The sequence below is a fragment of the Natator depressus genome, chromosome 1 (genome assembly GCF_965152275.1).
Source record: "Natator depressus isolate rNatDep1 chromosome 1, rNatDep2.hap1, whole genome shotgun sequence".
Lineage (NCBI taxonomy): Eukaryota > Metazoa > Chordata > Testudines > Cheloniidae > Natator > Natator depressus.
In genome coordinates this window covers 61967358-62111536 of record NC_134234.1, presented here as the reverse complement: position 1 = coordinate 62111536, position 144179 = coordinate 61967358, and the positions used below count along the sequence as shown (strand labels likewise).

At 40.1% G+C, this 144179-nt stretch overlaps 2 protein-coding genes across 5 annotated transcripts in view; both read left to right on the top strand.

Annotated features, from left to right (window-relative positions):
* DGKH (diacylglycerol kinase eta) overlaps nt 1-57562 on the top strand; it is a 264840-nt gene extending 207278 nt beyond the window's left edge. The window contains exons 19-32 of the mRNA XM_074961404.1: nt 10800-10934; nt 12562-12679; nt 13676-13786; nt 13948-14044; nt 17037-17144; nt 21348-21461; nt 21782-21916; nt 23593-23759; nt 32430-32535; nt 34157-34249; nt 38477-38596; nt 38724-38832; nt 40302-40432; nt 50055-57562. Coding sequence (XP_074817505.1) covers nt 10800-10934; nt 12562-12679; nt 13676-13786; nt 13948-14044; nt 17037-17144; nt 21348-21461; nt 21782-21916; nt 23593-23759; nt 32430-32535; nt 34157-34249; nt 38477-38596; nt 38724-38832; nt 40302-40432; nt 50055-50144 — 1634 coding nt within the window. The 3' untranslated portion in view covers nt 50145-57562. The remainder of the gene's footprint in view (nt 1-10799; nt 10935-12561; nt 12680-13675; nt 13787-13947; nt 14045-17036; nt 17145-21347; nt 21462-21781; nt 21917-23592; nt 23760-32429; nt 32536-34156; nt 34250-38476; nt 38597-38723; nt 38833-40301; nt 40433-50054) is intronic.
* A 15921-nt stretch (nt 57563-73483) lies between these two features.
* Nucleotides 73484-137457, top strand: AKAP11 (A-kinase anchoring protein 11). 4 transcript variants are annotated; one of them, XM_074961384.1, is made up of 12 exons: nt 73484-73628; nt 78895-79002; nt 90139-90255; nt 97843-97890; nt 99942-100076; nt 101850-102114; nt 102736-107422; nt 110220-110375; nt 121707-121790; nt 122507-122553; nt 129980-130140; nt 136044-137457. In XM_074961384.1, exons 2-12 carry the CDS (start codon nt 78943-78945, stop codon nt 136188-136190), a joined length of 5907 nt encoding a protein of 1968 aa, XP_074817485.1. In that variant the 5' UTR covers nt 73484-73628; nt 78895-78942; the 3' UTR covers nt 136191-137457. The 4 variants fall into 4 exon arrangements, with proteins under 4 accessions (XP_074817485.1, XP_074817466.1, XP_074817475.1 ...); XM_074961365.1 differs by having other exon boundaries at nt 121677-121790; XM_074961374.1 differs by lacking the exon at nt 73484-73628 and adding an exon at nt 76243-76323 and having other exon boundaries at nt 121677-121790.
* Nucleotides 137458-144179: the final 6722 nt, after the last annotated feature.

The following is a 144179-nucleotide window of genomic DNA, read 5'->3' as shown; positions in this document are numbered from 1 at the left end:
ACTGTTAAAAAATTGTGCTTTATTTCTAATCTGAATTTGTCTGGCTTTAACCTCCAGCAGTTGGTTCTTGTTATAACTTTCTCTACTAGATTTGATACCCTTTACATTCTCCATGTGAAGGTACTTACACTCCATAATAAAGTTACTACTCAGTCTTTGTTTGATGAGCTAAATAGATTGAGTTCTTTGCATCTCTCACAGTAAGGCATTTTCTCCAGCCCTCAAATAATTTTTGTGACTCTTTTCTGCACTCTCTTCAGTTTGTCAGCATAATAATTCACCCATATGAAATGCAGGACATTTTCACATTGTTCTGTTTGTAATGTGCAAGATTATATTAACTGTTGACTTTTTATAGTATATTTTCTGTGAACTTTTTGAAACCATGATAGTGCAAATGGTGAAAGAAAATGTTCAGGTCAGCTGATTTCCATGGGTTTTTTTCTTTTCTGTGTACGTGGAGGTCAGCATGGTTCAGGCCATCAGAAGTTGAAGTAGTTTGGACACGTACAGTAAACTGCGGAGGAGATGACCAAGAGCTATCAGGAGTGTGATCATCTTCTGTCTATGCAGGCACACAGAAGTGCTATGCCAAATGCCAATAGGTGTTACAAAATAGCTCTTACCAAGATCACTAGTGACCTATTCTTGGCCATGGCTAAGCGCCTCTTTTCCATCCTTTCATCTTTGATCTATCCACTGTCTTTAACACTGATAGTTTGATGGACTACTCAGCTCCTCTACATAGTGTGATGTCTTATTGATCCATTCTCCTCCATTCTATTAGCAGTTACTTCTGCTGATCACTTCTATGAGTTTGTGGTCTTTGTGAAGGGTCAGCTCTGGACTGGTTTCCCTTACCAAGCCTTTTGACATCAAGAGACAGGGAACCTCAAAAGGCTTTCTCTCCCCTGTTGAGTTCAGTTTGGTGTTGGACGAGGAAGGTCAGTACTTCTCTGATTTCCCAGAAACTCAATACCTGGAAGCTCTCTTGCCCCCACATCCTAGTTACTTGATGCCACTGTTGGCAGCCACTATCAATGGCTAACTTAGGGATTTTAATACAATAATTTTAATCACTGTCAATGATTAACTTAGGGATTTTCTACACAGGAAGTTGTACCAGTATACAGTAAGTACTGTATGAATTTAAACTGCTACAGTTATACTGGTATAACTCTCCAAGAGGAAACTTTTATTCTGTAAAACTGTGCCTTTTTTCTCGTTTATCTTTATGTTGTTTTAGAAGCAGTTTAAGCTAAAATGGGAAGAGCCACTCTTATTTTGGAATAAGAGTGTCTTCGTGGGGAGTTGCAGTGGTTTAACTGTATCTGTACAATTATACCAGTATAACTTCATGTGCTGAGAGGCCTTTAGAGAGAAGGATGCTGACCATCCTCAGTTATGCAGAGGTTTTCCCTGTCCTCAAGAAATGGAGTGAGATTCCATGCTGCACATCTAAGGAGCCTAGCGGGATGTGGGAGGCTAAGGTGTCTTTAAGCCTTCTTTGCGCTTTTCCAAATCTTGGCTGCTCCTGGGGTCAGAGCAGCCATGAGGACCATTTACAGCCCTGGGAGTTATTTCTAAACACGGGATAGAACATCACCAGTGTATTGATGATACGCAGCTGAATATCATCTATTGCACATAGACCTACCAGATCTGTCTTGGCTTGGCGAACTACTTGACAATAGTCAGTTCCAGCTGGATGCACTGGAATTATAGTAGTTTTCTGTCCTCAACCCTGGGAAGATTGAAATCTTGCTGGGGTGGAGGGTCATCAGTATGTGACACCTTCCTCTTCTCTACTATTCCCATTTAGCGGGGTCTTGTTTGGAGGTTTTAAAACAGGTAGTCTTTTTTGATCATGCCCTAAGAGATTGTATGTAGTAGAAAGCCAAGCAGGAGGGAACTGAGGAAGGTTCTAGCTGAAATTCTACAGTCACGTAATGAGTAGCTTCAGAAATAATAGTATTTTTGTTAAACTAAAAAAGTTTCTTATCGTGTAAGTCTTTCTGGATACTTCACTACTGCTACATAGCAGCTTTACTCTGGCAAACCATGTTTTGGGCCTGGGTAGGAGACATTTATTTACTTTCCCAGTTTCTTGTGCTATACCCCAATTTATCCCATTCTTCACTGAATGCTTGTTCACGTCCATTCCACATTATGTGTGCGTGTGTTGCGTGCATGAGCGTCGGAAACTTTTCCCCTTAGCGGCGGCTGGTGGGGCCCCCGAGTGGCGCCACTGTGCCATTCATATATACCCCTACTGCCCGACCCCCTCCAGTTCCTTCTTACCGTCCGTGACGGCATTGGAACAACCTCTCTCTCTTGTATGAGAGCAGTCCTTTAGCCTTTCTCTTATAGATAGCTGTTATCAGTTAGTTAGCAGACCTTTGTTGTGCACACTTAAGTGATTAGGTGCTTGGAGGCTTCCAGCACCCGCTCCGGGCCATGGGGCATGCTGCAAGTCCACGGGTTTAAGGCTTGTGCCACATGCCGCAAGCCTATGCCAGTTAGTGACCCCCATGGCTCGTGTCTATGTTGCCTGGGGGAAGAACATCAAACTGAGCGGTGTAAGATTTGCAAGGCGTTCAAGCCAAGAACAAAGAAAGAAAGAGACTTTCGTTTAAAGCAGTTGTTGATGGAAGCCTCATTACAGCCACCAGACCCAGAGCGCCCGGCGTCGGCTCCAGCTTCCTCAGTGTGTAGTGCCCTGGAGCTGTCCGGAGACCTAGCACCGGCTAAACACCGAAAGCTGTCGGCCCCACAGCACCAGACTAGGACCCGGCACCGATCGTCCTCCCCAGTGCGGCCCACGGCGCAGCCAAAAGGAAGGTGTGGACATTCCCCGCATAGGAGGCCGGCACCTTCCAAGGCCCCGAGCGCCGATAAGAGTGGGAAGGCCGCTGTACCGGCCCTGGCACCGGCGGCTCCAACACCACAAGTCCCACCGAGCCCAGTCCTAAGTGAGCTCAGTGCGGATGATTGGCTCGAGGACTTAATGGATGCCCTCCACACCTGACACCTTTGAGGTGGCAAAGGACCTCATTGAGCTGTTGGTGACGAGCCCCCTCCTGTACAGGGAGAATCCTCTGGCACCCATGCCACGGGTGCTGTCGAGGGGTAAGCCGGAAATGGTGTGCCGTTTGAGGACGCCATCCCGGCACCGCTCCCGGAGTTGGTCCTGGTCGAGCTCCTTGTCTGCGGACTCCCAGTTACCCTCAGAAGGAAGTCGCGGTATTGGGAGTGGATCGGCGCAAGGAAGTAACGGATGAGGCATGACACTCCCCAGCACCAGTTGGAGACTGGCACCAGGAAGAGTCGAGACGGCCCTCACGCTGATCCCGGTCCCAAGAACGCCGATCCTGGTCCGGATCCCGGTCCTGGGGATATTGGTACCGGTCTCGCTCCCGTTCTGTTAGGAGCCGCTCGTCGATCTCTCGCTGGCACAGATCATCGGCACTGCCATGGCCTTTGTAGTTGGCGTTGCCGCAGTCCGGCGCCGACTCCAGCCTTTGCAGTTAATTGCACTGTGCTCCAGACAGCAAGGACCCTCAGACGGGGTGGCACCCCCAATGGGGGCCAGCAGGTCACTGGCCCTTCTGGACTCCTTGGGCCTATCAACAGCGCCAAGAGGCCCCATCCAGGGCGAGCTACTTGGTGCAGTGCTCCTGGTCCCTGCAACCACGCCCGACGGCGCTGGAAGCTACAGTATCCAGGCCTCCAGCATCCCTCCAGGGTAAACTGGAGATACCAGCACTGAATCTGGTGCAGCCCTGAGGTCTCCCGAGCCGGAGGCCCCTCCCGCAGGAGAAGGGGAGCAGGAGGACCAGCCAGAGGGGGTTGAGCAGCTGCTAACCTCCTCGTCATCCCCGGATGAGGCAGTGGCAGGAACAGTGGTGTCTGGCCCTCCACCCATAGACCACAGAGCCCACCAGGAGCTACTGCGTAGGGTCACCCAGAACTTGGGGCTGCAGGCCGAGGAGATGGTTGAGCAGGAGGACCCCATGGTGGACATTTTGAGCCCCGAAGGTCCATCTAGAATAGTGCTCCTGCTCATTAAGACCATCCAATCGAATTATAAGACTATATGGCAGACCCTGGCCTCCAGCACTCCAATGGCCAAAGGTGTGGAGCACAAGCCCCGTCAAAGGGCTACGAATTCTTATTTTGCCACCCAAGTCCGTGCTCACTGGTGGTCTTGGCGGTGAACGAAAGGGAGCGCCATGGTCAACAGGCCCCGGCACCTAAGGCCAAGGAGGCAAAACGCCCGGACCTTTTTGGCAGAAAGGTGTACTCGTCGGGGGGCCTTCAGTTGAGGATTGCTAACCAGCAGGCCATTCTCAACAGGCATAATTTTAACTCCTGGGCAGCGGTGGGGAAGTTTAAGGACAACCTCCCACAAGGCTCCCAACAGGAGTTTACGGCACTGGTGGATGAGGGCAAGGCAGTGGCTAAGACCTCTCTCCAGGCCTCTCTGGATTCAGCAGACGCGGTGGCCAGAACAATCTTGTCCGGGGTGGTCATGAGGTGCTTGGCGTGGCTGCAGGAGTCACGCCTGCCACCTGAGGTCCAGAGTACACTTCAGAACCTCCCCTTTGAAGGGTCCAGGCTCTTTTTGGACCAGACAGACGCAAGGATGCATAGCCTCAAGGACTACACTTGAGTCGTTGGGTATGCACACCCCAGTGATGCAGAGGAAGCCCTTTAAGCTGCAGCCTTCCCAGCTGGACACTAAGCCAGGCTTTTGAAGGTGCGCTCGAGGACAGCATACCAGACCAGTCACCAGATCCGTCCCCTTGTTTCCTGAACCGCGTGTCCCATTTCTCCCGTGCGTGGTCCAGCATTATGTCGGACCGTTGGGTCTTACGCATGGTGCGGAATGGGTACTCGCTGCAGTTCTCTTCCCTCCCTCCCACCCCCCTGCCCTGTCCCTCTTCAGGGACCCCTCTCACGAGCATCTCCTAGAGAAGGAGATTCGCTCGCTGCTACAGGCGGGAGCGGTAGAGGCAGTGCCGCATGGCCTAAGGGGGAAAGGTTTCTACTCCAGGTACTTCCTCATCCCCAAGGCCAAAGGGGGCCTTCATCCCATTTTAGACCTACGAAAGCTCAACAAGTTCCTGGTCAAGGCCCGGTTCCGCATGGTGTCTCTGGGCCCCGTCATCCCTTCCCAGGATCCGGGAGGCTGGTATACTGCCCTTGATGTGAAGGACGCGGACTTTCATGTCGCCATCCATCCAGCTCATCGGCGGTTCCTGCGCTTCACCATGGGCCAACATCATTACCAGTTTGCGGTTCTCCCATTCGGTGTAGCTGTGGCCCCACGGGTGTTCACGAAGTGCATGGCGGTGGTGGCAGCCTTCTTACGGAGGCAGAGAATCCGGGTGTACCTGTACCTCGACGATTGGCTCCTGGAGGGTTGATCCGAAGCGGAAGTGCGGGGCCACATGGAGGTGGCCCTGAGATTGTTCCATGAGCTGGGGCTCCTGATCAACGTCCCCAAGTCCACTGTCGTGCACACGCAGAGAGTGGAATTCACAGGGGCGGTCCTGGACGCGGTGCAGGCCAGGGCAAGCCTTTCCAGTATCCCGCTTCCGAGCTATCCAGCAAGCGGTGGCCTTCCTGCGCCAGTTTCCAACGACAACGGCCAGGTGCTGCCTGCGGCTGCTGGGCCACATGGCAGCATGCACACATGTGGTCAGGCATGCCAGACTGAGACTCAGGACTCTGCAGGCATGGCTCGCTCGGGTGTACCGCCCAGGCAGGGACTCCCTGGACTTGATAGTGACAGCCCCAGGGGACTTGCTGGGCTCCCTGCTGTGGTGGCAGTCCCATCCTGTGGCTTGCGAAGGCATCCCCTTTGCCGCCCCACAGCTGGACCTGATGCTGGTGACGGACACATCAGACCATGGATCGGGGGCTCATCTGAGGGACCTCAGGACTCAGGGCTTGTGGAACGGGGCAGAGCGGTCGCTCCATATCAATGTGAAGGAGCTCAGGGCAGTTCGTCTCGACTGCCAGACCTTTCACGCCACTCTGAATGGTCACAGCGGGACAGTTCTGACAGACAACACTACTGCCATATTTTATATAAACAAGCAGGGCGGGGCCCATTCCTCGCCGCTCTGTCGTGAGGCTCTCCTCCTCTGGGACTTTTGTATAGCGCACGCCATTCTCCTTGAGGCGTCCTATCTCCCGGGGGTGCGAAACGAACTGGCGGACTACTTCAGCAGGTTGTATCACATGCACAAGTGGACGTTCAGAGCGGACGTCTTGCTTTCGCTCTTCTGCAGGTGGGGGTTTCCCCGAGTAGACCTGTTTGCCACCAGGGCCAATGCCCAGTGCCCACGGTTCTGCTCATTCCAGGGCCACAGCCCGGGCTCAGATGCAGATGCATTTACGATCCTGTGGGGAAGGGGCTTGATGTATGCGTTTCCCCGGCTCTCCTTGGTACACGAGGTCCTGCTCAAGGTACGCAGGGACAGGGCGGCAGTGGTCCTCATCGCCCCGGCGTGGCCCCGCCAGCACTGGTAACACAACGCTCCTAGAGCTGTCGGTGGAGGCCCCTGTAGTCCTGCCTCTACACCGGGACCTCATCACGCAGGACCGTGGGCGGCTTCTCCACCCTGACCTGCAATCACTACACCTGATGGCGTGGAAGCTCTGTGGCTAAATGCCTTGGAGAGCCAGTGCTCCCTTCCTGTGCAGCAGATTCTGCTTGGCAGTAGGGAACCCTCTACCAGGGTTACCTATATGGCCAATTGGAAAAGGTTATCCTGTTGGTGTGAGCCCCAACAGGTGCAGCCGTGCCAGGCCCCGGTGCAAGCCATTCTCAAGTACCTCCTGCACCTCAAGCAGCAGGGGCTGGCCCCGTCCTCACTTAGAGTGCACCTGGCGGCTATCTCCGCCTTCCATCCGGGGTTTTCAGGGGCTCGGTGTTTTCCCACCCAATGGTGGGACCGTTCCTTAAAGGATTGGAGAGGATGTTTCCATACTCACGCCCCCCAATCCCTCCTTGGAACCTTAACTTGGTCCTCTCTAAACTCATGGGACCCCCGTTCGAGCCCCTCGCTACCTGCTCCCTCCTCCACCTTTCCTGGAAGATGGCATTTCTGGTTGCCATTACCTCAGCCAGAAGGGTGTCCGAGCTGAGGGCTTTCATCTCTGAGCCACCACATACAGTGTTTCACAAGGATAAGGTGCAGCTCTGACCGCACCCCAAGTTCCTCCCTAAGGTGGTCTCGCAATTCCATTTGGGCCAGGACATTTGTCTGCAGGTGTTTTTTCCAAAACCCCATACGGACCTGAGTCACCGCAGCTTACACACCCTGGATGTCCGTTGAGTGCTAGCGTTCTATTTGGAGCGCACCAAACCCTTTCGTAAATCTGCGCAGCTGTTTGTGGCCGTAGCTGAGAGAATGAAAGGCCTCTCAGTGTCGGCGCAGCAGATCTTGTCTTGGATAACAAGCTGCATCTGGGCATGCTATGAGCTCGCAGGTGTTCCGGCTCCGATGGTCACAGCCCACTCGAGCAGGGCGCAAGCGACTTCCACGGCTTTCCTGGCTCAGATCCCAATCCAGGAGATCTGCAGAGCAGCCAACTGGTCCTCGGTGCACACCTTCACGACCCACTACTCGGTCAACCAGCAGGCTAGAGAGGATGCGGCGGCTGGCAGAGCGGTCCTCCGAGCAGTTGTTCCGTGACTCCTACCCTCCTCCAGAGGTAAGCTTGTGATTCACCTAATGTGGCATGGACATGAAGAAGCACTCGAAGAAGAAAAAACGGTTACTTACCTTCTCGTAACTGTTGTTCTTCGAGATGTGTTGTCCATTCCACCACCCACCCTCCTACCCCTCTGTCAGAGTCACCGGCAAGAAGGAACTGGAGGGGGTCGGGCTGGCAGGGGTATATATGAACGGCACAGTGGCACCACTCGGGGAGCCCTGCCAGCCCGACGGGAGCCGCTAAGGGAAAAAGTTTCCGACGCTTGTGCACGTGGCGCACGCGCTCCTATTGTGGAATGGGCGTGAACAACACATCTCGAAGAACAACAGTTACGAGAAGGTAAGTAACCGTTTTTTATGACGTTACAACAGCAACATGCCCTGGCGGCTGTTGGGCTCCATTATTATAATTCCCTCCTGGTATGATTTCCAGCAGTGGGCTTTTGTCACAGCTTACTAGTACAGAATGCTGCAGCGTGTTTCCTTAGTGATTTAAGAAGCCGTCACTCTAATACTCCCACCCTGCGTTCTTTATTTATACACTGACTGCCTGTAACGTTGTGGATGAATTTTAAACTGTCACTGTTAGAGCCTTTAATGTGAATTTCTACTCTGAAAATGACTATCTAAAATGGTATCTCTTTACTTATCTTTATCCCTTCTCTGTGGCATAGTGAGTATATCTGCTCACTTTAGTGACAATAATACATTTTTACTGCTGTTGCTCCTGCAGACACAACACAGCTGAGAGAGTCTGAGCTGGATTCTGTTTCCAGTTTGTGCATCATTAACAAAATTGTTTACTAAAGTCCAACTACCTGGCTAATCAGTCAGACCTATGTAATTCCATTGACATTAGGAGGTTGCACAAGCGTCACTGAAAGTATAGTCTGAAGACAGTGTGGTTACACTGCTGATGAGCTTAGCTTTCAGATCCCATGCTGACTTTGCAAAGCTAGTAATTAGAAAACACCTTCCCCCATCTCTTTTACTTGTAAGTGGATCATGTTTGACCTAGATGTCATGTAGAGACAATAAACATAGACCCCCTACAAAGCCATTTTATTGAGTTGCTTGTCAGAGCAGGACCATATTTTTGACTGTAGGCCCAGCTAAGTTTGATCTCCCCTTTGAGCCTGCACCTAGAGCTGATGTCACGATCATGTGTTAGGTCCCAGTTCAGGAAAACACTTTAACTTTTAAGCACACGCTTCCGTCCCATTGAAGTTAATGGACATAAACACATACTTAAGTATTTTTGCTTAAATTCTTTCCTGAACCAGGGCCTCATGTTGACCTATAATCTGTCCTGAACTGTAGTCAGTTCTATGGTGTTTCCCCTTTCCATTTGCCACAGCTCCTCCACTCCCTTCCTTTAAACACCAAGTAAAGACTTGCATTTATTCCCAGTTTTTAAAAAATGGGAAGTACTCTTACCCCTAATTATAGATTACTTGTTACCCCAACTATTAGAATGTTTTCCTTTCGCCTCCATTTTTCTTTAGTTTTATTAGGGCAGTTTTTATTAGATTTGTTTATAATTTATTATGAAATTATTATATAGCACTCCAAGAACTTTGGATGTGGGTTAGTGGCCTTATACATAATTCATATTACAGCAAATCTTTTAAACTTAGAATTAATTTTGCCTTTTTTTCCTTCTTAATTCTGCATTTTTTTTCAATGGGACATCCTATTACATTGATCAGAAATGAAGTGCAGTATTTAAGGTAATATTAAATTAGTGTTTTCCCTAATGAATTGAAGTGGAAGTTGAGAACTCCAGAGGTCGTCTTCTATGTATCTTTGAGGATTTTCATTTGGGCTAATCACTTGAACTTCCTGCATCTGAGTTTCTCCATGAGTAAAATAAATGAAATAAATAAACAAATAAATGGGGATATTTCTGGTTACAGTCCGTGCTTAGGCTGACCCTTTTGAGATCCTTTTCCAGTTCCATGCACCCTTGCAAGGCATGATTGTGCCTTCGCTTCTCTTTGGGGTGGATATCCATGATCCAATCACTCCCTGACTGGGTGTCTGGGTTACACCCCCCTGATTGCCAGTTTGGATATCTAGCAGGCTCCATCGGCATGGCACCTATCAGAGTTTCCCTTCGGCAGCCTGTGGACAGTAATAATATGCAGTGACACAGAGGCAGTTTCTTTAAAACAAATTGTGATTTATTTTCAAAGGTGCACAGCACAAGAAGTGGATTTAAAATAACACATCTATGTGCTGACTGTCTTAACTACGCTTGGCATTCCTTCTCAGCCCCTCAGTAGACATGACTTAGCTGTGGTGTCCTGCATTCTCTTGGGAACCAAGTTACATTGTGCTTTCAGCAGACCCAGACTCTGTCAGTCTGTAGCAGCTGACAACCTTTTCTCCCCACTCCCTTTCTGCAGGGCAGATCTTTTAACAGATGTGTGTCTTTTGATCTCTAGATTCTCCGCCTTGGCAAAACAGCTACATCTTCACAGCTATATTCTTGGTTATTGTGTTTGAACATTTCCTGGGGTACTTCTTATATAGGGCATTATTTCATCTTTCCTGCTTGGTTTCTTTAACAACTCCTTTTGATCTAACTCCATAGCAAGTAACCCATCACAAGCAAACACACAGAGGGACACACAATATTCATACAAAACAATACAGATATTTGCCGGTTCTCCAGAGATCTCAAAGAGAGTTAATAGGTTAGATCAGGGGTTCTCAAACTGGGGGTCGGGATCCCTCAGGGGGGTCATGAGGTTATTACATGCGGGGGGTCGCGAGCTGTCAGCCTCCACCCCAAACCCCGCTTTGCCTTCAGCATTTATAATGGTGTTAAATATATAAAAAATTGTTTTTAATGTATAAAGGGGGTCGCGCACAGAGGCTTGCAATGTGAAAAGGGTTACCAGTGCAAAAGTCTGAGAACCCTTGGGTTAGATTAATAATTCATGCTTGTACAATATGTTGAGGCTCTGAACCTTAGATAAGCACATATGCAATTGTATCTACAATTCGTGTGTGGGTGTATATTTTGTTCTAACTTTGTTATTTCTTCTTCTTTTTTTGACATAGTTAAAACTGCACCAAAATCTCCAGATCGACATACGAGTCGGGGCATCCCCTCTCATACTGGCTCTTTCTCTGCCCCAGCTGTGGCAGCCGGCAAAGAAAACCTCCCTGTACTTAACACCAGGATAATCTGCCCAGGTAATGATGATTCTGAACTCTATTAATCCTTTTAGTATCGTGCTATATGCCACAATTAGTTGTTAAATAATAATATATTGCACTTACATAGTGTCTTCCACCCAGAGATGTCAAAGACTTTACAAAAATGAGTGAATTTATACGCATAACCTCTTTGTGTGGTACAATTGAGAAAGTATGTTAATTGAAAATGCTTCTGGTCACTGTCCTGAGCACCAGATATATTGCAAAAGCATTGCACTTGGTTTGGGAATGAGGAGCAGAAATGGGAGGGCTGTGTTCATCGTCCATTACTGACTGATTAGTGGAGTCAAAGGAACCTTGATCCCCTAGTGGATGAACGCTATGCTGGCCTAGTAAGAGACTAAGGGCCAGAGTTCGGTAAGAAATGATCTTTTGACTGAATTAAATGCAAGGGGATGTACCTGTCAGTAAAAATATCATAAATTAAACTGTAAAAAGGTACTTTGCAACAATAGCAGTTAGGAAATCTGTACGCATCCCAAATTAAAAATGTATACCAGAAAGCATTGCTAAAACACTGGCTTAATGAACTTTCATTATCAATATTAACAACATAGGTTGAAACTAAGCATGTATTGTTTGTAGATCACTTGAACTAAAAGCTTTTGAAAGCAAATTTCTATCTGCATTAATTAAACACAGCTGTGCATGTTACTTTGATATTAGCCAAAATGGGCATGGCAGGGTTGCCAACTTTCCAGTAGGCAAAACTAATCAGGCTCTGACCCTTCCCATGGTAGAAACAAAAATTGTTTCTTAGCTCATTAGTCAAGTTCTCCCTGCCAGCCTCTCCTCTTCTGTCTTCCTTATTTATTTTCATTTAACTTGTATTTCTGTGTTTTTACACCTGTCTGTCTCTCTCTCTCTTTCCTCCCCATCCCTCTTCTTTCCAGCACTGTCTTTCTGTTCTCTATTCCCCTTGCCCTCATTTTCCACCCATACTTGTTTGTTCTGTCTCTTTGTCCTTCTCTCACTTGTCTTCAACCCCCTCAAAGTGCTGGCTTTACACATTTTGCAGGGAAGTTCTCTTGTGTAAAAGGGTGGCAAGGGAAGAACTCCCTGTTGAACATACATTTATCAAGCCGAATTAAGGAGTTAAGCATTTCTCAAAGATTCTAAATGTGATGACAGGCTGCATGAACAATGATCCTGCTTTGGAAGCCTGCGCGCCTCCCCACCCCCAACTCCTCCCAAAACCTACCCAAAGTAATGAAATAGTTTGGAGACTGGGTGACTGGACTAAGAGATGAAAAATATGGTAACCTTCAGTGGCATTAGGTGAGCCAGTTAATTACTGTGCAACCTGTCACCTCCGGAGTCTTGGATTGAAATTGTGACATTTTTCTCCAGTGGTGGACAGTGAACCACCACAGAATTCAACTCAGTTGGCTTTCTGCTCAAGAGAGGCCAAGACTGGAAGAAAGAGGTAATGTAGGTAGAACTGAGGTGCAGTAGCAGAGCTGTCTGAGAAAGCGCACTTCCTGTCCATCCTGTGCTTGGCTATAGACAATACTATCTCTCAGGATTACATGCGTTACATTAAAAAAATATTGCTGTGACTCTGTTTTTTAATATTGTTTTGTTTCTGTGTTTTCTGCTTCAGGTTTAAGAGCTGGTTTAGCTGCCTCAATTGCAGGGAGTTCTATTATCAGCAAAATGTTACTTGCAAACATTGATCCATTTGGTGCTACCCCATTTATTGACCCTGATCCAGATTCACTGTAAGAAAATCTCCTTGTTTTCTCAAATTGACTGTGTTGAGGTTCAGTCTTTTTTCCTTAATCATTTCTTTAGGAAATTGTACTTTGTAATTACTAGAATGAATGATGCAAGCTTTAAAGCACAATTTTTATAGATAATAATGCTCAATAAATTCAAAGAGCCAGATGGTGTCTTTTAGGCAGAGGCCCTGAGTTAAAGGCAATGCAGAGTCGCATTGCTACAGCAGGATCACTGGAAGGCATTGTGGACAATGACAGGTTTCAGAGTAACAGCCGTGTTAGTCTGTATTCGTAAAAAGAAAAAAGAAAAGGAGTACTTGTGGCACCTTAGAGACTAACCAGTTTATTTGAGCATGAGCTTTCGTGAGCTACAGCTCTCACGAAAGCTCATGCTCAAATAAACTGGTTAGTCTCTAAGGTGCCACAAGTACTCCTTTTCTTTTTTCTTTTTTCTTTTTATTGTGGACAATGGAGCTCCTTGATACACACATGAAGCATGTTCTCTGTTCACCTTAGGAGCATGCAACTTCCTCCACCATGGGCAAGCTCCTCTAGGTAGGGTTGGGGAGGTAAAGCCCTGTCTCTTCTCTGTCCCTTTTGAGGTGACTTACACTCCATGGTCCCTGTGACTGATATAGAGCAGAAGGATGGTCCAGTGGTTATGGCACCAACCTAGGACTTGGGAGATCTGGGCTCAATTTCCTGCTCCATCACAGACTTCCTGTGTGCCTCAGTTTCCCATCTGTAAAATAGGGATAATAGCACTTCCCTGTCTTCCAGGGGTGTTGAGAGTTTAAATACATTAAAGTTTGTGAGGTGTTCAGATACTGAATGATGGGGCCATATCAGTATCTAAGATCAATCAATCAAATGCTTTGCACCCTGCCTCGGTCATGTGCCTGTGCTAGGGCCAGCCACAATCTAGCTCAAAGCTCTAAAGTAATTGTTCAGATAACTTCATAACTGGATACTTACATATATGTATTCTTTTCACAGGGAAGGATATTCAGAAAAATGTGTCATGAACAACTACTTTGGAATTGGATTAGATGCAAAAATTTCATTAGAATTTAATAATAAGCGAGAGGAACACCCTGAAAAGTGCCGGTAATGGACTTCTTAGTGATAAAGCAGAGGAATTTAATTTTTCTTAATGTTGTTATTCTGTTTGCTTTATTTTATATCCTTAACTTTTGACTCTTTCCACAGCTTTGATACATAACAAATTGCATGCTTCAGTATATGAATTTTTATTTACTTATTTCCAGAAGCCGGACAAAGAACATGATGTGGTATGGGGTGCTTGGTACCAAAGAATTACTGCAAAGGACCTATAAGAACTTAGAACAAAAAGTTCAGCTTGAGGTAATATTTATTTTATTTACAGATTCAATGAGTTTTTGCCATTAAAATTTACAGTGCAGAACATGGGGATCATCTTGAAAATATCTCACTTGTTTTTTACCTAAGTTAGGTGAAACTATGAAAAATCTGTCCCTCATAAATGTAATCTGTGAAATGCCGTGGATGAGAAGTTCATCACAATGTGACTCCTTGGACACACAATAAGTATTCTGAAATCTGCAAAAGTATGGCGTCCAATGTTTCTGAATAACTTTTATCATTGTCACTCCTATTATTTTTTTGTATAATTAAAGAGACAATAGACTCTAAGTGATCTGTTTTCTCAACATGCAACTCCCACTGACACCAATAAGAGGTTTTGGGGGCACATTGAATGGAGAATAGATCTCAAGAACAACAATAAAAACATATATACGTTGATGGAAAAAAAAAGATCATTAATGCTATCAGGTTGGCTTAACCTGTATGGAAACTGACTAAATGTCTATACAAAGTACATTATAAACATCTTGGAAAAGAAGGCTTAAGAATCATTAAAAATGGCTTCATGATAAATGACAGATGAATGTAGTACATAAAGAATTTAGTACATAAAGAACTAGGGCATTTAGAGAGACTTTCCTAATTCCAGTATTGAGGGAGCTGTGTAGAGGTAGCAAGATATTGTGTCTTGCCACAACACAGATACATGTATAAATCAATTCAATCTGGCTAGTTCCTACTCTAGTTCTAAAACCCAATTTAAGCCTTTTTCAAAATACTGGGAACTTGAAAACATTAATGCTTAACAAGTTCAGATATGTAGCAAGAGATTAGCCGTGATATAAGTCTGGGAAATTGTTACGTAAGTTTTCTTCCAAAGTGTGATGGGGAAGGAAAGAACATGCATTGTCTTTTTCTTTGTGTTAAATATTTTATCTGGAAGTTCATTTTATTTATATGAAGATACCTGTTAACCTGAGGGCGTAATTTTAATTTATTATAACTCTTTCTCTTGAGTGCACTTTAGAAGGTTTAGTCTTTTATAGAAGAAAATTTCCATTACCAAAGGATTTAACAATTATCTAGAAATAGTGTTGTAGTTAGTGAGATGATGATAGGAAAGAACATTATGTATGCTCCTGGTGGATTTCTAATTTAAGAACCTGCAAATGTAACATTTCTTTTGAACAAGATATATTTTAGCATTCAAATCTGACCTTTTCATAATTATTTCTTAATATTTTTGGAAGTAAAAAAGTCAGTGGAAGCTTCATATTTAGTATTGTCTTACAAAATGATCTGTGTTATGTGCGGTAATAAAATACACAGCATTGAAGAGTGAAATAAAATTAGTCATTTTCAAAAGTTAGAACTAATCGTATACTATAACTCACAAGTGGCAGTCACATCTATTAATTTCATGCCATACTTTGGATACTGTCATATTTTAAGTTTTTATATTTTGAATTGCTGCTAAGGTGGAACAATATGAAAGCAGAGATCACAGGTGCTACTAAGCATATTTCTAATACATTTTGAGCCACTTTTTCAGAAGTGGGTTCAATATGTTGTACTTCCAGAACTGTGTTCTCAGTGACTCCAGGGTTACTTTTTAGCAGCAGCCAGAGTTGTTTAAGTATTTTAGGTGATAGGGGATGTAGAAAGAGGGACTACTCCAGAGACTCTGTCCACGTTTGGAATTTCATGAGTATCTTCTGACTGGCTGTTTTTCTGTAAATTGTCAGAAGTGGACAATGCAGAGTACAAGGGAAATGGTGAAAGAAGTCTTTTCATCTTGGGATAGCAAATGGGCATGAACAGTTCAGGGCACTGAGGCAAATACAGAAGTGAAGCCAAGCATATAAGCACTAATTGGACTTTTGGTTAACTCCACCTTTCTCATTGTGCTTGTTTGTTAAATCCTTTCCCTCCATCTTTCATTGTTTGTCTGATTATATCCTAAGTATTTCAGAGTAGGAAACAGTCTTCTTGCATATTTAGCAAAGGATCTAGCATGCTTTGGATGCTAGATCCTAATAATAATAGTTTAGCAATACTATGAATACCTCTGAAGGGTGAGATTCTAATTATCCAGTGGGTGAATTATGTCTTTTTTGAAATAATGAGAGATGAAGGTGTCAGCATCCAATGAAATCTCACGTTTAAAGTGAAATCTCACAATAAGTACTTTTTCTCATTTTTCATAGCAATTTTTTTCTAGATTTTATCCCAGAGTTAACAAGTAGATATGCTGCAATGGCTTCTGTCATTATGTGGTTGACAAATGGAATGCTACAGTGTATTAGTTTATTTAAGAAAGTAGTATTCCTCTTTTTATATATTCTTACATAGCTTTTTACATTTTATTAACATTTTATTCATTGTTTAAACATTAATTCAATAATTTTTCATTTTATATTTATGCTTATAATATTTTGTATGCTCATTTGACCTCTTTGCGCTGCAATAGTATAGTTATTTTTCCAGTGATGAGACCTAAATTGCAACTAAAAGATGCTATCTGCTGTTGGTAGTATTTCTGGTTAGAAGAGAGTAGACATGCTGGACCATATGCACCAAGATCAGTCCTGCTAGCCCAGTATCCTGTCATTGGCAGCAGCCAGCCCCATATGCTTCAGGAGAAGATGCAAAAAACCTCCAAATTCCTAGTAGTTAGAGATTGACATATAAATGCAGGAAGTTACTGCTGGGAACTTGAGCAAATTTCTATGAAGGGACAGAGAGAGTTACCTTTTGACGCTGTTGCAGATATTTGTAGCTCAAATATTTTGTAGTGTAAGAAAAAAATCTTGATTTAGTGTGTGAAGAATAGATTCATGTAGAGCTACTTCCCAGCCTAGGGAAAATAGACTCATATAGAGCTACTAATGCAATATTGACTTTAGCTTCCATTGCTGGCTCTGTTGAAATGCTTTGTGAATTAGAAATGGATGATTACTTTATCAGGTCATTTGTTTTACATTCTCACATAGGTTTTTATGCATTACAGTGTGATGGACAATACATCCCCCTCCCCAGTCTTCAAGGCATAGCTGTGCTAAACATTCCAAGCTATGCTGGTGGGACTAATTTCTGGGGTGGAACCAAAGAGGATGATGTAAGTAACATTAAAGAAAAGTAACCCTTTGAAGCAAAATTTACAAAAAGCACTTTGTACTATTGTTGTTCTCATTTAATTGTAATAGTACTGGTATATAGTTTGGATAACTAACAGGAAGCTATTGTTCTGTAAGGTGGTTTCAGTTTAGAAATGTGTGTGCTCTTGCATTAAGTTTTTCCATTTTTACTGAAAATACGTCACTTTGATTTTCATTTATTTTTTCTTTTCTTTCCTTTCCCCTTAAAGTCAACAAAATTTCCAAACAGGGCTCAATACTCAAAGAATATATGGCTATAAAGATGGAATTTTTAGCCATGACTCGTTTTCAAACAATGATGAATTATAGCAATTCCTCTCCTCTTTTATGTACTAGTTTATGATCTGCTATAATCAAGGTTTCCCAGTGCACGCACTTTGTGTGCTATATCCAACAGAAAAGGAAGCTGGCCAGCTGCATCATTCCCACAGCTTATATCTTCATTTTGCTCCTATTCTTTAAAAAGCTGTAGGTGGATTGGTGAATCTTAAAACGGGGACTGAGAATAAATTAACTAAAGAGAGGATTAAAAATTGTAGAATCCTTTAATTACCTTTTTCTGTGTCTATATCTTGTATATATTGTTGCCAGTAAGCTTATGGACTGATCCAAAATGGTCCTTTTTTTTTCTTGACAGACCTTATACTGCACAGACACTTCACTACATACGCTACTGTTTCACTGCTTTGAGGGTATGCCAGATGGGATTCTTACTGTTGAAGTGTACTTTATGCACAAAAGATCTAGTATGATTGCTGTGGGATTACCATAATTTTTAATTTCCTGATTTAGTGTGTGTGAAGTCTGAATCACAGCATTGCTTTGACCTGGTTTTGTACATTTAATTATCATGTAAAATTAGATTTATTAGTAAGATTGTGTTTTAACATAGACTATCCCTTACGTTTTCCCCGAAGTGCTTAACTTTCTTACTGTTCACAATCCCACACCCTTTTCCCCCGCCCTTCTTCATCAAAAACATTATTTCATATTCTTTGGAGTCTTTTTCCTATTCATACTACATGTCTTTTGAGCATGGCAGTCAGCTCAAGCTGCATTTGAGTGAAGATATCAAGCATTTTGGTGGCCTCCATATTCACATTTGCAGCATGGAAGTTTCCCTAACATCCATCTAGGTTACGTTCAGGAATTTCTGCTTTTATCCCCAGAGGGTCAAGAAAGAGAGGAAACTGTTCTAGCAATCATATTTGTATGCAACACACATGTATGTTTGGGAGCAATATTTTTGCTACTCATAATCAAACGTCAAAAAGGTGACACATTTATTCTGTGGGAGGTTAGGTGCACAACTCACTGCTCTTCGTGCTGTCTCAGGTGACTGATCAACAGAGCAATACTAATTGTAGTCTTTGAGAGGTTGCTGGTTCTGCTTATCTGGACAGAAGAAAGTCATCATCCTGACAGCAATGTCTATTCCTAAAATATTGCTCAGTGAGCCTGGCGGGGTTTGCCACAACACCCTTACTGAATTTTGTATATGCGGAGTTATCCCAGGGAGCTTGTTAGTTTGGAAAGAACAGGGAGATTAGAAATAGAACCCAGGGGGAAAAAGGGGATATCCTAATCTTTGAATTTGATTTCTTAGAAGACTGTTATTTCTTTTTTGGGAAAAAAGCATGCTACAGAAATTCTATGCAAGTAAATTATACATGCAGAGAAACCAGAATATAACAACACCCATCCCTGCACTAAAGATAAAACACAAGCTAAATGGGCTTTTGTAAGCAAGCAAGGGGAATGGAATTCATCCCAACTTGTGAGTAGGCTGTAATCCAGTTCCTGGGAGAATGGAAAAGTGGTATCCTGGAGTAATTTCAGATCCACTGGTTACAAGCAAAGTGCCTTCCAAATGCAGGGGCATGCCATCTGTGTTACACTATGCAGGCATTGAATGCCTCAGAATTCAAATGTGGTCCAAAAAGTCAGGTCACACTGCATGGAGGATGCCATTTTGTGGAATGTCACTAAGAAGGCCTGGGGCATAGATCAGTGTTCATGTCACACTCCCCTTCAGTACCAGTACCAGGCCCAAGCGTGGGAACCTAATGATCCAACCAGCAGACCACATTCAGTGATGAGTCCTGGTCATGTGCCACCTGAGGCATGTTGTGCTTATGCTAAGAAGGAGACTAAAAAGGCATGCAAGCACAGAATTGAATACCCAAGGTTTTAATGGGTATTTGCCATTATGTAAGTAAAGAAGGGAACATCTCTCTTTGCATGACTCAGTGAGTCAGTAATTATTAATGAGACATCATGCCTTGGTACATTTCTGGCAGATCATTAGATTAACTGCGCTGTAGAGGTTTAACAAACTGTACTTCTGGCCCTATCAGCTTTTCATCAACAAAAAGAACGTGTGAAGTAAAGCAACATAAACAACCAATACAATGCCTACAAATGTCACAAGACGAGCCGGAAACACCTAGCAGCCTGTATCCTGGATTTGATAGCTGCTTTCAATTACCTGAAAGGGGGTTCCAAAGAGGATGGATCTAGACTGTTGTCAGTAGTAGCAGATGATAGAACGAGAAGTAGTGGTCTCAAGTTGCAGTGGGGGAGGTTTAGGTTGGATATTAGGAAAAACTTTTTCATTAGGAGGGTGGTGAAACACTGGAATGGGTTACCTAGGGAGGTGATGGAATCTCCTTCCTTAGAGGTTTTTAAGGTGAGGCTTGACAAAGCCCTGGCTGAGATGATTTAGTTGAGGATTGGTCCTGCTTTGAGCAGGGGGTTGGTCTAGATGACCTCCTGAGGTCCCTTCCAACAGTGATATTCTATGGTTCTATGATCCAATTTGGAACTTTTGGACAAGTTCGCACTGATCTTCAGTTGGATAAGCAACGGACAATTTATCTAGTCACCACCTATCAATTTAAATTTAAAAGAGAAAAAACAGAAACAAGACAGACTCATCCAGTTAAAGAGGAATCCAAAAAATTCACCAAATTAATAAGTGTTAAAAAACATAAACAAAGTCTCACATTAAATTACTCAGTATCTCTAAAGGATGTTTCGTCAGTTAATTCATCATATTTAGTATCTTAATTTTTCTTTTAAAAAGTGGTAGGCTGGTCTGAATCATAGAGCAGAAAAGTTAAACCATCATAGATAATTGTTCCATGCTTTGAAACAGCATAATCATTTCATCTCTGCTTTTTAAAGAATAATTTCAGGGATGAAAGAAATGCTTTCATTTTTTTCTTAAAGGCAAATAAGCTGAAGCTGGATATATCAAAAGTTACTTGAAATAGAAAAGGCAGGAGAAGCACCTGGCAAAGAATAATCTTTTTGTTCTATATTCGTGTACGACATTTGCATGCTCTTGATGATGAGGGTCATATAATATCCTAGAGAGAGAGAGAGACTTTATTTTAGGGAACTGCCAAGCTAATTTACAAAATCTGCTTTCAATGTTAGGTCCTGGTCCTGCAAACGCTAACTCATGTGCTTAACTTTTATGCTCTGTGATTAGTCCAATTGAAGTCAATGGACACGTACTTAAGTACATGCTGGATTGGGGCATTATTTTGATACAAAAACAGAATATTCAAGTAAAGTTTTCATTATTAAAACAGGTAAATTTTATGCTATAAAATGAGATTCTTCTTCAGCATTAAATGAAGTGGCATTGACACTTCATTTACTCGTATAGATTTTGAAGATGGTCTAAAGAGAATTCTGGACAAAGAAAGATAAACACTTTTGAGCTCTGTTAAAATAAATAAATGTCCTTCTTAATTATTCTTGGACTTCAGAAATATTGACCAGGTGAAGATTAGCATAGTAATGTTTGCCACATTAATCTTGAGTTGACTAACACTTCTCAGTATGTGCATTTAAACCTGCCACCAACCCTATATATGGATAATATACTGTGGCTTTCAACCCTATATATGGATAATATACTGTGGCCATTATTATCACCCTTGTTATGACAGTCCTTTGCTGTGTTCAAGTGACGGTATAATTTATATATACTTGAATCTAGAATTTTATTTTTCAAATACATCAGTTCTACTATTTAAATACCTAATGTGTGTTTGGAATTGCATCAGACACAAAAGGAGACAGAATCCCTGCACTGTGTAGATTGCAATAAGAGTTTAGAGTCTAATATTGATATTTTCTTTTCCTCTCAGATATTTGGAGCACCATCATTTGATGACAAAATCTTAGAAGTTGTTGCGGTATTTGGCAGCATGCAGATGGCAGTTTCAAGAGTCATCAAATTGCAGCACCACAGAATAGCTCAGGTATGTGTCTTGTTGGAAAACAACCAAGATAGCTGGCATGCTGGGAGGCTGCAGAGAAAAGAGGTAGTCTAGACAACTACTGCATTATACATTAATAAAATGTTGACTTTGTTTTAATTGTAACGGGTAACAAGTCATCATAAATGATTAATGAAATACAACAGTGTTTTACCCTCAAGACAAACCTGGATAGAAGCCACAGCTCCTAACAACCAGTCTAATGCAGGTGGACTGTCAATTTCATTATTACTGTCAAATTCACAATTACATTATTACATCATTATATTACTCTGTGAAATAACATGTTTACTCTCTTTCAGTGTCGGTCAGTAAAGATCACCATACTTGGAGATGAAGGGGTTCCAGTGCAAGTAGACGGAGAGGCATGGATCCAGCCTCCAGGAGTTATTAAAATTGTGCATAAAAACAGAGCTCAGATGCTAACACGAGACAGAGTAAGTTACAGAAAGCATTTTATCTTTTGTATGGGATGCTTCATTAGTGCCATTATTATAACAACTTGGTTCAGTTATAAGAAAAGAAAATAGCTTATGAAATAATAAATAAAAGGTTGGTACAGATATGTTCTTGTACACAAATAGCTTAACTCTCATCTTTTTTTGATAAGATGAAATCCTCAAACTTCCAGGAGGAAACGTTCTGATTATCTGTCTTTGCCTGTAGTACTATGTATACTTTTGTATAAACATAAAAGAGAATTAGTGACTATAATGTATACTTTCTCTTTCAGACACTAGCTTTGTACTTTATCATAAATTGGAAGTTTTAGTTGCAATTACATAGGTAATAAGGTATACAACGTGCCTCCTTCATGACTGCCACAGCAAGATTGCATGCCCTGCCAAATAGTAACAGAACCTATTTCAAACCAGTTCGCCTCTTGGGGGCATGTGCGCTATTCTAGCACTCCAGAATCAAGGGTGTAAACCAGAGGTGGGCAAACTTTCTGGCCCAAGGGCCACATCTGCGTGGGGAAATTGTATGTAGGGCCCTGAATGTAGGACTGGGGAAGGGGTTTGAGGTGTAGGAGGCGGTGCGGGGTGCGGCAGGGGTCTCAGGCAGGGGTTGGGTGCAGGAGGGGGTGCGGAATGCGGGAGGGGTCTCAGGCAGGGGGTTGGGGTGCAGGAAGGGTTCAGGGTGCAGGCTCTGGCCCAGCACCGCTTACCTTGAGCAGCTCCGGGGTGGCAGAAGCGCGCAGCGGGGCTAAGGCAAGCTCCCTGCCTGCCCTGGCCCCACTCCACTCCCGGAAGTGGCCAGCATGTCCGGCAGTGGCTCCTGGGGGTGGGGTGGGGCAGGCGGCTCTGCTGTGTGCTGCCCTTGCCTGTAGGTACCAACCCCGATGCTCCCATTGGCCACGGTTCCCCATTCCTGGCCAATGGGAGCTGCAGGGGGCGGTGCCTGCAGGCAAGGGCAGCACACGGAGACCTCCCGCCCTCCTCCCCACCCCCCCCACCCCCCAGGGGCCTCAGGGACGTGGTGTGGCCACTTCCGGGAGCCACGCAGGGCTAGGGCAGGCAGGGAGCCTGCCTTAGCCCCGCTGCGCCACTGGGCTAGCAATCCTGCGGGACGGATTGAAAGCCCTGACGGGCTGAATCCAGCCCGTGGGATGTAGTTTGCCCTCCCCTGGTGTAAACGCTCTCAACTTCCCCATAATTCCTCAGTCCATTGGCCTGAGTGGATGCTAAATTCAGTCCTCTCCCTGCATCATGGCTTGTGTTATGATAGCTATTTTGTTGTTTAAAGAAAGTTTGTTAGGGCATTTTTTTTTCCTTGTTTTCATGTTTGGACTCTGCATGACTGTTAGAGTCCCACTGTGCTCAGCAGAAGGTTCAGAACATCTTGTCCTGACAAAGTATGCCTACAGTAATGTGTTCATGTAAATGTATCTCTAACTAACAGCATATTTTACAGAGGACAGGGGAGAGAGAGGTTACTCACAGAAGTAACTGTTGTTCTTTGAATTTAGTTTTAAAGACTAATTTTAAACACCATTTATAATATGGAGTATTTGTAATATTTATGTAAAATGATGTACCAATCTGTATGCCTAATAAGCTTAATTAAAAAACTGCAAGTACTGTCAGCTAATGTAGCATACCATTTTCATCAGGCTTTTGAAAATACCTTAAAGTCTTGGGAAGACAAACAGAAGTATGATTCCTGCAAACCTGTCCTCCGATCTCACTTGTATCCTCAACAGGCTGTTGAGTTGGCTACGGAAGAAGAAGTTGCACAGATCCAGCTGTGTTCACAAGCCGCAGAAGAACTTATTACCAGGTACAGTAGAACAAATGGGTTTAATGGAATAGTAGCATACTCCCCACGGTAAAATTATTTATAAAACTGAGGGTATTTCTATATTCTGACTGAAGATTTATTATCACAGTATCAGTATTTTTAAAAGTCTATTTTATATACTATAGCACAGTGGTTCTCAAAGCCGGTCTGCTGCTTGTTCAGGGAAAGCCTCTGGTGGGCCAGGCCGCTTTGTTTACCTGCTGCGTCCGCAGGTTCGGCCTATTGCGCCTCCCACTAGTCGCAGTTCGCCGCTTCAGGCCAGTGGGGCCTGTGGGAAGTGGTGCGGGCCAAAGGATGTGCTGGCCGTCCTTCCCGCAGCCCCCATTGGCCTGGAGCGGCAAACCGCAGCCAGTGGGAGCCGTGATCGGCTGAACCTGTGAACGCGGCCGGTAAACAAACCGGCCCGGCCCGCCAGGGGCTTTCCCTGAACAAGCGGTGGACCAGCTTTGAGAACCACTGCTATAGCAGATCAGCAAATATTATTTTTTCCCATGAAAATTTTTGACTTTGTGTTGATAAATCAAACATTTTCTGCCAAAAACTGAATGTTTTCAGTGTTTCTCCAGAGTTTTTTTGATGAAAACTCAGCAGTTTTGCAGAAAGCAGACACGTTTCACAAAAATACTAGTTTAGTCAAAAATATAATTTTATGTCAAAAAACAATTTTGACCAAAAATTGTTAATTTGGGCCTGTTGCATACATAAAATAATACACACTTCGGTATTTTATTTTCTGATGATCAAAGTAGGTTTAGCCATATAACTACTTCTTCAAATATCACTGTTTTAATATAAATAAAATAAAATATCATTGTACCATTTCTCAGAGATAGAAAGTACAATAAAATAGTGGTACTCATCTCTTTTCTTTATCTGGACATAGCTTTAATATACAAACCCAATAGTTATCTAGTGGGTAACTGTGTTAAAATTAATGAGAGAGAGGTAACAAGTGATGGAAAAATTATAAATGCACAGAATCTATTCATGTTATATTTGGCTGCATATTTATGATCAGCAAATGAAAATGATTATCTTTCTTATGCCTAACTATTAATAATAAATAGGGCTGTCAAGCGATTAAAAAAATTAATCGTGATTAATCGCGTGATAAAAAAAAATTCATCGTGATTAATCGTGCTGTTAACAATAGAATACCATTTATTTTAAATATTTTTGGATGTTTACTACATTTTCAAATATAATAATTTCAATTACAACACAGAATACAAAGTGTACAGTGCTCATTTTATATATTTTTTATTACAAATATTTGCACTGTAAAAAACAAAAGAAATAGTATTTTTCAATTCACCTCATACAAGTGCTGTAGTGCAATCTCTTCATCATGAAAGTTGAACTTACAAATGTAGAATTATGTAAAAAAAACTGCATTCAAAAATAAAACAATGTAGAACTTTAGAGCCTACAAGTCCACTCAGTCCTTCTTCTTGGTCAGCCAATCACTCAGACAAACAAGGTTGGTTAAAATTTGCAGGAGATAATGCTGCCTGCTTCTTGTTTACAATGTCACCTGAAAATGAGAACAGGCATTCACATGGCACTGTTGTAGCTGGCGTTGCAAGATATTTACGTACCAGATGTGCTAAAGATTCATATGTCCCTTCATGCTTCAATCACCATTCCAGAGGATATGCTTCCATGCTGATGACTAGTTCTGCTTGATAACGATCCAAAGCAGTATGGATTGATGCATGTTCATTTTCATCATCTGAGTCAGATTCCACCAGCCAGAAGGTTGATTTTCTTTTTTGGTGGTTTGAGTTCTGTAGTTTCCACATCATAGTGTTGCTCTTTTAAGACTTCTAAAAGCATGCACCTTGTCCCTCTCAGATTTTAGATGCACTTCAGATTCTTAAACCTTGGGTCGAGTGCTGTAGCTATTTTTAGAAATCTTACATCGGTACCTTTTTTGCGTTTTGTCAAATCTGCTGTGAAAGTGTTCTTAAAACTAACATGTGCTGGGTCATCATCCGAGATTGCTATAACATGAAATATATGCAGAATGCAGGTAAAACCGAGCAGGAGACATACAGTTCTCCCCTCAAGGAGTACAGTCACACATTTCATTGTTATTTTTTAACAAGCATCATCACATGGAAGCATGTCCTCTGGAATGGTGGCCGAAGCATGGAAGGGGCAAACAACATATCTGGCATGTAAATACCTTGCAACACCGGCTACAAAAGTGCCATGCAAATGCCTGTTCTCACTTTCAGGTGACATTGTAAATAAGAAGCAGGCAGCAGTATCTCCCGTCAATGTAAACAAACTTGTTTGTCTTAGAGATTGGCAGAATAAGAAGTAGGACTGACAGGTTTCAGAGTAACAGCCGTGTTAGTCTGTATTCGCAAAAAGAAAAGGAATGCTTGTGGCACCTTAGAGACTAACCAATTTATTTGAGCATAAGCTTTCGTGAGCTACAGCGTATTTTCCACAGTATGCATCCGATGAAGTGAGCTGTAGCTCACGAAAGCTTATGCTCAAATAAATTGGTTAGTCTCTAAGGTGCCACAAGTACTCCTTTTCTTTTTAAGTAGGATTGAGTGGACTTGTAGGCTCTAAAGTTTTACACTGTTTTGTTTTTGAGTGCAGTTATGTAACCAAAAAAAAAAATCTGCAATTGTAAGTTACACTTTCACGATAAAGAGACTGCACTTCCGCACTTGTATGAAGTGAATTGAAAATTACTATTTCTTTTGTTTATCCTTTTTTCAGTGCATATATTTGTAATAAAAAATATTAATATAAAGTGAGAACTGTGCACTTTGTATTCTGTGTTATAATTGAAATCAATATTGAAAATGTGAAAAACATCCAAAAATATTTAATAAATTTCAATTATTTAAAAATATTTAATAAATTTCAAAATTTCAATTGGTATTCTATTGTTATAAGTGCCATTAATCGCAATTAATTTTTTTAACCGTGATTACTTTTTTTAGTTAATCGCATGAGTTAACTGCGATTAATTGACAGCCCTAATAATAAGTGATACATTAAAGTTAAAAAATACTGTTGTTACTGGATTGAATTGGAGGTCACCAAAATGTTACATTTAAACCCAAAACACATCCTAACTGTGCATGTGAGAAATGTATAAAAATACACACATACAATGCATACATGGAGGTGACATCCATGTGATAAACAGAACAATACATTAAACACATGCCAATAACCACCTCGTCTTAAAAAATCCTCGATTTAAAAGAAAATCCACAAGCCGCAGAAAAGTTTCTTCCTTCTCCCCTCAGATGTGGAATTTCCCCCCGAAATTATGCCTGTCCTAGGAAAGAATTCAATCCTGAGCCAGTAACATCCTCTTAGTGTGATCTCTGAATCTATGAACAGTTCTTCTGTGCATAAAATACAAAGGGTTTTAATCTCTGATATCTTGCGACTCCTCATGTGTTCAATCCTGAACCTTAGACATGGGTGTTCAATCCTTAACATTTTTTCTCAGGCTTTTCCTCCATCCTTCCATCTGCCAAACTTTTATCTCTAATGACTCCTATTCCTTACCCCAACACAAAAAATTTTGTGTCCCCCAATCACCCAATTATTTGCATTAATGAAAATGCACAGCACAGTTTCTGCTTTTATAAACAATTTTTTAACATAAGCACAGTCTTAACTCTTAAACTACTGAACAATTAAATATTTGCAGGAACAAAGTCTAAGCAAGTCTAATTGTCCGATAGACCCTTCTTACCTTTTTGTGTACATATCCATTGTTATGAGAGTTCACATTCTGCTGCAAGTCCCAAGGGTCTCTTGACTGTTGATCAGTTGAAGTTTTGCCCTTTAGGGGCTCATGTGTGGCTAAGGGTATGTCTTCACTACCCACCGGATCGGCGGGCAGCGATCGATCCAGCAGGGATCGATTTATCCCGTCTAGTCTAGATGCGATAAATCGACCCCCGAGCACTCTCCATCGACTCCTGTACTCCAGCGCCGCGAGAGGTGCAGGCAGAGTAGACTCACCATGGTGGAGACACCACAGTAAGTCGATCTAAGTACATCAACTTCAGCTACATTATTCACGTAGCTGAAGTTGCGTAATTTAGATAGATTCCCCCACCCCACCCCCCAGTGTAGACCAGGGCTTAATCTGCTGAAATCTTTTCTTCACAAGAACAGTGAAGAATTTCTAGTGGTTTGTATTATTTCAGCAAGGCTTTGCTGTTCCTTTCTCCATTCCAAATCAGCATAAAGTTCCAAATCAGCTACAAGCTGGAATGATTTGTTTCAGCTATTAATTTGAAAACTCCAAGCTGTATGAAACCAGTGTTGTATCCAGCGACATACTAAAGAAATCCACTTTGAATTTAAATTTTGGCTCATACACTTTCCCATCCTTCTATTCATAATCAAACACAAACTAATCCCTTTTTGCTTTCTTGTCTCAGGAATTCAAATGATGCATCCAATTCTTTTGCCTTCTCATGGCTCGTCTACTTGGGGCCACTGAGGAAAATTAATCTGAATTAACCAAAGGTGTGAATTTAAAGTAAATTAGTTAAACTGTATTAAAAGATGGTGTGGATGCTCTTATTCAAAATGAAAGTGGCCTTAATTTGGTTCAGTGTAATTCACTTTGGAAGTGAATTAAGCTAAATTGAATTAAGGACACTCTCTAGTAAGAGCATCCACATGGATTTAATGTGGTTTAACTAATCCACATTAGAAGTTAATTAAGATTAACCTTCTGAGTGTCCCCAAGTAGACAAGCCCTCAGTGTCGCGTTCCAAATCATTTCCTCTATGTGGCAGAGGAATTCCATCCATTCAATCATTGTGCATTAACTAAGGTTCACAAGAGCCACACTTTATTTAGAAGTGTGGTAATGTCAGTTTGGAGTTCAAATTCTGTTGGTTTCAATATTTTCCAAATCTTGAGTAATGCATCTAAAAAATTATTTTTGGCTGTTAGGGATATGCCTACCCGGAACTGATTCTGCTCTCCCACTCACCCCAGAAACCGTTTCCCCCTAAAATGCAAAAAAAATTTAAGAAGGTGAAAATTCAGTTTTCACAGAAGTACCCCACTTTTTCAAATAAAAGTATGTTTTTATTGAGTCACAAACATTTTTAAAAGCCACCAGCAAAGCTTATAAAACATTTTAATCCCCCAAATCACCACTCATCTTTTTCCAGGCAACTTGCAAAGCTCTTTTATTTTTACATGAGACACCCCTTGAAAAACAGCAAAAAGGCCCTCTAAGAATTCCTTATGTTTTTTTTTAAAATAAAGGCCCTATGCTTTCAAAGAAGCAAATGTTTGTTTTTATAAAAGTATTTGTTTTGCGTGTACTGCAAGCAAAGCCACTCACTCATTTTTAAGTCAGTTTACTGAATGTTTCAGAGAAACATGGGACACAGATTGGAAGCGATCTCCTAGGTAATCGAGTCCAGTCCCTTGCTATCACAGCATGCCATCATACAATCTCATCCATAAATTTATCAAGCTCCATCTTAAAACTTCACTTCTTTGTTGGTTAGAAACCTTCTTCTAATTTCCAGCCTAAATTTATTCATGGCCCATTTGTTCTTGTGCCAATGTTCTCCCTTAGTTTAAATAGCTCTTCTTCCTCCCTGGTGTTTACCCTATTGATGTATGTATAAGGAGCAGTCATATCCCCCCTCAGCCTTCATTTTGCTAGACCAAACAAGCTATGCTCTTTTAGTCTCCTCTCTTAATTAGGCTTTCTATTCCCCTGATCAACCAAGTAGCTCTGTGCTGCTCCTGTTCCAGTTTCAATTTATCTTTCTTGAGCATGGATGATCAGAATTGTACACTATATTCCAAATGAGGTCTTAGAAGTGCCTTATACGATAGCCTTAATAATTCCCTATCTCTACTAGAAATACCTCATCTGAATCATCCTAGATAGCATTTGCCTTTTTTATGGCTACATCACTTTGTTGGCTCCTAGTCATGTCTGATTGACAAATACACCCAGGTCTTTCTTTCTTTCTCTTCTTTCATTTCCCACTGCTGAGCCACCAGCTTGTAGCAGAAATTCTTGTTGTTAGTCCATAAGTATATTACCTTGCACTTTGTATTATTTAATTTCATCCCATTTCTATTACTCCAGTCCTCTACATCACCCAGATTTTCCTGTATAATAATCTGATCCTCCTCTGCATTGATGATGCCTCTTGACTTTGTGTAATGAACAAATTTCATTAGCACACACCTACTTTCTCTGCCAGCGTCATTGAAGAAAATATTAAATAAGATTGGTCCCAAGAGCAGTCCTTAAGGAATTCCACTAGTAACCTCTCTCCAGCTGATAGCTCTCCCTTCAGAATAACTTGTTGCCTTTCCCTGTTTAGCCAGTTCCTTACCCAGTTTCCAATTCCAATATTAATCCCTGTCTTAACTAATAGTAGTCCATTGTGTCAATTGCTTTACTGAAGTCCAGATAGATTAGATCTACTGCATTTCTCTTGTCTTTAAAAATCAGTTATCTTATCAGAGAAACATATTGGCTTAGATTAACATGATGTATCTTTGGTAAACTCATGTTGCATTTTATCCCGTTTTCTGTTTCAGATGATATCTTTCAACAGAAAATAGTGTAAATATCTTTAGTCTTGCTACAAAGGCACCCTAAGTGATGACGCTGAATGAGAGATTTTATGTCTGAGATGATAGATGTGTTTAGGGAGGGGTATCTCTCGATATCCAATGGAGAGTCTCTGGTCTTTGCTTTAATTATGCCAGTCTTTGAAGTGCCGCACAGCCTTGATTCCAGCTTTGTTTCACTGGCTGTTTTCACTGCTTCAGCCTTGTCGTACCCCTCCTGCATTTTCACTGGCTTTCTGTGTTGTAGGAAGAACTCTTGCCTAGAAAGGTGTAGAGAATATCTCTGAGTTCAGCACATGACTCCCCACAGACAGACCCCTGTGTTTCCGGTCCCTTCTTCATACTCCCCTCCGTTCCCCACAATGTGCACTGAGGACAGATGTCAGGCAATGTCCCTGCAGCTTCATCATTATTCCTTCCCTGGCACACAATGTGATGATGGTGGCCCCACCCTTCTCTCCATTTGCTGCTTGGAGAAGCAGTCTGAAGACCTGACATCTTGGTCTGAGAGCCACCATTTTGCTGCTGCTGATAGGAAGCAGTAAATAACTTTATGAAAATATGTGGCAGTTGTAGAGCACTGTTCAACTGTAAATCACCATATGCTTTACAAAGGTGAGCAGCATCCTCTCCATTTTACAGTTGGAAACTGAGGTACAGAAAAATAAGTGACTTGCACAAGGGCACACTCTGAGTCAAGTGATGGAGCTGGGAATAGAGTCCTTGTCCTCCTGACTTTGTCCGCCGCATCATGCTAAATCCTTTTAGAGCTGTGGTCCTGAATCAGACAGCCTCCAGCAACTTAAGGACACCTTCATGCTAAAATATTCCAGCACCCTCTCAAAATACTAACACAGATCAGCTTTTTGGTGGTCTTATATTTTAAATAAAAAATGTTTTATCACACATATGCAGACACACACACACCGTTTTCAGACCTTCATAATTTTAGAACAGAGATTGTCTTCAAACTTGGATTGCTTTTCCTGGCTCAGCAATGTCTAGGATAGCACCACATCTGATGTTTCTAACTAGCGCCATCTGAGTTGTGTGAGCGCAAAATTTCAGTTGCAACAGGTGTGTGTGGAATTTTTACCCTCCCTCCTGTCAACCCATCAATCTCAACCTGAAAAATCGCTGAACCAGTCTTGTATATGTTTTTTAAAACGCTCACCTTTGGGCAGAGACAAACATAGATATTTTCAGTTTAAAAAATGTTTTTGAGACCATTATGAACAAGTGAAAATACCAGTTTACAGTGGACTGTATTATGGTGCTCACTGTCACAAATGCTATAATATAGAAATCATTTCATGCACCAGACACTGCACCAGAGCAACTGTTTAACTGAACAAGTTTAGGACAGGAATTATAGAACAGCATATTCAGTTTAAATTGCAGGGATGATTCAGGTCAGGCAGAAAGGGGAAATTTATGTAGGCATAATGAAATATAATTATCCAAAATGAAATGTAGCCAGGTCACAGGTTAATACCTTTACTGTTGTAAAAAATTGTACTTAGATTGTAAGTTGCACTGGAATTTTAATGATCACAAGTGGTCAAATTCAGTTTTATGTTGCATTTTATGTTGCATGTATTATTATGCATCACTAACAGGGTATACAGACTGTCACATGACACCACCAAAATAATTCTCTTCAGAATGTGTTTCCTGTATGAATTATGTGAATGAATATTCCTGGTTTAATCAGTATAATCTATGTACCCATTGCTGGTCGGATGACATGCCAGTTAAGACAATAAACGTTCCTCAAGCCCTCATATCAGAGCAGATCTTCTGTATTAAGAATGTCATTTAGACAAGAGAGAAAAGTTCTTTGTTGTCTAAGGTGATACTTATATTTAAGCTTTAGATACATAGCAATATGCTTAGTACAGCTAGTACAGCTTGTGTAAATGTTCTGTGAAATATTTCTTTTCCATCTGCCAATGTTTTTTAATTTCAATCACATTTTAACTGGATGTAAAAGAAAGTGGCAAAGTACCTTTCCTGTTTTTCATATTTTTGTAGAATCTGTGAAGCCGCAAAAATACACAACCTGTTGGAACAGGAGCTGGCTCATGCTGTCAATGCGTGTTCACATGCATTAAATAAAGCCAATCCAAGGTTTCCTGAGGTAAAGGAACAACAGAGCCTTATTTAATTATAAATCAACTGTGTGCAGAAGTGTTTCTGGAGTCACCGGAGTAGTCCCGTAGTCCTAGTCACCATTTTCCAATGGCTAATATGTTAACTGCTGAGGTTATTGATATGCAAGGCTCCTGATCCTGCAAACGTGCTTAACTTTAAGAATGTGACATAGGCACAACCACCCAATGGGATGGGGAGGAAACCAACAATGCCTTTTCTCCTGCCCCTGCAGCAGCAGCCTCAGCGCCCCCTTTTTACGCTTGTAGGGCCACTTAATAGCTGATGGGCTCTGCTGAGACTCTACTGCAGTGAGTCTGAAAGGCCGAGGCAGCACCAGCAGGGGCAACCAGAGGGAAGAGGAAGGGGGAGAAAGACTCTCTTCCCCACAGACCTGGAGCACATTGGAAGAGGTAGAGCAGGGGTCGGCAACCTGCGGCACACAAGCTGATTTCTAGTGGCCAGTGGACGGAACCCCAGACTGGCAGCGGGCTGAGTGGCTCAGTGGGCTGCCAGTCTGGGGTTCTGTCGGGGGGGGCCCCTGTAAATGTAAAATTTATTACTGGAACGCGGAACCTTAAATTAATAAGACTTGGCATGCCGCTTCTCAAAGGTTGCTGACCCCCTGAGGTAGAGGGTACTTGACAGCTCCCACTGGGGAGGAGGAAGGTACTGCTGGGTAGAAAAACATTCCCTTTTGTGGCGACTGGACCTAAGTGGGAGTGGGACATTACGTATATTGGAAATAGGGGTGTGTGTGAACGGGGCAAAGGAAGATACAGGGGCAAGGCAGAGCATCGCATTAAGGGCATGACTCAGAGTTTTGGGAGATGGACAAAGAACTACACCCAGGTACAGTCACACGGGCACACTCACACAGATGTGCACACACACCTTAATGGAGGACATGGTGCTAATGGGAGAATTTCAGCGGGAGCAGAACTGAGCTCCTTATCTCCTAGCCCAACGCCCACAATTTGAGCTTTTGCAAGATCTGGGCACTAACCTGATTTCATGGACATGAGTTTGTCGGTCTAATTTTGTCTAACCTAACCTAATCTACTTAAGCCTTCATCACCATAGTAACTATGCAGGCTAACCACTGCTTGTTAAAGTGTGGCAGCTTGCCTCCCTCAAGGGTGATGTGAACAGCCCTCATTAACAATCCTTGTTAATAAAAGGCCCAGAGTTTCTCTAGTGGCCCTTAACCAGTCATAAAGAACATGCAGCTGGACACTTGGTGCTCTAGTACATCTGAGACCTCGTAAACCGAGTCAGGTGAAAACCATCCAGCAAAGATACAGTACATTTCCCCCCGCCATTCCATTCTGGATGTTTACATAAACTAATACAGTCTGTTCTGCCCCTAAATAAACAGGTGAAAGTCCCACAAGCTTCAGTGGCAGTTATACAGATGCATCTGAGATCAGATTTTGGCCTATGTACATTGCTCTATATCTTATTCCCTTTGGTCTGGTAGAATAAACTTGTCAAGCAGAGCTGAATCAAGCTGGTTCCTTTTGGAAAAACTGCCTAAGGTTGGGATTGTAAACTCAATGTACTTGTGCTCACAGTTTAACTTATTTGACTGTTCTGCTTCTATTCCTCAGAGTCTTACTAGAAATACTGCCATTGAAATAGCTGTCAATGTGAAGGCATTACATAATGAAACTGAATCTCTACTAGTAGGAAGGGTTCCTTTGGTAAGAAGATAAAATAAATGTTTAATTTGTTTACTCATAAACATCTTGTGTAACTTGTCACTGTGTATGTCATGCTTCTCTAAAGGAGCACCATATGGTTATAGTGCAATGAAATACTATACCTCAGAACCTATAAAAGGCTGGATCAGAGAATTTTATACTACACCTATTATCTGAGTTGAAATGGGTTATGAATTGTTCTCCTAGTTCTCCATTCACCTGCAGCATGTCAGGCATTAGTTTCTCTTCCTAAACCCTTGTTAATTGGTGAGTGTCCAGTAGAGTTTTGTTGGCATTGAAAGTCATTGTATCTCTTCCCTTGGTTGCTTGTGTGTGGATCTAAAAGTAGTAAAGTTCTTCAATAATAACACATTGTGCTCTGGACATAGAGTTAGAAATTGGTACATTTGATAGGGTTCCTCATGCTTTTCTATCAGTTGATACACTAAGTAGGAATGGTTGTGTCTGTTCCATGCCTTTAGTCTTCAGATTCAGGAGAAAATTTATTAATATTTTATTAATTACCCTAAGTGTGTGATAATTACAAATGGATATTGATTGGAATATTTTCCTGTAGAGGGACTTGAGTCTGAAAGGCATGATATTAAGATAAAGACCCTTTCACATCCTAAATAAATAGTACAAATCCACTCTATTTCCATAGTGACTAAAAGTCATTGCCATCTGAAGACTCTGTCAGCAGTTCACTTCTAGAAGTATTAACATGTTAGGCACATGCTCTGTTTTATTTAAGTTTAGGAAGGGAACAAAACTCTTTAGATAAATTTATCAAATATAGGGGAAGAAATCTGCTGAGATTTCAAATTCCTGTATGTTAATGTGAAGGCAAGAATGCAATATTTGGATTTAAAAATGTTTGGGGTAAGGAATTTCGTCGAACAGTCTTCAGATGATGATTGGGATGCTATACTAAAAGTGGTGTAATGTATCAAAGGATGATAGGACCTGATTAAATTATGAAATCATACACACTGACACCCCTCATTTTTCAGCCAATAGAGGGAGCAACCTTACTCTTAGAGTATCTGTGCCAAACCATTTGTTTTTAAACAAGGCTGTTATCTGATATCAATATATCTTCTGTGTCAGTCCGCATGTTGACTTTAGAGATACCCAGAACTCTCATTTGTGAATCAGCAGTATAACTTAGTCTTGGACAGTCTTGTTGGCTTGTACTTCCGTCAGTGCTGAAACAACATGTAGGTTGGGCTGACCCATGGAGATGATGGATACAGCTGAAACGTTTGGTGTTACTTAAACTGCCAGTCACGCACCATACTCCAGTTTAACCGTCTCCCCTGACAAAGAAGCAGATCTCTTAATTAAATCCTTCCTTATTTTTACCTCTTTTCATCTCTCCATTCCTTCCACACTCCCCTTTTCTGCGCCCAGTGCTCCTGACAGCCATGCAGTTGATGCCATCATTGCCTGTACTGCCTGTTGATCTTTTTTGGGGAGGGGAGGAGGCAGCTGGGGTTGTCTCCACCAGTGTTGTGCCTTCCATCTCAAACGTCTCATCTCCCTACTAAGAAGATCTAATTGACAAGTCCGACTCTAATTCGCTGGGCTAATCTTTCCATTAGAAACAGTGAGGTTCTAAGACTTCATGGTCTGTTTGACATGCAGAGAAGAGATCTTGCACTAAATTGGTCAATTCTCTTATCTCTGCTGGAGTTTCAACATTGATTTCAGTGGGAGCAGGATCAAGCCCTTAGTGCACTTTCTCACCATAAGTTCAGAATTAATTGATTTTCCACTGCCAAAATGTAATTCTCTGAGACTCTTTGTGAGACCATAGATAGGTGCCATCTGAGGAAACACATACCATTTGGACTGGTCCACTTCTTTCATCTTCCCCTGAGAAGAATAAATCAAAAACAGAATAATCCAGAAAATGAAAACATTCTAGAGTGATGTCTTCCTCAGTGGAAAGAGAGAGGCTTCGTTGTTATCTATGCCCAGACTCCAAGCCTCTCCCAAACACCACTGTGCAGCTCAGAGAACCTCAAGCAGCCTGGGGGGGGAATTAAGGCTGCTGTGAGTCTTGTATTTTCTCCATAAATCTTAGAAACTTCTTTAAACTATTCCCTTTAAAAAATCCCATAACAAGGGAAAACTAAGATTTCCAATCCCATTACACTACAGTAACATCTTACAAGAGAAGATCTCTCACTAGAAAAAAATGTTAACATACACAAACTCTAATGGCAGGAAGGAAGGAAGTATTTTACTATACCTATAATTAAATTCTACCTTCCAAGATATCTCAAAAAAAAAAAAATTTCTCCAGAACTAGAGATCAAAGGCCCTTTCAACAACCGTGTAAATCTTTGCTATCCAGCAGGTCCAACCCCTACAGATAAAGTCTGCAAGAGCACCACTCTGGACTATCTTGGCCACAGACAAATGGACTCTTGAAATCAAATCCAGGATACCATGTATTCTGTAACTCTGCAGAACTTGACACAGAATCCAACCTTTCGATGCAGAACTGTGCCCTTGAATCTATGCTTTCATTTCAATAGAAAATATAATGAACTTCAAGTCCTCTTAATTATGAAAATTAAATTTGAAATTTTGAAAATGTAATGGCAGTTTAAACTGATGCCATGTGTCTGCTTGAGTCTGCGCCCAACCCTAAACTGTATCTCTGAGAAGTGTGAATGGTCCCATCGATCTCAGTGGGGGTGTTTACTTTGAAACCTCATGATGGCAAATTAAAATTTCAACATGATGGCTCTTTTTAGCAGAAATATCCAGCTATTGTGCTTATCCCATATCACAAATGACCACCAACCCCTTTCCTGGTGCCAAAAGTCTCAGCTGATGTTTCCAGCTTCCTCCATTACAACTTCTATGCAGTGCTACATTTCAGTACAAAACTGTATGGCATACTGAAGACTGAAAATGTGGAAGGAGTATAAAATAAATGATTAGTGGATATTACATTCATTTTCAAAGGGGAGCAATTGTACTGATTTTGGTGGTCATTTTCAAAATAACCTGAATGTGGAATTCGGTATGGATTTTTTTGGTTTCAGCAAAACAAAGATGCCTTCTTGCACACCTCTTTTTTCCTTATTTGCAAAAGGGGATAACGATTCTTATCTTCCTTTTTTTTTTAAGAGCAATTGATTAAGTGGTCTGTCAAAGGGCTAGTTACTATTTCTGACCCCAACATACCTACTTTTCCCCCTGCTCATTCCAGAGAGACAGTGAGTCACTGTGAGAGCTGGGATTAGAATTTGGGAATTCCTAGCTCAGAGGTCAGCAACCTGTGGCATGCGTGCCAAAGGCGGCACGCGTGCCGATTTTTACTGGCACTTTGCTGCCAGCCAGGGTCCCAGCCATTGGCCCCCGCTCAGCCTGCTGCCGGCCTGGGGTTCCCTCGGGGGTCCCTGTAAATGTAAATTTTATTACTGGCACGCGAAACCTTGAATTAATGAAGACTTGGCACATCACTTCTCAAAGGTTGCTGACCCCTGTCCTAGTTGCTAATTCTTTGCTTAGTCTATTAAAGGGACTTTGAAATCTTGGAAAGGCTTTCATGGAAGAATCCTGGTTACTCCACCCATTCCATTTCTACCTCCTAACCAGAGAAGAGCTGTGCATCACATGAAAAAATTTGAGGAATGGCAACCTTGGACTTCCTGACACTATAAGTTACACTTGTTTTCTCTGATGCTGTTTTTTATCTAAGTTTTCTCCAGGCCACTGGCCTTTTTAAAATTCTTACCTCCATTGTTACATGACATCATAGTCCAGCAATAAGAGCATACAACTATGAGCTTATAGCAGAATTGGGAAAAGCACAAAATATTAATATTTCTACATTTGGCACTGTGCTGATTACCAGTTGTGCTTCTGGATTGATGGAGGTAGAAGGCCACAAGACTAGGGAATTTCTTTCTGTACATTTGGATTCTCTGGGTTTGTACATCCATTAGTTTGGGAGACTCTCCCTTGTGCTTTAAATCTCCATTTATATTTCTGGAGTGCGATGAGTGATGGCAGAAATGGATAGGTGGGCACACACCAAAGTTTTAGCTGTTTGTCATTCTTGTAGTTAGGACCAACCCAAATGCAGTCTCCAGAATGGTGAAATGCATGCGCAGGGAAATTAAATGGGGTAAGAAATCTCCCATTTGTTTACTTTCAGTATAAGGCAGCCATTTAACATTCCTTTTCTGGTTTGTTCATAAATAGCAATTGGATCCTCCCCATGAAGAGCTGCTGTCTGATGCATTACACAGTGTGGAGATTGAATTGAGAAAACTTGCTGAGATTCCATGGCTTTATTATGTTTTCCAGCCAAATGATGATGAGGTAAGTCAGGTGATTACTTCTAAGTGAACATAATTTTACTTCACTAGACAAGAGTAAATTAGAATTCCCCATCATCATGTGAGGCATTTTTAAAGTTTAGTGGTTGTTTTCCTCTTTTTCCATGCAGGATCCCCCTCTGGATTATTCTAAGAGAAACAACAGAAGTACAGTATTTCGCATAGTGCCAAAATTTAAAAAGGAAAAAGTCCAAAAGCATAAGAGCAGCCCTCAGCCTGGTATGTGTTTTGACATTGCAAGAAAGATCATAACTTTTGGAAGAAAACATGATTTCATATCTTTCATAACAGCTAAAATAATGTGCAACACCTAGAGGATAAAATCCTAGCTCCATTGAAGTCAGGAGGAGTTTTGCTGATTGATGACTTCAAAGGGAGGAGGATTTCATGCAGTACATTTAGCAGGTGTGTGTCAATAGGATCCCCAAACAACTAGGTGAATAGAAGAAGTAGTTTAAAAAATACTTCAGTAGCTACTGTTTTGCCATCTACTTTTGGGATAGGAGGTCCCATGTGTCTGTTTGGGTGGTTTTGTTTAACTAGCTCCATGCCAACACAAGTCATACATAAACCAGTTCTGTTTCTGTATAAAGCATTGATTCCGGTTTTTCAGGGTAGTCTGAGAGGCTGCACAATGGCTTTCATTAACACTTGTTTAATTGAACCAGTTGTCCCTTAAAGTCCCAAATAAGTTTTCACTGCAGTTAATTTTGTACATCAAACAAAATCCTGCTCTCTTAATTAGTTAGTAGAAGTTGAACAAACTCCACTCTCCTCTCTCCCCACTGTTTTCTGTGAACATACTGCCTTGATATTATGCCCTGAAAATAACTGGTGTCACAATAGACCTAAAACTGCTCCCACGCCTTGGTCTTTCATAGCAGGCAGTGTGCTACACTGCCCTCAAATGCAAAACAAGCTCTCTACAGTTGTTAATCTGAATTTAGCTTTTCAGTTCTCTAATATGTTAAAATATAAAACATATTAGAGTACTTCAGTCTGAAGCTAATCAGCATTGAATGAAAGATAAACAAAGGTGCAAAAGAATAATAGTAACATAAACCTACTTTCTTTGAATAAACTTGGCCTATTAAGACTAATGTGGGCAACTAACCTTAGAGAACAATGTTGACAGAGAGCTTTTTAATGGCCTATGTAACCAGTATGGTTAATAGAATATTTGTTGCATTAATTAAGAACACTAGAAAAACTTCTAAAGTTGGGCTTGCATGCTGCGATCTCTATAGGAGTACAGTATACATGTTGATTTTACATTTTAGTTAGTATTTGAAGCGTGTGTTATTTCTGGCTGCACTGAACCAATAAAGTGTCATTAGTATACAGTGGAACAAACTTGGACCTTGCACCACTGATCCTAAGATGATTAAAAGTGAATTTGTTGAAGTATATGAGGTTTGATGGCTTTATTGAGGAAACTGGAGTAAAGCTGAAAGCTCGGCTGCAAAGCAAAGAACCCCATCTTTGTTTAGATACCTTCTCATATTTATTGCTAACCTCTAACCTGCATGTAAAAACAAAACTCAGTTTTTGTGGAAATGACGCCTTTAACCTTTCCCTTTGCTAGCACGGCAGTTCTACTCTGTTTTCCACACTCTTTGGCCTAACCTTTGCTTGTAATGCATTTGAGCATGTAGAAATTAAGGGGGTTTTGCTCTTAACTTTGGTAGTTCAAAAATGGGGCACAGATGAAGTTGCTGCTTGGCTGGATCTGCTCAGTTTGGGAGAGTACAAAGAAATCTTCATCAGCCATGACATCCGAGGCTCTGAGCTTTTACACCTGGAAAGGCGAGATCTTAAGGTATTTCCTTTGTGCTACTTTTCTGCTCTTTAGAATTTTCTTTGACAAAAACAAAACAAAACCTTTCTACTGTCCTTGCTTCTGTTATGTGCTTGTAGCTTGGCTTATACTGTGCAAATATGCAGTAAATTACTACACGCTGTCCTGTGGCCTGAATTTCTTACATGTTGTCCTGTATTTTCAAGCCATGGATATTAGCAATATTGGAGATTATCTTTTCTCATGCTTCATATAGAATTATAGTATGTTTCATCAGGCTCAGTGAAAGCACTCCCATTGTCTTAGCTACATCAATATATTACAGTGTTAACTTTAAAAAAACTCGGTTTTAACTAGATTTAGTAAAGAGGATTGGTGTGGAAGGTGAATTGTTCATAATCAATTTATTAGGCTAGTGATAATTATTTTAAATGTATCTAGTGCAAGGTCAGCAGGTAAAAGTTCATTTAAAATTATGAATACATTGCTTCCATAGTCAGTGTGTGGAAGATGAACAATTTGATGATAGTCTTCAGCATTGGCCATTTGCAGGCTTATGAGTTTGTCTGTCAGGTGTCCAAATATATCCTTCAGAACAGCTTTTTGTTTTGTTTTTGGTCAGTTTTTAATTTTGTGGAAAAAATCAAGCCTTCTATCTTTCTGAGATCACTTATTTAAAAAATGAAAAATCATTCCTCCCTGTTCAGTTCAAATAAATAAGAACCACGTTTTGGGAGAAGAAATGTTAGTGCAGGGGTGGGCAAACTACGGCCCGCGGGCCAGATCCGGCCCCTCAGGGCTTTGGATCCGGCCCACAGGATTGCCCCCGTGGTGCTGCAGGCCCCGCGCCGCTCTCAGAAGCGGCCAGCACCACATCCCTGTGGGGGTGGGGCAGAGGTTCTGTGCATTGCCCTTGCCTTCAGGCACTGCCCCACCCCAGCTCCCATTGGCGGGAACGGGGAACCGCGGCCAATGGGAGCTTCGGGGGAGGTACCTGGAGGCGTGGCAAGGGCAGCACGCAGAGCCCTGTCCCCCCGCTTCCTCAGGGGCTGTACAGGGACGTGGTGCCGGCCGCTTCCTGGAGAGGCATGGCGTGGGGCCAGGGCAGGCAGGCAGGGAGCCTACCCTGGCCCCGGTGTGCGCCGTTGCCACCCCTGAACCCCTCCTGCACCCCGCCCCCCCAACTCCCTGCCTGCATCTTGCACCCTAACTCCCTGCCCTGAGCCCTCTGCCGCACCTCGCACCCCTCCTGAACCCCAACCCCCTGCTGCAGTCGGCACCCCTCCTCTGCCCCACTCCATTGCCCATAGTCCGTTCCTGCACACCGCACCCCCTCCTGCACCCCAACCCTCTGCCCCAGCCCTGTATACAATTTCCCCACCCAGATGTGGCCCTCGGCCCAAAAAGTTTTCCCACCCCTGTGTTAGTGTGTTGAAAAACATTAGCCTGGCAGATGATAGTTACTTTGCTCTTTGAAATGGTGTTGTTTGAGATTGCTGGTCTTTTTCTGGATCTACTTAAGTGTGTCCATTATATGTAATAGAGACAGTATCTTTGGCGATTCATTAAATTACTTTTTCCTGAAACAGAAATCATGACCTTTTGATAATGTGTTTGAGAAATCTGCATGCAACAAATTGCAACTTCTCATACTGCATAAAACAAGAGGTTTCAATTTATACAGTATCCTAACATTTACATCTAAAACACAAGTCATTGTGTCCAGCCACATCTGAATACTGCTGCATGTCTAGGCTATTTTTCCATGTGGACATCTATAAGGATGCGCCATTAAATTGTTTTAAAAATTGCTCCCATAGCCTGCAATACTTCCTGATAAGAGAGTGCTGACATTGTATATCTGCCATAGGATGAATGTTGTTGGCATAGGTAGTTGTGTTCTTGTAATGTATTTAGTCTTGTTTGATACATGTCACTGGTCCTTCTGTTTTATCCTGCATCAGTGAGATCCTGGAGCCTCTTTGTCACTGAATTAAATGCTTCCATTGAGGCCTCACAGAGTCCAAACCTGCAAGAACCAAGAAACAGAAAATTATCCAAATAATACATCACAGACAACATTCCAGTCTCTGGTGTAATTGCCCATTTTCCAGTTATACTGAAAGAAGGAAACTTTATATGGATTTAATGAGGCCGCAGCTTTATTATTAGATGTCTGGGACTATCTGGCAGATAAAAGTATACGGTGCAGGCAACTCCATGTTCATTCAAATAATTATGTGGGGCTTCTATCAACCACGCTTCATTTTTCACCCAGGTCCCCCAGCCAACCCCTGGCTTAGATCTTAGCATCCACCCTCCACCTTGTAGGGGAGGGTTAACATGGACTATAAGAAAGGGGGTTGGCTCTCTGCCATACCAATCATAGAAGCCCTGAACCTGCCCCACCCCCCATTCTCTTCCTTTAACTAGCACCTCCTTTTAAAGTCCTTTACCAGCCCATTTATCTGGTCACTGAATGCCTTCTCTATGGAGTACCTGCACTGGACATCCGCCCCACGCTTACAGAATAAATTGTGACATATAGCCTAGCAGCCTTTCCTCCTTACCATAATAGGTCCTCCCTGACACCCACTGTGGGGAAGGCGGAAAAACCCTACTCCACCGAAGCCAATTTGGTGGTGAGGGAAAACGTTCCTCCTCAGCCCCCCTAAAAAGGAGTGACTAGCGCTATGCTCACAGCAAGTCCTAACCCAACCTGATATTTGCATCTCGAGGGGAGGTGTCATAAATATAAAGGGAAGGGTAATCACCTTTCTGTATACAGAACTATAAAATCCCTCCTGGCCAGAGGCAACATCCTGTTACCTGTAAAGGGTTAAGAAGCTCAACTGACCTGGCTGGCACCTGACCCAAAGGACCAATAAGGGAACAAGATACTTTCAAATCTTCGGGGCGGGGGGGGAAGGCTTTTGTTTCTGCTCTTTGTTTACATGGTTGTTCTCTCTTGGGACTGAGAGAGGCCAGACAGAAATCCATCTTCTCCAACCCATCCTAATCCAAGTCTCCAATATTGCAACCAGCATAGGTAAGCCAGGCAAAGTGGATTAGTTTATCTTTTGTTTTATGTGAATTTTCCCTGTGTTAAGAGGGAGGTTTATTCCTGTTTTCTGTAACTTTAAGGTTTTGCCCATAGGGGGATCCTGTGTGTTCTGAATCTGAATACCCTATAAAGTATTTTCCATCCTGATTTTACAGAGGTGATTCTTTTACCTTTTCTTAAATTAAAATTATTCTTTCAAGAACCTGATTGATTTTTCATTGTTCATAAGATCCAAGGGTTTGGGTCTGTGTTCACCTGTACAGTTGGTGAGGATTATTATCAAGCCTTCCCCAGGAAAGGGGATGTACGGCTTGGGGGGATATTTTGGGGGAAGACGTCTCCAAGTGGTCTCTTTCGCTGTTCTTTGTTTAAAACACTTGGTGGTGGCAGCATACTGTTCAAGGCCAAGGCAAAGTTTGTACCTTGGGGAAGTTTTTATCCTAAGCTGGTAAGAATAAGCTTAGGGGGTCTTTCATGCAGGTTCCCACATCTGTACCCTAGAGTTCAGAGTCAGGAAGAAACCCTGACAAAAGGAAAGGAGGGTGGGTGCTGCCTTGTCCGCTGCATGGAGAAAGGGCTTTTAATGCCTGAATCTGCCCCTTTTAAAGCCTTCCACACTTAAGTACCCAGGCAATGAGTCAGCATTGCCATGCTGACTTCCATCCACCGTTTTTAGATCAGCTTCTGACTTCCTTCCTTCCCCCACACCTGTAAAGCACTGCTACATTCCTCCCCCCAAGCTTCAGGTGCAGTGCAGTCATTCTCAACAGGGACTAGACGATTCAAAAGCTAGAGAGGAAACTTGGCACCCCAGGGCTGTGGCTTCCTTGAAAGGAAAAACCTAAAAGATTAAAATTTTTGGAGTGGACTGGTAGTAAACAGCATTACAGTAGGCAAGTAAAGTCCCTCTGGCTTATTCAAGGATCATTTTGATTGTGTGATCAAACTGAAACTTAACTAAGTAGCTTTCTGCAACATGACCATTAACTGACTCTCCTGGAAGCTAGGGCAAATGATGAATCAGACTGATTTTTAATTGCCAGTGATGCAGGGAAGCCACTGTCCATTAACTAGAGGCTGGGTCGTGTGCAGTAACCACAGTGTCATGTCGGGAGTGTTTCATATTTTTGCCAGAATCGCTGTGGAACTTTCACCAAAAGTGCTCATTAAATCCCAGCAGACCCTTTGGCCAAATGTTTGTGTTTTTTTGTGTTATAGCAGCATATCTGAATAGTTGAGTGGAGCACTCAGCCTGTTTGTTGCAAACCATACTGGCATGAACTCTGAATTCAGTTTGCCAGTTAGAGACAGTGCTCGGCACCTATGGTTTTCTGACTGCTGAGTTGATCAAAGATATATCCCTGTGCTACAAGGACACTGGAAAACACATCCACAAATTTCCCCTATCATATTTTTCTCCCACATGACTACTGAAATGTGAAAACTTAATGGGTCTTCAATACACATGGAAGTTAGGATCCATGTACATCCTTTCCTCATTGCGATCCACATTTGTACAAGGCCTGTACTTGTACTATGTGGCATGGTCTTTGATCCCTCACCTGTATGTAACCATCCTGTTCCCTAGACTGTCTGCAGTGGATTTACCTCTCATCTTGCCTGAGCTATGGGAAATGGCTTCTGTCTGTTGCCCATTATATCTGAGCCTGCTGGCCCACCTCTCTCTTCTACTATCTGAGGGTTACTGCAAAATTGTAGCACCAGGAAAGCCCTTTCATGAACCAGATCCCCAGTCCTGGAATGAGACCACGTCCTCCTCACCCCAGCATCCAAGTGGGTTGAAAGTAACTCAACAAGCTGAGGAGCCCCTGACACCAGTCTTTTTTCTGCCATAGTTGGTGTGTCCTGGACTCAGTTTGTGCCTCTGTGGCATCTGTTCAAAATGGAGAACATCTGCAAGCAGTGCCAGATGTCCCTCAAGACTCTGCCTCTCTTGCCCTTTCATAATGCCCCTTCCCAAGCCCCAAGTACCTGATCTTAGCATGGACCTTCCATCCACAAGATCTCTCCCTTCCTTTGATGGTCATGGGAATGAAACATTGAGTGTCAGTGCCACAGAAGCTGCGGAAGGAAGGCCTGACTTAGACCTCAGTTCTCTTTGTCTGCTCTACAAGCAGACTCCCTCAGCATGTCCCAACTCTTTAATTCTATATTGTTAAGGCATTTAAAATGCTTGTTTTCACATGGATTACTCAAAAATAGGAAAATTGTAGCTGAGTTCTTCTCCCTGAGAATTAACCTCTCTACTAATTTACAGAAAGAAATATTAACAGTTACTAGCATTTTAAAACTGCTCCTGTGCATGAGAGCTGGTTGCTAATATTCCTAGCTGCAAGAGTATCTACTGGGCTACAGTGGTACTGTAGTTCTAATGTCTCTATAGAAAGATTTCAGCACAGAAGTGTGTCCGATACTTGAAGATGCAGAATCTGGATCTTCTGTATAGTGAGAGTCAAACTGAAATGTGCGAGTTGTGTATTGTTTTCATCTTTAGTGTTTGTTTACTGAGTAATAGGAATTAAGTGTGTGTTGTATCTGTGTTGGTCCCAGGATATTAGACAGAGACAGTGGGTGAGATAATATCATTATCTCAATATCAATATCAGTATCAACTTCCATTGGTGAGAGAGATGAGCTTTCGACCTTACACAGAGCCCTTCTTCAGGTCTGAGAAACGTACTCAGTGTCACAGGTAAATACAAGATGGAACAGATTGTTTAGCCTATTTAGTTAACATATATTTCAATGGACCATTCAAGATGAAGTGGCACTTTAACACACTCCAATAAAGGAGGAAGGAAAAGGGGGAGCAGGGGAAAGACAGCTTGAGGGGAGGTGTTAGTGTGTTATAGATTTGTTGTAATAAGCTATAAAGCTGATGTCTCTATTCAATCCATGGTTTTTAGTGTCTAGCAAAGTTATGAATTTAAGCTCCCAATTCATAACTTTGCTAGAGTTATGGTGCAAATTTTTTACACCCATGAGCAATGTCGTTATACCAACCTAATTTCCTACAGTAGACCAGGCCTAAGTGCATTTCCCAGACCTGAAGAAGAGCTCCGTGGCCTGATCTACACTAGAAAATTAAATCCATACCCCAGGGTGATGTAGTTAAGCCGACCTGACCCCCAGTCAATCTAGCTACTGCTTCCCGGGGAGGTGGCTTACCTGCGCTGAAAGGAGAACCCCTCCTGTCGGCATAGGTCGTGAACCTTGTCTCTCTAACCAACAGAAGTTGGTCGAATAAAAGCTGCTGCCTCACCCACCTTGTGTCTCTCATAGGAATTACAGTTTTTAAAAAAAGCTCCTTTAGAGAATATAAAAAAAATCCTTTGAGATTTGTTAGATTTTAGCCTTATTGGATGTCTTTGTTAAATTAGTAATACAGCTAGAAGAAATCTCTGATCTTAAAGATGTTAACAGAGAATTCTATATGTATTATTTGTTTGGAAATATTAGAATGGAACCCTTTTTGCCAAAGATTGAGTGGCAAACCTTTTTTTTGGCTGGGGGGCAGGGGGCAAAGCTGGCTAGGCAGCCTACCGTCTCTAGCCTCACCTCCAGAGTATAGTACAGATGAAGATTCCCTGACAGCTGAATTGCAAGAACTTTCATCAGGTACTTCTCCAGTTATTTTTCAAGGACCTCTTGAGTACTTACATCACTGGGCGGTAGAAACTGAGATGGGCTGGCAATGTAGCCTAGCAGTGTGGCATGGAAAGGATGGGGGTGGGGGGAGAAGGTCCTGCTCTGGAACTAGACTTGAAATTGTGCTGTGGGTCCCCCTTCCAACATATGTTAGCCTGCCATCGTTGAAAACCCAGAGGATGGAACAAATGTTGGACAAATGGAAGTTCGTTAATCAGATGTTAGTTAAATAGAGATATATGGTACCATATATAAGGTAATTAATGTATGCTTTTGGAGGGTGGGGTCTACTTTGTGAATGATTTGCAGTGTGTTGCTGTTCCAAATCCCTCCCTTTGTGTAGGGCAAAAGTCAGAATAAAAAAAATCCCTGCAAACTTTTTGGCATCTAGATGGCTTCCAAAGTTGTCATATGTGGTGTCTTCTCAACAGAATGATTTGGGAAGATCTCCACAAGTGAAAATTCAGAACTTTTTTACCTTTGTTTGTTTGTTTTCTTGAGGGTGGCAAACTTTAACTGAGGGGCCAGGAGAATTTGTAATGAGAGTCTGAGGCCTAGGGTTGGGAAAGAGCTGTTGATATGTTGGAAGTGTCATAACATGATCCTGTCCTCTTTCTAGTCCCTGAAATCTGACAAAATTCTGCTACAACGCTCAACTACCAAAAAATCCTATGAATGAAAACCCTGGCAAAGCCTCATCAAATGCATGCCCAAGTTTGGTGGTGATGGTGAAAGATATATATTCTATTTTCATTTTGTAGTGACTGTAATTTAGATGGAAACAGTAGATCCTCTGACAAATTGTTGCAAGGAGGTTTCTGAGTAGTTGCTTTGAACTTTTCTTTTCCTCATTAGAAAATTAACTTGAAGGCAAATAAGAAAATTTCTCCAACTTTGAATCTATAGCCTTATGCCAGTTCGTTCTCAGGAAAAAAGTTGCAGTCATCATTATGGGCATTTAATAATTGTTGCATACATTAACCATTTTTCTTTCTTAGATGTTTTTGTTGAGTATTCAAGAAAGAGTGAGGTTGACAGCAGAGGATAGAGCAAAGTGCAGTACAGACAGGTGTGCTACAAGTTTCTTCACATTAGTCTGTCAATCCAACTAAATGTGCAAAACCCTTGCAGTTTTAGTCTGGGGTCCATTCTGAGCAGGACCTTCTAACTATGCGGAATCATCATATATGATGATCTTGAGCTGTAGTGTAGATAATTATCCATTAGGAAACAGGACCGATTTCTTTCCATTTCCAGCCTAACCTGAATTTGAACTCAAATCTTCAAAGGTGAAGAGAGGCCCATGTGTTCGGTTTGTACCCACTTAAATTTTATAGAGAGAAAGGGATTTCTTTCAATTTTATACCACACTCTCCTTGTCTCAGGTTGGTAAATGGAAATTAAATTGCATAATATCTTAATATCAGTGCTTATTTCCAGAGTTTTTGATAACTGCAGAAAACATATATATGAACTCTTTGTGGAAAGTGTGCATACCAGGATATATATTGTTACTACAGTTTTTACAGTACATTAAAATAATAAGAATTATTTTATGCTGCCCTTTCCCTCTTTATTATCCTTGATGTGGAAAATGTGTTCTCCTAAAGTGGAAGATTTTATATTTCAGAAATATTTAATATGTTCATAATTATTCAAATAACTTTAATAATATTTATACCTTGTACTTACCTGGCATCATTAATCCAAGGAGATTTCAAAGTGTTTAACAAAGGTGGGTTTTGTATGTGGGGAAACTGAGACTCAGAAAGGTTAGGTAAACTGCTTGAAGTTACATGGTCAGTAGCAGAGTCAGGAATCCCATTCTGCTGCTCTGACCACTAGACCGATACCAATTAAACAAGGTTCGATTCCTTTTTTATTTCAACTACACACTGTTTACAAAAAAATAAAAAACGAATTCCATCAGCAACCCATAGTGGGTTGGGTTAAATAAAAGTATGATGGCCATTGCAAAAAATGTAGACAAATTGTTGAAATAAAGTGAATGACAATGAGTAAGCTGAAACAAACAAATAATTCTTGCACAATGCCCTTGAAATTCTGCAAATTCACTGCCAAAGGGAATGAGTTCCAAAGGTGTGGGTGGGTGGGGAGAGGCAGCCTTTTCTTAAGAGGTCCTTGCTAGTGCCAGTCCTGAAAAGTTGGGTCCCAGAAAACAATATCGAGAACATTTCAGCTGATGTTAACTGCCACATTGATGTACATAGAGAAAGTTATACAATACATTCAGATTTGTTTCACGTGTACTTTCCCATTTTCCTTCTGGATGTCATTGCCATGTTTGTCAGAAACTTTCCTCTAATTACTAAGCATATCCATGTTAAGATACTTACCTTTCTGGACTGAGAAATTCACTCTAGCCTTAGCTATTGTTCTCTGAAGGAAAGTTGTCCTACATACCTGTAGACCTACATCCACTTTCCCATGGGGATGTGCATATTTGCTGATTAAGATAGGCATGTTAGGGCCACAGATAAAATAAAAATTGATGGATGGAAGCTATGATCTATCACATCCTTTGAAGCCAACAACTGCTACGTTAGAGAGGAGAGGGAGATTGAGCAATTTCTGGAAATTTAAAAAACCTAATGGCTATGCACAGAAGTCAGGAGAACACAAAAGTAAGGGTTTGTGTGAGGTACAGTGATTATTGCAGGTAAGTAATTTTCTCTGTGCTGAATAGAAAGAGGTTCATGATAAGTTGTCTGTAATGTATATTTTTTGCAACGTTAGATAACACTTTGCTATTTCCACATTTAGAAATGTGTTTGCTGTTGCAAATTACTTACAATGAACTGTAAAGGATTCTGTATCTGCTGCATGGCTGAATCGTGTTGGGCTTTTTCTCTTTTGTAAATAAAACCCTCCTCTCCTTTTCTTTTGTAGGACCTGGGGATAATGAAAGTGGGTCATATGAAGCGAATTCTCCAGGGAATTAAAGAGCTTGGCAAGAGCGCTCCCTTGTCAGAAGTGTAACTATACTGGTGCTATCCTTGGAAGGAGGGAGAATTGCTAGTTAGCAAAGTGGAAGCACTTTGCTGGTTTGTAGTTTACTATATGGTTGGATAAGCACTGGTGTACAATGCAGGTTAATATATCTGCATTCTTGTGTGGTGAAGAGCTTGATCTGAGAATCTGAACGGTTTTGTGCCCAAAAAAAAAAAAAAAAAAAAAAAAGGTTATATGTTCAGTGAAGACCTTTTCTTAGTGTGCAAACTTGGCAAGTTCAAGTGAGCACATTTTGGTAAAGAGGTTGGTATATAGTGAACTGCATTGCCTGGAAAATGTAATTAAGTAATGATCGCTTTCCTTACATATGGCCCAGTACAGCTCTCTTACAATGCAGCAACGTATCACTGTAGAGCCTGAGGTTGCCTGGTTAACTTTCTGAAGCACAGCTTTCCTAAAACATTTTGTACAGAAGACTGAGAGATGGAATGTTCCTGGTTTTGCTCGCAAGACTGTCATTGCCTCAGGTACTTAGCACTCACTGGCCAAGGAGTATGGTTACAGACAGCACGAATGCCAACTATAATGCATGGTGTACCTATCTGAATCGTCTGTCTTTCTGTTGCATGACATATCTGATACTTTAAACACTTGAACAATTTTTATATCGGTTTTAATAAGATTTAATTTATTACTACTTGTGTGTCTTTTATTTGGTTACAGGCACTTTTCTATTCTTCAGTGTTGTATTTTACCTGAACATGTTATGTGGCAAAGACTTGTGGATGTGCACACTTAGCATCTGTGCCATATTTAGCAAATGATGTGCATTGTATATAATTGACACATTCTGTAGTTCGGTTTTAAATTACCCATGTAGAGTAGGTATATCAGGTAATTAACTCCTGAGTGTTTTGGAGTGACAGGTACCTCACAAAATTATCAATCAGCTTCCCAAATGGAAAATTATCAGAGAGCTTTCTTATGGCGCATTTTAATATAGCTAGTCAGTTACCTTGAATATCTGTAGCATATCTGAACTTTAGGCGTTACTCATTTTATTTCTTATGCAAAAAGAGGATTAAAAAGGTTAGTGAAATTTTTTTTTAAAAGCCAGAAGTAATTTATTGTTGTTTACTATGTGTATAAAATGTTTTAATGTTACAGCTGATTTGATTTTGTGAGGTAAACTTCCCCAGTCTGATATAAGAACTTAGCCATGTGCACCATTTTAATATTGTTTTTTAAAGTTTCGTTAAATACCAAAACAATGTACGCATCTACTCCACATATCTGTATTCAGTCTGTTTCTTACCAGTACTACTGCACTGGTAAACCATACATATTTAGTAAAAACGGTAATCCTTTCCCAAGTATTGTACACTATGCATGCTTAGGTAAATCACATGCAAAACAATAATACAGAGTGTAAACAGGTTCATTTAGAATTACTCCGATGCTAAACATTTCATTACGACAGGCTTTATGAAATTCAGTTGGGGTGCATCTAAACAAGACATAGATTTATAATTAATTGAGTTCCCAGATAATTTTTCATCAAGTATTTATCTAATGGGTAAAGAATTTAAATATCTCTGGAAGTAAAAACTACAGTAAAACTACTTAAATAATTAGGATATCTTGATGTTTCACAGCTTGGGTATAGTTACACGGTAAAGTCTTCTCTATACTGAAAACTTACATCAGCATAACTGTGTCTCTCAGGGATGTACAAAATCCGCAGCCCTGCAAGACTTAGCTATGCCGACTTAATCCCTAATGTAGACAGTGCTAGGCTGATGGAAGAATTCTTCTATCAACCTAGCTATCGCCTCTCAGGGAGGTGGATTAACTATAGCAACAGGAGAACCACTCCTGTCACTGTAGGGAGGGTCTACACTGAAGTGCTACAGTAGCACCTGTAGCCTTTTAAGTGTAGACATACCCTAACTGAGCTTGTATAAAATGGATACCTCCTTGCCATTTGCAAGAATGCAGCATGCCAGCTAAAGAGGCATGGCTTTTACTAATCATAGATCCTCCTTTTCAACAGCAGAGGCTTTGTCAACTCTTAAAGGTTAAAGAGTAGGTTAATATATTATTCCTTTCTAATATTTGAGCAGACTTTCATTTGGTTTAAAAAAGTTTGTTTCCCACATGTTTTAAAGGGAAAAGTGTCAAGTGTTAGGTCCTAACTTTGACCTATCTTTCTCATTTGGTAGGGGTTGCCCCTGGAAGGTAAATGTCTTCTTTAAGTTTTTTTCTAACATCCTTCACCACTCTTGCCAGGAAATTTTAATTAAAAAAAAAAAAATAGCTCAAGTCTGTCTGTCTCAAGCGCCATGTGCTGTAGAGTAAATAGAAGGACGCAGTTCCGAGAATTGTGCTGACATAACTGATTATGCTGGTAAACAAACAAAAGAAAGAAGCTGTGTTCCATTAGGTTTTCAGCAAAAACCAAACCAAAACAAAAACTGTTTGCCAAGTGCATTATTTTCAAGCTGTTGTCCTAAAAAGGTATGCAAACAATAGAGAGTTTTAAAAATGTACTTGACACTGACCCTTTAATTATGTTCAGATGACATCTGTTATGTCTCCATAAGCCATCTTTCCTTTCTCTCCCAGCTTCTCTGTAAGCTACAGTGTGTACATTTTAATGTGTGGCAGCATTCTAATTTGTGGGTGTTCTGATAGAATATATAATTAATCTTGCTGGTAAACTCAAGATTATAATTTCCTAGTCATAGGATGAATTATCTCTAACATACCCACTGTCTCACTAAACAATGCATAGAATTGGGCATATGCAGCAGAATTTCTTTAGTCTTCTTTCTCAATTTCTGTGTAGTCTTCAGTGACTGCCTCTGGAAAGGGTAAACTCCTTTTGGACGGGAAAATGTATTATTAATAATTCCTCTTTGTTATAACACTCCTAAAATTACCTCAGGATAAGGCAACTTTTCAGCTGTTGTCTTTCTATCAGTAGTCCAGGTTTTTTAAATGACTGCCAAATAATTTAACATCAGTTATGTAAGTGGAGGGTTTTTTTAATGTAGACTAAGTATTTCAGACTTTATTTATACTTTATTTGACAGAGGTCCAGGAGAGCAAATTTTATAGGAAACTATGACTTAAAAATGTATTTCATAGCAGTTCCAAATGCATTGATGAGTAGAACAAAAATAACTAAGGAATCTTTTTACTGAAGGCATAAGTCTATAATGTTGTTTACCTATGTTGATTTTCTGCAGAAAGTACTTTTTAAACACAATGTTACTAATTTATGATTTTATAGCAACTTTTGAAATATTTAGTGTTTTTTGTTAATGCCCCAGCTCCTGGAGTCCTTTTTTTTTTTTTTTTTTAAGTGAATTTCAGGTCCTCATGGCTATGGAGAAAAGGTTGAAAACTCAAAGGGCTCAGAAAGCAGAAGGAAAATGAAGAGATTCCCCCAAATTATTATTTTTAAAAATCTCTTTTTTTTTAACCAATATGATTTTGGGGGGATCTGACTCATGACAGTTGAAATCTTGTGTCAGGTAATACTATAACCAAAAAAAATAAAAATAAAACCCCACTGGAGGAAACAAAAACATGATTTAATACACTTAAGATGACTCTTCTGCTCCTACATGTAGACAGCTCTCCTCTGCCCCATTGCAAATATGTGCAAGGCAAAACAGGGCAGTTGTTATTAAAATGGAAGTGACAGTATTTGTTCAGATGACCTGGCTATACTACTTAGAAGGGGGAAAGGGAGACATGCATGTTAAAATGGTAGTAGATTGTCATGGGCAGATATATTATCTTAAAATCAGGGTTTGTTTTTTGTATAATGTTTTCTACTTTCTTGCATTCAACTATTGTAGCAACCACTTTTTCAGATGGTACATGTGCTGCCTTTATAATACAAAATGCCTTCTTTAAAAAAGTCTGTTCAAATCACAAATGCAAATGGTATTCGTTTTTACGGTATTGTAAGGGGGGAAATATGTGCAAAAATGTGAAATTGTTATATTTTTTTCTTTTCACTATATTTTTGTGCATTTTCCCCTTTCTACTTTTTTCATGTAAAACCCTCCCCCTGCCTCCCATCTACTCCCCAGTACACTTCTGTTTAAAAGGAAAAGATTTTACACTTAAGGGGGAAGAGAAAATCAGTAATAAAAAAACCCCAGCTGAACTGTGTCTATTTCAACATAATAGTTCTCTCAGCCTCTTGTGCTCTGGGGAAGGAGTATCATTATAGCTAATGTGCACTAAAACGTATCATTTTAATGCAAACAAGAATTATTATTTTCAAATATAATGCTCCTATTCCATTTTTGTGGATTTCTCTGCATTCTCTGATATTTTGTCTATACAAATATGTAATCTGCCAGTTTATACTTTTTAACTGGATTAAATAATGCCAATTCACCTTATGAAAACTGCACACTACCCACATGAGACACGTACTTTTTTTCACAAGGTATCCTGGTAAAGATTGTCTGTGTTCTGTCATTGTATCATAGCCCTGCCTTCTGGCAGGTTGACAGATAACTTGTTTCACACTGAATGGTAAATTAATATATAAACCCAGACATAACAGAAAGTACAGTAGTGTTACTTTCAAAAATGTATTTAAGAAAATATATTGTACATAGATAATGCCAATTGGACATGAAAGACAAAAAGGAAAGAGAATCTATTTTGCTTGATTCCTAATGTTTATAATTGCACTATTAATGTTTACCACTGTTTATTCATAGCTATATCTGTACCTCTAAGTATTAGGCTCCTTCATTTGTTTGACAGTTCTGGTAACTAGTAACTAGTGGTGTAAAAAGTGTTGATATTTGTCAAAGTTTCAGTTATGTGAGATATATATATTGTTGAGGATAAATGAGTTGGAGTAATATATTTATCTTACAACCAGGGAATTAGCTGATCATTCATGGGTGAGTAATTCAAAGCCACAGAGAGTTATGTGGAGTTTTTCTCCTTTCTCCCAAGTAGGATAAATATCTCACTACTGCATTATACTGTGTTACATTTATACAACAAGAGCCTCCTTTTGCTGATTCTTTACTAACAGGTTATAAATTTGGGGGTATCATTTTTATATCAAAATGCTGCTCATTTAAGCTGCAAAGATTTTAATGTTTTCAGGAATTGTACATGACTATATTGTTGGCTTGAGTAAAATAATTAGCTGGATTTTTTTGGTGACTTGAGATAATTGAGGAGTTTGGGTAGGAATTAAAATTTGGCTGGTATACTTTTATAGATAAAAACCTGATACTGCTATCAGCAGTGTTGATAATATTATAAAGTATCACTTGATAATCATCAATAGAAGGTCTTCACCGGTTGTATAAATCTGTGTATTTATCTATCTATGGGATATAGTGTGGAATTGGATATTTTATACAAAAATGCATTTTCTAGTTCTTTTCTACTGCTGTTGTGTTATGTTTAATAGCTCTGTTAATGGTTTGCTTATGTACTTGAAATGCTCATTTCTGCCATACAGAAGCCCAGTTTATTTCTCAGAAATTATATTGCACTTGGAAAGCTTCCCATCTTTACTCTCACAAAAGATTTTCTAGAATTCCCAGGTCTAACCCTGCAACCCACTGAAGTCAGTGACAAAACTCCCATTAATTTCAGTAGAAATAAGAAGAGGCTCCTATTCTTCTTTTGAATTATTGAATTAAAGGCTGTAACAATAGGCACTTAAGTACAATTTCATTTGTTTTAAAAATGAATGTGATAAAGGACAAAACAGCCAAAAAAGAAGAAGTAAAACCATCAGAAATGTAGGATTTTAATATTTCCAGCACTTACAGGCAGGTTTCACCAAGTCTTAAACTTTCATGTGTATTGCTATGCTAAATTTTACAACAAAAGACGTATTTCATCCATTCACAGCCCAGAAAAATAAAAACATTATCACCCTCATCAATGACATTCAAACACTTAACATCCTTGGCTAAATTGACAGAAATGCTGACTTTGGTGCACCTAAGTGATCGTGCAGTTGTGCTTTAATATTTCCAACAAGTAGGGCGCTTAAACACAATGGGCCAGATTTTCAAAAGACCTGAGCTCTTACTTAGGCTATGTCTACACTACCATGGTAAGTCAACCTAGGCTATGCAACTCCAGCTATGTGAATAAGGAAACTCTCCTGTCGACTTACCTTACTCTTCTCTTCGGGGGTAGAGTACAGGGGTCGATTGGAGAACGATCTGCTGTCGATTTGGCGGGTCTTCATTAGATCCACTAAATCAACCGCCGGTGGATCGATGTCAGAGCGTCAATCCCGGCTGTAGTGTAGATGTAGCCTTAGGAACCTAAATGAAGCAGATTGATTTTGCCTATCAGCTTCCACTGAGCTATCCAGCTATCTTAGAGATGAAATCCTGGCCCCATTGAAGCCGGTGGGATTGGGACCAGGATTCCATCATAAATGTCTAAGTAGAAGTTGAGCACTTTTAAAAATCTGGCCACTTATTTAGGTGCCTAAAAAAGAAGCTGTTTGGCAAAAATCTGGGCCAAATACTACTGCATACCCAAATGAGAGCAGGGGTCTGGGAAGCTAAGTAATCACAGAAGTGCACTTTCATTAAAACCAATGTTACCTGTATGTGACAACAGCTGAGTTAATGAAACGTGCTGTGTATTATATGATTGTACACAAATTCCCAGAGTGTATATTTGATTTGAAATTAGTTTACCATTAACTTTTTATAAATCTAAAAATAACACATAGCCCAAAGTGACAAATATAATTTTTTAAAATAATAAAAATCTGTATAAAACAATATACGGTAGAATACTGTAACTCTGATCCAAAATTAGACCTGATCTTGAAACCCTGATTGATGTGAGCAGTCCTTACACAAGCAGTCCTGTGGCTTTCTATGAGACTGTTTATGTAAGTATTACACATCTGAGTAAGGGCTGCAGGGGTTGGTTCATACTTATAATAATATAGGGGACCAAATTCTGCCCTTAGTTATCCTTGCACAGACCCAACTGGGGATAGTATTTGACCTGCTGCTCTTTAGACATGTCTTTTCCACCAGCAACTAACATTTCTCCCGATTGCAGCATATTTTTTAGACACAAACCCCTATGATCACATATGGTGGTTTTTAAAGTACTGAAAACAATGACAGGTTTCAGAGTAGCAGCCGTGTTAGTCTGTATCCGCAAAAAGAACAGGAGGACTTGTGGCACCTTGGAGACTAACACATTTATTAGAGCATAAGCTTTCGTGGGCTACAGCCCCCTTCATCGGATGCATAGAATGGAACATATAGTAAGATATAGACAGATAGAGCCTCTCACAGTTTGTATGGTAACTTCCAACTTATCTGTGTGTGTGTGTATATATATATATTTTACTATATGTTCCATTCTATGCATCCGATGAAGGGGGCTGTAGCCTACGAAAGCTTATGCTCTCATAAATGTGTAAGTCTCTAAGGTGCCACAAGTCCTCCTGTTCTTTTTGTGAAAACAATGAGATGTTTTTACATTTCTAATAGGTAAAGTATGTAAGGGTTAGTCTCTTAGGTCTTTTTGTGGAACAAATATTTCAGAGGTTAAAAACAAACTAATATCTGTAAGAAATTGGAATGGGCACACACAGCGTCAAAAATATTCTTTAAAATAAAACTAAAACAATATTTTACAAAACCTAAGACCAGTAGAAATGTTTCTATGATTTTTTTTTTTAATTCTTATGGAAACAAATCCTTATTCAAAAGTAGTGTTTGCAACCCAAAATATCAGCTTTGGGCTAGAGCATGGGAAAAGGAAAATGAACCTGACATGAAATGGACTAAAAGCAAAAGTGAAACTGATGAGTCTGTTTTCATTGTGGAAGCTGAGAGAAATACAGAAATAAATAATGAATCTGAATAATAAGGAATAAATTAGAATGTTAAAATCCTTGTTGTTGTTTTTAGTGTAATAATTATTCTATAGCATCCTTTTAATAGCAATTCAGAAGGAACAAATTATTAACATTTTAAGGTAAATAACATTTTCCTCTCAATATCTGTGGAAGAAGGGTTTGCTTGAGACTAATTTTCGTTTTGGTTACAGAGGCAACTGTTTATGTGAATGAGGGGGTTCAGGAAAACTCTTGGAGGCTGTTTACTGTGCCATGGTTCAGATGAAGGCATAAATTAAAGAGAATGTGTATGTTGGTGATCAGGGGTCTGGGGGTGATCAGTAGGCAATTGTGAGAATATATGCTTTTCTTTGGACATCTTGAAAAAAATGATATTTAGCATGTGTAAGGAAGTGTTCAGGCATGCAGGTGCACACACAAAACACTTATTTCCAGTTACCCTAGACTCACAGAATTTCGTGTCTCTATATTTGTGTATGCAACAGGCTTTACCTTCTAGTTATCCAGCTATCTTAGGGTTTTGTACTGGCACCCTTCATTGTAGTATCTGAGTGTTTCCTATGTCAAATTGGCTAAATGCTTAAAACACACACTTTGGAAAATGTGGCCATATATATGATAAAATCATCATTTTCCCGCTACTCTCCCTCAAACAGTTGATCTGTGTCTGAACCTTGAAACAGTTACTTAGTTTATCGACACGCTCATACTATGTACTCTGAAGCCTGGGAAGGCTGGAACACTGAACCTTCCTAGAGCAGGCAAACTATCTATCTGGTCATTTAGTTTGTTTGTAAGTTGGTGTGTTTAGCGGGGGTAAGGGGAGAGTTCTTGTCACACAGCAGAAATAATGTTCACGGCAGGGGATTACAGTCACAATAAATGGGATTTGCTGTTACGAAAACCTTAGCTTCATTTGAGCCTACGAGGCGCTGAGTAACTTTTGAGAGGTGAGGAATGCCCACTCTTGGCAACTCTCAGGATTGAATTTGAAAAACCAGAAACATCAGCTTAATGCCTCTGTCTGATCTAGAACCAGAAGCCTCATGTCTTAATCCATAATGGCAGTCCACGAATCAGTTAAATAACGTGAGCAAAATGTTAAGTAAAAGCAGACATTTATTTAAAATTAATAGAACTAGATGGCACAGTCCTAGCACAGGCAAACCTCCTGTTGAAGCCAAAGTTAGTTCTGCCGGTACAGGAAATGTAGGACTAGGCCCCAAAACAGCACAAGGAGGTTTAGCTAAATTATTTAACAGCACTCACTGTTAAATAAAATCGCAGGCACCTTAATGTGTCACAGCCTCAGGAAAATAACTTGTTGATAAAATATTGTCCTTCTCCTGAAGAGTTGAGTATACAGCTTGCTAACATTCTTAACTGTTGTATTCAGCTCCGTCCTAGGATTTATGAGTCCCTATGCAGTATTATAAAACTGGTGCCCCTATGCCCGACGGCAGCCTGGGCTCGCATGTGTATTTTAGATACGGGTGGCCTTTTGAAGGATTTATTTAAAAACTATATGTCTGAAGATCCAAGCATTTAAGGCTAAAGATGAATACTCAGATTGTGCATCTAAAAATCTATGCAAGGGTTTTTTAGAGATGTGATTTTGTAATCTTCAACAACAAACTAATGAAATATTTTTAAAACAAATTTTAACATGTTTTGAGTAAATATTACAGTAATGCACAACTGTTTTTTATCAGTAAATTCAGAAACTGACAGTATATACCTGGAGCTTGGCAAATGCCTGTTAAATGGCTTCATTACCGCTTGAATGGCTCTTTAACAGTTTCAGTGTTGTGCTAATACGTCTGGCAGGCTGGAAAGCTTTTTCACTTTTAAGTAAAAAGAAAAGGAGTACTTGTGGCACCTTAGAGACTAACCAATTTATTAGAGCATAAGCTTTCGTGAGCTACAGCTCACTTCATCGGATGCATACTGTGGAAAATACAGAAGATGTTTGTTTTTATACACAAATCATGAAAAAATGGGTGTTTATCACTACAAAAGGTTTTCTCTCCCCCCACCCCACTCTCCTGCTGGTAATAGCTTATGTAAAGTCATGCAGTAAAGAGAATTAAGCAGTAAAGTTCACTCAGGACCAGATGATCTCTTAAATCACCCAGAGCACAAACCCTTCAACTAACTTGAAGAGAAGATACCTTTTTTTTTTTTTTTTTTGCTAGGCTGTAAATGTTTATCACAATTATATTCCCATTAAAACAACAAGGAGTCCGGTGGCACCTTAAAGACTAACTTCTTCAGATGTCCCATTAAAGACATCTAATGTAGTAGAAATAGTTTAAAGAAAAGGAGTACTTGTGGCACCTTAGAGACTAACCAATTTATTTGAGCATAAGCTTTCGTGCTTAAAATGCATACGATGAAGTGAGCTGTAGCTCACGAAAGCTTATGCTGTAATAAATTTGTTAGTCTCTAAGGTGCCACAAGTCCTCCTTTTCTTTTTGCGGATACAGACTAACACAGCTGCTACTCTGAAACCTGTCAGTTTAGTTTCTGCATTTCATATTTGTTTTTTAATCAGATTTCTTTCTCTTGTTCCCACCTATACATACAGTGGCTACCAAAAAAGGTGATTGTCAAACAAAAATTGAGGAATAAATCATTAAAATTGTAGTAGTCATGTTAATTTAAATCATCCTGATGATTTAAATATCACTATCAGATTCTGACTGCATTTTAACACCATTGCTGTATTCCTTTCCCCACACAGCTGCTATTCAATATCTATTCACTGAAGTTGTTTGGACAGTTAGCATAGAGTCTTTTATTATCCATACTGCAAACACAATAATAAAAACCACCACCCACCAAACAAATGTGCAAGTAGCGCCCAAACTTGCAACTGTCCTTAAAACTGGCAGTCCAGATGAAGTCTGTTCCTGTTGGCTTCAGCCTTTAATCGTGAAGTTATTCTGTTTTTATTTTTAGTAATGTTTGACTACTTGCATGAATAAGGACTACTAGTCCATACATAAGAGTTGCAGGATAAATCCCATAGTTAATAAAATCTGCTAAAATGTTTTATGAAATCATCATATAGTTCAAATGCTTCTAGTTATATTAGAGATTGAAAGTAAGACCTGACTTACAAATGAGGTGGAGGGAGTTGAGTATATTAATTGGCAAGTAGAACAATCCAACATGCTTTATGCTGTTTTATCCACAGATATATTGTGAATGTCCTGGACACTTTTGTTGAATCAAAGCTCTTTCAGAGATCTTATTGGTGTGAACATGCCAAACTGCTCTACAATTTGTTATATATAGGAAAATTCAATATCTTTGCAAACATCATGCAAAATGAGACTCTGATTCTACAAATTCCTATGTATGTCCTTAGCTTTAAACTAAGACTGTTCATGTGTTTAAAGCTAAGCATTTACACAAGTCTTCACAGGATCAGGGTGTACCAGCTCAATGCAAATAGAAATCATTCCTCGCATAAAAATGGGTATCAAATTGGTGAACATTAGAGTCTGCAAACTTAAATTACATAGGCATATACATATTTATATTGTCCATGGTATGTGTATACACGTGGATAATATATAGTGTGTAAGCAAGAGTGTATGTTTACATACATACTCTGTGTGTGTGTGTGTGTGTGTAATGATTCTAACCCCTGTGCAGGAAAACTTAAAATACACCTCTACCCCGATATAACGTGACCTGATATAACATGAATTTGGATATAATGCGGTAAATCAGCACTGCGGGGCGGGGCGGGGAGGGCTGCGCGCTCCGATGGATCAAAGCATGTTCGAGAGAACGCAGTTTCACCTATAACGTGGTAAGATTTTTTGGCTCCCGAGGACAGCGTTCTATCGGGGTAGAGGTGTATATCCGATACTAAAGATGGATTTTTCATAGTAGTATTTCTAATTGCAGAAACTAGTTAATGTTTGTTCAAGATGTTTACAGATGCTAATGAATATTTTAAATATGTATAATGTATATGATGCAATAGCAGGTTTTTGATTGTTGCCATCTAAAGAATCCTTAAAGATTCTGGGTGAAATCCTGGCCCTATTAAAGTTAATGGGAGTTTTGCCGTTGACTTGAATGGGGCCAGGATTTGACCTCCCCCCTTTGAAAGTTTTGTGCTTGAGCTGTTTTCTTCGTGTGATTTTTTTAATAAGTGAAATATATTTATTTTTCCCAATGTGAACTCTACAGTTATTTTTTGGATTTTTCTATCGAACCTGCAAAATACAGCACAGGTAGGAATGTATGCATTTTAGAGCATTCACATTTTTTTATTGTTCTGTTCCTTTAATACACCTAAGAAAATTAATAATGAATTTTAATACATTTTTTCTAAAATGTGTAAAAATTAATGTAGGATCTGCATTTAAAAAGATCACATTTCTTCTTCTTCCCCCCACATATATGGCCTACTGGTGAGGGACACAGAAAAATTATTTTGTCTCATTTAATTTTCACACTCCCAGATATCATATAGTTCAGGTTACTCTCTAAGTTGCCACTAGTACTCCTTTCTTTTTATAGTTCACTTTGTTTCTTGGCTTTTGTAGATTTTCAGTTAGACACTTTAAAAACTTTTTTTGTGGGGGTCAAAAATACACTAATTTAAAATTATAACTAAGACGTGGGTTGTGTTAACCTCTTAGTCCTAGAGTGGCATTTTTTCTTTTCTCTTCAGATAAATAAAAATGTATTACATAAGTATGCAGTGGAGGGGCCAAATGCAGCAACCAATTAAAGTGAATGGAACTGCTAACATAACGACTGACGGATCAGGCCCTTGATATGCACTAGTAGAATAGAAATACAATAATGAAGTGCTTCCTGAATCCCTTCTAGGGGGATATATGAACTTGTGTATACTTTAGGTGAATGCCTCTCACTGTTTGCCATGAAAAGATGTTATATTGTGAAACATCAACATAAAAATACCTTCCTACATTTAATACCTTAATCTAGACCTAAATATATTAATTTCAGATAAGAACCACATTCACTTTGGCATATGCACATCTGAAAAAGATCAGTGTCTGTCTGTCACAGATAATCACTGGTAAAGAACCTCCCAGGGATACAATAGGGTTCTTAAAATTATGACTCTGTACCAGTGTTATCAAAAGCTGAAGAACTGAGAAGCTAAACATTTTCCTTTGGCCGAGATATTCTAAAGGCATTTATACAGTATGTCACTTCTTCCTTGATGATTCTTTTCCAAGGGAAAATTATTTAGGTTCAGAGTTCTTTAGGTTTTTTGTTTGTACCCCTCCACCCCCTTGATAAAAATGATGTTGGAAAACGGCCTGATCTGCCACCCTGGTTGAGCGTCCTGGAAGTTTTGTCTGCTTGTTACTTGAAGGATCAGACCCCAAAAGACTAAACATAAAGGCCTTGATTCTGCAATCAGGCCTGCAAGGGCTGACCGCTAGGCTGTGCAGAGACTTACTAAGGCTTTGCATGGGCACGCCAGTCTGCCTAGATTCGATCGTGCCCCCACTGTTGTCAATAGAAAAACTCCCATTTCCTTCAGTGGGAGCAGATTCTGGGCTAAGTGAGCAGATAACTCTCCTACACATCTTCCTTATCTATCTGTAATTATACTTGGGAATTGTGAGTGCAGGGCTCCATACTCATTGTCCTAAAGGACATGACATAAATTAAATCTCAAACTAAGAAATTATAGGGAATGAGGAAGTATAGTATAGTGGATAGAGCACCAGATTGGGAGTTGGGAGCCCTGTATTATATTCCTAGCTCTCTGCCATTGACTTCCTGTATAACCTTGGGCAAGTCACTTAACCACGCTGTGCCTCAGTTTCTCCTTCTGTAAAATGGGGATAATAATGCTTACCCACCTTTGTAAAGCACTCTGAGATCTGTGGATGAACGGTGTTATATAGGTGACTAAGTTTTATTGATGCTATAATATTTCATATAATTCAGTTACTTTTGTCCATAACACTACAAAAATTGCTTTTCTTAAGTTTCAGTTTTGACAATCTTGTTGATATTTAAGGACCTACTACATTTCAGGTGGTCAGTTTTGAAAGATAGTAATGCTGTAGTACTTATTTCTAAGAGTAAGACACACAGTGGGCTCTGTTTGCTGCAGAAAAGAGTACAACTTTAAACTGCCTGAAAAACTTGCCAATGAAATATATCTAACAGAGCAGGGTTGTAACTTTTGGCTTTATTTCCTTTTAATAATGGTAAGGAACAGTGAGTTTTGTTTGTTTACATACTGTTTACAATGGCACAGTTTTATTTTTAATATATAAAACAGTTGAGGTATTTATTGCATATACTATTTTAAAGATGGTTTATGTGTTTTCACCTTTGGAATATATTGTTACATTTCCTTGTACAGATAATTCGGGTGGCTTTGTTAATATAGTTAGTAATTTTTATGACTACTAAGTGACCAGTTTTCTGTGCCTTTTTATTGTCGGATGCATGATTACATATTTATTATTGTATGGAAGTCACTGAGATGTGTATTTTTGTATTCTGCTGGAAGCAATGGTTGATTTTATTGTACATTATGAGAGATGCCTCCTGTAATGGGCACTCACTTGAGATCTTCCTTCTTAAATAAACAGAATGCATTCAATGTAATAAGTCTTTGGGTTCTTTGTATGTAGGGGATGTTGAACAAAGTCTTGGATAAAGTTGTAATTTCCTGACTTTTAAATGTTAGTGGGGATGCATTTTTAGTTGCTAAGCTGTGGAATTGAGAACTTGGGACCTTATCAATGCCATCACTTTTAAAGCAAGATTCCCCATTTAAATCAAGAGGACATTCTGCCTCAATCTGTTGGCACAACTGAGCCTTTGAAGTTTAAAAGAAAACTCTGTAAATTCAAATGGAATAAAATTTGGGGGTGTGGCTATCGTGCATCACCTCCTTGCAGTATGCCACTCAAAGCCCTAAAGTTGTAAATTACAGCCTTTAAATGTGATTTTTTTTAAAAAAAAAATCCTTCTTTATGCCTACGTGCAAGCCAGCGTGTAATTTCTAAGTAGGTCACTGTATGTGTAGGTGTTTACTTTTGCAGGGATCTTATGCTAGATGTTGCTGCCATACAGCAAATTAAATGAAGGGGGAAAAAAGGATGCAAGTGTAAATCTAAAGTAACAGCTGACTTTAAATTTGAATATACAGCAGTGCCCATTTTTCCAAGGTAAGTGATAGTAGTACAAACAGTTTTCTTCTAGAGGTATGTATTGAACATCTGAGCGGCCATCCCAGCTAAACTGATGAATGACCTGACCTCTTGTCAAGATTCAGAGGCGACTTCAGCAGACAAGGACTAGCTTTTGTTCTCTGGGTCGGTAGGCTACTGGCCTCGTACTCACAGGGGACATGATGCGAAAGTAGCTACACTGATCATGGTGTATGCAGAGGAGAGTCTTCTCCCCCCCCCCCCCCCAATGAAAGACCAGTGAAACATTAACCCGATTCGGTTCTTGGACTTACGGGCCTGTTCCTGAGGTTCTGATCACTTGCAATGCCTACTGTCTCCAACCTGAGTGTCATTGCTGAACACAACTGCAAAGGTATGGAATCAGAAAGGCATTCTTCTAGTAACCCAGATCTTTTAAATGTCAGAGCTGGCAGTTTGAATGCAGTGGGAGCTCCATGTGCTCACCTCCTCTTGGGATCAGAGCCCATACTTGGAATACTTTTCATTTATTTATTTTTGTGTATTATTTTTTAAGTGACCCAAAATGATTTGTTGTAATATCCAAAGCTTAACTTGAATCCCAATGAACAATTAGCTTGAAATGGCAATCATGAAAGAAAATAGAAGACATTAGATCCTAGGCAGCATAAGATAGAAAGATCATTGATAGTCTAGCTCATTCCCCAGGATACTTTGGAGGCATCAGTAACAATAAGCCTTATTAACAAGTAGGTTTCACAAAAAAATCTCACCATCACCTTCTTTTACGTGTCTGAATAAAAAACAAAAGAATGTGAATGTGATTAATAGTTTCGTTATAACACTCTGATCTTGGGATATGCAGCTAGATCTCTGCAATTTCCATTTAAAAGAATCTGATTAAAATATATGTAATTTTAAATTTAAACTGAAAACACTTTAAAAGATGTTTTTGTTTGTCTAATGATTTATTCCATTCTCATCATAATTGTATTGAATGCAGTAAATACCACTAAAGGACTTGAAATCATGCTAACATATAGTCTGACAACAAGATTCACCAAAATCCAAAAACAACATGAATTGACAGACATTGAGGAGTTGGAACTAGAACTGTTGCACAAACAGAACTTTAATGAGCAAATCTAAATATTCCCCCATTCTCGTTTGTGCTGTTTAGTGAAAAGGATGATGAGGCATCTGGTCTAAACAAGTTAAAACCAAATGAGGATGGTTGGAGTGGGGTAACAAAAATATAGTCAGAAGGGCAAAACTAATGGCACTACACAGGTCTGTCATTTCACATTAATGTTATGAGTGGGTGTCGTGCAAAAATGAAAAACAAAATTATATTAAAATGATGCCATTCGAACCACTGAAACAGAGTCCACCTGTGCGTCAGTTAAAAATCTACCACTGTTCTGGAAATAGATGTGGGAGTATTGTCTAGTTATACATTTAACTAGTTGTTTCCTTTGGAGCTGTTACAGGCTGTTTTCTAATTACATAATTGCAACTTTGAACATATATATATATATATAGTACACTCTTAGAAACCAAAAGCAGTTAAGAAATAAATAAATGGACTCAACTGCTGTGGCCATCTGATGGCAGTGCAGTGCCATGGCTCAGCATTTGTATTCTGAGCACGTCAAGGTGTAAGGGACTTGGAATCTGTAAGGTCAGAATGCACAATGCTTGCGGGAAGGCAGCACCACAGCTTGCGGGAAGGCAGGGTGATGATAGGAACATGTCATTCATTCCATGGTGGTTTCCTTTTAAGCTATGCGCAGGAAATTCCATTCCTCTCAACCTCTTTCCATCATGTAACCCTACTGACATGCCTCACAGCAATTTCTAACTTCATATCCAGTGTCCTTATGTCCTTTCCTTTCAACATTAGATCCTGGCAGTGGTAAACAAAATGAAAAATGGTGTAGATAAGGTAAATCAGATGCTCCATTTACCCTTTTTCATAGTGAACAACGTGGCATTCATTGAAATTTAAAGAGATCATATATAAAACTGATAAATTGGCATTGCTTTATACACAGCCCACACTTAGCATGTGAAACTCACTAGCATGAGATATTTAGATTAATCACTTGGCACCTGATCCAATGCCCATTTAAGTCAATGGGACTTATTGGATCAGGCCTATATGAATAGCGAGAACATTCATAGTTGCATGAGATAGGATATCTTTTTCAAATAAGAGATATGTGCTCAATCTCCTTCATGTCTTATTTCAAAAAGTACTAATGTGTAATATATAAAGTCTTTCTTCACAATGAACCAAAACACATCTTAGAAATAGCCTTAGAGCAGTGCTTAGGGATTACTGTGCAGTACTGTATCTTTGGAGGAATTATTTAATTATTTTTATCTCCACGCTCAGTGTGAGTTGTAATACTGAAGATACCAATACTGAAGATACCAATCATCAAATGGCAGTCAAGCTGCTATCTACAAGGTGTTGGCATTTAAATTTGGAATTTAATTAGGATTCTAGGACAAAACAGATTCTGAAGAAGCTGGAAATTATAATTTTGGTAAAGTTCATGGTTTAAACTGAATCACAGTAAAATTTGATGGTCATGAAAATGGCAAACTGACCAGGTTAGTCTCTAGTTACCAACTGTGACAACTTTAATTACCAGGGCTGAGATTATTTACTGCAGCCTATGATGGCTTTAAGTCAGCCTTGTGCGCTCTTGATCCTGGGCTGCTCTGCAGGCTGGAGAGCTCTCTAGTGTAACTTGGCATAGGCCAGGGGCTTGTCTAAATTGCATCAGCCTCTTTAGCCTGCCACACAGACTATAGTCCGGTCTCAGTGCTGGGGCCTGGACTAGATGCCCTATTAAGGTCCCTTCTACATTTCTATGTTTTTATAGCATTGTTCAGAATCTCCACAGTGCTGTGTACTGCAGGGCTTCCCCTGATATTCTTCTCTTACCCACATCCCCACCCCAGCACAAACCCTACACAAGGGCTTACAAGGGAATCCTTGCGAGACAACTTTATGGCCATCTTCTACAGTGCCTGCATTGGGAAAATTCTCCCTTGATCAGATATGGGGCTTTCAGGTTGTCTGCCCAAAGGAGCTGAAAAAGGGAGGAGGATTTCAGTCCAGGATTTTGTAGATGTTTCAAATCTTGGTACCTCTGGTATCTTTGAGGGAAATCAAGGAAAATTGTGAGACAATCCCTCAGTAAGTTTCCAAACATTATTCTAGTGTGTTGGTAGTATCCCTTTAAATAGTTTGAGCACCCTCTAGTGTGTGCAGTGTTGCATGCATCAAAACCTGCCAGATCAGCAGTGTGTATATATGTAGTGTGACAGGGTCGAGCCAGATGGCTAAAGGACAGTGATAGAAGGCAGATCTATTAGCCCCAGGTTAAGTAAGTCCCTTTTCCCTGGGTAAGGGAACAGGGAAGGTTCCAGAACAATCAGGAACTTTCTGGAAACAATTAAGGGAGACGGGCTGATTAGAACACCTGCAGCCAATCAAGAAGCTGCTAGAATCAATTAAGGCAGGATAATCGGGGCACGTTGGTTTAAAAACATCACAAACATCACTTCAGTTTGTGGTGCGCATGTGAGGAGCTTGGAGCAAGAGGCAGTAGGAGCTGAGAGTGAGAAGGCGTACTGCTGGAGAACTGAGGAGTACAAGCATTATCAGATGCCAGGGGGAAGGTCCTATGGTGAGGAAAAAGAAGGTGTTGGGAGGAGGCCATGGGGAAGAAGCCCAGGGAGTTGTAGTTGTCACACAGCTGTTCCAGGAGGCACTCTAGACAGCTGCATTCCATAGGGCCCTGGGCTGGAACCCAGAGTAGAGGGCGGGCCTGGGTTCCCCCCAAACGTCCCAACTCCTGATCAGACACAGGAGGAGTTGACCTGGACTGTGGGTTCATGAAAACGGCCAAGCTGAGGGCTGCCGTGAATCTCCGAGGCGAGCAAATCCGCCAATAAGCACAAGACCCACCAAGGTAGAGGGGGAACGTTGTCACAGTAGGTAGGCTTTGCATACTCTGTAAAAAGGAAAAGACACAACAATTGGCAACGAGATCTTAATCCAGGAATACACTGAAATAGTGACCATGAGCTATAGTGAAACTGAAAAGGAAACTGCAGCCTGCAGCCACCGGGATTAAATAAACTACTCATTTAGAAAGTAAAGCGTTAAAAATGTCTGGTTGTTTGGGAAAACTGACTTGATAGCTTAGTAGAGGAATGGCTTATCTGTGTCAAGAGTCTGCAATGGTACACAATAACTACCAATTCAATTGTTGCAAAAAAGGTGGTGGTCTTATGGAGCATAATGGACTAAACTTATAAGATGCTGCATGGTATAACTGCTACTAAATCCACGGACAAAGCATTTGCTGAGATAGTGGAAATTCTACAAAATCACCTATCCTCAAAGCCACTGTTAATTGCAAAGTGAATTATATGCTGAATCAAAAAGCAAATGAATATGTGGGCAAATTAAGAAAATTAACAGAGCATTGCCAGTTTGGAGTTTAAATGACACATTAATTTAAAGGCCTGCTGGGTGTGCTATGCAAATGAAGCAATCCAAAAACAGCTATTGGCTAAGGCTGGTTTGATCCTAAAATGTGCACTAGAAATTATTGTATTAATGGAGACAGCTAGTAAAGATGGCAGGAGCTGCCACAAAACAGTAGTGGGTTTATGTAAGTAGGCCTTGCTTGATCTCTAAAGAGAAAGAGACACAATTCTGAAACCTGAAACCATTTCCAACATGCGTTTTCAGTCCTGTTACTCTACCTCAGAATTTTGTCCACATGGATTTACAAACTCTTTAGCAATAGTTAGCAAGGTAGCTGATACTTGGGCAGCGTAATACCCACCATATTGTGGTCTTAATCAGCCAGTCTTATTTATGTTAGGTTAGATACAAGTTTTGTTTGTCCTTTGTCCCTGTATGCCTGTATTTAAAATGAAAATGTGAATTGAATGTAAAAGGCAATTAATTATTTGCTGCCTTTCGGGTTGCTCTACTGCATCTAGGAATGGAAGATTCTAGAATATAAATAAAATTACCAACTTCTGAATTTTCAATCATTTGCAATGGATATGTTTGTATTCCCTCCCCCCCCCCCCCCCCCGCCATGCATACATGAAAAATAAAACCAGATATGTCCTATAGAACATCCAGCTTCGGGAGCCCAGAAACTGCTGCTGTGAGATGTTCTTTTCAGAGGCAACATAGAGAATAAGAAGTGTCCAATAACTAACCAATTTTCTTGTGTAATCACAAACGCAACATTTAGATCAGACTGTTTAAATATCAACATTTCAATACAGTCAATAATTTCCATTTCTAACACAATGTATGAAAACAATTTTCTGGGCAAACAATGGTGTACTGTAGGTTATGTTTTCATGGTTTCCTGGTGGTTATAAATCCTGAATGTCAAAGATTTGGCAAAGTGCCATAGGAACTTATTATTACTGAATAAAAGGAAAAAGATGTCACAGTTTATTTTTAAAGCTTCCTTTTAGTTCATATTTAGTTCCTGTTTTGTTCTGAAATGTTTTTACTTTGAGTAAGTCTTGACATTCAGAAAAAGCCATTCTGATAGAGTTATCACTCTGATAGGGTGACCAGATAGCAAATGTGAAAATTGGGACAGGGGTAGCGGGTAATAGGCGCCTATAAAAGACAGTGCCCCAAATATAGGGACTGTCCCTATAAAATTGGGATATCTGGTCACCCTATTATCAATTGTCCTGAACACTGAAAGGTATTTTGAAACAAAGAGGAACTTTCCGTCATAAAGCTTGTTAACTGGAGAACTGCAGAACTTTCGATATTTATCTACTGTAGGGATGACAAGTATACAGAATACGTAAATGCTCCCTGGGAGCATTTTCTTAATGGATACTGTCAGGTCAAATTTGACTCCAAGTGTATTTGACTTCCTCCTTAGTCCTCAAGAGTGGTGGAGCTTGTTTGTCCCACCTCTGTGACCTCCTTGGGATCAGTGGGCTCCTGGTTCTTTATGCTCCAAGCCCCAGCAAATGCACGGATTGTAGCCCCTAACTTGCTAGATTTCCTGGACTATACAGGTTAAGATGCAAGTGGTAGTAGTAGGGTAAATATATGCATGTGTAGCCTATATGACCTCATGATGCATCTGAGAACTACCAAATGATGATGGACTAAACAGCAGTAAGAAGAAACTAACATTTTATTAAGGGAAAGAATAGAGTGAAATTAGAAATGGTGTGCATGGGAACAAGGGATGAAAGGGGAAAGTATGGAAATCAAGCACAAGGCTCAAGAGTGTTCAAGCTTGGTAGGAAGGTGGGGTATCTCTCACTGTGATATGGACAGGTGCTGCTTTGGGGAACCCTGGTACAAGGGAAGCCAAATGGCTGGCAGTTAGTTCTTTCCTGGCTAGTGGAGCCACCGGTATCATCTTTGTGGCTGAGAGCAACTGAGGAATTCTCTTCTTTCTCTCAACTACTGCTTGTTCAGGCTCAGTGTGCGTGTTTGGGTAGCCCCAACCCTATGCAGGCGGTCTTGGGCCTGCAGTTGGTCAGATCCCTGGTTCTGTAGGTCCTTCTCCTCTCAGGCTACTTTGATCCAGGAACATGGGTTAAGCCAACCTTTGAGGATCCTGGGGGCATTTTGAAGCATTCTCAGAGGATCCCTGCTCCAAGTTGTTAAACAATCATTGGGCTTTGTGTCATTTCTTCCTGCTGCTGTTTGTGTTCTGTCTGTGGGACAGCTCCTGCGTACAGGCTGCTAAAATGATAGGGGAGCCTCTATAAACTTTTTATTAAATCAACAGATGTTGCCATAAAATGAAGAATACATCCAACTGAAACACCATTTTTAATGCAGATTAAAAAATAAGAAAAGAGAGCAAGAGCCCCTGCAGCATATACAAGTAAGTGTTATATTATTGTAACAGTGCATGAGAACCCGCAAGAGATATTGACTGTAAAATGTCATCAGACTTGGAGTACAGGTTGGAGACACTCTTTCAGCACTGAATTTAACAAATGGTTGGGGAGGAATGAAGAGAGACGTTCTCAGAGGCTAAATTAGAGAGAAGGGGTTGAGACTGTGCTGTCATTGCCTCAGTTTGAGCATCCCTCGAGATCGACTTCCCATGAACAGAATCTTCTGCTTTCTATTCTCCCGGTAGCAGGGCCTGATTCAACTGTCATTGATATCAACAGGACTCTTTCTATTGAGTTCAGTACCAGCTGGGGTAGGCCCTAGCTGAAGAATCTGGAAAAGACGTCGGTTTTTTTAACTTTTGTGCTTACCTATCACTAAGGCCATCTAACCTCAGGAAGAGTGGGGGGGAGAAACTGAGTGCGGCTCTCGGAGATCAAAAGCTTGGCTAGAGCTGAAGAGAGTGTTTGTGTGCGAGTCCGTAGAGGTCCCCTCTTCTGAATGCCCGATTGTTTGTGAAGCCTTTGAGAGTTTCGGTGTTGTCTGTGCACTGGTACGGGTTTATCAGAAGACTGGTGTTGGGCTGGCTTCGGGGGTTGTTTTTGCTGGCCCGTGGCCATTTTTTGCAGCCCTCTAATCAACTGGACTGGGAGCAGGATCTAGTCACGCACAGACTTCCCCCTGCCTGAAGAGTAGGACTGAAACCGTTAACCCACCTCGGCTGGTCACTGGAGTGCGGAGTAGCCTAAGGTTGGCAGGGCCGCTCCTGGCCCCCACGGCTGATGCACCAGCCAGCTACGGCTACAGCGTGCGGTGCAAGCCTGGTCAGCACCGCTCCGGCTCCAACGAAAGGAGAAGATCCGAGAGCTGCCGGAGAAGGTCACGCAGGCCCCACGAACGTGGCGATTGCGAACCAACATCCGAGCAGCCCCTCGTTAGGCCGCTCAGGGACAAGGGCAGGACCCCTCCGCCTAGCACGAGGGTGCCCCTTCTCCGCCCAGCCCCCCGGCTGCAGGGGGTGCGTGCCCGGCCGGCCCCCAGCCCGAGCCTCAGGCCCGCACGTGTCTCGGGGGGGGGGGGAGGCTTATACAGCGCGCACGCGCTGCCCCTTCTGCACCGCTTCTCCGAGTCCTCCCTCGCCCGCCAGCGGCCTCAGCCCCCACCGGTCACGGCCGCGCCAGGGCTCGGGGGCGCGTGCTGCCCCGCTCTCCCCTGTCCCTTCCCGTCTCGCTCAGTCCGCGGGGAGAGGGGCTCGCGCTGTCCCCTCGCCCAATCGGAGGCGAGGGCAACTCCCACACGACCTTTTCCTGACCGAGTGCGCGCGAGCGCGGCCCGGCGAACCTCGCGACGGTTGGTTGGAAGTCGCGCGAGAGCTGTGGAGGGGTGGGACGGAGCGGAGAGGGCGGTGGCGGCTGGAGCGGGCCCGGCGGCGGTGTGCTGTGGAGGGGGTGTGACATGGCTGCGGGTGCCGGACGCTACGGAGTCAGGTACGGCCTTTCCTCTCCCACCCCGCTCTCCGCCGCCCCGAGGCGCCTCCCGCCCCGCTGCCCGTGACAGACCCGGGCGGGCAGCGCAGGCGCTTGGGACGATCCGGGCTGGCTGCAGCGGGGGCGCTGGTCCCTCGCTCCCGGGACCCGTGCGGGGAGGGATCCAGGGCCGCTTCTCCGCCCCGTCACCGCAAGGGGAGCATCCTTGCCGCCTCCCTGTGCGGAGCGCTCAGCAGAACCCCCCCCCCTCCCCCCGGCTGGGAGCTGACCCGGTAGCGGCCCGGGTGCGTGTGTGTCGCAGCAGCGCTGGGCTCGCTCCCTGGGGCTTTCCAGCAGAACCGGGGGGGGATGGCGAGCTAGTTTGCGGGACCCGTCAGCGAGCCCCAGGGGCAGGGCCAAGCGTGAGGGTCCGCTGCTGTCAAGTGCGAGGGTGCTGGGAGTCTGAGCAGAGACTGGTTTCAGAGTAGCAGCCGTGTTCGTCTGTATTCGCAAAAAAGAAAAGGAGGACTTGTGGCACCTTAGAGACTAACCAATTTATTTATTTGAGCATAAATTTGTTAGTCTCTAGGGTGCCACAAGTCCTCCTTTTCTTTGAGCAGAGACTGTCCTCACCCCCCGCACCTGTTATAATCTTTACATCAGCTTCTGGCTTGTGGATGCTGAGTAAACGTGAATTCTCTTCCCGCCCTTCCTCCCCCCAATTTGGCTGCTGTATAAGTGAAGGGCTTTCGTTTTTTGTTCTTTTCCCCCCTCTCCTGTCAGGTCTGGGCCTCCTGGCTGCGGGGGGGAGAGAGCCTTCTATTTCACTCTCCTCGACTTTATTTGTGTGAGTTGATCCCTGTTCGTGGTAGGGTCTGCCTCATGGCTGCTGGAAACTTTCCCAAGCAGCCAATTTCACTTCTGCCCAAAAGTTCTGAATAACATCTGTGCACCACACTAAGATCCTGACTGGAATTCTCCAGTGTTATTGTAATACAAATAATAAAGTTTAAGCATAATAAAAATGACTAGTCATCTTAATTTCACTTTGCTGCTTCTTGGGAAAGATATGAATGGTACAGAATCATAGAATATCAGGGTTGGAAGGGACCTCAGGAGGTCATCTAGGCCAACCCCCTGCTCAAAGCAGGACAAAGTAGAGTAGAGGCATTGGAGCTGTCCATCTCAGATTCAGGAAGACAGCATCGCATGTGTTCACGTTTGAAAGATTCTTTCAGATCCTTAAGGATTAGCACTTAGATATGCTAATGGAAATAGGTAGAAACTTGGTTTTGAGATCCTAAATTATATGTAAATTGGTGACATTGGACCTATTTGTCAGGGGAAGGTCTCCAGTCAATGTGAATGACTAGGCAAGTGGATTTTTCATGTCTTGTTTTTATGCCTAATTACATTGCTAACTATTCATGCTGATCAGCTTCATAAATTTCTTATGAAATTTCACTGCCCTGCACAAAATTTAAAAGTCCACTTTCACTTGATGATGAAAAAAATTAGTGATATTACTTACTCTTACTGTGGATGGACAGCAAAAGAAAATAGAATGCTTTTTTTCCCCAAAATGGTTCACTTGTAATGTCACAGTCCCTATTCTCTTGCTAAATTCTACTCATCCCGGGCAAATAAGATTTTTTTGATCAAGTAATAACTTAATTTTTATGGTGTTATTGTTACAGCCACGCTATTTGTCTCATTCTGTTGTATAATTTACCTTTTCATATAAAAAAGACAAATTAAGCTAACGGACCATTTTGGTTCTACTGAATAATGTTTTCAGAAAGATTTTATTTGATAATTTGAAAGTTCATATCCAGAAGCAACCCCACTCTCAACATTTCTGATGGTAATTATGACGTTTTCACAGATGGATCAAGTAGGGTTTGTTTACTTTAAGCAAACATTTGACTTTCCTTAAAATGGTTTAAAATGTATATTTTAGGGTAGGAAAAACATATTTACTTTTGCTTACATCTACCGTTTTACTTCAGGAAAACTGCAAAATAATGAAAAGTATTTTTGAGGGTTCTTCTGGTTCCTTTCGTAGTACTGCAGAAGAACATGATGGCCACACTTGGTCAGACCAGTGGTACATCTATCTTGGTATCCTGTCTTCTGACAGTGGCCAGTGCCAGATGTTCTGTTCTGTTCATTCCCTCTGAAGCAATTACCAAGCGAACCATCCTCTGTTGTCCAGTTCCAGCTTCTGGTAATCAGAGTGTTAGGGACACCCAGAGCATGGGGTTTCATCCTGATTATCTTGGCTAATAGTAATTGATGGACCTATCCTCCAGGAACTTAACTAATTCTTTTTTGAACCCAGTTATACTTCTGGCCTTCACAGCATCCCATGGCCATGAGTTCAACAGGTTGATAGTCTGTTGTATGAGGAAGTACTTTCTTTTTTGTTTTAAACCTGCTGCCTATCAATTTCATCAGGTGACCCCTGGTTCTTGGGTTATGAAAAGTGGTAAATAACACTTCCCTATTTACTTTCTCCACACCATTTATGATTTTTATATCCCCAATTAGTCATCTCTTTTCTAAGCTGAATAGTCCCATTCTTTTTAATCTCTCCTCAGATGGAAGCTGATCCATCACTCCTAATCATTTGTGTTGCCCTTCTGTGTACCTTTTCCAAGTCTAATACATCTTTTTTGAGATGATGGGGCGATGGGAACTGCATGCAGTATTCAAGGTGGATTTGTATAGTGGCATTATGATACTTTGTCTTATTATCTATTCCTTTCCTAATGGTTCCTAACATTGTTAGTTTTTTTTTATTAAAGCAGTTTTTTATTAAAGCAGTTTACTATACTATTTTTATGATTGTGATGCTATCATCTGTGTACACTACCAGGAAATAAACAAAAATGGTTCCTAACATTGTTAGTTTTTTTTTATTAAAGCAGTTTTTTATTAAAGCAGTTTACTATACTATTTTTATGATTGTGATGCTATCATCTGTGTACACTACCAGGAAATAAACAAAAATAGCCATGTTAATTTTGACTCTGTCATTAACATGGGAAAAAGATGAGGACTTGGTGTTTACAATGGTGAAAGAAAGATTATTTTTAAAATTCTGAGAAGGCAGAAGAAGAGTAACTAAATTTAACATTTCCTCACAGGTAATTATGCAGCTAGAACATGCCCTAAAATGTTATATTTTGTGATAAAGCATGAAAAAATAGACTGCAATTGCATTGGAGACAGTTTTCAAACTTAATTTTGTTAGTTTTTTTAAACAGCAGAATGGTCAAGTCCAAATTATAGACTAAAGATTTTTAAGCATTTTGTGTATTTATCCTCAGTTTTAATGTACTGTGGGTGTATGTTCTCTTTCTAAGAAATGTACTGCTTATTTGTAGTGTTGTCAAAAATACTGACTCTCCCAGCTTTCAGTTTATATACAAACAAATGGCTATTTTCAATACGCAATTGATCTATTTTGACAATTCCATAATAGTAGTGTAATCAGCAAATAAGAGGAAAATAGAAAATAGTTTGTTCATTTGGGTTTATTTTGTTTTTTGTTTTAGAAGAAGTGATATTGAATCTGATAGCCAGAAGTTCATCTCTTTTTATGAACACTATAAACATGGTATTAAGCATACATTTCTACAACATATGTTTTAGGTTTTCTTCCTACAAATAAGCAAAGATGCAACTGTTGAATTGAAAATCATAATATAATTTGAAAATGGCCAGCTCATTTATATTCATAATTTAAATTGTTTATTTTTCATCTGTAATTATGGGAAAAAAAATGACTGTGCTGACTGTGTCATGGAAAATGGTGTCACTCTGAAACTGCAGTAGACTAAGTGTGGTATCTGTCTCATGTCATACTTTAGGTATGATGATGTGACACAACAAGGAATATAACAAAATTAAAATCAAAGCTAGCTTTTTAAAATTATCATGAAAATGTACCAATCCATGGACAAAATCTGTTCACCCAACCTTTACCATGATTATGACTATAGTGGAGGCAATTTACAGACCTGTCCAAAAGAAATGACCATGTGTGAGCAGAATTTTTCTAGGCTCCCAGCTCTGCTATTTAAAGTGATAGAGGTCATATTAGACATTGTAAAATCATTAGAAATTGGAGATGGAAAAGACCTTGTAGACTTTCTAGTCAACCCTATTGCCAATCCAGGATTTTTAAACTTGGTGTTATAGCATAAGATTGCAAACGAGTTTACGTTTTCTCCTTCCTTTCATAACTTTCTGAACAGCTCAATAATGAGATTGAAGTTTTTCATGCTTGGTCCCTGCCTAAGGGTGCATGTGAGCTGGAATCAGCCAGCCAAGTACCCAAGAGAGAGAATGCTTAGTGACACCTCAGAACCCTGGCGGTCTCTGTGCAGTGACCCATCTCCAGCTGTGACCATCCCTGATGCTTCAGAGGAGGGAGATTTAAAAAAACCTTCCAGAATACATTGGGGGCGGGTGGAAAAATCCCTTCTTGACTCTGGCAGGTGACTGGCTGAAACCTTGAAGTATGAGCTTTTAGGAACGTTAAGACATAAATGGGAAGTGAGCCCATTGGCTGTTGAGCCCTGTCCCCTATCATCCTAAGCAACTCCATCATACAGTCACACTCATAAATTTGTCCAGCTCTCTCTCAAAACTAAGTTTTGTCCCACAGCTCTTATTGAGAGGCTGCTCCAAAACCTCATTGCTCTCATGGTTGAGGACAAAAGTCTTTGCTTGGTTTGGAAAAAATGGTTTTGATTTAAAAAAGATATGTGCAGAATGCACAATTGAAAATGTCCTTACATTCTCTGGCGTGCATTTGAATATAGATATGTTAAGTATGTGTGCACAGCTAGTTAAATTGTAATTATTATTATTCTGCACCAATAATGACAGTGACACAATTCTGGTAAGTTTCATGGCCATTCATCTACAACAAATTGAAATGTTAAAAATAAAGTATTTATTGTTTTCACCAGGCACTGCTCACCAAGGGAACTTGTCCCACACGCTATTGACTAGAAGGAAGTATATTGGTTTTAATTATAAGATTTTCAAACATTTTTTCTTTAAAGGAAACTAAATATAAACTTTAAAGGGGCAGTATCTTTTCTAAAAGGCAACATCTGCATGGATAAAAAGTTTTAAAAAATGTTCAGTTTTAAGGTATCTTTTATCACAAAATTGTGGAGTCATTACTTTGTTTTATCAAAATTAGTTTTCTAAATATATGCTAGGTAAATGGGAAGCACAAAATAATGACATGATAAATGTTTTTCTGTAGGTATTTTTGAGCTGACTTTCTTCCATGACTACTAAGATCAATTAAACCATGGATACTTATACCAGGGCCCGAAGCAGTCAAACAAAGCCTAAAGTGTCAGTGAAAAAGGTAAACAGCTATTTTGTGTGTTTTGGGGGGTTTTTTTTAACCCTAATTCTTTGTGATCTGAATCTTGAGAGTTAGATTGAAGAAAATAAGCTGACGGGTCCAGTAAATTTTCATTTTTTGTTTTGTCTTAGTAGGCTAAAGATTTAAGGAGGCATGTGATTTTGAACTTGCTTTTGCTTTGGTACATTTGTAATCAGTTGAAGCACTATTATGTGACTAAATCTGGGAAACTGAGTAACTTAAACAAAGGACAAAGTGGACTTACCTCTTGCTTCATGTTGTCTGTAGATCTTATGAAATCTAGAAGGTTTTCAGAAAAATTGCAACTGTTAGATGATGATTACCTTATTTAGCAAACCTAAATATTTTATTTGGGAGTAATAGGTATTCATATTAGTATACTGTTTCCTACCACAAAAAAAAAGCATAAATATGTTGTTTACAATCAAACCTTATTCTGTGACATTTGTATTAAGGATGTTATAATAAGACATACACTTCTACCCCGATATAATGCAGTCCTCGGGAGACAAAAAATCTCACTGCGTTATAGATGAGACTGCATTATATCGAACTTGCTTCCCCCCCCCGCAGCCCCCAACCCTTGTTCCCTGACCGCCCCCTCCAAAGATCTCCATCCCTAATCACTCCCAGGACTCCACCCCCTACCCAACTCCCCTGCTCCCTGTCCCCTGACTGCTTTGACCCCTATCCACACCCCTCGCCCCCTGACAGGCACTCACCAGCAGCGGCGGGAAGCGGAGCAACGCGGCCCCAGCCCGCTCCACTCTGCAACCTCTCAGCCGTGGTGCTCTGCTTCCCGCCGCCGTAAGTGCGGGGAGGTCGGGGAAAGGACGCCCCGCCGTACTCACCTGCGGTGGGAAATGGAGTGACGCATCCCCAGCCCGCTCTGCTTTCCTTGCCCTGGCCCCAGCCATGTCGCTGGGGCGGGGGTTGGGGAAAGATCCCGCACTCACCTGCAGCGGGAAGCGGAGCGCCGCGGCTGGGAGCTGGCGGAGTGGAGTGGGCTGGGGCCGGGCTGCTCTGCTTCTGCCGGTGAGTGCGGGGGGATCCCTTCCCCAAAGCCTCCTCCCCCGAGTGACATGACTGGGGCTGGGGTGAGGGAAGCAGAGCAGGCTGCTCCCGGCCCCCTGCTAATCTCCCGGGCCACTCTGGGATTGCGGGGCCCCTAAAAGTGCCCCCTCCCAGATCCTGGGCGGGGGAGCCCCTGACTGCCCCTGAGACCCTCTGCCCTTTATCCAACCCCTGGGGCCCGGCCCAGCACCCTTAACACGCTGCTCAGAGCAGCGTGTCGGAGCTTTATTGCGTTGTATGTGAACCCGCGTTATATCGGATTGCGTTATATCGGGGTAGAGGTGTATCTACAAAAATTAATTCCACCCCAGGTTCTTGACTGGCTTATGCTCAAGTTCACATGAACTTCTGCTGGGCAGTGCTTTTGGTGAAAAATAAAATCTGTCCTCCATTTGTTATGGAGAGTATTTATAATTGTTGTTGTTGTTTCATTTAGGGTATGATATTTAGCAGCTTTAATAATCTTACATGCTTTTTTGAAATAAGTCATTTCAGACTGGGGAATATCGGAAGTCTTTTCTCAATGATTTTCTTTCTGTTTAAAGCTAGATTTTTCTTAGTGCTCTAAAATCTACAGTTACTCAAATAGCCTTGAAATTTGGTGTGCCTCATGGTGGTGCAGGGTTCTGACCAACAAGTTCCCAAAATACAGCTCCTGAAAAAAACAGCTTTTCTTAAAGTTGACAGATTCTAGCAGCCTGTTTTTGCTCACAGATAGAGATCAACCCAGGGCTCAGATCACTGCATCACAATGTCACATACTCAGAGTTACCCCCCAACAGAGTGCATGGCATCGACCAGCCCTTTAGGGGGAAGTCAAATTCAAATTTTGACAACGTCTTTGCATGCCTACTGGATTGTGTGGACAGAAGAGTTAACAGAATTGTTGGCCTTCAAAGCTGCACACAAGCTGGATGTTCAAGGGAATATACAATAGTCCTTTGAACCTGACCCACCCCAGGCAACGTCCGTTCTAGTCGCACCTTGGGCAGGAACGTTTAAAAGGTTTGGCGGCATATCACTAAATTCTGTCTCTGTTAGGGCTTTGTTTTTATTTTATAAATAAATATAATCTAAATATTTTTATAATATGAATGCTTGCTGGCAGGATAAAAGCATTTTATGTTGTGGAGGTAATGTGTGAGAAGGATTTAGGGCTGCATCAGGGTGAGGGGGATAAATGGGGATCAGTGGTAGGGGACATGAGAGGGGTTGGGAAGCCTGTCAGCCCCACATTCTCCCCTTCTCTCTGTGCTTGTCAGGATTGGGGGTGGGTCGGGGGAAGGTCTGAGCCCCTTTCTCTCCACTCCGCATGTGAGCTGAGATCCAGGGTTCCTGCCCCCAGAGGTGTCTGAACCTCATTCCCTGCTCCTCTCTGTGTGTGCCATGGTCTTGGGGGTCCCTATCCATCTAGGAGGGTCTAGACCCCTCTTCCTGCCCCCCTCATGTGATCTGGGGTATGGGGGAGGCATTGCTTCTTTGGGGGCAGGAACCTCCCTCTCTTCCCTCCAGGTGTCTGTGACAAGATCTGAGGGATCCGTTGCCTATCTATGGGGATGTGACCTCTTTCCATGTGCCCCCTCATATGAGCCAGGTTCTGGAGGGCTTCTCTTTGTGGGTGGGTCTGAGCCCCTCTCCTTTCCCCATCTCATGTGAGCTGGGATCTGGGGGGGTCTCTTTTCACATGGGGTGTCTGAGCCCCACTCTCTGCCTCCTTTTGTGTGTGCCAGGATCTGGGGTTAGCCCTGCCCCACTGGGAGGGAAGCTGTTGTATTGATATTGATCTCAAAGGCCTAAAGAATTAAAGCTGTTTGTAAACTCTTTGACTGTCAACATTAAACAGATCAGTAAGTTAAACAGAGGCCTTGGTTTTACTCTGTTATGTGGCAAACACCCAAAAGCATTAGTTCAAATTAAAAGTTTATTGATTAAACATAAGAGAGAACAAGAAATTAAAACAGGCATTTATATTGAAACTGTGGTTGAGTGATTATGCAAAACAAACTTAGTCAAAATCTTTAATTTCTCTCTTTTTGGAGGCAAAATATGAGAGTCTCTTATTTTCAGCGCAACCTTTCCTTGATGAAAAGGAAAGTGTATTTTTATTCTGTCCTGATGTGTAGAGGACATTTACTTATTCTGTTCTAGACAGACAGACAAGATGGAGAGACAGAACAGAAAAGAGGTGTGAAATACAGGTTTGTTTGTTTTTTTTGGATGTTTTTGGAACACTGGATCACTGGTTAGTTACGAGCTGGTGCTTTGGCTGGCAAGTCAACTGCAACACTTGCTGCTTGGACCTTGGTTTACAATCTGGTCAGGGGTGTCATCTGATTATGTTTTCTTCTTAGACAAGGGAGGCTTGGATGAATACAGCATAGTTGACTTCAGGATTTGATGAAAAGCCAAGAGAGTGAGAGAGAGGATAGGAGTAGTAGGGGTAGAAAATAACACAACAAGGGAAGAGAAACAATACAGGGTCTTATGTACCTTTGAAATGCAGTCAATTAGATATCCCACCGATGGGCAGAGGATTGTATAATGTGATTTGAAGTGTTGTACCTGTGCTGGTCCCAGGATATTAGAGAGATAAGGTGATGGAATATCTTTTATTGGACCAACTTTGGTTGGTGAGAGACAAGTTTTCGAGCTACACAGAGCTCACTGAAGCTTGTTGAAAGTTTGTCTCTTTCACCAACAGAAGTTGGTCCAGTAAAAGATATTACCTCACCCACCTTGTCTCCGTGATAATGTACTTTGGCCAGACCGGACAGTGTCTACGTAAAAGAATAAATGGACACAAATCAGACGTCAAGAATTATAACATTCAAAAACCAGTCGGAGAACACTTCAATCTCTTTGGTCGCTCGATTACAGACCTAAAAGTGGCAATTCTTCAACAAAAAATCTTCACAAACAGACTCCAACGAGAGACTGCTGAATTGGAATTAATTTGCAAACTGGATACAATTAACTTAGGCTTGAATAAAGACTGGGAGTGGATGGGTCATTACACAAAGTAAAACTATTTCCCCATGTTTATCTCATCTGCCCCCCCCACCCCCCCCGTTCCTTAGACGTTCTTGTCAACTGCTGGAAATGGCCCACCTTGGTTATCACTATGAAAGGTTTTTCCCCCCTGCTCTCCTGCTGGTAATAGCTCACCTTACCTGATCACTCTCATTACAGTGTGTATGGTAACACCCATTGTTTCATGTTCTCTGTGTATATAAATCTCCTCACTGTATTTTCCACTGAATGCATCTGATGAAGTGAGCTGTAGCTCACAAAAGCTTATGCTCAAATAAATTTTTTAGTCTCTAAGGTGCCACAAGTCCTTCTTTTCTTTCTTCAAACTAATGTCTGTTTGCTTTGCTCACAAATACACCTCAACCAACATGCCCCACCTACAGTCTCCAACATTCAAACCATTCAGTACAGCTACAACTCTCACACTGAATGAAGCTGCTGTGCTTGTGGATAATTGCCAGTGGCTATTGCTAGCGGTGGTGGGGAGGGGGGAATGGCAAGGTTACACAAGCATATACCTTCAGTGAGTTTCCTGGTTTTCCGAAGTTTGAGTTTTGCTGCACCCGATGTTCTGAAATGACATGAACTGTCACTGGAGACCTTTCATTTTGTATTTGTATTATCGTACCATCTAGGAACCCTAGTCATAGACCAGGAACACATTGTGTTAGGAGCTGTAGAAACAGAACAAAAAGCCAGTCCCTGCCCCCAAAGAGCTTGATGCTTTTATTGAGATACAAGGCATAGTAGTATTTGTATTCTGTTGTAAATTTTTTAGTAAGTTTTAAAACTGAATTTATGTTCCAGAATATGTATTGCTTTATGAGAAACTGGCAGTTTAGAAAGGGTTGTTGAACTATATTAACTTACTTGTTGCAGTTCTCAAGTTGGATGTCCAGTGAGTTTTAGGGGGCTTTGGCTACCATTCCTTTATTATCCTTTTACTACAATTCTAGCCCTTATGGTTGTAGAGAGATCCTTGAAAATGTGAACAGATTGTGAACCAATGCAGTGATTTCTGCCTGAATCAATAGGTCTGAGAGGTATGAATTGTTATGCTTAGCTCAGTCAGGGTCCTGTGGACTCTGCGATTATGCATCATTGAATTTAGCACTTCAGATATGTCGTGAAATTCTGGTTTTTTTGTTTGTTTGTTTGTTTTTTTTAAAACCATGGAATTCTATATTTTCATGCAACCAGGAACCCATCAAATTGTTTTCTGTCTCCTAAGCCTGCTGGGATCTGACTACAGCTCCCTCTTGTCCTCCACATTTCCCCAAAAGGGCAGTTAATTGGATTATAGAGCATGCTCCTTGCTTTGTTCCATGGAGCCAGCCAGCATGGTGATCATGATCCACTCTCCCTTTCCTCTCTTATTGAACCCCTCCTTGCAGTCTGGCTTTCCTTTTCTGCAGACTCAGACCAAAAGACGTACGAGAATTTTTATGAACTACTGTGATACTTCAAAGGAGTTTTTAATTATCTGCCAAAGGATTCGAGTGCATGGATGTGGCCACGGGAGTGCTGTATCATTTGGAACCCAAGCAGCCATCTTTACAAAAGAAACTCATTGAATTCAAGTGAAAGCTTAAGAGTTTCCTAGATCGGAAGATTGTTTAATTAAGGGGCAACACTGTAAACATAAAAGCACTCCAATCATCATCTTTGGTGTATCTGCAAATAGTGAAACTCGTAAGCCTAATATAATTGTAAATGTGTCTGATTTTGTTAGTTTTTATTATGGTTGGTATCTGCTGCAGCTAGTCAGTTAAATCAGTTCCCCTCTACAGTGACAGTCACCTGATAAATTCATGACATGGCTACAGATCTTCGGGAACAGCTTTTTAGAAGAGTTACTACAATGTGATGAAAGTACAGATGGCTTTTGTTCACTTTTTAACATTTGTTCAGTATGAGTGGGAAGCATTTTTACATGTGGATTTCCTGTTTTATGGTCTCCTGAGAGGATGTGGCAAAGTTTTGAATTGCTGCTTTAAGCTAGGAAAAGAAGTGAGAAGGATTTTCCTTGCTGAATACAGTTTTTCCTTGCTGAATACAGTACTTCACTGGTCAGCACTGGTTTGCTCCAAATGGTTCTCAGGATGAAATATGAACATCCTCAGTATAACTAATACGAGTGAAGCCTTTGTTGATCAGTTGCTGAAACTAGGACTCTTCACCAAACATCTCACAGATATCTGGTTGTCTGTGTGGGAGGAATAGGCAGAACTAGCAAGTGCAGCTTTGAGAATACTCATGTTTTGGGCCATAACATAACTAGGAATTGGAGTTATATGCATTGGTTGCTATTAAGAACAAATCCTGCTCCTGACTTGTGGATGAAGATGCTCTACCTCTACCTGAAACCTGAGTTCTCCTTCAAGTGGTTGTGCACGTATACATTCTACTGCAGGTGTAAGTATGCCCAGTGCACTTGAGTTGGAGACTTTTCCCCCCAGAAGTACGACTAGGTGGCACATGCAGCCCTGTTCTCTTTGTTTTATCAGATGAGGGCATAAAAGGGTCATGTCTGCCGCTTCCTTCTCAGTTCCTTCTCACCACCTATGGTGACAGCTGGAGCTCCCCATAGCATTTGCTTCATTTAGCCAGCTTTTCAGAACTCTTTTAGTGTATACAGTCAGTTAGGAAGTATTTTTAATAGTTACCAGGAGAATTTATTATTAAAAAAAAAAAAAAATCCCCAGGATTTAAGTAGCTTGCTGTGTGCAGGGCTGTTATCCCTGTCACAGATAGGCATAAGAGTGCTTGGTTTCTGATTGACCATTCGTATTAGTGATTTCCAGTATGGGAGTATCTAATAATAGACTTGTTCGCAACCAACCTGAACAACAGGTGCAGGAGATTTTGCTCCAGAAGGGTCTGCAACCCGGCTCAGTCAGAGATGCCTTCCTTCTCCCTGGGTCCAGTCATCGTTTCTATGCTTTCCTGGCAGTTCCTCTCATTCCAAGGTTACTCGGGAAACTGAAAAGAGACAAAGCAACATTTAGTCCTTGTCGCACCATCATGGTCAAGGCAGCATTGGTATTATCTCTCTGTCTGGTTGCCAATAACATTGCCCCTAGTCGAGGATCTCCTGTCTCAGAACCAGGGTAAGTCTCTACATCCCAACCACCAGTGTCTCCACCTCATGGCATGGACAGTCTCTGTGGGGTGGATTGATTTAAATCACGACAGTTTAAATCACCAAGTGGAAAGCCTTCATTTAAATAATTGAGTTCAATCAGCTTTTCCATTTGTACCTCAGTTGTTTTCTAAAGAAAGGTGCATTCTCATTAGTTGATATAACCATTAAAACATGATGATTTACAACTAAATAGAGCCTTAACACTAGATTTGGCACTTTTTTTTTTTTTGCTACCTAGGAGTATACACTTTAATATACATTTATTTAAGAAATTTTATAGCTTAACTATGGTCAAATTCTCATGAGCAATTGTGCTCCGGAGAGGTTCAGCTCATCTTGGTGAGCAGCAGAAAAGAATTCACTAGAGCCTCATATGGAGCATAGTGGAAGAGATTTTCAGTTTGGGTGCAGTCTCAACAGTTTTTGCCCCATCCCGCAGAGATGACACACATACTGGACTGTCTGATGCAGCTGAAGTCATCAGACCTTTCAGTTAGTTCTGTCAGAGTCTATTAGTTTCAATTTCTGTACTGCCTCTATCAATAGAAGGATTTTCAATTTTCTCCAACCATCTTGCTTCCCAATTCTTGAAAGGTCTGTTCAACATTTACCCTCCTGTGTGTGATCCTGTATCTGTATGGGATCTCAATCTAGTCCTCTGCAAATTGTAAGGACCCCCTTCCTCCCCCCTGCCCCATTCTCTCTTTGAATCTATGGCTACAACCTGACTATCTTTATTGACTATGAAGACAGCTTTTCTGGTGACAATCACTTCCACAAAGAGGGTTGCAGAACTTCAGGCTCTCCTGGCTAACAAGGTTTTCCTTAAGCCATGCCTTCAGGTCATGCCTAAGGTAAAGTTAGCTTTCTATCTGAACCAAACCCTTCATCTCCTGGTGTTTTCTGCAAAATCCCATTCTTCCTGAGCTGCAGAAAGATTTCATACCTAGGATGTTTGTAGAGTTTTGGCATTGTACCTGGAATGCACTAGGTCCTTCAGAATCTCTCCAAGGCTTTCTATAGTCTATACAGAGAGAGTTAAGGGTCAGTCAGTGTCTGCTCAGTGAATCTCACATTGGATTTCTGACTGTATGAAGCTCTGCTATGCTCTTTCTAAAGTCTCTCCTCCACCAAGAATAACGGCTCACTCCACCAGGACTCAGTCCACTTCATCAGTCTTTCTGAGCAATATCCCTCTAGCTGATATCTGCAAAGCAGCAACACGGGGGTCTGTACATACTTTGTCCAGCCATTATGCCATCACTCAAGCCTCCCATGACAATGCCAGGTTTGGGAAATCAGTGTTACAATCTTTGTTCAGATAATCCGAAGTCCCCCTACCTGTAAGCGAACTGCTAACGAGTCCTCTGCAGTAAAGTGTATATGCGCACAGTTATTCGATGGAGAAAAAATGGTTATATACCTGTGCAGTAACTGTTGTTGTTTGAGATGTGTTTCACAATCATCCTGTCTTCCCCAATACTTTGGACATTGCATACAGTGAAGTGAAGGAAAGGAGAGGGAGGCGTATGGTACACCCCTTTTATGTCCTCGTCTGAGAGCCTGAAGAGAGCAGAGGGTCATGTGCCACTTAGTGGTTCTGAGAACAAAAGTCTCTGACTTGAGTGCATTGGGTGCACATACACTTGCAGTAGAATATATATGTGCACAATGCATCTTGAAGAACAACAGTTACTACTTAGGTAAGTAACTGTTTTTTCCTAAGCCTGAGGACTGTGACCACCCTGCCATTCCCATATTGCTAAATAAGGGAAAGTGATCCCAGCATGAGAAAGTTGAGATCCACTGTGTAATGTAATAGGCAATTTAGGAAGAATAATAGCTGGGAACCATCCTAAGTAGTTTTCAAACTGTGGACCACTGGTGATCTGCAAAGAATTGTCAGATCACATGGTGTTGGCTTTCCAGGTTTCCAGCTGCTTCTTATTGACTAGTTAATGTAGAAATGAGATGAGGCCAGCCTAGTTTTCTTCGCTAAATGACTACTAGCCACCACCAACATTTTTAGGAGAGAAACTATAAGCTGTTATTGGGACTGGAGCTAACCATAGGTGAGGAATGTCCAGGGAGATGGGAACCAGCCAACATGTGCATGGAAGCAGGGGAAATGAAGAGACCAAGAAGGTGGACAGGATGTGGGAGGAAATTGCAACTGAACAGCATGTGGGGATAGCAGGATGGAGTAGAAAGATTAAATAGGAGTAGGAATATTAAATGAATAGCAAAATAAGACACTATGACTAATTTGTATCACATGGCCAAAACATTTACAGTATTAATTTCAGTTTAAAATATTTCACTTGCTTACTGTTACCATTCTGTGTAAATAACTGTTTTAGTTGTTGGGATGTTGTACAATCTTCAGTGAGAGGGCAAGTGATCCAGGAGACGATCACTCTACCAAAATGTGTTCCACAACTTGAACAGTTTTAAGAATCCTTAATCTAGGCTTACGTTTTCCTTTTGTCTGACAGTTTTGAAGATGCTACCTCAATCTCCAGTGTCAGGGAGTACAAAGATAATAGTGCTGCCCACTCTGGAATTATCAGGCATCTTATGGAGTGGCATGTTATACCACTTTTCTGCAGCCATATTTAAGATTAAATTGTAAGACATAAGACATAATTTTACCATAAAGTGATTATTTTTTCCTGATGGTATGTCGGCAGCTCAAACATTACCTGATTAAATTAGTGTCTCTGCTACTTTTGCTGATCTTTCAGAAGCTGTTCAGGATTTAGGTAACTTTGTTGTTAATGTTGTACTTCAATGTTAGTAGGTTCAACTCATTTTTTCATTTACTTCATTTTTTGCACCACCGTTAGATCTGTCTGGCTAGTTTTGCAGACATGTTTTCTAATGACTGCTTAACTGCAGTTCTCTGTTTCAGGAATTACCTTAGCATTTCTTACAGAAATAAAGGAGACCTAAGTTTTTTTTCAAACTGGTGGCCTTCTCCAAAGTACTTTCTTGCAGTAAAATGACATGGCACCAAGTTTTTTTTTCCTGACCTGAGGAGCCAAGCAGTTTTGTTTATCTTTTTGTTCGGTATTGCCAACCTTTTTTTCCTATAGATTTTAAATTCCAGGTATAATAAACAAGTTTTTGATTCTTTTCTTCTTTATCTTAATTACAGAATTGTCAGATCCTACTGGCGTTTAAGTACCTATTTTACAAACATCTGTCTGTAATGGTCTTCAGTTCATGTGTGCGTCTCCTGTTAAATATTTGCACCAAGAAACGCATGCAATGAACCCTGTTCTTTCATCATTCTTTCAGTGGCTATGTGGGAGACCGAGTGAATATATTACTTGTTAACTGCTGAAGCCTCATCATTTTTTTGTTTTGTTTTGTTTTACCGTAGAAAGAACAATTTTAAATTGTTGCCTATGCAAAAGAAAAGTGTACAGGTTTCATTTGCAGGTACAGAGTGGTATAGGGGACCTTTCTTTGTATCTGTCTGGGTCTTTATTCCCTGCTCATCCTAAGAGTGCAGGTATTGCTTGAACTAATTAATGGCAAGCAGTTTTCCTCTCTACTGTTGCTATAGGCCTTTTCAGCTAGGACTTGGCATTTTTGGAAAGATTGTGGCTTTTTTTGCATTGGGGTATTCTTTTGGATGGAGAGAAGCGTAGGTCTGTTGGCAGTTTGAAAACTGCATGATCCCCCATAATCATAATCAGCCATCAGCTCCAAAATTTAAATGCTGGTGGCCTGTACACACAATAGTTTGAAACAGCGTTCAGGAAACAGTTGTATGTTTGTGGAAAAAATACCCCGCATTTAAAATTCTGCTCAACTTTTTCATTTGCTGTAGATTTATGTGTTTCTCCATTACGTTTCAGGATTTCACTGATGGTGTACTACGCTCTGTGAAATCATTGCTACAGAGCAGAAAAGAATTATGTAACGTGTCCACTGAAGAATCTTTAAAACAGGAGGAACAGGACAATTTTATTGAGGTTTGACATGGCATGTCTACTTACCCTGTTGTATAAATATGAAGGATGCTTTTAGTTCACAACAGAATGAGAAGCTGCAGGATTGTATAATGTGCATTAGAACATGACTGTGAACTGCAACTACCCTCGTACCTAATTAATTAGTTTTAGGTTCACCAGAAGAGTGAAGAATGGCGGAGTAAACCAAAAGAGTAAACGTTTCCACTTTTTGAGAAATATCATGTGGTCTAATGTCTAAGAAAAGAATGATGCAATAACTAATTTAATCCAAAAATGGATTGTGATGTCCTGGCTTTGTTTACATATACTACTATGAATTAACTTAATGAGGACCAATCATCAGATATTTCAAAGAAATGTAATGCAGCTTTCTGCAGATTAACCACTTCTAGTAAAAACAAAAATTATGTTTGGTCTCAAACACTTTTTAAACTGGCCAGGTTAATTTAAATTATACGGTTTCATTTCTTTAACTTAGACAACTAAATTATATAATTTAGAAATCAAATAGATTAAAACATTGTTGATTTTCTTTTTAACTTTAATATAGCTTTAAGTTGTCCTGATTATTTTAATGTAAGATATGGTAAATTTTCTTTACATTAAAAAGTATTTCAGTCTGCATTCTGTCATGGTTAATACAGTATACAAAGTATTAAAGTGTGTAATTAAAGATCAGACCATGAATGCATTTGAACAGGTTGTGTTTTGTGATACTGTGATTGGCCACTGAAAGTGGTAGATACTCCTTACAGTACACTTTTAAGGACTTTGTCCAGTTTGGTTTTAAATTTCTCAGGATATAAATGGTGGGATTTCTGAGTATTTAACAAAATCTACTAAGATACAAGAGAGTAACCTCATTGTCAGGATCTTGCAGGACATATTAGGGATGATATCAGCCTTCATGAAATTTAAATTTGCCTGTAACCAAAACAGAGAAAACAATGGATTCATCGTAGAGATTAGTTCTCATCTGAAAAGTGACTTTTTGTAAAAATGGCATATTCTTGGTAAGTAGATCTGTGTTCATAGTCCTATCTGCTGACATTACTGACCATGTAAGTTTACTCCTGTTTCTGTAGGGGTAATACAGCGATGAGAGTTGGAGCTGGATTCTCTTCTGGCTCATGTATTATCAACAGAGTTGTTAAAGTTCTTTAATTGAAGGACCAAATTTTTGCCTCTATTATATTATGCAATCCTGGTGAATTCTAACACAGATGTTCCACAGATTTAAATGAGGGTATAATTTGAATAACATGGAGTTGCACACGTATAACTAATAGCAGAATCTGGTCTGTATGAGAAGAAAAATATCCAGCTTGATTTTCAGAGCTTCAGGGTGAGTTTGCACTCGGCAGTTAGAAAAGCCATCTACTTTTACTTGCAAACTGAGCAGATTTTTCTTTTTTAAATCATGAAAACAATAAATGTGGTACCCCGCAAACCAATTAATAGATTTGTCAAAATAGAATTGCACTTCAAGTAAAACCCAAGAACAGTTTTCAAAAAAGATGTCGGAAATTAGTTGATTCCCAAAATACAGAATTTGGGAAAGATTTAGCTCACAGAGATTAAAGTCCAAAAACATAAGCTTAGTTAAATCCTCTTCATACACAGTCCCCCCAGAGGCCAGATGATTTTACAGTTAGACGCTCCTTCTATTTTGCTTCTGTAGCTATAGAAGAGAACAGTGTTTGTGATCTTTGTAGTATTGGGGAGTGGGGTCTGTTTGTAAAGGGAAGAAACCACTTGTTACATTTGTAGGGCAGAGGGTCTGGGAATGGCTGAAATAGGTTGTTGGCTCAAAGATGAGTCTAGCCATGGGGCATTTGTATTGTATCTTGGGCTAATGAAGTAAAATGCAAGTTAACTGCTAGAAAACTGCTTAGAAAACAATTGGACATTTTGTTGTACTGATGTTCAGTTAACACTAAACTGCTGATGGGACTGGGATAAAATGGGCACATGTGGGTGATAAATAAATTTCTTGAGAAGCATAATCTCGAGGATTGCGCACAGAACCGGAAATCTAGGAGTCCTGAGTTCTAATCCCAAATCTAGCTGCTCTGTGACTTCAGTCACATCACTTAACTTGTCTGCCTTAAATTTATGATCTGTAAAATGAAAATAATAATGCTATATCTCAAAAGTGTTGAGAATTCATTAATAAGTGTGTCATTCAGTATTGTTTACATGCTCATAGCACTGGTACAACACCGTATAAGTAGTAATGTCTTTTCCAATAAGATGACTATGGTATTGTACTGTGATGACATGTACTTTTTAATAGATAATGAAACCAAAACTGTTTGGCTGTTTGATAATATTTAACTAGTTAATCTAAAATAATAACAAAGACATGAAATCTTTTGGCACATTATTTGCACCCAGTTTACCAAGTGATCCAGATCACGCTGTCCTGTCCTCATTATTTATCACTCCTCCAATTTTTGTGTCATCTGCAAACTTCATCAATGATTATTTTGTTTTCTTCCAGGTCATTGATAAAAATGTTAAATAGCATATGGCCAAGAACTGATCCCTGCCCTTACAGTTACATTTTAAACCCTATCCGTTAGACAGTTTTTAATCCATTTAACATTTGCCATGTTAATTTTATATCATTCTGTTTTTTTAATCGAAGTGTCGTGTGGTACTAAGACAAAGTATGTTATGTCACTAGTAGGTATATTATCACACATGCCAAACCTGCAGAAACAGCGCAGAAATTGCGCTGTTTTTGGCTTAATTGACTTGTGACTTGCTAGTTGGCTAGTTTTTGGCTTGTTTGTAGCTTGTTGCTTTTTTTTTTTTTTTTGGATCGGCTCCAATGGGGGGCAAGCAGGGGCAAGGGGGGGAAGAGGGGTGCACAGAGGGCCCACCACACTCCCAGACTGCATGCTGGGGGGGGATCTAGTCACATAGAGTGTTGGCTTGTTTTGGCCTTATTTTGAAATGGGATTAGTTTGATTTTTGGCATATTGTGGAAATCGGGGTGCTTATTTACCACGTGAAGGTTGGCAACTGTGTATATTATATCACTCAAACTTGTAATCTCATCAAAAAAAGATATTAAGTTAGTTTGACAGGATCTGTATTCTATAAACCCGTGCTGATTTGCATTAATTACATTACCCTCCTTTAATTCTTTATTAGAGTCCCATATCAGTTGCTTCATTATCTAGCCCAGGATTGATGTCAGGCTGATGAAAATCAGCCAAGTCATTCTGTTCACCCTTTTAAAAAATTGGCACATTTAGCTTCCTTCCAATCTACTGGAGCTTCCCTAGTGCTCCAAGATGTATTGAAAATCAACATTAATTTTCCAGCAAGCTCCTCAGCCAGGTCTTTTAAAACTCTTGGATGCATGTTATCTGGAGCTGCCAATTTAAAAATGTCTAACTTTAGTAGCTTCTGTTTAACATTTCCCAGAGATACTAGTAGAAGGGAAAAGTGTTATCACTGTATGATGAGACTGTATCATCTGTTTTTCCTCAAATAGAGAAAATTAATATTTATTGAATACTTCTGCCTTCTCTGCATTATTATTGATAATTCTACCATTGTCAGGATTCTTTTTGTTCCTTATTGTCCTTGTCTCTGCTGGCTTTAGAGTTCTCCTGTGTCCCTTTGCTTCCCTTAGCAGTTTTCTACAGTTCTTAGCTTCTATATGATCTATATTCATTACTATCAACTTCTGCTTTCTTCTATTTGTTATATATTTTTAATTAGGAAAAATATTTTAATTTTAAGGATAGTTAAACACTGGAACAGGTTACCAAGGGAGGTTGTGGAATTCCTGTTGTTGGAGGTTTATAGAACAAACTCCTGACAGGGATGATCTTATCAGGGATGATATTCTTAATCCTGCTTCAGTGTAAGGGGTTAGACTAGATGATTTCTTGAGGTCATTTCCAGCCCTACATTCTGTGGTTTCCTGATGAGCAGGGTGATTAAAATGTTAATTTAATCTGTATGATTGCATTTCAACATAAGGTAAACTGAACAAGTTTGATTAAAAAACAACTTGTGCTGGATTCTTTTTTTTAGTATCTTTAGAACCTTTCAGTCCAAACTGCATTCATTCAAAACTATTTGAATTTTATAAATGCGGTTTCTTCAAATATAGTATCCTGTGGTGAGTAACGGAGATAGAAAAGTTTCAGAGTAGCAGCCGTGTTAGTCTGTATTCGCAAAATGAAAAGGAGTACTTGTGGCAAATTGGTTAGTCTCTAAGGTGCCACAAGTACTCCTTTTCTTTTTGGAGATAGAAAAATTGCAGTACAAATCTGTGCATATTGGCTGAATTGAAGAGACATTATCAGCTTTAATGTTTTATGAAAATAGCACCTCATTTAGCAGATCTGCTTTTTGTATATATTCTGTCTGCTTATCTTACTGACAGTCTTTTATTAGCTTTAACTCCTATTAGCACTGCATAACCAGTGGAACTATTAGAAAGTGAGATTCGAAAGTAAGCTGAATTCTCTTTTGACTTGATTATCAACATAATTATTAACCAAGGTCCAATTTCAGCATCTTTATTACTAGTGATGTGTGACAGAAAAATAATAGCTTGACTTTCAGCATCCAGGTTGAGTGAATTTGTTATGTAAATACTTAAATATTTTCCTAGATTAAATTTGCATATTATAAACACACTGCATGTGGACAAATTGGAGAAAGTGCAGAGAAGAGCAACAAAAATGTATAAAGGTCTAGAAAACATGACCTCTGAGGGAAGATAGAAAAAATTGGGTTTGTCTGGAGAAGACTGAGTGGGGGACATAAGTTTTCAAGTACATAAGAGATTGTTACAAGGAGGAGGGAGAAAAATTGTTCTTGTTAACCTCTGAAGGAGCAATGGATTTAAAACCACCCTTCCAGCAATTTAAGTTGGACATTAGGAAAAACTTCCTAACCATCAGGGTAGTTAAACAGTGGAATAAATTGCCTAGGGAGAGTGTGGAATCTCTGTCATTGGAGATTTTTGAGAGCAGATTAGACAAAACACTTGTCAGGAATGGTCTAGATAATACTTAATCCTTCCTTGGGCGCAGGGGACTGGACTGGATGACTTCTTGAGGTTTTATGATTCTAAGAGACTGGAGAAGGAGTGTAGGACTGGCAGATAGCATGGAGGATAGATAGGACAGATAGGATGAGTAGCCAAGAGAGGTAAACAGACTGTCTGAGCGAGGAGACTAGGTAAAGGGAGTTGTGGTGGGAGAGAGTGGAAGTGGGACTTTCTGAGCAAGAATATTAGGACTAGGCGTGGGGAGTGGGAGGGACTGGGAGTGGGGGAGATTGGGACTTGAACAGTGAGCCTGGAGGGACTGGCTAGACAAGGAGATTGGGATTGGGGTGTAAGCCTGAGGAGTGGAGACTGGGACAAGGAGTCTGAAGTGGGGAAGAGACCAGACTGGGTCTGGGACAGGTTGATGGGAATGAGGCAGAAGGAGTTAAGCTTGTGGGGGATGGGCAAAATAGTCTGGGGCCCCTAAAGCACATTCCCTCCAGAGCCTGGAATAGAACCCCAAATTCCTGACTGTCACTATTGCTCTGCTGTCACTGAATAGCTGTGAAGCCCACTGGCAAAGTGTGACTCATCTCTAATGCTGGTCCACAGAGGATGACAACCTACTGCCGTTATCAGTTACTAAGTTAGCTCAAGTAATAGAGGTTTGTGTGGCGGATCTAAATTTTCCAGCTCTGCTGATGACCCATGTGGGACTCAATATGAATGCCACATGATGGAATCTCTGGTAGCTTTTTTTAGTTAGCTTTTTTAAAAAACCTAGGAAATTATCATAGAATCATAGAATATCAGGGTTGGAAGGGACGTCAGGAGGTCATCTAGTCCAACCCCCTGCTCAAAGCAGGACCAATCCCCAATTTTTGCCCCAGATCCCTAATTGGCCCCCTCAAGGATTGAACTCACAATCCTGGGTTTAGCAGGCCAATGCTCAAACCACTGAGCTATCCCTCCGCCCCGAAAAAAAAAACCTCCCCCCCACATTATGGGAATATTAGATTGCAAAATCAAGCAATCCAAACTTAGAAATGCCAGAGTTAATGTTGCCTGTGCAACCTTAATTCAGCTGCCTTGTGCTTATGTGTTACAATGCCAGCTTTAAATTACATACTGTTTTTTTCCACAGAACACTTTCTTGCCTCATTCAGTGCACAAGATGGACCTGTTCTGGGGATGAATCAAGATCGTGTAGTGAAGGAGGCTATTGTCTATATGACTCCTGCCTCATATGTTCCAGAAGTTGGAAGGCATGCAGTGAATGAGGCAGGGGATTGCAGGAAGAGAAAGAATGGTCTCCTGACTAAGGCAGTTGAATGCTACCCTGGAGACTCCTTTTCCATCTGTAAAATGGGGATAGTTATATCCCCTCATCTTACTGTGTGTGTGTGTGTGTGTGTGTGTGTGTAATTCATTAATGTTTGTGAAGCACTAAGATAGTATAGTGATGAATGTCATAGAAGAGCCCATGAGGAAATGAATAATTATGTCTTCACAGCAGGGTTTGTAATAATAATATGTGGTAAATATAGAACAGTGAGACTAAAACAAATGATTAAATAGCTGCTAATTAAATGAGCACTGTCCCGTGCACTAAATGAGGCCTGGTCCTGTGGCTAAAATAGTATGTGATCATGTAATTAAAGATATCCTAATGAATATGCACCAGGAGGCAAAATTAAGGTTGTATAGGCAACTGTAATTTTGGCATTTCTTAACTTTTTTGTTTATTTGACTTTACAACCTTAATAATCTTTGTAATGTAGATTTTGTAATTAAAGTGCATCTGAGATGGTGGTAATATATTTGAAGTCTGAGTAGTGGTTACCAAGGTAAATAACATCAAATTCTGCAGATCTTGGATTTTTGCAGAATAGATGCCTGTATCACAGCTTTGAACTTTAATATTAAACTGATGTGTGACTCTTATTTTAGTAAATATTTTAGCATCACTTGTATTAAAATCTGTATAGTACATCCCCAAACAAAAAACTATGTTAAAATGGGATTAAGATTGAGATTGTGTCATGGTTACAGGCTAGCTATCCCCTTTGTGGTCGCTGAGTGCATGCTCTGACTTTTACCTATCTTAGGATGGAATCTCATGATTTTTCCAGTCCTAGACTGGGACATATTAGATACCAATTGCTTACACCCTGCAGCTGTGACTGGTTTTCAGGCACCTGAGTTTCTTTCCTTTGGGAATCAGTGACTATTGAGATTGACCAAGAGCCTTCCTGAAACAGTATTTTTATTTAGAATTTGGAACAAAACATTAGATGAGACTTTTTTCCTCTAATCTTATGATTCAAAACAAACTGTTAGGTAGGCTTTCCTCGTAAATGATTGGAGCAAAACAGAATCAATTTATATTCTCCTAGCAAAGCCATTTCTTCTGGCATAATGGATCTTGATGAGAACAGTATGAAGCTTTACTTTAAATAGAGACATTACACTTTTCAGTTCTAAGCAGCTTTCTCTGTAATTAGAAAGCCAGGAGATTCTTTCTGGATCCTGTATTTCATAATGTTTGTATGCTTGTTTTACAGATCACATTTCTAAGTTTTGCTGGAGAGACAGATGCTGCTCATATGCAGGTAATATATACACAGGATAATGACTTTGTCTCCAGCACTTGAATTATAACTGAGATATTTCATGTTTTTGGTGCAGGAGCCCTAATACTTATTTTACTTCAAGAATGTGTCTTGGAACATGCTTTTTAAAATTAATGGTGTGTTTTAAACATTGTAATTAACAGTTTTAAATTTTTTTATTTTTGTATGACCTCCAGTGTTTTGTATTCATTTGGAATATAGAACCCTGGAAAATCTTAAACCTCCGTTGTCTCCTGAAAAGGTGTAACTTTTTTTTTGTTAACTTGAGTGCCAGCCTTGGGTCTGTGCTTTTTGAAATACCCGTGGCCAGATCTTAAGACATTCTTAAGAGAGTTATATACACTCTTGTTTTAAAAACAAGAACTGCGTAACAAAAGTATGATGTCTGTTTCATGCAACTTTAAAGAATATTAGGGATTTAACCCTCTCTCATGTGTGTTTAGTCTCAGGCCTGGTTTAACTTTAGAAGTGAGGATAAATCAGTGCTACTTTGTATGTGAACACTCTTGTAAGCGATATGTGCAAGCTAAAGTGATATCAGACAAGTTTAAAACAACACAAGAAACTCCAGGCACACAATTGTACTAGTTTAACTAAATCTGTTTAACAACTTACCTTTCATAAAATACATGCACGTTCTGTGTTGACAAGCCCTTAAACTACTTTGTAGTTCTCTCTCCTCTAGTTCTCCAGGTGTATAGGTCATATATTAAACTACTTTGCGATTCATGCTTTCCTCCTTCCCAGCATGTTCTAGGTCATATCAAAGTAGAACTTTTGACGACTGTGCAGTTAGAGTTTTACAAATAAGTGAGAAATATGATTTACTTGTAATTTGAAGTAGAGTGGTGTGAAATAAATATTAGAAGTATCACTGAGCTGTTGATTTTATTACTACATCGTGGTTAATTTTTAAATTATTTTGGTTTCAGGGTGTCAATATTTGCATTTAAGCATGTGCAATAAAGTGTAAAAGAAAATCAGGAGCCATAAAACTTATCTTGTGCCTTTTAGACATTTTACGCGTGTGTGTGTGTGTTTTCTTGTAATGGAAAATAATAGATGTGTCTTAGAAAACCACACCAAAGAGGGTGCTGATGAGGTCATGAACCTCAAAATGACTTATCCCTTCTACAGCTAATATAAAGCACAAGGTGTATGGTGGAAGGTGTTAGTCATTAAATATAGAGGCTTTCCTAGTTAACGGTCCATTGGTATTTAAAAGCAAAAGGATAAATACTGTGAGTCAAATTGTGCTCAGACTAGCATTCAGTGGCAAGTACGCTAAGGGTGATGTGAAAATAATCACTTTACAGATATTGTTCTAAGTACACAGGTCCAAACCTTGGACTTGCTACTTGAGGTTGCACAAAGAATTCTGTTTACTAAGAGAAAGCTGGGCCCACTGTGTTCAGTAATTTATATTGGATTAAGCATAATATTAAAAATGTCTCCATGTTTATATTGTATAAGAAGTAAGCAATATAATATTAAACACTCATTTTTTGGGGCATATTTATTTTAGGTAAACAAAATTCCATGTTGACCAAGATCCTGGTTAAACATAAACCTGAATTGATTATTTTTAAAAAATATTCTGCTCAGATACAAACCTGATAATGGTGAACGTACAGCATGTGGAGATTACCAGATGGAAACGGTTGCATGCAAATATTCCCTCTCTGTGTTTACATACCTGCTGTGATGTTCTGTTGCTCTTTACTGCTCCCAAGACTCTCCTTGGTGCTTTTAAAGGTTTCCCTGAGTCTTGAGAGGCAGCGATATTCTATTTCTTCTGGTAACGGTATCTTGAGACTGAATTAGAACTCTGTTGTAAACTAGCCCTTTAAGCAGGATTCCAATTTGGTGTGGGAATATAATTGGAAAACTGAAGGGAAAGAGAGTGGTGATTTTGACAGACTTAGAGGCTGGCGATATTTATTTAACTTTCTAGTGCTCCAGATCAAAAAGTTTCCTTACCATTAACATATTAGTTTTTTGTTTAGTATGTGAATTTGTGTTTGAATTAGGGATTGGCTGCTGTTTCTGTAGAGCTCCCTGATGTTTTGAAATCACTCCATTTCTGCAGTCTAAATGAAAATGAAGTTATTTTTCTGAAGGATATAAATAAACCCATGGAAACCAGCAATGTCCCTAAACATCAGGTAATATTCCTAATCCTTTTTATATGCTACACAGAATATTAATGTTTTTTGCAGTTTCTTCATCTTTCAGATGTGTGTTACAAAGTAATCCTGGCAATAACCTTGCTGGGTATTGCTACTTTTTTAATGCGTTTTGAAACTATATGTGTTATATAAGTGCTATGGTATTTTTAGTGTTGTAGCTGTGTTAGTCCCAGGATATTAAAGAGACAAGGTGAGTGAAGTAATATATTTTTTGTTGGACAAACTTCTGTTGGTGAAAGACACACGCCTTCGAGCTTACATAGAGTTTACACAGAGCTCACCCACCTTGTCTGATGGTATTTTTAATATTATTAATAGTGGTATAAATATTATACTGACTAAAGACATTCCTGCTGCAATTTATGAAATATTAAGACATGCAAGGTACTTTATCATAGGTTCTTTCCTCTCTCCTTCCTAGTCTAGGAAGATACTCTGCTGTGGAAGCCATAAGCACTGAACTAGGCAACAGCAAATTGTGCAGGAAAATGCTTCAAAAGATGCAGCAGTCAAATGTGCTAGGAACAAGTCCCTGTGGGGTCTTTTTTCCCTTCCTCTTCACCATTCAAAAGTCTGAGTCTTGGATGTCCAAGGGGGAAAAAAAATGGAGACGTCCCCAAAGTGAACCACAGCTGGCTGTGTTGAACATGGCTGAGCATCAGCAGACTTGCCTGACAGTGAGCATGCAGTGAAATCTGCTGAACTGCATGCTGAGCTGCCCTCTGTAAAATGCCTGTGTGCTCATCCAGTAGTCCACATGCCTCTGCTCCCCACACCATAGTCCCTTTGTACTGGCATTTGGAAGGAAGATGAAACTGGTTGAGTGAGGCCTGGTCTGCTCTAGAGAGTTAGGTCGACGTAAGGCATCTCATGTCAGCCTAACTCTGTAAGTGTCTGCACTAAAATGTTGCTCCCGCCAATGTAAGTCATCCGCTGTGCTGACTTAATAACTCCACCTCTGAGAGGTGTAATGTTTAAATTGTTGTAATTAGGTTGACTGCGGTGTCCTACTAGTGAGGATTCACACCACCGACAGAAGGAGCATAGGGTGGACATTAAAAATCTAATTAATTACTGTAGTGGCTGTATGTCGACTTATGTCGACTAAATTTTGTGGTGTAGACATGCCCTTAGTCTTCTCAACTCTTCTCAGATGTAGTGCTATTCCTCTGTCAAACAACAGGGGAGAGAAGTTACAGAATAGGTTAGTTGCTCCCAACACTTAGTACTTCCCATTTCCTCTCTAAGTGTCAGTGAAGATAGCTAGAATTAGTTAAAACTGTTTTGACTAATAATGTATAATGAAGTAATTGTATTACTTGCAGAAGAAAAACTACGTAGAACAAACCAGCAGGGTTTGTTTGTTGGGGTTTTTTTTAGTGTAGCGATTTATTCATTTTAAAGAACTCCTATATTCACAATGTACTTAGAGGATAAGAGTGGCCTCTAAACCCTCTCAAAACTTGGCTCTAGTGATGTTGGATAAATCACTTAACTTCTTTACTTCACTTTCCTCATCTGTAAAATGGAGTTTTGTTTGTAATATTCATTAAATACTTAAATTATTGTTATACCCTTTAAATTACAGTAGTATTAACAAATGTCTTTAAAGAGATAATTTCACTACAGTTTATGTCCTTGACCTGTGCTCTTGTTGTTCTTGCCATTTTAAATGATTTCACGTTTACATTATAGATGAAAGTATGTTATTGAGAACACTCTTTTGTCATCTTGTTTTTCTTTCTAAAGATTCACCTTTCTGGAGTACTTTGTGTGATGAGATTGTCTCCTTCATTGCCAAGGATCAAAGTTGATTCTGTATTTACCTTACTGAGCAAATATGCTACTGGTGTAAGATATACAATGGAAGTATACTCGTTACAGAAACATGAAACGGAGATGTCCCATGCAGAGGATGATGACACTAATCAGTCAGTTTCTTCAATTGAGGATGATTTTGTCACTGCTTTTGAGCATTTAGATGAAGATGAGACTTCAAAGATACAAAATGCCGGTTAGTTTTCATGTCCTGTTGAAATAGATTGCAGAGCTGATTTGTGGCAATTTAGGCTAAAGAGGGATTTTCATGCTGTGGTAAACTACATGAAACCCATATCGAATTATTTTTTGCTAATTACTGTCATACAAGACCCCTTAAAAACCAAACAAACAAAAAAACCCAGAATAATTGGAGATTTCACCATTCTTTCCACAGCAGCAGAATGACATAAAGCAAAGGTTTTGACTCCGTGTCAGATCCAGAAAAAGTAGAATCTGTGATATGAAGGCAAGAGCTCTTAGTCCTATTCACTTCGCACTCCTCATCAGTACCCAGCCTGGGCTGGGGAAGCTAATGATCCAACCAGTGGACCAAATTCTGTGATGAATCCTGGCCATGTGCCACCTGAGGCACATTGCGCATTTGCTAAGAAGACGACCTGCAGTAGTAGGAGAACTATCACTGACATAATAAAGTGCTTATGGAATACTTTATTCTTTAAAATTTTCTCTAGTCTTAAAAGACCCTCTAACCTATTGTAACAATTACAAATCCCAGATATTGCTGTCAAAATCAATTACCCAGTTTGCTATTTTAGTCTCTTTTATTTTTAAAGTATTTTCTTTTTCTTTTTAGGCACAACCTATACTACTCAGAACCACCGGGATGCTGCTTCACAGACCATCCCTGCTCATTGTTTAGAAGCTATTGACTCAAAGATCATTGTTAGCTCTGGGCATCGAAAATCATCTGCCAAATCTTCTGCTTCTCTGATAAATATCTTGGGACTTAAAGAACTGTCCTCATCTGTAAAGAATTCAGTCACAACCTCTATTTCTGATCCTTGGATACAGAGGAGTTTTTACAAGCCATATAATTCTTCTGATCAACGTGTTAATGTTTTGCATAAAACATTGTTTTCTTCCTCTCCTGCTGAATCATCTGAGTCAGATTGTTCCAGCCCTAGCCCTGTTATCTTCTTAGATGAAGAAGGGTATCAAAAAAGCTTGAAGGCAAAACTTCAGCTACCAAAAATTCCAGTAGTGAAAGATGGTATAGAGGACTCAGACTCAGAAGTAAGTGAATTTTTTGATAGTTTTGATCAGTTTGATGAACTGGAACAGACTCTGGAAAGTACTTATAAACTTATAAGGGATCCCATCCTTGGTAATCAACCCCAGAAGAGAAAGATTGCCCTTGAACAGTTGTATTCTAAAACTACTAATAATAATTGTATTCTAAATCCTCAAAAATTCAAGTCTGATCGTCCCACTCTTCCAGCCAACGTAAGGAAGCCAACTCCTCGTAAACCAGAATCACCCTATAGCAGCCTCTTTGATGTTCCAGACTCCCCTCGGCCAGTGAAAACAGGAGAAGACAATGGAGGTTTGTTCAGCCCTATAAGATCATCAGCTTTCAGCCCACTGGGGAGCTGTGCTTCAACTGAATGTCTTTGTCGGATGGATATCAATGGAGATGGGCTTAATCAAAATCATGATACACTTTATAGTGAATATTCAGATTATGTAAACAATGTTTCATTTGAAATACTGGGTTCTGTTTTTCATTCTCAGTCTACATCGCTACAGAAACATGTTGAAAACATTTCCAGTCTTAATAGGATTGTCTCAAAAGAGGAAAAAGGTCAAATTGTAGAATTCCAGAGGAAAACTTCTGAAAAAGAGGCAGATAAGAAAGTTAAATCTAAACACAAATCACTAATGATTAAAGACAGCATACAAAAATTTGCAACAGAACTGGTTGAAAAAAGTTTTGGTAGTGCATTTAAAGACTTACAAAAAGGAGTTTCTTCATGCACCAATGCACTGTGTCACTTGGCTGCTAGATTGACTTCTTCAGTCTTTCAAATGGCTTTTTATGAGATTGGAAGGCGGCGAGCCTTATCACTGAAGGAACGTGCAATTAATGGACTAGCAAGCTTTTTGGTCAGTGAAGCTATAACAAGTGCTTTAAAAGAACTGCGATATATAAAGAAACAAATATTTACTAACACAGTTGCAAAATTTGCAGCAGATCTCACTGAGGAACTTATTTTTGAGGGAATCATGGAAGTTTGCCAGTTTTCACATCCATCAACACCAACCACTGCACAGGATTGGGCCTTTGATTATGAAGACAAAGTGGTGAGATCATATGCTAAAGATCTGTCTGAATCCGTCATTCAGGAAGCTTTCATTGAATTATCCCAGGTTGATGTGACCTTCACAACGCAAGCAGCAATTAGTGTTTCCATGGACAACATAAAATATGTAAGTGCAGAAAGTACATTGCAGTCAACACAGACTACCCCTGCTTTTCCTAATTTTCATGATAGTGCACTTTTAGCATTGAATCCAATACAAGAAACTGGAAAAGAATATACTGTACAACAAGCCTTGTTTTGTACTTCTGGTGTTGTAAGTTCAATACCAGTGCCCTTAGCTGGAACAGCACTTTGCCAGCATCAGACTTCATCTGATGTTCATAAGGCAAAAGTATGGACTTGTCTGACACCAGATGGCAGTCTGAAAGTGTACAAAGACTCTACACAGCCATATTTTACAACAAAAAAGAGAGAAGAGGAAGTGGCTTCTCTTAGAAATATTTACCTTACTGCAGATCACAGTGAAAGTACTGAAAATAGTGTGCAATGTTTTTGTAACCAGAATGATTTCACACCAACAAACAATAATCTTGGAGCGAATAATATTTCAGAATTAACAACTGGACCAACAAGCATCAACAGTTTCTCTGGAACAATGTTAGATATGATAGTAAATGAGGCTTATGAAGCAATAACTTCATCCAGGATTACCAGAACAGTGGAGGAATATACAGATTTTGTAACTAGAAAAACACCTCGTTGGCAGTGTGTTGGTGGAGATATCCGTAAGAATACTTTTGCTGATCATTTGTCCAAGTATATTGTAAAACAGTCTGTAGATGAAACTAAATCTACATTCTCCCACACAAGTGAGACTGTAGAATGTAATGGAGGCTTACAGACGAACACAGATAACTGTAAAAAAGAACTGAGTAGTGCAGTAAAGAAACAAGAATCTGAGAAACACAGCTTTGTTCCTGTAATTGTGGAACTGCAACAGTTGCCTCTGAATAACCTACCTAAATTTCTTGTTACTTCAGATGACTCTGCTCAGTGTTTACTTTCAGTACCTACAGATTGTGTTCAGGAACGTAAAGGACATGAAGTACGTAGATTTTCTTCAAGCACTCCACCTCCTTGTCCCACTGTGACTCTTGCTAGGTGTAATGTAGAAGAGTTTACTGATTCAGGAAGCTGTTCAATAAAATCCCAAAGTAAACCATTGAAAACACATGATATGCAAAAAACAACGCCAGGTCCTTCAGCTTTTGGGCAGGAGAGCTGTTTTCTACATGCAAGTAACCTTTCTTTGGTGATGTTTGGCTGTGAAGATTCTTTGCAGGTGGAAGATAAATCAAGCGTCAGAGATGGAAATGTCTGTGCAGTACCTGATACACCACCACCAACTCCTTTAGTACCATCTCAGACTAGTTCTGAACGGAACCTAAGGAAGCTAACCAAGAAACTCAAGGGAGAATTAGCAAAGGAGTTTGCACCTATGACACCACCTTCTACACCTTATAACTCATCTGCTGCTGCCTTATCTGCAACTGAACATGATTCCTTGGAAAAGGAAGAGTTTATGCTGAAACTCATGCGATCACTTTCTGAAGAAGTTGAAAGCAGTGAAGACGAAGAACACTCTGAAATGCTTGTGGAGAAAACTGAACATTCAGAGAAAACAGTACAGTATGCTGATCATTTGGCTGGTCATATCATTTCTGTGGCAACTGAAATGGCTGCTTCCCATTTAGATGATAAAACAATTAAAAGAGAAGCTGACAGACACTACCAGTTAAAAGCACAAAACAAAATATGTGGGTATACTGCCTTTATAAATATCCCAGAAGAAACTTTACATTCGTTGTGGAATTATGCAGGTGATATGGCTGGAAAGGTTATCCATGAGGCTAAGAAGATGATAAAATCAAGACATTGCAAGCTGCTGAGGTTGAAGAGGGTTAACTGTCATGTAGATTGTCTTTCTCTCAGAAAAGATGATAGAGACTGTAGATCAAAAGAGAGGTGGTGTCCGGTAGTAAACCAGTGGTCCAGAGAGGTAGATTCATCCGTACTTCCTTTACCTCAGAGTTTAGGAACAACAGGTCTGACTTCCAGGTATCCAAGCTGCGAGAGTGTGACCGATGAATATGCAGATCACATCATTCGAGTTCTGAAAAGGGAAGGTGGCAACAGTGAGTTAATAATGGATCAGTATGCTAGTAGACTTGCTTACAGATCTATAAAATCAGGCTTACAACAAGCTGCCAGGAAAATCAAACTGACATACAACAGAAGAATATTTCCTGTACAGAAAACACAGGTAAATGGTAGGCATGAGCTGTTCAAAATATTGAACAAAGATATGGATACAAAATGGCAAATGAAAAGTAGTGTTCATAGGTGTGGTGGCCAAGCCTGTGAAATAAACAATGTACACAGAACTGAAGGTACAGAGTTGTTACATTTTTCTGAATCCCTTGCTCATCATATAACATGTGATGTCAGAAGAAAACTGAAAATGTCAGCCATTTGCTTGCCAAAATCCTTAACAGATTCCTGTCTGTATAGAAAATCTAAATTTGATGACGCCTCAGGGGACCTCCTTAAAACAACACTTTCTAAAACAGTTCTTCCTTTCTCACAAAAACATAAACTATATCATAGTACAGGCAGTTTAAATGAATATGGCTACCGAGAAGGCATCATTCAAGCTATAGAAGAGTATGCCAGAAAAGTAGTGGATGACACCTTAGAAATGAGTTTGGAGTCTGCTGTTCTCCAACCTGCTGAAAACAGGAAAAATGGGGATAGATTCACTTACACAGAAAAGTTGTCTCCATTTTCTGAAACAGCCTGCAGATACTGTAGTATGAAGGAATATCAATGTTGTACTGGAAGTTCATCTCCTCACCTGCCTGGACAAGAGTCCCTCCCTAGAATCAGGCAGATCCCCAATTCAGGGTTGGGTGGTGTCTGTCAAAAATCAAGAATTTTTCATCTTGATATTCCTAAAATTCACATTGACATGGAACAGAAGACAGTATTTTCTGAGAAGGTGGTTGGTTCGGCTGTTGAGAAAGCAGAGAGAGAGCTGAGTAACACAAGTCTGGCAGCTGATAGTGGTATTGGACACGGTGGAGTCAGCTTTGCAGAAAGCCTCACTACAGAAATAATGACTTCAGCTATGACTAATATTGGTCAGGCTGTTAACATAAGGTAACATTACATTCTCTCGCTCTTATTCTCTTGCTGTTGTTACCAGAAAACAGCACCCACTCTGCTTAATTCATTAATCTGAACATTTATATGGTCAGAAGCACTGTTTGCCACAATTACATTCTGAAAATATAATTTTAAATTCGGAATTATGTTTGGAATTTTTTAATAATAATCTTGTCAGTTACAGGAGCTCAGTACAAACCAGTTTATAGCCTACTTCAGAATATACCTATGCTCTGATGGGTGACTCTGGTAAATGGGATTCTGTAATTTTTCTCTAATGTCCTGATCATAGTGTTTTATCAGTGATATAAATTATTGGAATTTAGTTGACAATTCAGTTGATCTGTGAGCCACAGTATAATCCAATTCTGTCTATAGCTGCATTAGCTCTGAAGTACTGACTTACAGAATCTGTGACCTGCAGTGCACACCAAGAGCAAATGTATTACATTAAGTAGGTGTTGTCTTTTACATAGTCTGTTTTGATTGTAATTGCACTTTAACACTGTGTTAATTTCTGGAAGAAAAAAAACTGTGTATATTTGAAAATAGAAATATGAAATAAATATTAAATAAAAATGATTTTATTTTTATATATGATTTTAGTTGATAAAGGATTATTAAAGCAGACAGTCTAGAAACTGGTTTGCAGGCTCTTGCTACATTGCTGATAAGGACTAATGTATTACAAGTCCTTAAACTATATACCATATTTTTTAGGTATATTGAAAGAAATGAATATCTTTAAATATCTTGATAGAAGATGGCATAGAATGTGGTTGAATTAGTAAATGAGAAGGTACATTAACAATTAGTTCTTAATGAAAATAGACTTTACAAAGATCAGAGTGACTTCAAATAACACCATTTTCATGTCCAAGTGCAAGACATAGCTCTTCAGCGTAGTTTTTCACTGAGTAATAGTAGCAATGTATTTCTCTCATCATAGCCTTGGAGTGGGATCTCCTTGGTAATAAACTGTTTTATTTGCTTGACTCTAAATGGTGTGGTAATGTATAATGTAAATACCTGGATATGTTAACATAGTGTGGTGGTGCCTAATGGCTCCAACCAGGTTACTCCCAGTTTTTCAAGGCAAAATTATGTGTATAAACACATAATAAATTATGGTCTCTGCCCTGAAGAGCTTATATTCTAAAAGAGAGATGTTTCATTCTCTCACAGAACTGCTACCAAAACTCAAGGAAATTTTCCTCTCCTTTTTTTGATTGCCTTCTAGTATAGACCTTCCACTAAAAGTTCCCTGTAGCATATAAAGATAGAAGACTGAGAATTCACATTTCTTGGCCCTTGTACTTATGTTGTTTGGAATCCTTATTCAGAATACATGTAATATTAAATGAGAATATACCTTATAAATAAAGTGCTCTTGAGTTCTTATACTGTTGATGTCAGAAATGTCAGTTTTCAGCAAGAGGTTCAGAAATGCAGCGTTTTAATCAAAACTTCATGTAAAGCTTCAAGTTTAATTATGGTGCTGAGAGTCAAAGGGAATGATGGATTGGGGAAGCAGCTGTGCACCAGTCCAGTAGTGTCAGAGGGAGACATTATGGCTCTATAAGATATACGGACTCCAAAGGTTGCTGTGAGAAGCATATTCATCATTTGTACTTACTACACAGTATAAAAAGTGTGTCAGACACACACTTTTTATACTGTGTAGTAAGTACAAATGACGAATATGCTTCTCACAGCAACCTTTTGCCTCCTAGCACTCACATAATGGTACTAGCTAATGTTGTGGAAAAGGACTCTTGCCACACCTCAGAACCAGATACCCCATTTAAAATGTGAAGTGTTGCCTGTAGTGCAATCGTGGTCATCTTTGTACTTTGTGAACACAGCAGTCGTATTACAACTTTTCCTTGGAAGGAGTAGTGAGCAGATAGGACTTTCTGTACCCTCTAGCCATAGAACAGCTGCACATGGGCAGCCACAATATGTCCCTAAGAGTAGTTTATATGCACTTGCCAGGCAAATTTTCAGACTGAACCACTTTGCAAAATGACCACAGTTTTCTTGTGTTGTTAGAATGGACCTGATGAAGGGTTTTAGAAATAGCTTTAATGCAAATGAAGCCTGCTCACTTGATTTGGTTCTAGGTATTGAAAGTCTAGATTTTTCAGGTTTCTTGTGCAGACGGGAAAAGTCTATAAATAAATGGATATGCCTATTTTTTCTGAAACAGGGAGACTACGCTAGGACATTTTTTTCTAATATAGAGAGGGCTATAGGTGGCATTTTAAGCATCATGTTGTCTACCCTTGTGCAGTTCTGTATGACAGGGTGCTTAAAATGCCAGTGACTGTGTTAGCCCTGATGGAGCTGAATTGGTCAGAGCAACACTGGGAAATTTTAGCTAACATTTTGTATTGCAGACAAGCCCAAAGATGCCAGGTCCTCCCTGTGTAGGTGTAGTCACTGTAGTAAATGTGACGTCTACAAGACTGAACTGCTATGCCAATGCTGGAATGCTACAAACTAGTTTTTCAAATTAGGGCTTGTGTCCATGCTACTACCCAAGTAGTACTTCCCCAGTGAAAGATGGTCCTAAGTGGTGCTCCCAGACTTGAATCTCCTTACAAAAGTGTAATATATAGTCTCTGAGAATTGTAAATCCAAAAGGGAATAGTTGAGTCAGCTGACAAATGTCCCCTGCTTTGCAGGAGACTTAATACCTCTGAAGAATCATTAAATTAGGCTAAGTGAATTTTTGCAGAACAATGTGAAATATACCACCAGTAATGCTGTCATCTTAATTTTTGTTTAGTTCTATGGGAAGAGAAGGATTTCACTCAGCTGAATCTGTAGTTAGCCAGCAGATGAGTCTCAGTATTGGTGATGATAGCACTGGCAGCTGGTCCAATCTAAGCTTTGAAGATGAGCATCCTGATGAGAGCAGCAGTTTTCTTCACCTCAGTGACAGGTAACTGTAAACACTTTTATCTGCTTACACAATCACCTCAATGTATGTTGAGCTGGTTTAGTTTTCTCTCTTTCATCAGAAAGATGCTTTTTCACTAAAATTGGCTTCAGCATTATTATGTTTAAATCAGTGTTGCCCTTCAGAAGGGGATTTTTCTAGTGTGAATTCACATTCATACCTATACAAATTGTATATTAATAGTTACGATATGAATTTTAAACTCTCATGGCAAGAAATCAAGTTACAGTTTTTATAATAATGTTGACACGCCATGAGTATAATCTAAGTATTGTATGTATTTAATGACAGTATATTAATATACTAATTTTAAAAGCAACATAGGAGTGCTAAATGCAATGTATATCTAACATGGCATGGATAACATGAATACAGTAACTTTTTTATTTTCTTAATTTTTAATGCTTAAGTTCTTGATCATCAAGGTTTTGTATTTTAATTTGCCTGTTTTTACCAAAAATAAACAAACAAATAACCAGCCCCAAAACAGAAGAAACCAAACAAAAAACCCAAGAAAAATTCATAGCATGTAAGGCTTGAAGAGCTTACACATCCATTGGATTTGTTGATTGAATTTATAAATTCTTTCAAAGGAAAATTATTGAGCTTGGAGAGCTTATAACCTTTATTGCTTATAAGCTCTGTTGCTCAGTTATAAAACTGACCCTTACACTGATTTATAAACTCTTCAGGATAGAGGCTCCCTCCTGCAGAGCTCATTTGCTCCACAGGAGAATTAAGATTTCAGTAGAGAATCCATTTTATCTGCAAAGATACTAATTAGTATGTTAATGTAGAGCTTCAGTTAGTATAGTAGCTCCAACATTAGTAAAAATTTCCACTGTACATGTATTGTGACGGGGCAAGGCCAGATGGCTATAGAAAAGTATTGGGAGATAGATATATTAGCTCCAGGCTAAACAAATCCCTGGTATCAGGTTAAGTGAAATGGAAGCTGCTCCAGGTCAATTAAGACACCTGGGGCCAATTAAGAACTTTCCAGAAGGCAGGGAGACGGCTAGGTTGATTCGGACACCTGAAGCCAATCAGGGGCTGGCTGAAACTAGTTAAAAGCCTCCCAGTCAGTCAGGTGGGTGTGCATGTCAGGAGCTGTGGAAGGAAGTTGCGCTGTTGGAGAGGCTGAGTAGTACACACCGTATCAGGCACAAGGAAGGAGGCCCCTGAGGTAAGGGTGAAGTGGAGCTTGAGGAAGTGAGGGCTGCTGTGGGGGAAGTAGCCCAGGGAATTGTACATGTCATGTTTCTAAAAGGTCAGCTACCATAGCTGATACTATTAGGGTCCCTGGGCTGGAGCCCGGAGTAGAGGGTGGGCCCGGGCTCCCCCCTCCCACCTTTGCCCCCTGATTAATCACTGAGACTGGGAGACAACAGACACTGTGCAAGGAAGGATAACTTCTCCTCACCTCCCTTGCTGGATTATGATGAAAGTGGTTCAGTAGACTGTGACCCTTGTCTCTAGAGAAAGAAGGGTTACGTGGAGGGTCACAGTGAGCCTCTGAGGCTAGCGAAATCCGCCAGGAAACGCGGGACCCACAGAGGCAAGGACAGAGCTTTGTCACAGTATATAATTGACTTAATTTTTGTAACAATAACGTAAGGGTTTCATCCTTACTGAGGACTAGTTAACATGAACATTTCATATCATAGTTTTATCTGGTTTTTTTGTTTTGTTTTAGTTGTAAGAGCAAAAGTATATCTCAGGGTACTTAAATTTGGGGAAAGTATGAGGTTTTTTTCACCTTTCATAACGTATAAGAAGGGGAACTTTTTTTTTTTCCCTCTTCAAACTTCCCTTAGAACTCCATCTGTAGGTTGGGGCTAACCTATGCATGTAAAATTTCAGCTGGAAAGAAATATTTTCCAGAAAGTTGTGAGCTTCTGAAAACAGATAATTTACTACTTCCCACGCCTGTGGAGACCCACTGGAACTCTGTGTTGACCTCCCATGGTTCGGCAAATTCTCTAGTTTGACACTGATCAGGTCCCGAGGGTGCTGGACTAGAGAGGTTCAACCTATATAATACATTAGAGCACCAAACTCATAATTAATCTCAGAAGCTTGGTGGAATGAGGATAATCAATGGGACACAGTAATACCAGGGTACAAAATATGTCGGAAGGACAGAACAGGTGCTGGTGTGGGAGTGGCACTCTATGTGAAAGAAAGCATAGAATCAAATGAAGTAAAAATCTTAAATGAACCAAACTGCACCATAGAATCTCTATGGATAGTAATTCCATGATCGAATAATAAGAATATGGGAGTAGGGATATATTACCGACCACTGACCAGGATGGTGATAGTGACTATGAAATGCTCAGGGAGATTAGAGAGGCTATTAAAATAAATAACTCAATAATAATGGGGGATTTCAACTATCCCCGTATAGACTGGGTTCATATCCCCTCAGGACAGGATGCAGAGATAAAGTTTCTTGACACCTTAAATGACTGTTTCTTGGAGCAGCTAGTCCTGGAACCCACAAGAGGAGAGGCAATTCTTGATTTAGTCCTAAGTGGAGCACAGGATCAGGTCCAAGAGGTGAATATAGCTGTACCGCTTGGTAATAGTGACCATAATATAAATAAATTTAACACCCCTGTGGAGGGAAAAACACCACAGTGGCCCAACACTGTAGCATTTAATTTCAGAAAGGGGAACTACACAAAAATGAGGCGTTTCAGAGTAGCAGCTGTGTTAGTCTGTATTCGCAAAAAGAAAAGGAGTATTTGCGGCACCTTAGAGACTAACAAATTTATTTGAGCATAAGCTTTCGTGAGCTACAGCTCACTTCATCGGATGCATGCAGTGGAAAATACAGTGGGGAAATTTTATATACACAGAACATGAAACAATGGGTGGGTTTTTTTTTTTCTCTCCTGCTGGTAATAGATTTAGTTGGGGATTGCTCCTGCTTTGAGCAGGGGGTTGGACTAGATGACCTCCTGAGGTCCCTTCCAACCCTGATATTCTATGATAATAGTCCACCTTACCTGATCACTCTTGTTACAGTGTGTTCAGTAACACCCATTTTTTCATGTTCTCTGTGTATATAGAATCTCCCCACTGTATTTTCCACTGCATGCATCTGATGAGGTGAGCTGTAGCTCACGAAAGCTTATGCTCAGATAAATTTGTTAGTCGCTAAGGTGCCACAAGTACTCCTTTTCTTTTTAAAAATGAGGAGGTTAGTTAAACAGAAATTAAAAGGTACAGCACCAAAACTGAAATCCCTGCAGGATGCACGGAAACTTTTTAAAGACCCCATAATAGAGGCTCAGCTTAAATGTATAGCCCAAATTAAAAAACATAGTAAGAGAACTAAAAAAGAGCCACCATGGCTAAACAACAAAGTAAAAGAAGCAGTGAGAGGGAAAAAGGCATCCTTTAAAAGTGGAAGTTAAATCCTAATGAGGAAAATAGAAAGAAGCATAAACTCTGGCAAATGAAGTGTAAAGATATAATTAGGAAGGCCAAAAAAGAACTTGAAGAACAGCTAGCCAAAGACTCAAAAAGTAACAACAAACATTTTTTTAAGTACATCAGAAGCAGGAAGCCTGCTAAACAACCAGTGGGGCCACTGGACAATCTAGATGCTAAAGGAGCATTCAAGGACAATAAGGACAATAAAGCCATTGCAGAGAAACTAAATGAATTATTTGCGTTGGTCTTCACAGTTGAGGGTGTGAGGGAGATTCCCAAACCTCTGAGCCATTCTTTTTAGGTGACAAATCTGAGGAACTGTCCCAGATTGAGGTATCATTAGAGAAGGTTTTGGAACAAATTTGATAAACTAAATAGTAATAAGTCACCAGGATCAGATGGTATTCACCCAAGAGTTCTGAAGGAACTCAAATGTAAAATTGCAGGACTACTAACTGTAGTCTGTAACTTATCATTTAAATCATCTTCTGTACCAAATGACCGGAGGATAGCTAATGTGATGCCACTTTTTTAAAAGGGCTCCAGAGGTGACCCCAGCAATTATAGGCAGGTAAGCCTGACTTCAGTACCGGCCAAACTGGTTGAAACTATAGTAAAGAACAAAATTGTCAGACACATAAATGAACATAATTTGCTGGAGAAGAGTCAACATGGTTTTTGTGAAGGGAAATCGCGCCTCACCAATCTCCTAGAATTCTTTGAGTGGGTCAACAAGCATGTCGACAAGGGCTATCCAGTGGATATAGTGTATTTAGATTTTCAAAAAGCCTTTGTCAAGATCCCTCACCAAAGGCTCTTAAGCAAAGTAAGCAGTCATGGGATAAGAGGGAAGGTTCTCTCATGGATTGGTAGCTGGTTAAAAGATAGGAAACAAAGGGTAGGAATAAATGGTCTGTTTTCAGAATGGAGAGAGGTAAATAGTGGTGTCCCCTAGGGGTCTGTACTGGACCCAGTCCTATTTAACATATCCATAAATGATCTGGAAAAAGGGGTAAACAGTGAAGTGGCAAAATTTGCAGATGATAGAGAACTCTAAAGATAGTTAAGTCCCAAGCGGACTGCAAAGAGCTACAAAAGGATCTCTCAAAACTGGGTGACTGGGCATCAAAATGGCAGATGAAATTCAATGTTAATAAATGCAAAGTAATGCACATTGGAAAACATAATCCCAACTATACATATAAAATGATGGGGTCTAAATTAGCGGTTACCACTCAAGAAAGAGATCTTGGAGTCACTGTGGATAGTTCTCTGAAAACAACCACTGCAGCAGCAGTCAAAAAAGCAAACAGAATGCTGGGAATCATTAAGAAAGGGATAGATAATAAAGACAGAAAATATCATATTTCCTCTATATAAATCCATGGTACACCCATATCTTGAATACTGTGTGCAGATGTGGTTGCCCTGTCTCAAAAAATATATATTGGAATTGGAAAAGGTTCAGAAAAGGGCAAGAAGAATTATTAGGGGTATGGAACGCCTGCCGTATGAGGAGAGATTAATAAGATGGGGGCTTTTCAGCTTGGAAAAGAGATGACTAAGGGGGGAATATGATAGAGGTCTATAAAATCATGACTGGTGTGGAGAAAGTAAATAAGGAAGTGTTATTTACTCCTTCTCATAACACGAGAACTAGGGATGCCCAAATGAAATTAATAGGCAGCGGGTTTAAAACAAACAAAAGGAAGTATTTCTTCACACAATGCACAGTCAGCCAGTGGAACTCCTTTCCAGAGGATGTTGTGAAGGCCAAGACTATAACAGAGTTCAAAAAAGAACTAGATAAATTCATGGAGGATAGGTCCATCAGTGGCTCTTAGCCAGGATGGGCAGGGATGGTGTCCCTAATCTCTGTTTGCCAGAAGCTGGGAATGAGTGACAGGGGTTGGAGCACTTGATGATTACCTGTTCTGTTCATTCCTTCTGGGGCACCTAGCATTGGTCACTGTCGGAAGACAGGATACTGGGCTAGATGGACCTTTGGTCTGACCCAGCATGGCCGTTCTTACGTTAATTCAATTTTCAGGGAGGATTTGGTAATTTTGTTACTGACAGATTTAGTTCCTCATAATTAATATTTTGAAAAGATTCCTCTGTTTATGTTCAGTTGGGGCATGCATGTTGGGTGCATTGCTGACTGTGAATCTTATCTGTAGTGAAGAGGAAATAGAACAGGCTAAAAAATCATACTTTTCCCCCATCGTTGAAGATTGTGTTGAGATTTGCTGTTCTAACTTTTGCAAGCAGTAGGTTAAAGAATGAGGAGTTTGACTTGTCAATCATACAGAATGAATTCAGTGCTATGCTCCTTGCTGTCGTAGGTACAGATATGTTCTGGAAATATATCTTTGCAACTTATGCTTTAAACATAACGAAGAATAGAGTTAAATGTATTTTAGAAATTGGTTCAAATGATCTAGAATTAATACACTTTCTGCTACGAAAATATTATGATCACCATATTTATGTACTAAAGTGAAACATCTCACTTAAACCTTTGAAGTATTTTCTTGCATTTGCTTTACATTATGTTTCTGGATCAATGTGTTAATTCAGTAACACAGTCTGCCCTAAGTGATAGTTATACAATACCATGTAATTCTCTGAGAATGCATGGGTGGAACTAAAAGCAGAATTTGGATGCTTAAGTGTGTGAAGTCAAAATACAAAGAAACAAATATTCAGGGAGTTGGAAATAAAGAGTAAAAGCAACATTTTAAAGTATTTTGTTTTCTAGTAGCATCTAATTCATATGCTCCTAACATTTGCTTATAGGTGATTGTTTCCTGCAGTCAGTTTTCAGTTAGCATGGAAGGCGATGGACAATATTAATATTTATTGAACTAGTCAAAATAATTGACTATTTTTCATAGTGTAGAATAGGTTAAAGTTTATTTTTGAAGAGCAGAACATTTGGTTACATACCTTTTCGTAACTGTTGTTCTTCAAGATGTGTTGCTCATGTCCATTCCATTACCCACCCTCCTGTCCCTCTGTCGGAGTTGCCGGTAAGAAGGAACTGAGAGGGCGTAAGGCCAGCGGTGCCTGATATACCGACTCATGAGCATGGGACTCCAGGGGGCATTACAGCTGACCCTACGTTACGGCAAAAATCTCTGACGACTGTGCACGTGGGCGCGCACGCACACCTAGAATGGTATGGACATGAGCAGCACATCTCGAAGAACAGCAGTTACAAAAAGGTAGGTAACTGTTTTTTCATTGGTCCACATGATGGCAAAATATACACCACACTGATGTTTTTGTAGCTACTGTATTGTTTTGAGTAAGGAGCTGAATTGATTAGCCTGAGGCACGTAACACTAAAGTTAATTCTGCATATTTACATATTAGTTTTGCATCAAATATCTGGTTTTTGTGTTGAAACAGATTACTTTGAACAGCAGAGTGTGCTTTAATCATTCTTAATAGTCTTTGCTGCAATAGTTTTTTGTAAAGTTTTAGTAAACAGGTTTCATTGGATTCCATTTCCTCTATCTTGCTTCTAAGCTCCCCTGTGAAACATTTTATAGACAGACAGCCCTCCATCCCATCAATTAAGTCACGTCCCATCATCCCCAAATATCTCCTAAATAGAAGTGGTAAGTGACTTTCCTTTGCTCTGAATTTATTTATCTAAATATGCATCTATTCTCCCCCTTCCTCCCCCGCCCACCGATGTGGTAAGATGGACTGGTTGGGTCTACTTTTATTTAGACTTGATTTTTCATACATTCCCTATTCAAAGTACACTGAAATAAAAGCCCTTTTGTGGCAGCAGCATTCTGTAGCTCCCTCTCTTTCAGAGCTCTGAATTCTTCACTCTGCCACTGAAAGGATTAACAGATGCAGGGCCGGCTCCAGGCAGCGGCTAAGGAAGCACGTGCCTGGGGCGGCCCCTGTGAAGGGGCGGCATTTTGGCCAATATTGGGGTAGCGCTTTGGCGGTTCTCTCGCCACCGTTTTTGGTCATTGTTTTTTTTTTTTTTTTGGCTTGGGGTGGCAAAAAAGCTTGAGCCGGCCCTGAACAGATGTATGGCTAGGGAGATCTACTTTACAGACACAGCAATTCACTCCTTTTTCTGTTTCATCATTGAAGCCACCTGTTAAAAACCTCTCTATTGGTCATATATAGACCATATCACTTCAGGACATTCAGACCTAGTGCTAAACTGCTTTTTCTTTTATAGCTACTTGCTGTACCAGTAAGTCACACATCATCAAAGATTATGTGTGGTAGTCTGGCTGACACTATCTTTGGCATTGTAGGTACTTGTAGAACTGATTTCTATCCATAGTGCTGATATAGTACGGTTCAGTAGCACTGTGAACAGTTATCAGTATCACTAATATTCATCCAAATTTAAAAAGACCCCAGTATATAACTTTTATCATTGATCTTCTAAAGAAGCAATAGACCTGTTTCCCAGCACATTCAGAAAGCAAAGCACAACCATAAATAGAGGCTATCTCCCTACTGCCTTACTTAAAATGTGTTTTCCTTTTGACGTTTGTAAACTGTCTTCCAGTGCCAAGAGTTTTTATCCATTCAGTTGGGTGGTTCATACGTTTTGCTTTGTGACTTGTGATTAGATTTCAATTCTAAAAGGTAGCCATCCTGCAGCAGAAAAACTTCAGGACCAGGCTTCAAAGAGAAACTGCTGAGCTTCAGTTCATTTGCAAATTTGACACCATCAGCTGAGGATTAAACAAAGACTGTGAATGGCTAGCCAACTACAAAAGCAGTTTCTCCTCCCTTGGTGTTCACACCTCAGCTGCTAGAAGAGGGCCTCATCCTCCCTGATTGAACTAACCTCGTTATCCATAGCCTGATTCTTGCTTGCATATTTATACCTGCCTCTGGAAATTTCCACTACATGCATCCGACGAAGTGGGTATTCACCCACGAAAGCTTATGCTCCAATACATTTGTTAGTCTATAAGGTGCCACAGGATTCTTTGCCAGTTCTTATACGAACATTCAATCAGTTCTGAAACTGAACTGGAAGTAGACGTTCAGACATAATCTTCCGTGTGGAAGAAATGGATAGATGTCAGGCTGTCTACAGAACTGAGTAGACAGTATCAATGCACAGGTTACGTTTAGTTAGGCTTGGCAAAACTCAATTTCTTTTATTTATTTATTTATTTATTTTTGCCATTTCAGTAAGTAATATCAGTTTTATTTTTATTTTTTTCCAATTTTGACTATTACTCACTGTTGGGGAAATTATGTCGGGTAGTGTTCGGGTTAGGGTTCGGGCAGAGCTTTAGGGCATGCCCAGCACTGACAGCAGAGCTGCAGGGGGCTCCCTGTACAGTTGAGGGGCCCAAGACACTGGGGTACAAGGTGCAGAGGAGGCTGTGTCCTGGCCCGGTACAGCAGAGACTCCCTGGCCAGGTCTGTAAGGAGGAGGACGAGCTGTTCAGGTTGCTGCTGAACAGTTCCTACCTGGCAACAATGTCACGCTCCTTGCTAGAGGGTGAGCAGGGCCATGACTGCGGAGCTGCAGAGGGCTCTCTGTGCTGCTGCAGGGCTGATGACTCTCAATTCCTGCAGCACCAGGTACACTGGGGAGGCTGCACTCACTCTGACTGTTACCAATGGATATTTTTCATCAATTTCAGTATTTTAGCTGAAGTTGATGTTTACAGACATCTATTGATTTATATTGAATCCTGCCAAGCCTATATTTAGTTATCGTCATAACTGTAAGCGCTAGATTCATAATTTTTATTGGTTTAGATACTGATGCAGAGGATGAATTACCCAGAGCAAAGCATCTGCACCTCAAGCTGTTGCAGTCCTGTCCAGCGTGTCTTGCTTTCCTCTTAAATATTTTCCATGAGAAGAGTATATTCTGTGTAGTGACTCTTAAACAATCTTCTGACAGTATATATACTTATCTTGATGGGATTTAGAGAGGTTTGTTCAGCTTTTGGATTGAAGAGAGATTGGAATAATGCAGATCCTGTGAAGATGCAGGAATGGGCATCCAGCTTTAGGAGACAGGATGCCTTAAAAGAGTAGTAATTGGTTACAAAGCCTTATATCTCCAATTTACTGTAGCGAACATGACCCGGGATAATTCTAATGCAATAGCCTTTGTAAAGGTGGTTGGTAGCTTTTAGTTAAGCATCTACATGTACATAATACAAAAGACACTTACTTGACAGACCAGCAAGTTTTACTTATTCCATGGGTTTCTCTATCAGTCATGGGTGAGGGCAGTGTGCAGAAACCTTATAATAATCCTTTCTGTTCACTGCATATTCTGTGGATAGATGACTTCATTCTCCAGGGATCTAGCATCTAGCAACAACACAAAATTCACTTTACAAGAAAACGGATACTTTGCTACTATACAGTCTAGCCAAGTGGCTGAGTACCTAGTTTGAGTAATTCAAACGTTAGTGCGGCTCATTGAAAATTTATAAAGCTGCTGCATAATCAGAGCAGTATTATGTACAAGATAATTCTATTAGATTCCAAGCATCATACTTTTTTTCTTTTACAATCTGACTGAGAACCTAGTAACTTTTTACTGATCTCTTTTAGTTTCTGTTTGTCTTTTAGTTACACTTCAGAATTTCTAGATGAAAGGTGCTATATGTATATGTAAAGCAGTCATCTGAATAAACTATATTTAATGGTTGTGCTGTGGAATGCTATATTTGTAATTCAGAACTAAAAACTTCAATTTTTTTTGTATATATAGAAATGAAAATGTTCACATATTGTATAGCACACTGCTGCTTGAGAAATATTTTCACAACTGCCTGTATAATAATTAGTTTGTGTAGTATTGTAATTATCCATGTTACTGTAGTAATTGCATATTGAATACTTCTGTGAATTTGAGAATTTTTTTTAAAGCTGTGCCATTTTATTTGGTTTGCTGCAATTTTAGAACTTAATTGCTTTCTTTGTAGACTCTAGAAATCGCTGCTTTTGTTTTTCTTTATTGGAATAGTGAACAGACATACTAAAACACAGCATGTTCTAGTTAAATGCACCAAACTGGCTGAATCAGAGGTCTGCAACATTTTTTAAAAATATATTGGAGGGCTCCAGGCATTCAAGTTAAATTAGCATTCACCTCTTTGTTTTAGGGTGGTGATTTACCCAATTTAGCCCTGTCCTGCGTAGAAACATAAAAATAAATTCAATCTGTCTGTGGAATGGATCTCCAGCTACTAGTGAAATAGAACCTTGCAGCAAAGCAAGAAGTCATGTTTTAGAAGTGTTCTAAAGAATAAAGAGCAATTTTTAAAAAGTCACCTGTAAAGAATTTTATAGTTCTGATGAAATAAAATATTTTCTGCATATTTAATTATTTTTCAATTCTAAACTTTTCCTGCTAATCAGACCTGTTGTAGATCACTGCTGGGGTTTTGGAATGAGATTTACAAAATATTTTTATTGTGAAGCCTTCTTCACAGTGTATACTTGTACAAGCTCTTGCCTAATATTTTATATGCATACACTTACATTGTGACCTGTGAGTAGTCCTGTTGAAATCAATGAGACTATTTGCACAAATAAAGATCTGTAGATTTGGGCCCAAGGACAGAATTACTGTAAACAGTGACTTGGAAAATGAGTGTGATTACAAATTAATCTTGTCACCTGTTTATAGCGCTCACCAGATTTCATGATTGTGCAGTTTACTATTCTGAACAGTCCTGATGGTCATGCTTATATTCTGTTCCAGCAAACCTACTTAGGAAATTGCAGTGCTTGTACATCAAATATCTTGACAAAGCAGCTTTGAGGAAAATAAAGGTTCTAGTTTGAGCTATTGTTCTTTTCTAGTTCAGCTCTGTTCTCTTCTTCCCCTGCCAGTAATGGTAACAGCAGTAGCTGGAGCAGTCTTGGTTTAGAAGGAGATATGTATGAGGAGAATTTATCCTTTCCAACATCAGACAGGTTGGTCGAGTCCAGAAATTTAAACAGATAGGTTCCTCATAATTAATGCATGAAATCATCACTTTTGAAGACGAGGGATACAATTTATGTGCTAATCTTATACATTATCAACATGCTTTTTTCACTTAATCATGACAATGAGTTCATACTGAATGGATAAATTCTGCTGTGCTAAAATGCAAATGTCTAATTGCAAAATGAAAAAAACCTTTTGTGCATGTTCTGCTTTGCTAGTCTATAAGTCGTTCATTTACTTTGTCATGCAAACGACAGCTTGCTTCCTACAGGATTTCTGTTTTGTTTTTTCTTTTGCTTCAGCTTATGAAAACTTTTTAAATTGTTTTATAGTGGGGTCTTTAATATGAATAATATAAACTGAAAGAATGCAATGAGCTTTTTTTTTTTTTTTTTTGTATTGAAGCTAAAAAAGTTTCTGGCTTAAAAGTAGCAACATGTTTTTTTCCTTTTTAAAATCCCTTAGAATATTTTTTCATGTTAAGATAGGATTTCTTTTAGTTTTTTTTTTTTTTTTAAACCTTGGGAACTTGTTAACAAACCCAATTACAACATGAAATGGTGTAAGAAGCAAAGATGCTTTTTCATGATCATGTTCCTTTTCTCTTTAACACTCATCACTGATTCTTAGGATTGGCTCCATCCATCGTGAATGTACTGGGTATCTATTAATTCTTTGATATTTTATTTTTAAAATCCAGCGATGGAACAGAAGATAAGGATGAAGACCCTAGGGATTCTGTAGAAGGTAATGATGATTTCGGTACAGGTTGCTGTAACTGACTTTTGTAATTTACATGGGTTATTTTTAATAATTATTTTGCTTTGGTAGTACGTACACACACACCAATGTCAGGTTTCAGAGTAGCAACCTATTATACAAAGAGGTTTACATAGCACACATCATGTAAGTGTAAAGGGATATTGTTAATCTAGAACCATTTAGGGTATATCTACCCTGCATCTCGGAGGGAGCCTCCAAGCATGACTCCACAAACTTGCAGTAGTGGGGCTTAGCATGCTAAAACAGCTGTGTAGATGTTGCTTTGATGTTGCTACTCAGGCTGGATCTTGGGGGGGCTTGAGAGCCTGAATGACAGCCTGATTTGCAACATCAAACCATGTCTACACAGCTATTTTTAGTATGGTAGCAAAGCCCTGCTAGTGTGAGTTTGTGGACCCGGACTAGGAGGCTCCCTCCCAGATGCAGTGTAGATATACCTATAAACATTTTCTAATGCCCTTTAAACTATGGTATATGGAAAATATAATATGTACCTTTATTCACATAAGCCATTGAACTCTGTGTCTAGCTCATTGGAAGTGTAAATTCATGTGTCTGTCATCATTCTGTGGAAGATATTAAATACAGGTGATTTTAACATTTCTACAAGGACTGTGTTGAGTGCACATTGACCCAGATTCTCTGCTGTGCTGTTTCCTTTTACTGAAGCACAGAACGGGGTCTGTCGGGAACTTGTTACAGCTCATTAATTCTGAGGGTAAATCTGCACCAGCTCCAGTGTAGATGTGAGCTGCCAAAGGATTTTACACTAGCAGAGGATAGCCAGAATACACTGTGCTCTGGGCATGCTCCTTCCCTGTCCCTGAGAAGGGCTACTAGGATGATCAGAGGAATGGAAAAGTACTTTGAGAGGAGACTCTAGGAACTTGGCTTGTTTAGCCTAACCAAATGAAGGCTGCGGGGAGATATGACTGCTCTATAAATACATTAGAGGGATAAATACCAGGGAGGGAGAGGAGTTATTTAAGTTAAGCGCCAATGTTGACACAAGAACAAATGGATATAAACTGCCATCAATAAGTTTAGGCTTGAAATTAGACAAAGGGAGAGTGAAGTTCGAAAACAGCCTTCCAAGGGGAGCAATGGGACCAAAAAACCCAAGTTTCAAAACTGTGCTTGGTAAGTTTATGGAGGGATGAGCCTGCCTACAGTGGCATGTGGCCCATCTGTGACTGCTAGTAGCAAATATCCGCAACAACCAGAGACAGGACACTAGATGGGGAGGGCTCTGGGTTACTACATGGAATTCTTTCCCAGGTGTCTGGCTGGTTGGTCTTGCCGACATGCCCAGGGTCCAGCTGATCACCATGTTTGGGGTTGGGAAAGAATTTTCCCCATGGTCAGATTGGCAGAGACCCTGTGGGATTTTGCCTTTCTCTGCAGCCTGGGGCACGGGTCTCTTGCCGATTTAAGCTAGAGTATATGGTGGCTTCTCTGTAACAGGAAGTCTTTAAATCATTTTGAGAACTTCAGTAACTCAACTATGGGTCTGTTACAGCAGTCGGTGGGTAAGATTCTGTGATGTACAGGAGATTAGACGAGATGATGATGTCCATCTCTTCTGGCCTTAAATTCTATAGGTCTGTGAGCCCGGGGCCAGATGAAGGGGGTCTTGTGTTAGAGCTGGTTATGACACCTCTGTGCCAGCTGAGATTCCCATATATTGAGAAGATGTTTTAGATGGGACCACAAGGAGTTTGCTGACTGACAAGGCCACTGAAGTGTGACAGAATAAACCTCTAGTTAACTCTTTCAACTAGGGAGTGAATTTTGCTGCACAATTTCAGTGACTGGATGTGGGGAAACATACTTTCTGATGTGGACTACAACCACAGTCTTTTGAAAAAATAAATTAGTAGCTGTTAAGGAAAAGTAAAGAAAGTTTGGCTTGCCATTAAGCATCTGAAAGAATCTGAGGGAGATGACTGACTAAATTAATCCTGCTTCTCCTGTCTTTATCTACACAATTATCTTTTTAATAGCTAATACCCTTTGTGTAATGTCATCAAATTGTATTCTGCTCTGAAGGTATACTGCAGTGCCTTCAATATTAAATTGTTAGCTTTCCTTGTGTTTCCTATTTGATTGAAAGAGCCTTAAATTGTAGCAGAGTAGCAGCCGTGTTAGTCTGTATCCGCAAAAAGAAAAGGAGGACTTGTGGCACCTTAGAGACTAACAAATTTATTAGAGCATAAGCTTTCGTGAGCTACAGCTCACTTCATCGGATGCATTCAGTGGAAAATACAGTGGGGAGATTTATACACACAGAGAACATGAAACAATGGGTGTTACCATACACACTGTAACGAGAGTGATCAGGTAAGGTGAGCTATTACCAGCAGAAGAGCGGGAGGGGGGTGGGGGGGGGAACCTTTTATAGTGATAATCAAGGTGGGCCATTTCCGGCTGTTGACAAGAACATCTGAGGAACAGTAGGGGGGGGGAATAAACTTGGGGAAATAGTTTTACTTTGTGTAATAACCCATCCACTCCCAGTCTTTATTCAAGCCTAAGTTAATTGTATCCAGTTTTTAAATTAATTCCAATTCAGCAGTCTCTCGTTGGAGTCTCTTTTTTAAGTTTTTTTTGTTGAAGAATTGCCACTTTTAGGTCTGCAATCGAGTGACCAAAGAGATTGAAGTGTTCTCCGACTGGTTTTTGAATGTACTCTTAGCCCAGCAGAAGAATCTGTCCTATCTCAGGGCCTCTCCTTCTGCCCCTCCACCTCCACGAACATGATACAGTTCTGTGGTGACCTAGAATCCTATTTTCGACATCTTCGACTCAGGGAATATTTCCAACACACCTCTGAACAGCATACTAACCCACAGAGACCTTCCTACCAAGACTACAAAAAGAAGGATTCTGGGTGGACTGCTCCTGAAGATCGAAACAACAGACTGGACTTCTACATAGAGTGCTTCCGCCGACGTGCATGGGCTGAAATTGTGGAAAAGCAGCATCACTTGCCCCATAACCTCAGCCGTGCGGAACACAATGCCATCCACAACCTCAGAAACATCTCTGGCGTCATAATCAAAAAGGCTGACAAAGGAGGTGCTGTCGTCATCATGAATAGGTTGGAATATGAACAAGAGGCTGCTAGGCAGCTCTCCAACACCACTTTCTACAAGCCATTACCCTCTGATCCCACTGAGGGTTACCGAAAGAAACTACACCATTTGCTCAAACTCCCTGAAAAAGCACAAGAACAAAGCCGCACAGACACACCCCTGGAACCCCGACCAGGGGTATTCTATCTGCTACCCAAGATCCATAAACCTGGAAATCCTGGACGCCCCATCATCTCAGGCATTGGCACCCTGACAGCAGGATTGTCTGGCTATGTAGACTCCCTCCTCAGGCCCTACGCTACCAGCACTCCCAGCTATCTTCGAGACACCACTGACTTCCTGAGGAAACTACAATCCATCGGTGATCTTCCTGAAAACACCATCCTAGCCACTATGGATGTAGAAGCCTCTACACCAACATTCCACACAAAGATGGACTACAAGCTGTCAGGAACAGTGTCCCCGATAATGTCACAGCAAACCTAGTGGCCGAACTTTGTGACTTTGTCCTCACCCATAACTATTTCACATTTGGGGACAATGTATACCTTCAAATCAGCGGCACTGCTATGGGTACCCGCATGGCCCCACAGTATGCCAACATTTTTATGGCTGACTTAGAACAACGCTTCCTCAGCTCTCGTCTCCTAATGCCCCTACTCTGTTTGCGCTACGTTGATGACATCTTCATCATCTGGACCCATGGAAAAGAAGCCCTTGAGGAATTTCGCCATGATTTCAACAATTTCCATCCCACCATCCATCTCAGCCTGAACTGGTCCACGCAAGAGATCCACTTCCTGGACACTACGGTGCTAATAAGCGATGGTCACATGAACACCACCCTATACCGGAAAGCTACTGACCGCTATGTCTACCTACATGCCTCTAGCTTTCATCCAGACCACACCACAGGATCCATTTTCTACAGCCAAGCTCTGCGATACTATCGCATTTGCTCCAACCCCTCAGACAGAGACTGACACCTACAAGATCTCTATCAAGCGTTCTTACAACTACAATACCCACCTGCTGAAGTGAAGAAACTGATTGACAGAGCCAGAAGAGTACCCAGAAGTTACCTACTGCAGGACAGGCCCAACAAAGAAAATAACAGAACGCCACTAGCCATCACCTTTAGCCCCCAACTAAAACCTCTCTAACGCATCATCAAGGATTTACAACCTATCCTGAAGGACGAGCCATCACTCTCACAGATCTTGGGAGACAGGCCAGACCTTGCTTACAGACAGCCCCCAAACCTGAAGCAAATACTCACCAGCAACCGCACACCACACAACAGAACCACTAACCCAGGAACCTATCCTTGCAACAAAGCCCGTTGCCAATTGTGTCCACGTATCTATTCAGGGGACACCATCATAGGGCCTAATCACATCGGCCACATTAGCAGAGGCTCGTTCACCTGCACATCTACCAATGTAATATATGCCATCATGTGCCAGCAATGCCCTTCTGCCATGTACATTGGCCAAACTGGACAGTCTCTACGTAAAAGAATAAATGGACACAAATCAGATGTCAAGAATTATAACATTCATAAACCAGTCGGAGAACACTTCAATCTCTCTGGTCACGCGATTACAGACCTAAAAGTGGCAATTCTTCAACAAAAAAAACTTCAAAAACCGACTCCAATGAGAGACTGCTGAACTGGAATTTATTTGCAAACTGGATACAATTAACTTAGGCTTAAATAAAGACTGGGAGTGGATGGGTCATTACACAAAGTAAAACTATTCCCCCACGTTTATTCCCCCCCCCCCCCCCCCGCTGTTGCTCAGACGTTCTTGTCCACTGCTGGAAATGGCCCACCTTGATTATCACTACAAAAGGTTCCCCCCCCCCCCCGCTCTCCTGCTGGTAATAGCTCACCGTACCTGATCACTCTCGTTACAGTGCGTATGGTAACACCCATTGTTTCATGTTCTCTGTTTATATAAATCTCCCCACTGTATTTTCCACTGAATGCATCCGATGAAGTGAGCTGTAGCTCAGGAAAGCTTATGCTCTAATAAATTGGTTAGTCTCTAAGGTGCCCCAAGTCCTCCTTTTTCTTTTTAAATTGTAGCATCCATCAAGTGGATTATAAGTACAACAGTTCTTGATCTTTAACTTTTTACACAATTCCAAAATGTTTTCTGGAGTTTAATATATTTCTCTTTTATTATGGAATTTTGTGGTCCATTTTTCTAGTGCAGCTATTTCGATTTTACCAAGTTATCCACTCATCATTCAATGGAGAGAATTGTTGTTTCTTATCATTTTATTGCTTGCGTTATGATATCACCCAAAGACCACAATCAGGATTGCGACCCTTTGTGCGTGCTGAGCAAACACACCTGCCCTGAAGAACATTAGAGTATGTCACAGTGTGTATCATGTCAGTCACTAGTTCTGTCTTCTCTAAACTAAGAGATGGGTGAGGTAACATCTTTTATTGGACCAGCTTCTGTTTGATGAAAGAGATGAGCTTTCAAGCTTATGCAGAGCTCTTCTTCTGGTCAGAACTCTGTGTTCACTCGAAAGGTTGTCTCTCTCACCAACAGAAGTTCAATTAAAAATATCACCTCACCCACAGGCACCGACTTTCCAATGTGCCAGGGGGTGCTCGACCCCAGGCCTCACCCCCACTCCTGCCCTTCCCCCAAAGCCCCACCTCTTTCCACCCCCACCTTCCCCCAAAGCCCCACCACCCGACTCCACCCCCACCCACTTCTTCCCACCTCTTCCTCACTCATGCCCCGCCCCCCCCCCCCCGAGCATCCTGCAGGCCGCGAAACAGCTGATTGCGGCGGGCGGGAGGCATGGGGAGGGAGGAGGAGGCGCTGATCAGGGGGGCTCACCGGTGGGCAGGAGGCACTGAGGGGAGGGGGAGGTTCCAATAGGGGGGCTGCCGGTGGGGGCTCAACAACCACCATTTTTCCCCATGGGTGCTCCAGCCCCAGAGCACCCACAGAGTTGGTGCTTATGACCTCATCCACTATGTCTCTTTAATATCCTGGGACCAGCACAGCCACAACAACAGTGCGAACGTTCTCTAAGCTAATTTTATTTGAGGTACCTTTCCAGCTACAGGATTGAGAATTCAGTTTCTTCAGTGAATAATTAGCATATGAAACCGAAAAGCATGTAATCACTGGGCAAGTTCCATATGTAGACATGTTACCACATCGCTTTCAATACACTTGAGTATCGGGGATTTTCTGAAATTAGCATTTTCCTCCTATGGCATGTCAAGCATCCAGGCATATAGCCAAATCATCTTCCCATTGCTTGCCAAATGTGTACCTACTATTAATTGTTGGTTCCCCCATTGCCAGTTACACTCCTTTCTCCCCCCCCCCCCCCCCCCTCCGAGAGGGCAGGCAGTCCTCCTCTCCATTACAGGATCTCTCTTCCTCCTTGCTGAGCTTTACCACATTGGTGTGAATTTCAATTAAATTGTGTGCTACAATAGAATTATATAAATTATAGGCTTTCACGGAATAGAAGCTAAACTGATGTAGGCTATGTACTTTAATACAGGCATTTAATACAAATAGTCATATATCTGGGAACAAAGAATGTAAGCCAGACTTAGAGGACGGGGGACTGTATTTTGGAAAGCCGTGACTCCAAAAAGGACTCAATGATCATCACAGATAACCAAGTAAATATGAGCTGCCTTTGTGATGCTGTGGCAGAAAGGGCTAACATGTTTAGTTTTATTAATGGAACATCAAGCAGGAATAGGGAGGTGGCTGTTGCCTCTCTGTCTAGCATTGTTGAGACGACGACTAGAATAGTGCGACTAGTTCTGGTACCCATACTTTAAAAAGGATGTTGAAAAATTGGAGATGACTCAGAAAAGAGTAGTAGTATTATGGTTTGAGTTCTGGAAAAATGTGTCTCACAGTGAAATGTTAAAGGAGCTCAGTCAACTTAGTGTTTTTGTATAGAAGGTTAAGACGCAGTTTGATCAGAGTGTAATTTGTACAGAGAGAAGTTATACTAAAGTGCTATTTAATCTAGCAGTTGAGGGTTTAACAACAGCCAATGGTTGGAAGCTGAAGTTAGCAAATTTCAGACTGGAAGTAAAATGAAGATTTTTAACAATGAGGATAATTAATCATTTAAACATATTACTAGGGGATGTAGTAAATTTTCCATCCTTTGGAGTTAAAAATGATGTATTTAATATATGCATTTTCATTAAATATCTAGTTCAACTGTCTCAAGAGTCTGCGGTTGACTTGCAGATTTGATCATTTGTGTTTTATTTTTAATATTAGGTGTGGGACAGGTAGGAAAGGCATTGCTAATAGTGAATGTTGACATGGAACCACATATGGTGGACCCCCAGTTGAGAACGACCCTGCAGTGGCTGGCAGCTTCCGAAACCGAGGTCTCCGAGCTTCGTTTTCATGACACTGCTACGAAGGAATTCATTCTTGTGAGTACTGTGGTGTTGCCATGTGATTGCAAAGTGTGATTAGATCTTTTATGATATTTATTATCTGTTTCTACTGCACTTGCCAATGAAGTATGAGGTATTCAGAAAAATTACTTAATTATTTTAAGCCTTAGAGAGAATGAGAGCCTGTTTGTCTCTGAACATAGTATATACAGAACTGTATCAGGTGCTCAGTTAACCATATATTTTAATGAGTTACTTCATTTAAATTTAATCAAAAGCAGATAAAATATAAAAGCTTCCCTTTAACTGAATAGTATTTTCTAGCATTATTTTTGCAGTATTTGTTTCAGTTACCAGAAAATTGACCCTTGCCATTGCCAATACCTTGTCCACACAAGTGAACTTAAATTGCAGTTATTTGGTTTATAGCTTAGTTTAATATTTTGATTGTACAAATCTTATTACAGTTGTGAATGTACATTTATTAGCAACAGAGGAAAAAGTTTAACGTCTAATTAAACTTGATTTTAAGTGTATTTTCATTCCAGAGACTATTACAAAGCAAATAGTTAGTTTGAAGAAAAAGACTTTACAATAAATTATCCACATTTTCCTATTTAAACAGTTTTTTGAGTGTGTGTTTGTACACCATGCATTTATTATGTAACCAAGAAGAATGAGGGAAGGCTTAAAGAAGCCCAACTGATTTCAGGGTTTTGCATGTGCCTTTGGGGAGAGCCAGAGTATTGTAATGGAGACTGACCTGGGGATCCCTCCACTTCTGATGGGCTTTGAAAACGTGTTCCTCTTGTGGTCCTGTCCTCAAAGATTATGCAGTGACAATCACTCCTATTCATGATTAAATACTGTATTAAATATAAAAAATGTTAAATTAGTCTTTTGAGTCACCTTTGAGAAGACAGCTACCTTTGGGAAACAGTGGCTTTTAGCAAGTTTGGGAAATGTAATCACAAAATCAGTATGCTATAACAAGTGAATCATTTAATGAAACAATGGACTTCTTTTGTTTCCAAGTAGTGAGATTGATAAGAATGGTGTCCTGTCAGGTGTTCTACTTTTCATGCTGTTGACATGTAAAAAGAGAGATTACCCCTTAACATAGTGTCATGCATCTTAGAATGAAGATCTTGGCAGGATAATTTGTGATAAGTGTATTTATATCTAAGAAAGCGTGACTACTGTATTTTGGATCATTTCGATTGTTTGATGTATTGACGTTTCAGCTTATTTGGTGCTTTGTGAAGTTCAAGCAGCTAAAGCAGTTGTTTTGTATTGTGCCATGAAAAACCAGATTTATTTCTAAACTCTTTGTGTGAAAAAACTCATGTACTGATTCAAAGAAGTCCAGAAGATTGCAGAATAATTAATGGGAATATTGAAAAATGTGTGTTCAGTATTCCATTTCTTGAAGATAGATAAAAATAATTTAAAAGACAACATAAAACTCATATTTCTAATGAAAATCAAAATATTAGGAGTAACAGTGAATTTTATGTCTACTTTTTGTGTCTAATTTTATGTGAACTTGGAAAGGGATCTTATCAAGAGGATTTATCTTCTGCATTCTGTTTGCCTCCATTAGCTGTGGAGACATTCTACAAATTTCATTTCATTTTCCCATTGTGTTTGTCAGTTTTGTAAGTGCTTTGGGGATAGTTTTGCACTGCTCAATTGTCATATGCATGATTCAAAGCCCGTTCAAGTTCTGTGATATTCTTTGCATTGACTAGAATGGGTTTTGGATCAGACCCTATATTACTGCTTGGGAATCTGTTTTGTTTCATCTATCCTTTCATACTTGTTTTATTATTACTTGTTATTTCAAGCATTTATATAGCACCCACGGCATGGTGATGGGACCCATACTTCTTGTACTCAGTGAACACGAGAGTCAGGAAAAGATCAGCTGAATGGGAGAAGCCTCTGCATACTTAGCACATCTCTCTTCTAGCCTCATCCCTGTACCTACTCTGATTTCTTTAGGTGTCAGACTTGGGGTACTAACACTTGAATTCTCACAGGAAGGGATCTAGAGTTAGGATTAGGGTTAGATGCATTTTTCAGCCAACATTTATTCTGTCTTTAGATACCTCTTGTATTTAGAGGAACCCTCTGGAAAAGAGGTGAATATACACCCCTAAAGATTCAGGAGAGAGGCAAGACAGTACATATGGCTTATCCATACGACACTGCCACTTCTCAACTTTAAGATTGACACATCCAGATGCAACATACAACTTGCAGGTGTTACACTCCCACTTACACAGTCTCAGTAGAGCACACCATACTCTCCTGGGACCACACCTTGCTTCCTAATTGTGTAATCATTAATTAATCTCTTTAGCAGAGCTCCAAACCCCTAAAGGGATAGGGCAGTAGATTTAAGGGACAGGGCTCAGGTAAACATAATCCTAGCATGCTATTATGAGTGCTACATTGGGAGGTAGTGGTCACACTGTCCAGAAAGCATCAGAATATGAATCTTCTTATGTTTTGAAGCAAGGTTATCAGTTTCATTTCTGGATAACTCCAGAAAACTGTCACCAGAGGATTGAAGATTTGGAGGATGAAAGATTTTTCTAAAGTGATTCTTAAAATTTCATTGTTCTTATTCATTTGGGCTTCATTCCTGTTATAATTCCAGTGTGGACAGTTTATCCAGAGCCCCACTTAAGAATCAGGGCGTTATTAATAATTTCCGGGTTTCCTTTTAAAAAAAAAAAAAAAAAAAAAAAACTGATTCCTATGCACAGTTTCTTCATCTGTAAAATGGGAAAATGCTGCTTCTCAAAGCACTTTATGTAGTACTGTATAAACACTAATTGTTGTTGTTTATTGTTTATTAACATTATTTCTTCCAGATATGATGATAACCTTCTATAAAAACATTTTAACATTCCCAACAATCAGATATATCAACCAGTAAACACCAGGCACATTGGTCCTAATTCTTGGACTTAGAGTAACTCCTTTGATTTCAGTTCTTTCAGTGAATTCAAAACAGCAAACTTCCAAACTCTGTGCATTTCACTTCTTTATTTTTTATTTATTCTATTTGCTTCATTTGTGCATATGAACAAGGCCCCATTGTGCTAAGCTCTATACAGTAGTAATAGAGTAGTAGTATGCAGTGTAGTAGACAGTTCCTGCCCTGAAGATGATGTAAATAAGATTTAAAAGTAAACAGGACAGTGTTTTAACCTCTCAAGGTCTTTTTATAAAGAATATGTAATTGTTTAAATCAGTATTTCGTGAGATTGGGGGGGGTTGGGGTTGGGGTTGGGCATACAAGCTGATTTTCAAAAATGGGTACCTAAAATTTTATGCCTCTAAATCCTTATTTAGATACTTAAGTTACCTAATATTCTGAAGTACACAGCACTGCCCCAACTGGCCATAACTTGAATCCCAATATATAAATAGAAGTACCTCTGAAATAGCTGCCAGGTGAGATACGACTACTTTGAAATTGACAATCCTTGACACCAACAGAACAGAACAACTCCTACTAAAAGATCTCATAAAATCTGAACATATGACCTATATCCTTCCCCTTTTGGGCTTACTGTCGTGGGGCCTGTCCAAGTGAATTTAATACACATTGGATCAGGCCCTTAGCTAGTTTAAAAAACGGAAAAAAAAATAATCAGTTCTTAAACAGACAGCTAGTTTTTTAACCAAATGATAACTCACTTAACTCTCATCTCTGTATCATGCACACTTAATAAAGCTACCATATCCCTTTTCTGTAAGCCCAACAAAGAATCCATTATTCTTAACACTTGCCACCATTCATCAAATGCAGTAACAGGAAGCTCAAGAGAGTTCTGGAAAGTGCACGATTTAAAAAAAAACAGTGAGCAATATAAATAGTTTTTAAAAAGATGACCGTCATTTATAGAGGGAAAAATAATTACAACTGCTGACTCAAAGGAACAAAACTGGACCTAACTATTATAGGCGTCCTGGCCTCCATCCAGCCATTTAAAAATTCCCCATTTCTACTTGAGTAAACTGAAATATATAGCTGTTGTGATGACAGTAGGAAACAGACCAGTCTGATGAAGAAAGTATGGGCTTGACCTTTGAACCCTGAATTGAAACAATAAGATTTAGAAAAGCCAGATGCTGTCTTTGCATCTTTGTTTTATTTTATTTTTACTTTCCCAGTATATGAATTACAAAAACTGATAAAAGTGTTTTACAATATATTTACTTAGCCACTAGAAAATAATCCTGTTTAAGAACATCTGCCAAATTTATGTTTGGATTATGACAAATGAGCAGCCTCACTTCTGGAATCTTCATGAAATAGTTATGCTATAGAATATAAACTTGGTTTGGTCACTGCATTATTTTAAATCTGATACCCAGATATTTTCTAGATAGTTTAGTCAGTTTTTGCATGTATACGTGCATCAGAGTTGTGTCCTTGTGGTAGGATTGTATAGGATATAATAAAAAACCTATACAATTAAATAATTATACAGCTTTAAATAGTAATTTCTGTAGAATTCTGTTGGCTTCATTCCTATTGAATTCTGTAGGAATTTTACATGAGGAATTTCACTCAGGTTAGTGCATTGAAGACTAAAGCACTTCCTGCTAGCACAAGTTGGTTGATTTTTGTATTTGTTTTTGTTTTGGGGGTTGAAATGGAAAAAAAAATCAGTTTGGTTTGAACCAGAACTGAATTTTTTCAGTTTTCTTACAAAAATTAAGAACTGAAATATTTTTTGGTTTGGGTCAAATGAACCATTTTGTTTGATCATTGAATTTTTGTTTTGTTTTCCGTATCTGGCTGTTTTTATGTGGTTTTCAGCCTTTTGTTTGTTTGTTTTTTGGGGTTGTTTTTTTAACTGAGCTAAATGAAATGCTGTTTCAAAGTGAAAAGTCAAAAAATTTGTTGTGACTTTTTTGATTTTTTTTTTCTTTTTTTTTTTTTTTTTTTTTGGTTGGCCATAATTTGACATCATTTGCTAATAGTTTCTGTGCCTCAAAAAATTAAATTTAGTATTTGCCAGTTTTTAATATTTGCCCAGGTCTACTCTCCTCATTTAGACAAGAGTGGTAGATGTGTTATAAATCTATTTCTTTTGCATTTTACTTCCTCTTGATGTGGAATATTTGTTAGAGAGGGGATTCAACCTGGACTAACAGCCTTCAGTTACTGAAGACAAGCATGGATGAGCTAAATGTAAAGAAAAACAATGGGTGCAATGGTGGAAGAAATTTTAGCCCAGAATAAAAGGTTGTAAAACTCGAGGCTGGCAAAACATGTTTGTTTGTCACTGTCTCCCAGTGCTTAGTATATATCTAATATATGAGGATTCCTGGTTCAGACCTCTGAGGGAAAAGTAGTTTCCAACTACACTGACTCTGCTTGTAAGTGGAAGTTTAACTTATTCTTGTTTTTTTTTTGTTTTGTTTTGTTTTGTTTTCTTTGGAGACAGTGAAATTTCCTAACTGGAGACTGTGTTTCCGTTGAGGGTAGAGTGTATATATACCAACCAAACCACACTATATGTTGTGAAAGAAAAATCCACATCCTTACATTAATCCTCACTTTTCTCTTTAACAGTATTGCATGTGTACTATTGGGGGGGGGGGTGGCAAATGCATTAATCTGATGTTCAGAATTTCCTGTTTTCTGCAACCCCCATGAACCACAGACCACATAGCTGTGGGACCATATCACTTGAAAATGTAACTTCCTTGAGAAGAAATTTCTATGGAAACTAACTTAAAAAAATGTTTGGTCCTTGAAGAAGTTTTGTTTTTATAGCTGTGGAATAATGTTTAACTCTTCACAGCTGGTTTTCTAATGAGACCTGATGTTTCAAGGAGAATTTTCTTAATTGTTAATCATTCAAGCTATTTATTTCACTAGCTTAAATATTTTATTATTGTTTCTCTAGCTTACAAAAAGACTGAGAGAGAGGGACTGGAAAGTGGGAGATCTCTTGCAAGCAGTGCTGAAATACTGTGAAATGATGGAGAAGACTTCTGATGGGGATAGACTTCTGAATAAACCTTTATTTGGCTGGCTTCTGGAAAATGTCTGAAAAATCCAGAGACCCAATATTCTTCCTTTCATTTCTTCCTTTAGAAAGAGACATGAAGGACAAAGATGTATAGTGTTAAAATTTAACTGATGAATGGTCTATTAACTGTCAGCATTTTAAGAGACTTTGGGGTGAAAGTAAATATAGCTGTTCTGTAAGTATTTTGTGACACTGTACACGGTATGATTATCCAGTGCATATCTTCATAATTGATATTAGAGTATTGTGTCCATCCACGCATATTTGTATATACTGCTGTGTTCAGACTGTAGAATGTGTATGAAGAAAGATCTTGTCCATGGACAATAGTTGACAGATGATAAAACAGGATATATAGGGATTCCGACTGAATTGGTATAGTTGTTTGTAATTGGAGGCATACTATATTAATAGCATTATTAAGTTTGAATTGCTAAAGAAACATGTTTCAATTTTACTTGCCACCATTTTTATTGCAAATTCTTTGTTTTGAAGCATTTTCATATATGTTGGTATGACATATCAATGTGTTAGAAATAGTAAATACTTGTTGGAGATTTTCCTCTTGGAATTTTGCCATCTTTTCAGAAAAATAGTTCCTTATCCCTGATCCTTCACATATAAATGATTTTTGTGGCACAAACTGATCTTCTGAATAAGGAACACTTTAAAATAGTAAATTTTCTTAAAATATAAAACAAGAAAAGTTTGCAAATTGGTTGTCATTTTTTTTAAATACCTTTTGCTAAAATTCTTGTTTTAAAGGAAGCCATTCAATCAAGTCTTTTAACAAATGGAATTGTGAGGCTGGTTACTAATGCTGTCTCCTTGTCCTGTGGTGGAAGGGTTTGTATTTGTCTGTACGTGCTTTTGGTTTGTAAGTGCTAGTAGTTCATCATCTTCTTTTGTTTTACAGACCCTTTAGGGATAAAGTGCTCCCTGATAAATATCAGGATGCTATCTCAAAAGTGATGTCACTGCAAGAGAATCATAGGGCCTTATCTATTTTGGAACTTAAACAGCCAGCTGACTTCAGAGGACTGTCGCTGTTTAAATCACCAAATTTAGAACCAGATCCTGAGAAGTTGAGAACTTACAATGGAAATTGCGTATGCTCAGCAACGCTCACAATTTCATCTTTGGTTACAGATAAAGGGTCCATGCATAGAGCTGGTGAACCCACCAGCACTTTCCTTGCAGTGCCATTGTGCTTTGAAAAAGTATGCGAGTGCTCATCTTTTAGCCATTACAGTAATCTGGGTTTAAAAAGACCACCCACTCCCCCCCCCCCACCTCCCAACATTAGAATATGGTTAAGATACAGGTCTTTCTTCACACCAAACTGAAAGATTACTTAACTTTTAATGGGAGTCCTCTTTTGTGTGTGTGAGAGGTACTCTGTGTGTCTATGTATGTGTATAAAATATATATATATATAAAATTAATACATATAACCTAGACCACTGACACCAGTTTAAATTTCCAGTTTCTGATGTCTGCTCGGGTACTGTTACCAGAGTTTAATTTCATGTCACTGTATTATCTCATTAATTGTAAAAACAATTGGTGCCTCATGGCAAAATTTAAAAAAAAAAATCTATTTAGAGATAATTTTGTTTCATATCGGCAATTTGGTCTAGCTGATTTAAGCATAGCACAAGAAGACAGTTCTAATCCTAGCGTTGCTTCTGATTTGCTGTGTGCCCTTGCCCAAATTACTTAACTTTTTTGTTTTATCTCCCCCAATGTGTATAATGCAACTAATGACAATTGTTTTTACAGTGCTTTGAAAATATGAATTAGGGTTTGTTGTTTTGTCATCCTCCCCGAGCCCTACCCCACTCCCTCCCCCAAAAATATATTTTTCGGGGGCTTATGTTTTCCTGGTATGTGTGCATGTGCACAGTTGGTTGGTTGTCTTTTTTGTTTTCTTGAGAACATTGGATCTTTCTGCTTAGTCCTCATTTGAAACCAAGCTCTGTTTGTGACCTCTCCTGTTTAGCAGAGCAATCAATAGAATTATCACAAATAGAAAATTGACTTTAAGTGATAAGCAACAAGAGCCAAATGAATCTTAAAAACAATTCTACTGTGCTAAATTCTTCTCTGATTTGCAGTCTTTGCAATCCCTTTAGTGATCTTTCAAGGGTTGAAGGACAGCACAGAATATTGGTCCAGGGTTTCCAAGTCCCCATTAGTATCCCAAATTAAAACAGGGATGAGAAATCCAAAAAATAATGTAAATACTCCACTGTCTGGAGAAAAAAAACAAAAAAACAGTTTTCCAAAAATTTCCATGCAACATCAACAGATTAACAAACTTGTAGAATATGATGGGTTTCTAAAAAGTTGGTTAACAGATTATCACTTTTTTATGAGGTTCCTTTTCTACAAAAGGTAGACAGATGAGCAGGTTCTTGACATTTATTAAGGTTTAAACAGTAGTTAAGCAGGAAATAGTTCATTTAAGTTAAAATGTTAATATAACTTTTTAAAAGTGATTCTTGCTTGGAGACTTTGGCCCCAAATATATATCCACGGTTTAACTGCATTGACTTAAGTGTTACATCAGGAATGAATTTGACCCATTAGCTTTTTCTCTAAGTAACATATAGCATAGATTTCAAATATGTGTGTAGGTTTTTGATGGAAAACATTTCATGGGAATCCTTATCCTGAACAAATCTGATTGACCTAATCTGTCCTGTTAATAAGAAAATTGTCTTCTATTCTAAAGTGAATCAAAGGTTATTCAATAAACTAGTTTATTTAAACCATTCCCTTCAGAGTACAGGTGTAATGAAATGAAAATTCACTGTGAACGAGACAGTGGGCCACATGATGATCTCTCAGATCAGAGCAAATCTAGGAGTCTCCAGGATTTAGACTAGATTAGTAGAGCAGAATTTATCCCATTATGTGTATTGTGTGTGTGTATTGGCATACTAAAATTAGGGAAACTTGTTTTGGCTATTCTTTAATTTTAGATTGATAGAAATATATGAAATAGTTACTGTTCCAGAATACCATTTAGTAACCAAATTATAAATTATATCTTTGGTATTTTGAAATTTGGTAATGTTTTGATATATTTTGTAAGATTCTGTAGTTAAAGCACATTAAGAAGGGTCCCTCTATAAAATAGCAGTGAAAATGACAATGTTAAAACAAATATATTTTCTCTTCAAATTTGTAAAACAAGATGCAAACAAAAGCCTTAATATTAGGATTTTTTAAAGCATTTCTAACAAGCCCATATGGTAAAATGCCATCAGCAAGATCTAGTATTTCTCTTTCAAAATGAGAACATGAAATAACTCAAGCCTAGGCACTTATTTAAAAGTCATATAAATAGTACATCTATCCTTGGTGCTCTTTAAGCTAAAAAATCACCATTCCAGAACTTAGGTCTCTCAAAGATGTATCAGATTTTGAATGTTCCATTCTTCTAATGTAACTATATATATGGGACCTCTTCTGTAAAGAGATGCTCAGACTTGGGAAGGTGGGAACGCAGTAAGTAGTAAACATTGTCACCAGCACAAGAGGAGCTAGTATTTGCATTCACTATTTACAAAGCATTATTTGAAGGAATAAAATATTGGTTTCAGAAATTTGTGTTGTTTTTGGTGTAGTTTAACAATTTCAGCTTTTCAGCAAGAGCCACTACTGTCAAGCTTATACTGTACTTGAGCTTTGAAGAGGCAAGTACAGTGTCTGACCACTGTAGTCACTTTATCTTGTATCATCTTTGTACATTCCTGTTGTATAGCTGGAGTTGTAGTTCTAGAGAGTCATTGTTCTTTGTAATGTCTGAATAGTATTTAACTGTAACTGCTGCTTATTTGGTTACTTGTGCATTCTTATGATAATTCACAGCCCAGTTTAGTGACTCAATTGTATACCAGAAGCAGTTTGAATAACTTTAAATGTTTATGTAACTATACTAAATGAATACAATATGAAGGTCTTGTACTGTAAAAAAAAAAAAAAAAAAAGTGACATCTTTTGCCATTTTAGTAATTTGATGATGTATTCAGTTACCAGATTATGAACTTCAGGTTGCACTAAATTTGTCCTTGTTTTTAGCAGTGGCTTCAAATAAAACAAACACATCTTGTGTGTTGTAATGCTTTCGAGAGGACTGTCATTTATTATAAACTCTTAGAATTTTCTTTTCTTTTCAGCTCTCACAAACTAAGTAGGATTGGTCTTGGTTATGTGAAAGAACTCAAAGGATGGGACAGTAAATAGTGCTAGTGCGAGAGTAGATGTCCTTCTAACTAAGCACTAAATCAGTGTCCCAGCAGGATGTTAAAAAACATTGTCGTGCTCTCCTTGGCATGAGAGGTGAAAACCAGGGTTCTGACCACTTGTAGTGAAGATCTCATGGTCCTTTTTATGAAAGTTAGCGAAGTTAATCCTGGTTTTCTGCCAAATTCCAAGTTGAGAATTGCATCCTGCCCACCTAAGTCTCCCCTACACTTGTCAGTTCAATACAGTGTTCTTCACTTCTTGTTCTAAACAGTAGTATAGTGTTGTGTGCTTAGCAGCTCCCTAAAGTGTTGACAGTTCAGTGCTGGGTGAAGTGATGCCTGCATAGATTGTGCAGTGTTTGGGGAATCCTTCAGGATGAAAGACCGCTATGGAGTCTTCAGGATAAATGCAATAAGATATTGTGGTAATGAAAATATATGCATATGTATATTGATTAAAAATACTTAACTGATCTGGTGTTATGAACTAATTCTGGTTTGCTTAACTTGTCAGATAAGGAATTGCTTTATTGTAAACTACATCAAAGTGACTGGACTGTGCTAAGTCCAAAGACTCTCAATGTGGAGAATGAGTCAAATACTCAAGGAAGAAGTAAATTACATTGACATTTTTGTTGCTATACTAACACATTGAAAACAGTTGTTTTGAGGAGCAAGAAGTTGGGGAGGTTGATTTCACAATTTTAAAAAAAATATAATTTTAGCAAAAAAAAAAGAAAGAAAGAAAAAAACCCCAAATGGTCTTTATGGATATTGAGTAGGATATTTTTATATGTACTTGATTGTTTCATTTGGTAACATTCTTTGCTTCATTAAGAAATCCATTAGCAGGGAGACTTTTATGTTTTTGATTGTCTCATGTTCAACTGAATGGAAATCTCTACTGAATGGCTTGAAAATATATTGTATACACTCTTGCTACATTATATGGTAAAAAATAAACAGGACAAAAAGGAAGTTTGGTGGGGATGAGTAGGGAAGATTACATCAAGTCAGTCTGGCAAGGTCTGTTTAATCCAGATATACTAAAACTTCTGTGTTGTCCTCAGTTACTCCATACCATTCCCCTAGCACATACCCTGCTCCTGCTCCTTACACCTCCCTTGTTTCCTTGCTGGCTTCTCTTCAGTCCATAGCTTGAGCTCCCAATGTGACTGACTTCCATCCTGAGGATCAGATTGAGAGGTGTCCAGGGAAGCGTCATGCTAGGACTGCAGGCTGAGATTGAAGGACGACGCTCTGATTGCTACCTTGGGTAGCTATCAAATGCCTGGTAGCCTGTCTCCTTCCCCACCCCACATCAAGGCAAGTTGCAAAGTCTGTGATCCTCAGAAACGAGGGAACTATCTGTGACAAGTGTGAGACCAGTGTGAGTGGTAACAAGAGCCTTCTTAGTGATTGGTCCATGATTCTGGAGCTCCTTTCCACAAGAGTTAAGGAGGACCATGAATCAGGGCCTTCAGGAGAAATATCAGATAGTCTCTTCAGCATTGTTTTCAAGAAAAATAATAGTCTTGTTCCTGTTTGTGGAAAAGGTGGCAGAGATGGGATTATCTGTTTAATCCATGTTTTGGATGTATATAGTTGTATAACTACCGAGATGGGTATGCTTCTTCTGTCTTTCTTATCCCTGTGGTATCTTCTCTCACACAAACTCCTCTATGCACCGCCACACTTCCCAGGCTCACCTTCCAAAAACCCTGTGGCCAGAACACCTCACTTGTACACAAGGGTACCTCCTTGTTCACACCTACTTCATTTATGTCATCTGATCAGCACTGCTGTCTTCACACTGTGTTTTTTTCCTGACCGCAGCCTGTTGTCCTGATGTGACTCCTATGCTGCTGATTCTTGGCCAGTGGGAGTGGTTAAAAACCAACAACTGGTGAGACTGTTCAGTTGGGAGGGTAAGCCATGGAAGGAGGTCACCTCCCAGAAATCATCAGGCAGCAAAGCAGAAGAACCAACCTCAATTACAGCTTTTTCCCCCCCACTTTAAAAAAAAAAAAAAATCTGGTTGTTTAGGTTTGGAATCTGTTTCATTACTGTCAAAACTCTGAAATTTTATGCTGACCGGCAAGCATGGCTAAGTGGAGACAGAAATGTAATGTAAATTTAACATACTGTATTGTTTGCACAGACAAAGCATATTTTCTGTGCTGTATGGAAGCTGCTACCCTGTATAGACACAAGACCAGACTCACCCTACTATTAGCAGGCACAATTCCAGCAAAATCAGTAGAGTTGCTTACATTGTCTGTTTGGACCATAATATTTAATAACAAACTGGATATGATCTTTGATTTACTTGTGCTTGAAAAAGGGTATGTTTTCACGATTATCACCTCTTCACCTTGTGCTGTCAGCAGACATTACAGCCAGATTGGTTAACCACACAAAATCAGTCATGCTTTTCCTTCTCTTCCAAGAATGTTAGTGTAATATGAACAGAAATACAGTGAAGGGCTAACTGACCATCTTGTCACCATGGAAACCCTAGATTCACAGGAGATAAATCATGTTTCCTTTGAAGAGTGGAATATAAAAGAAATGACCAAGCAAGAAACTCCATGGAAAATAAACTGAGGAAGAAGCTAATTGTAACATAATTGCCTGGGGAAATCACTTCTGGAGACATTAGTAACGTTTGTTAACTGCTACCTTAAACTGAGCTCTTTACGTTTATTCTATTATGTAACATACCCATTAATTATTAAAACTAGTTACTTTGAATTAACATGAAATAAATTCATTTGAGTTTTAAAGGAAGCGTCTCCATAGCAACACAAGGGTGCACATTTCAGACCCTATTGATTTAGGAGCTAACTGAATCAACATCTCAGTTTAAAGTTGAAATCCGGAGAGCAGAAAAAGTTTGGTTGCTCTGCCATTGGGGTGGGGTGGTTGGAGTAGTGAAAGGGTTAAGATGGAACATCTTGACTGGCCTAATAAATGTTGGCATCTTCAGTAAAACCTCTCTTCCTGTAATGGCCTGAGAAAATAAAGAGGTGGGTGTTGGAAATTCCCGACAGAGTCTGGAGGGGCCTCCTTAATGTGATCAAAGAGCTTTTGAGAAGCTGTTTGTAAGGCTTCTTATAGACCTAGCTTTAGAAGAGAACTAATCGTTTTTGGTTAAAGATACTTTTTCCTTCTTACACTATCTTTGAGTGTGCTGTTTAGTGTGCATGCTTAACTTGTAGTTCTGGTATGCTTAGAGTTAAACTTGTTTTATATTTTCCCTCAGTGTAGTAGCTTTCTATAATTAGAGTAAAGGAAGCATTCCTATGCTAGTCACCCACAGAACATGCTGCCCTAATATCGATGAATTGGCAGGTAACCCTTAGCCCTCTTTACTCCTGTTAACAAAATAAGGGCTGGTTGGTAGCATCATTCTTTTTTAATTTTCTATTTTAAAACCTGAACACCAGATTCCCTAATTAAGATGAGGTTTCAGTCATCCTACCAAAAATGTATGTATTATCTACTCAGTTTAGAGAGCAAGGGCTTTACTCCTTATATTACCCGAAAAGAAAAGGAGGACTTGTGGCACCTTAGAGACTAACCAATTTATTTGAGCATGAGCTTTCGTGAGCTACATGCATCCGATGAAGTGAGCTGTAGCTCACGAAAGCTTATGCTCAAATAAATTGGTTAGTCTCTAAGGTGCCACAAGTCCTCCTTTTCTTTTTGCAAATACAGACTAACACGGCTGCTACTCTGAAACCTATATTAC

Excerpts from the sequence above, each read along its gene's own strand:
- AKAP11 (XM_074961365.1), top strand. The coding sequence starts at position 78,943 with ATGGATACTTATACCAGGGCCCGAAGCAGTCAAACAAAGCCTAAAGTG. Across the intron at positions 97,891-99,941 it reads CAGATGCTGCTCATATGCAG|GGATTGGCTGCTGTTTCTGT; the intron begins GTAATATATACA and ends TGTTTGAATTAG. Across the intron at positions 100,077-101,849 it reads GCAATGTCCCTAAACATCAG|ATTCACCTTTCTGGAGTACT; the intron begins GTAATATTCCTA and ends TTCTTTCTAAAG.